The 143,208-nt window shown below is 51.6% G+C and overlaps 1 protein-coding gene across 7 annotated transcripts; it reads right to left on the reverse strand.

Annotated features, from left to right (window-relative positions):
• Positions 1–17,420: 17,420 nt before the first annotated feature.
• Positions 17,421–95,350, reverse strand: SMAD6 (SMAD family member 6). Of its 7 annotated transcripts, XR_006741541.1 has the most exons (6): positions 93,317–95,350; positions 84,751–84,832; positions 83,716–83,891; positions 80,944–81,020; positions 80,684–80,809; positions 18,238–18,363 (listed from the first exon to the last, which is right to left on the reverse strand). XR_006741541.1 is itself a non-coding variant. In XM_045581299.1 (5 exons), the coding sequence occupies exons 1-5, from the start codon at positions 94,146–94,148 to the stop codon at positions 17,822–17,824; spliced, it is 1,710 nt and encodes a 569-aa protein (XP_045437255.1). In that variant the 5' UTR covers positions 94,149–95,343; the 3' UTR covers positions 17,713–17,821. The 7 variants fall into 7 exon arrangements, 6 of the variants coding, with proteins under 6 accessions (XP_036293913.1, XP_045437255.1, XP_036293922.1 ...); XM_045581299.1 differs by lacking the exon at positions 80,684–80,809 and having other exon boundaries at positions 17,713–18,363; positions 80,943–81,020; positions 93,317–95,343; XM_045581304.1 differs by lacking the exon at positions 18,238–18,363 and having other exon boundaries at positions 80,227–80,809.
• Between the last annotated feature and the right edge of the window lie 47,858 nt (positions 95,351–143,208).

The following is a 143,208-nucleotide window of genomic DNA, read 5'->3' on the forward strand; positions in this document are numbered from 1 at the left end:
GGCCTGGGCAGCCTTCAAGCTGGACCTGCTTGCTCAAGAGGCCCCTGGGTCTCTCAGCCCGGCTTTTCTCTTCTTCCTCTCCCTCCCCTGCCTGATCGCCTCTGTGCTCCCCACTTCCAGAGGCAGAGTTTCCCCTGCTGCCACCTCTCAGGGGGGCAGGGCTGCCTCGGAAGAGCATTTAAGAAAAGCTACCCAGGGAAAGGTCAGCTACAAAACCAGTTACCCAGCATGGACCAACTCTACCAGTTGGGCCCAGCACCTCCCATCACCTCCAAGGCCCAAGAATGCTGGCTTCTGACCGAAACATAGCACTGATGCCACCTGTGACGTGGAGAGTTATCACAGAGCCTGACCTTAGGGTGGGCTCAGCGTGTGTGAAGCAGACAGCCCAGCCCCGGGCCCCGGGGAGCATCACCTCCCAGTTTTCTGAATGAATGACCAGCAGCTGTGAGTTGGAAGCTGACGTACAGATCTCGAAGTACAGTGTGCATCCATCCGCATGGCCCAGAGGGCTTGTTAAAACATAGACCTCTGGACTGTACCCCCAGAGCGTCTGGCTTAGCAGGGCTGGGATCGGGGCCTGCAAATCTGTGTCTCTGACCAGGTCCGGGCTGATTTGGACGCCGCTGGTCCCAGGACTGATGCTGAGCACCTCTAATGCAGGGAGCTCCAGCCTCTGCCCACAAGGAGGAGCCTCGAGGCCAGGCCTGAGCTGGCAGTGCTGGGCCTGGTCACACCAAGAGGCCAGGGCCTGCCCAGCACCCAGGCTCCAAGGACACGGGAGAGGGGCCTGGCAGGCCGAGGCCCCTCGGCAGGCCTCTTCTCCAGGCTCGCTCCCTCCTGCCTGGCCCGGTGCCCCAGCCCTCGGCAGGCCCCTCCGCCCAGCTTTGTTTGCATTCCTGGGGCCTGCGTCAGCCTGGGCAGCAGGCATGTCTATGCGGGCAGCCTGGCGCAGTCCTGCTGGCGGGCCCCGGGCTCCAGGCCTCCCGGGCTTGGGGCCACAGTGTCCACGCAGAGCTCACTTAGCGGGCCGGTGACTCACACTTCCTCCCGGATTCCGGGAAATGCGTTCCTGCTGCTGTCGTCGCTGATGCTTTTTTTCTTGTTTAATGAGAACTTCTCCGCAGGCTTCCATGGCAACGTCAGGATGGGGAGGCAGGGGGAGAACATGGACAGACCCATTCCCAAGGAGGGCCCCCCAAATTCCCATCTCACACACGATCACTCTCTCTCTCTCTCTCTCTCTCTCTCTCTCTCTCTCTCTCTCTCTCTCTCACACACACACACACACACACACACACACACACATATTTGCACGCATAACTTCCATCCTCTTGCCAGCCTTGGCCTGAGCCCCCAACCCACTACGGAGCGCTGGCCTGGGCAGGCCAGCCCCAGAAACGCTTGCTTTTATTAAAAAGGAATGGCCTTACAAAGGCACGACTGTAGGAAAGGTTGTAATTTGCCCAAATAAAACTTAATTTGATCCATGAAATAGCTGTGGTTTATTGTGTAATAGATGTGCTATGTGTTTCGATTTAATAGAAGCCAATATAATAGGGGGCCAGCGAGGGCCTCCAGAGGTCGCCCTCTTTCCCACCACACGTAGTAGGGCCACACAGCCTGCCTTGATGGTGGGACCCTCCTGGCCCAGACCTCAGAGGCCCATGGACGAGACAGCCCAGGGGCGGATAAGTAAGAGTGCTTAAAGGAAAAAAGAAAGAAAGAAATGAAAACCGCCCTTTTTCAAAAGCAAGACTGTGAGTGTGTGAGTCTGAGGAGGGGGTGGTGGGGCGGAGTCACTTCCCTGTCCCCTGTCCCAGTGGGAGGGCCTCTACCCGGGGCTGTAGGAGAAGAAAGGGCGGGTCACCTGAGTCGTGGTGGGGAGGGACCCTCGGAGGAGCCTTCAGGGGCAGTGCCTGGGCAGTGGGCAGGGCGTGAGCCCCCGGCCTCTGTGCAAGGCTCAGGAGGAAGGTGGTGCAGGCTAAGCGGGCACTGGGGAGGAGCTCACGGGATGGGAAGCCCCAGAGACGGTCCAATTGGCACCGCCTGCTCCCCGCCCACTCAGGCAGTCCAGCTGAGGCCCAGAGAAGGTAAGTGAGCTCACAAGGTCACCGAGTCAGGGAGCAGCTCAGCTGACTCTTGTCCTATAAAGCCTATGGCACACGGGTGCGAAGTCGGGGAGAGCCAGGGTAGAACGCCAGGCTGGTTCTACAAAGGCCCCCAGAGTGCGGACTGACGGACAGAGACCAGCAGGAAAGGCAAAGTGGGGAGGAGGAGAGGGACCTCGCTTTTGTCAGGCACCTCTGAGGAATGCTCTGAGAACGCCATGGGCATCATCCCAGTTAGTCCTTATGACCACCCTGCACGGTAGGTATTGGTGGCCCCGTTTTTCAGACGAGGACATTGAGGTTGGGTTGGTGGCTTGTCTGAAATCATAGCTACCTCTGAACACTCTGCTGCCTCCTGTGGATGGAGACAGGATCCACCCAATCACCCCACCCCTTCCCTAGTCCTTTCTGGCTCTGGGGCCCTGGTCCTGGGCCCAGGTTACTCCAGATTCATTCTCCCCATCAGTGCTTCCCTCACAAGGCCTTTATTTGTCTCAGTGTGACCTGGGACAAACCTCTGAGCCTCCACTTTTCTTGTTTGTAAAATGAGAATAATCGTACATGCCCCACAAAGCCTGTTCTGAAAATTAAATGAGATCACCATATACAGATCACCAAAGCCAGGGTTTGGCATTCGGTAGGTACTCATTCAACCCAATCATTTTGAAACCTCCCACTAGGATATCCTACGCTGGGTAAGGCCTGGGTATTAGCTTGGGAGGGAGAACCAGCCCTGCTATTTGAATCCCAACTCTGCCATTCATCTCTTGCCAAGTATCCAAACAGGTTGTTTCACCTCTCTGAACTTCAGCTTCACCATCTATAAAATGGACATGACATTACCTAGTTCACAGGGGTGATAGGATAATTAGGGGAAATAAGAGACGGCCTATCATAGGTGCTCAATAAATGACAGTTGTTATTTAGTACTGTTGTTGTTATTCTTTCTAAATCTCTTCTATGGCTTGGCCTCCCATGGATATGACCAACATGTCCAGTGCAGTGCCGCCCCCATAATCTTGCTTGTGCTGTTCCTGCTCTCCCCATGGATTTCTTAGTCTCTCTGTGGGCTGGGGGAATTCTCACGGAGGCTCTGAGACCCTCTGTCTCCTGAGCACCCAGAAACAAGACACACATAGGCCAATGACTGAAGGCACGGAAAGCAGTCAGCCTGGAAGCATCTGTAGAACATGGTTTTCTCTTTCGTTCTTCCAGGAAAAGGTAACCTCTTGGCCAGATCCTCTTTGAGGGTGAGAAAGGCGGTTCTATGGTCTCAGGAGCAGCAGGGGCGTCGTTAGTCACTATGGGGTCTTCAGGGACAGCAGCCAGGAGGCCTCTCTGAAAGCCACATAGACGAGGTGAGATGCCCCCATCCACTCTTGAGGCCTGTGGGCGTGCTCCTTCCCTCTCCTCTCCTCCTTTCCTCCGCAGGGAAACCTGCCAACTCCCGCCTGTGCCTACCAAGCCCTGGAGGCCAGGAAGCCCCTGGGAAAGCCGTGCTGTGTCCGGGTCATCTAGACATGAGGTCGAAGCCCTTGCACACTGTGACTTGCCCACGGTCACAGCAGGTGTGTGTGCCGGGTGTGGGCGCATGTGTATGTGTGAGTATACTTTTCCCATCATGCCTTGCTGAGTTCCCGTATCCCAGTACCTTACAGGGCTGCTGCAGAGGGTGAGGGAGGCAGCCGGGCGTGGACGTGCACTATTAAATGATACAAATGTGAGGGTCCATTCAGTGTCACGTGATACAGACAAACTTCAATTAATCTGAACACTGGCAGTTATAAAAGTTTAATTGAGCTTTAACACCAAATCCCTTTTGGTTCAATATTTACTGTGGAGAATCTGTGTGTGTTCTTAACTATAACTTATAACAAACTTAGTGTAATAAAGATATTACATATTCATTGTAGAAAATTTGAAAAATGTGGGAAATTTTTGTTTTGTTTTGTTTTGTTTTTGTTGTTTTTTAATGTGAATAGCATCCCTAACTCCACCGTGTTCCCAGACATATTGACTGCTTACATTTTACATACGTATATATGCATTACTATTAAAATATAGAGATGAATAATATATTCAGCACTTTTTATGTTCAAGGACCGAATCCAGTGCTCACTCATGATCTACACACATGTAAATGAAGTACTATAGTGTGTACATGTAGGTTTATTATCTGCTTTCATTCCACCCAGCATCATGATAATGTTTCCCTATGCAGGTATGCCCCTGCTTTTCAAAAGTTTGCTTTATGCCACCTCACTTTTATGAAAGTTTTTGCTAACCAAAAGAAATTCAAAGAGGATTTTTACTTTTACAAAAAAAAAAAGAAAAAAGGTAAAGGCAGTGATCCGTGTTGGTTTTGCAGCAGCTGTGACAGAAGCAGAAGCATCCAGAGCAGCGAGCGTGGCCCCGCCAAGCTCCTTGCTGGACCACACAGAGTCTCAGCACCAAGACAGACAGCTTTGAACTGAGTCTGCGAGCATCTGGGCTTTATTGATTGGTGCCTCCGCTAGCACGATGTGTCCTAAGGTATCTGAAAAGCCTAAATGAGCTCGTAAGGATGTAATTAAGTGTTTTGATCACGGTGAACAAAATTAAGACATTGTGAAAGCCTTGAATGTTGGGCCTGGGAACTCTCAAAACATTTTCATTTAAATCAGTAGTGACTGCTGCTTTGCTGTATGCCATTTCGGCTTGCGGAAGGTTTCATAGGAACACTGTCCTTTCAGAGAGTGGGGGAAGCCTGCAATCTAAAGTATCCTAAAGCATGATCGTTTTCTTTATAAAAATAGCACATGCTATGGTAAGGCGGATAGTCCGGGAAAATGGAAAGCGGAAAGAGAAAAAAGAGCAGTGGCTCCTTGATAGCGTCTCCCATTCTCCAAGGCACAGCTATTCATAGCTAAACATGATTTTTAAAGGTGCATAGTATTTCATTACATAGGTATGCCATCATTTCTGTAACTCCCCATTACTGGATGCTTAGACTGTTTCTGAATTTTGCTGTTACTTAAAAAAAAAAAAAAGAATATTTCTCAGGAAATATCCCCAGAGGCATAATTACTGGAACAAAGGGCATACGCCTTTTTAAAAATGTTCTTACTGGTTTTGAAGAGAGGAAGGATGGAGGGATAGAGACATAAAAACATGGATCAGCTGTCTCCTGCCGCCCCCGACTGCGGATTGGGCCCACAGTTGGGGCATGTGCCCTGACCAGGAATCTAATGGGTGACCTTTTGGTTCCCAGATCGATGCTCAACCACTGAGCCACACCAGCCAGGCGAGCATAAGTATTGTTGAGGCTTCTGATCCGCACTGAGAAACGGGCGTCCTGAAAGCCGCCTTGTGCACAGAGCCATCCGCACAGGAGAACACCGTCTGTCTCCTCTCGCTTTATCTCGGCCCCATCAGGCTCCACATTTTTATTTTTAATTAGTTTGGCCAAACTAATACGTGAGAAATAACTTCTCACTATTTTAATGGAATCTCTTGTTTTCCAATGAGGTTAAACGTATTTTCATATACTTACACACTTACACTTTCCTGTTATTAATTTTCATGTCCCTTTTTTTTTTTTTTTTTCCTATGGAGGTTTTCAGAATTTTTTATTTTATTTTCATGCACTCTTTACATATTTGTTTTATATGATTCTATTTATGGAGGTTTTGATGCATAGAAGTTTCCATTTTTAAGTGCACAAATACACACAGCTTGTCCTTGATGACTTCTTTCCTTACTGCTGAGCTTAGAGAGGCCCTGGCCATCCAGAGAGCAGCACCATGAACATTGTATTCCAGTCACTGCACTGTTTTCACATTTCCAGGCTCATCCATCTGGGATTTATTCTGCTCTGCAGTGTGAGGTGAAGACGTAGCTATGCTCCCCCCACCCCACCCCCCCATCTCCTCCGTTCCCAGCACCACTCATTAAGCAAATATTCCCTCTTAGGGGGCATGGTGACATGCTGCTGTGCCGTCACCCCCCGAAGACACCCCAGTCCTCCAGCGATTCCTTTAACGTATTTCCACCGAGTATCAGGGCCTCTGTCTCCCACCAGGAACACGGAAACCAACACAACAGAAATCAGGCCGGTCAACCGACAATCACAGCCCATGTGCCCAGGGTTCCCCTGGAGCGGCGTCTGGTGTGTGTGTGGCTCAGTGGGCAGGTGATTGGTGCCGGTGGAGAGAACAGCCATTAGGGGTGGGTCCCAGCGGAAAGAACAGGGGAGCCAGAGCACTCAGAAGTGGACATGTTAAAAGATGCAAAAGCACCAGGGAGCCCGAGGAGGTCTGTGTGGCTGGGACCTGCCCGGGAGGAGACAATTGCTAATCCATGCCATGTTGTGCCACATGCATACATCTCGTCACAAACACAGTAGTGTTCACAAGGATCACTACTGTAAATGAACAGGAAGGAGTCTGACGATTAAGCAACAGAGTGGGCGAAGGGCACCTAGGAAGAGGACCCAGCCCAAGCAAGGACCTGGTGAAGCCACATAAGCTGGGCCCGGTTAGGGGACATGGCTGGCTGGGCTGAGGGCGCATGAGGGCTGCAGGCTAAGGAGGGCCTCACGTGTCCCCCAAGGGGCTTGGACGTCATGGGCAGCCAGCCGGTGGCTTAGCCAGGAGGATGGCACGTCCAGGGCTGCCTTTGGGCAGGTCCGTCTGGCTGTAGCTCAGAGAGAACCGAAGGAGTGCTCCGGTGGCAGGCGGCGGAGCATGGAGGCAGCTGTGGTAATGCCACAGGGAGACCATGGTGTTCCCAGCGCCATGGTCTGCGGCTGCCCTTAGTCTGCAAGCCTCTCCTTAAAGGAGCTCAGTCTCTGGTCACTTTGGGATTCTACCCATTGGGGAGGGGGAGGTTTCCCTGGGCTAGGAAGCCCCCTAGAAAGGCCCCAGCTTCTGAGTGCCTGGCTTCCCCGGGGTAAAACCGAAAGATATAAAAACACCAAGGCATCCAAAGGCAACCAGGCCCTGAGATAAGAGCCATCTGTCAAAGCTCTGTTCTGTCCCTTCTCTCCCATGAGATCCTAGGCAAATCACTGAGCTCCACTGAGCCTCATGCTTCCATGTCTACCAAGTGGGACCCAAAGGGTGAGTGTGAGTGTCCAGTCCATCAGACGATGTATGGAAGGCTCCTGGCACATGAGAGGGGCATGGTATACCAGTATGTACCGTACAGTACCGCTCTAAAGAGGATGAGTGTTTTATCTTTTAAAATATAATTTTAGCTCTAGCCCATTTGGCTCAGTGGGTAGAGTGTTCAGCCCACAGACTGAAGGGTCCCGGGTTTGATGCTGGTCAAGGGCATGCACCTGGGCTGCAGGCGCCATCCTGGCCTTGGTTGGAGCCAGTGCCAGAGGCAACCAACTGATGTGTCTCTCTCACATCAATGTATGTCTCCCCCTCCCTCCCATTCTTTCCCTAATGAAATAAAATATACTTTTATTTATTTCAGAGAGGAAGGGAGAGGGAAAGAGAGATAGAAACATCAATAATGAGAGAGCATCATTGATTGGCTGCCTCCTGCACATCCCCTACTGGGGATCGAGCCTACACCCCGGGCATGTGCCCTGACTAGGAATTGAACCGTGACCTCTTGGTCCATAGGTCGGCACTCAACCACTGAGCCACTCCGGCTGGGTGAGGATGAGTGTCTAGAAAAGGCACTGCTTAACCCAAAGGAATGTCCAGGATTTCGGACACAGGAAGGCAGACAACATTGCAACTAACAAACAATGCATAAGGGAGCCCTGAACAAGGCTCTGTGTCTATCTGGCCCTTTTCTCTTACTCTCTTTCCAGCCCAGGCCCTCCATCAAGCCTTTATTCTCTCCTCCTGGGCCATGTCATCACTGGTCACAGCAGGACTTCCAGTTTCCCACAGCTCTTTCTAGCTCCTGGGTTCATTTGTTCCTTGCAACAAATCTGTTGAGCAGGTCTCAGATCCATTTCACAGATGAAGAAACCAAGACCCCACTATGGGGAGAAGGTGGTAGTGAGCCCACTGGCTGCTTCATGCTCCCTCAGACTTCTAAGCCTCCCAGCCACATGTCCAGAGCCAGGGCACAGGTGAAAAGGCGTGACAGGCTGCGGACCCGGGTCTGTGAGGTTCGTGGAAGAACCCAGCACCCTGGGTGTGGGAAAGACAGTGAGGCGGAGCTTAGCACCGGAACAAGAGTCAGGCGAACTGGTTGCAACTCAGTACCACCACTTGCCTGTGTGACCTTGGGCAAACGCTTGACTTCTCTGAACTTTTGTTTTCCATCTGCAAAGCAGGCGTCATCCCACTAATACTAAGGCATTATTGTGACGTGCAACAAGAGAACTGATGGTATATCAGCTCTCTACTGTTGGTAACAAGCTACTTTGTCTTTGGAGGAACTACCCCCCAAAAACCCATCCGCCCAATCCATCCTGTTGGCAATGCTGCTGTTCAGGCGGCACTCTTCAGCCCCAAAGCGGGCGTGAGCGACGGGCGTGGGGTGGGGTAGGCGTCCAGAAGTGCTGCTGACAGGTGTTTTGCATCAGAAGTGCAGGAATTGGGGTCACCTCATGCTGTTTCTCATAAATTCGGTCTGGGGGAAGGTTAAGGGAAATGGCAACCAAGTCATGTCAGAGCTGTCTGGCCAGGGATGACCAAGCCAGCAGTCAGCTAAGTGGAAGGCACTCGTACCACCCACCACCTGCCCGGGGCGCTGTCCCCTGTGAGGAAGCCCTGACATCTAAGATGTTCCCACCCTGGCTGCTAGGTTATTCCTCTTCCTAAACAGCCACCAAAGCAGTGTGCTCCCTTCCAGTGGCTACAACTTCACCCTTTCCCCAGGCAACCCCACTTCTATACAGAACTTTCTCCCAGAAGGCCTGGGCACCAAGGACATTATATATATATATAACCAGAGTTCAGTTTGAATCCTCTTTTGACCAAACTAGTAAGCATCTCGGCATAAATGAGGCTGGCCACTCAGGGAATGCTCAGGAACGGTAAGGGAGGAGCCTCCAGTTTTCCAAGTAGGTCTGTATAAACCGCACCCCCTTATCCCTCTCTGACAGCCACACAGGAGCGGCCCAGGGTGGGTGATCTCAATGACCACGCTGCCTTCCTCCGGTGTGGGGGCCAAGAGGAGGTGAAGGAGGCGGAGCTGAGAACTGAGACTCGACAAGCCCATCCCTGTGTAGACAGCAGGGAGCAGGGAAGGTGGTCCAGCACCGCGGCTGTCAGCCCATCGTGGCTGATAAACAGACTGCACGTGATCCAGAAAGCTGAGAACATGGCCCAGGTTAGCTCCCAGGGCCACGGTGTGGTGGCTGGAATACGCTGAACAGACCGGACAGCCACACCGTAACCTGAACATGTGTCTGCAGCAGAGAGGCCCCCACCCACGGCCGCGGAAGGGGCCAGAGTTCCAAACGGCCCATCTGCTCTCAGCCGGCAGGGCTGTGCCACCAGGAGACAGCCAGGCCACCGTGAGACAGCCAGGCCAGCTCTCGGCAGGAGCCACGGCAGCATGGAAACAGGGAGTCCCTTACCTGGGCGGGTCTCTCGGGGCACGGGTATGGCTCCGTCTGCCCGGGTGCCAGGTCCAGGCAGCAATGGGGACGGGCATGCCAGTTGGTCTCAGAAGAGAATAAACACCTACAATGGGCACCCAGAGGAGTGACCCGCACAGTTCAATCAGCAGCCTCACCTCATTCCCACAGATTGTGACCCTATGGGGGGCGGGGGGAGTGTTTTCAGGGTGCCCGCCTGCTTTCCGCGTGGCAGACACAGCAGCCAGGTCATTGGCTGTACCTGAGAGGCAGTACAAACGTAACAAGCGGCATCGAGGGCAGTGTTGGCCAGCGCTGTGAGAACAGCCCTGGTCTCTGTCCTCTCAGCGGAGCGGCCACGCCCGTTTTGGGTTCTGCAGAACCGACACGGTGGTGGGACAGGCACAGAGGCCTCTCGGACACCATCGGGACAAACCCAATCCCAGTTCGTTCTCCACCGATGTTCTCCTCTGGGAGGTTGTCTCAGGGAAATTTCCCCATGAATAAGGTGACCAGACGTCCCGCTTCTGGCTGGACAGTCTCGATTTTTAAAAAATATATTTTATTGATTTTTTAACAGAGAGGAAGAGAGAGGGATAGAGAGCTAGAAACATCGATGAGAAAGAATCATCGATCAGCTGCCTCCTGCACCACTGGGGATGTGCCCGCAACCAATGAACATGCCCTTGACTGGAATCGAACCCGGGACCTTTCAGTCCGCAGGCCGACACTCTATCCACTGAGCAAAACCGGTTTCAGCGATCTTTAACTATTTTTAACAATTTGTCCCGCGTCCTGCGGCATTTTAAAAAAGTCCCGATTTTTCAAACGTTCCAGTGGCCCCTCGGGTGTCTGCCCAGAGCCGTCGTAAATGTCCCTCTAACGGTGCTCCGTGTGGGTGTGCATCTTGGTGACTGCGGTCTGACAAACAGCAGCCTCTGTGCCCACCCGGGCAAACCCCCGCGCTGGTTTGCTGCAGGCGAGGCATTGAGGCTGGCCTCCACGTTGGTGAGGGAGTCCTCCCACCAAGAGGCGAGGTGGCCACAGCCAGGGTACCCTGTGGGTAGCTGTCTCTGAACCTGCTTCCCAGCTCTCAGCCTGCAGCCACCTCCCCACACCCCCACATGAAAAGACAAGAGAGAGCCATTTACTGCCCACTGGGCCATACAGTTTGGCCAACATATTTGCTACCGATTTCCATGGACATCCCTCCAAATGTCATTATTTGGCCTGTGAGGCCCTCCTCATTCCTCTTCCAGAAAGCCACGTCTGTGTCAGCATTTCATCTGCATCCCTGAAGCAGCCAGGAACTGTGAAGGATCTGAGATTTCACCCAACTCCAAGATTGCAAGCTAGCCTGCCCTGTTTCCTGGAAGCTGGCCGAAGACACAGACGCCTGGGACCGAGACAACAGACTTCTCTCACTCATGGCACAGCCAGCAGCATGGGAGACAGGTGACACGGGTACGCTTGGCGGAGTGCTTTCTGGGAGGGAAGCCTTAGCTTAGGGAACTCACATCTTTTATAATAGGCAGTAAACGTGCCTGCCCTTTGCACCAGATGGAAACACTGTCTCTGTCTTCTAAGGCTGTTGGCTACCAAATATCCTTGAAGATACAGCCCAGAACACAGGCAGTCAATACCTCTGTTTTTATTTTTTTAATTTTTAAAAAATATATTTTATTGATTTTTTTTTTTTTTTACAAAGAGGAAGAGAGGGATAGAGAGTCAGAAACATCAATGAGAGCGAATAATTGATCAGCTGCCTCCTGTACACCCCCTACTGGGGATGTGACCGCAGCCAAGGTACATCCCCTTGACCGGAATCGAACCTGGGACCCTTCAGTCCACAGACCAATGTTCTATCCACCGAACCAAACCAGTTTCGGCACCTCTGCTTTTAAGACCTGCCGAAAGGCGCATGGAGTATTGTCTCCCAACACTACAGTCTTTCTCATCTGGTCCCTCCATGGTAGAGGACGCCATCCACATTTTACAGATGAGAACACCAAGGCCCAGAGGAAACACATAATATGCACCCGTTTATACATTGTGGAACATGGTGGAGGCAGGATTCAAACCTACGTCCGCAGCCTCGCACTTCTCTCCAGAGCTGACCCCTGCATCCTCGTTCGCAGCAGCCCGGGCGGAAAGTTGACAGGAGAGGCAGGGAAATCTCTCTGTGCCAAGTTGGTTTTCAGTAGCTCTGTGGACTTCAGCTCCCCGTATCTCCTCTTCCCCCAAACACGGCAAATTCAAGAACAGACTCGGCTCAAAAGGCTTGTCATAGTCACTTGGGAGCCCACCCCTACGGCCTAGAAATTACCACAGAGGGCTCTGATGACATCATCCACTGGGGCGAGGGCCAGGCCAGCCAGAGCCCTCCACCCTTGAGGAGCATCCTGGGAATCTCCAGAATCTGACTCATAACCGATCCCAAACATGTGGACTGACAATCTCTCACTTCAAACCCCATGTGGCTCAAGCCTGTTCTTCTTCCCTGCGAGCTGTGGCAAGAGCTCTCCTCAGCACGACCGGCTGGGGGTGTGGCAGGGATGCTGGCTCGGGCCCAGGTGAGCCGAGTGACCCCAGGGGTCAGCTGACCTCAGCTCCCCACCCCCACTTCAGATCCGCAGAGTAAAGAGGGCCCGGGAGCCAGACCAGGTGCTACTCGGCTTTCTGGAGATCGGATGTGTGTTTTCTCATGTGGGTTTGACGTTCAATGATGTTCTATTTGGGGCGGCACAAAGTGGGGGATTCTTAAGGAGTCTAAAAAATTGTCATCATGACCATTAATCACAACCATCCTAGTTCCCTAGGTAGAGCAGGAAAGGAACGACGGAGCAGTGGTGGGGGTGATGAAGCCATTTTCAAAGGGTTTGCTTCTAATACAATCCTTAGAAAACATCAAACTGCGGCCCATTTCTTACAACCTAATGAATCTGGCCAACTCTGGAAGAGATTTTTTCTCTCCTCTACAAAAACTCATGAATAGGTTTTTGTGGGGTGTTTTTTGTTAAGATGTTAAGGAAAGTGCATCTTGGACTCGCCTGTATGTATGTTTGTGTGTGTTTTTTCTAGACATCCCTAAAGCTTTATTGTGTCCATTACTCAATTATCCTATATAATAAAGAGCTAATATGCCCTGATCATCACGCCCTCACACCGAGGCTGAGAAATGGAACGAGGTGCACTCTAAGAACCTTTCCCAGGGTGGATGTTCTCTGACTCTGTGTGCTACAATATCAAAGGGACACCACCCCCAGCCAGGCATTCTTGCTACCACACTCTTGAGAGGGCAGAATACGCTGCAGAAGAGCCCCCAGAGCCCAGGGCCCGAGGAGAGGGGAGAGGGTGAGGGTTCTTAGGGCCGGTAAGGGAAGCCAGCTGGGGGTTGTCATGGAGACACAGATACTAATACACACACACACACACACACACACACACACACACGCACACACACACACACACCGTGGGTGCCTGCGTAGTCCGTTAGCATTTATAAAACACACACCCTCGTCCATGATATCCACAACCCTTTCATTCCAGACACGCAGGGGCCCAGGACCAGGGGGGCAAATGGTACATGAGACATCGCTGGCTTCCAGGAGACTCCCTGGGGAGAGAAAGGTGGTCAATGTTTGGACTGGGTGGGCTGGGGCATGATCTGGATAGGAGCAGCTTGGACAAGCGCCAGGGAGAGAGGGAGACAGGGAGACAGACAGAGAGACAGAGCATGTGGAGTGTGGTGTTTGAAGGGGTTGGCAGGTAGAGCTGGGCCGGGTTCCATTAGGTAGGGCCACGGTAAGAGGCCTTACCCTGAGGGTACAAAGAGTCCTGGGAGAGGTCAAGGTCACACAGAAGGGGCACACTGTCAGATTTGAGTGCAGACCACCACTTGAGGGGGAGGAGAGGGACTTGGAGGAGGCAGGAGGGGCAGGAGGCCCGGTTAAGAAGCCACAGCAGCTGTCGGGGGGCTGGGCCTGGGGTGGTGGTGGCCCTGGTGTCACAGACTGGGAACATGCCAGTGGATCACCACCCTACTTGCCCCTTGAGGAAACGGAGGATTTCACAGGTGAGGCAATTGCCCGAATTCATCAGCTTTTCTCCCCTCCCTGAGCTGCCCCTTCAGGACCCCACACAGCGAGCTCTCCTGAACGCCCCATGCACTCCAGTTCTGAGTGTGTAACATGTATGAGTTCATTTAACTTTCCCAAGAACCTCAGCAGGTAGATGTTCTTCTTATTTATTATTCCGATGAGGAAACCGCTGCACGGAGCGGCTAAGTCATGTGCCTAAGATCACATGGCTGGTGAGTGGCAAAGTCAGGATTACTCAGGCAGCTGCAGCCAGAGGTGCCTGGAACGTTTAAGCTCCCTGAAAGGTGTGTGGGGGATGGGAGCTTCCGGGACGGGAGAGGTGAAGAGATAGATGTATGTGCATGTCCTCCAAAGCACCGAAGTAATCCAGACAGAGGAAGCACCCAGACCGGAAATCCCGGGAGCTAAGCTTTGGGTTCAGCTCCGCCCTACATTTGCTGTGTGACCTGGGGTTACCCACACCCCTCTCTGGGCCTAGCGTTTTCTCACAGGAGGCATACACACAGATCTGCTGGGTCCCCCCTCCCAGCTCTGCTTCTCCCCTCGCGCCCCCCCCCCCCCCCCAGGCACTCTGGGAGACTGAGGCAGGGGGTGCGGGGCTGGAGATGGGGGTGCACTGTGGAATGGAGAGGAGGAAGGGATGGACGAACCCTTCTCCAAAGACAAAGTCTATTGCAGAATATCCTGCCTCCCCACTCCCACCCCCACCCCCTCTAGGCCTGAGTGTGTGTTTGGGGGCAGTAAGCCCCACCCACGCTGCTTCCCGGAGCCTGCAGGGACCAGGCTCCCACAGCTCTCCAGAGACCAGGCCCTGCTTAGAAGGTGTCTCCTTCGGGCTGAGGCACCAGCTATGTGGGTGGGCCGGGGGAAACCAGTTAGCAGGGGCACCGAGCCTGGGCGAGGGAGAAGGAAGGCAAGTCCTGCCACCACGTGTGGCAGTAGCCCAGGCTCTCCTGCCTGGGACTTGTGTCCCCATCTGTAAACTGAGGGGCTGGCACTGGACCCTCAGGCCCCACGGAGAAAGGCAGCCACAGGGCCTGTCCCTGGCACTGGAGGCCACCCAAGGACCCCAGGGAGGTCCTCCGCCTCCAAGCAGGGCAGGTCTGGGAGGCAGAACAGCTGTGAGGCTGATGGCTCTGGTCCCGAGGTTAGCCCTGCAGCACAGGCTGTCCCCAAGGGGCAGGCCACTCTCGCAGAGCCCGCCACAGCTAGCGCCTAGGAGGAGCCCAGAGGACAGCACATGTGAGCATCGGTTTCTCCCTCTGAAAAGGGGGGATAGCGAACACTGCACAGAGGTTCTTGTGAAGAGAAGACGCACAGAAGACCCCCAGCACACAGGAAGGGCTCACACCCCGTTATCATTATCCACTTGAAAAGATTAAAAAAAAATCCAGTGGCTCCCAGTCCATCCCCAAGTAGCACAGCCCAGCTCTGCTCCGTGCCCAGGACCAGGGCCTGGGAGGGGCAGAGCAGCAGAGGGAGCTGTGCCTCCCAGGAGGGCCAAGCCCAAGGGTGAACGAGTGCAGGGGTGAAAGGAGTCAGGGCCGCCTGGGAAACCCGGACAGTTTTCCGTGATAAACTGGTCCAGAAGGCTTCGGTCTAGAAGGAAATTATGTCCGCTGCCTGGTGGGCACCTCTGAGAACCTGGCAGATGGGGAAGGGATGCCACGACCTGGTCCGCATGCAGCAGACCCCGTGGCGGGAAGCAGGAGGCCCGGTCACATCCCAGCATCCATGAGCACCCGGCTTGACATAAGCACTTGCCCCTTCAGGCCTCAGCTTCCCCACCGCCCTTCCAGCCCGGGCCCTGTACTGGTAACAGATGACGGGCACTGATGATGAAACAGGTACTACGTGATGTGCTTAATTCTTCCGATTCACACCTCCTCCTCAGCTGGGAATAATCTTACTCTCTGAACACCGAGGCACCTTAAGAAGTCTCTGAAGTCACCCTGTCAATGCTAGAGCTGGAATCTGAATGCAGGCACATGTGTCTGAAGACTCCCCTCTCCTGCCTCCTCTACACAATGGATGCCTCCTGCTTTCTGCCACCCCTATGGCACTGTCCCTTTGCTCCTGCCCCCTCTGCCACTCCTCGCCTGTCAACTTGCCCGAAGTACCGAGTCTTCCCGGGAGGCCCCCGCTCCTTCCTCAGCTCCCCCACGGAACTGGCTCCTTGTTCAGTCTCGCCTGGGATCCTGCTGAGTGAGCCCGGGGTGCCTCCATGGACCCACACCAAGGGCACACCAGCGAGGCAAGGCATCTGGATGAGCATCTTCAGGGCAGGGTTCGGTGAGGGGCCCTGGCATGCCAGCTGTCAGCAGTAACCAACACTCCTGCGCCTTCCTATGTGGACAGGAGGGACAGGGGTGGGGTCTGCTGGCAAATCACTTCCAGAAACGAAGTGAAATGAGACATTTCTTTGGACACAGTGGCTCTGACCCCCACCTCTTGGCATTCACACTCCTGTGTAGCCTCTTCCACGTTAGCAGGAATGGCCTGGGTGACCAGCAGAATAGGCAGGAGTGATGGAATGTCACTTCCGAGATGCGGTTGTAAGAGGTGACAGCTCTGCTCTTGGTCTCTTTTGGGTCGTGTGCTCCTCCGGGGGAAGCCATCTCCCGAGAGGCCAGATGGAGAGGCTTCCATGGTGAGGCCTCAGCCAACAGCCCCAGGAATAAGCTTGGAAATGGGTCCTGCAGCCCCCTCTCAACCTCAGACCACCACCACCTCCCGAAACCCCGAACCAGAGCCACCCGGCCGAGCTGCTCCCACGTCCCCCGAGCAGAGACTGTGTGAGATAATGTATGTTAGCTGTTTCAAGCTGCAAAGTTTTAGGACAATTCATTACGCAGCAACAGAGAAGCCACGGGACTTCTCGGAGCATTTACTACGCTGTGTAACTCTCCGAGGAGGATGTACTGTACAACGTAACACTCCCCTTCTTATTCGGCCAAGGCGGCTTTCCTTCTGAATCTTCTTCATCAGAGGAAACTGATGGGACATGGCTCTGGGCCTACAGGGAGATGCAACTTCTAACCTAGATCTGCCTCGTGAGTGAGCCATCCCCTCCAGAACCTCAACTCGTCCCTGTAATGGAGTGAAAAGAAGCCACCTGCCTTTGCATACCTCACGAGTGTACCCAGGTGGGCAGACGCTGAGCTGCTCAGAGGCGGGTGGGAGGGCGGCTCGGGGAGGCCCTATGAGGAATATTACCCGGGGTTCGACATGGTGGGAAGTGAGCCTAAGGCCACCACCTGCTTCCCCCTCAGAGTGAGAAGTGTTCTGGCCTGTGTGTGCTCAGAGACGGGAGGCGTGGGCCCGAGTCTCCACCATCCGACTGGACGTTCCTCTGGGCCAGCGCAGGCACCTCCATCATCCGTCTGGGATGGGGCCCCAACACTGCCCCCTTTCCCTCCTCCTCCCCACCCTGTGGACACACCACAGCCACGGGGAAGAAGGAACAACGGAATTCCTGTGGTCTTAAAAGCAAGCATGCCCTTCCTCCCTTTTCAGTTTATCCCCGCTACTCTTTACCTGGCAAAGGGATCGGTCCAAGTTCAGGATGTCTGATGGGCCAGAAACCCACCATGCATGTCCCTCTCTGTTACAAAGAAGACAGTTAAAAAAAAAAAAAAAAAAAAAAAAAAAAAAAAAAAAAAAAAAAAAACCTATAATGCGAATACTTTATTATCAATGAGTGACTGGTATTAGCATTTTGTCTAGGCATTAATATTTCAGAAACCATACACCAAACCCAGGCTTTTCCACCTAGCTCTGCTGTATCGTTTTCTTAAAAAAAAAAAAAAAAGAAGAGGGAGGAGGAGGAAAAGAAAGAAAATATATCTGTATTGAAAGAATTATAAGCCAAAGTGCGTCTTTCTTGTTTTGTCCATATACACACATTGCACCATACATAAATAATTACATTGTAAAAATGACTCCATAATTACAAGTATAATATATATTTCCATATAATATATAAAACTTTATATTAAATCTAGGTAGATGATATTTGGGGGGGTTTCGTCCGTGGGGGCTGTGTCTCTGGCACGGGCCCTCCCTGGCGGCGGCCGCTATCTGTGGTTGTTGAGCAGGATCTCCAGCCAGCAGGGGCAGGAGGTGATGAACTGCCGCGAGTAGCAGGGCCCCCAGCCCTTGGCGAAGCTGATGCGCACGCTGTTGGGGTCGTAGGGGCCGTCGGCGGCGTCGGGCTCGGGCCCGTGCTGGAGCAGGCCCGAGCGCTCGAAGTCGAACACCTTGATGGAGTAGCCGGGCGGCACCTTGCGCACCACGAGGGTGCGGCCGCCGGGGGCGTCCAGCGTCGGGGAGTTGACGAAGATGGGGTGCTCGCCCCGGTTGTAGGCCCACACGCCGTCGGGCTCCTTGCTGAGCAGGATGCCGAAGCCGATCTTGCTGCGCGTCCGCTGCACCGACTCGCTGCGCTGCTCCAGGTTGAGCTGGCCCAGGCAGAAGCCGCTGCCCTGAGGTAGGTCGTAGAAGATGCTGACGGCCTGGTCGTACACCGCGTAGAGGCGGCCCACGCGCGTTCGGTGCTCCCAGTAGGCCACGCTGCACCAGTGGCTCGGCTTGGTGGCGTCCGGAGACATGCTGGCGTCTGCGGGGCAAGCACAGGGCGAGGGGTGTCAGTTATTCGGGCTGGGGTAGCGGGGGCGGAGGCGGCGCTCCTGCCTGGCCGGTGGGGGCTGGGGTGTGTGTCTAGCGGTCAACACAGACGTCAGCAGCACGTACTGTGTGCCAGGCTGTCCTCGGAAGTTTAACACACAGGAGGGCACCGCCCCCTACACACACACACACACACACACACACACACGCACACGCACGCACACACACACGCACACGTGCTCGCGCACACGCACGCACACGCACGCGCGCACACGCGCGCTCGCACACATGCACACCACACACACACACACGCACGCTGCAGTCTGCCTTGAAGCGCAGCCCCATCCTCGCTGCTCTCCTGTGGGGGCAGCTTCTCAGATTCAGAAGCCCTGTAGCATCTGCTCTTTCCCTTTGAGCTCACAGCTCTGAGGAGCAGGTGGGCACCCAGGATGCCTAGCCAGGTGGCATGTCCCCACCCGGGCCCTGGCCGGGGCTTTCGCTCAGAGGGAGAATTCTGCTGGAGGCCTGATGAGAACACAGCAAAGGCGCTCGCTCTATGGCTCCAGTTCTCCAAGAGACACTGACCAAAGTCCAACTAAACCGGAGAAAAAACCCTGCTAACAACCTCACCAAGGAGCCCGAGCGAGGTCAGCTCTGACAGTCAGCTCAGCCCTACCCACAAGCCCCGGGCAGCAGGGTGACAGGCCCCCTGACACCTCCTCCACCCAGCTACCCAGCAGGAAGCTGTCTGCCTGAGGGGCCTCCCACAAGCTGCCGGCTCTGCGGCCTTGTGCTGGGCACAGCCCCAAAGGGCAGGCCCCTCCTTCTAGGACTGGCTTCAGGTCCCAGCCCAGCTCCTGAGGCAGCATCGTTTTACCTCACACCCTCCGTCCAGGGCCCGCATGGGTCCAGCCGATTGTCACGTGAGTTAAGAGGCCCTACTCCCTGCCCTCGCTGACCTGCCCCTTAGCCTGCAGACAGACAACTCGATCCCATAGTGAATGACCAAGCTGTGGGCACGAGGCCAGTCCCAGCAGGTGGGCAGCCAGGAACACCCAAGCCTTTGCCCCTCTCCATCCATCCACCCACCTGCCCATCTGGCACTGGTTGGGAGTTCCCGAGCACCATCCCAGCCTGGCCATCAAACTCCAGCACTGACCTACCTCCTCACCAAGCAAAGAATGTCATGGTGCTCTCGGCAGAAAGAGGTGGAGAAGCAAAGAAGCTTTGTCTGGAGAACTCTGGGCAACAGGACAGGCAACAGGAACCCCTCAGTGCCTTCCGTGAGCTGGGTGCCTTCTGCACAACAGCCCTGGTTCACCCCTGTTATCACCCCATTTCATAGGCACAGCAACTGAGGCCCGGGGAGGGTGCCCTCACAGGCGGAGGGCACACACTGTTGAGTCCTGTAGCCAGCATCAGTTCCAGGCTGGAGTGCTTCTCCACACCCCAGGCAGACTCCCCCCTAAATCCCATGCACACTGAACAGGTCCCCCCCTCCCCTAAGCCTCAGTGTCCCTATCTGTAACCGTGACTGTTCTCATGGTCTGTGTGTCCCAGAGGTGCTTACCCACAGTCTGTGAGTCACTCCGCCCCGCCTCCAAACAAAGTCCTTCCCTCCCCAAGGACTCCCAGCAGTGTCACCGTGCAGGATTCCTGCCACCCCCTTTCCCAGATAAGGCTCAGGAAAAGCCACCTCTGCCCCAGGGTGAACTGCTCCATTGTACAAGAGAGAGAAGAGGGAGGGGAGTCCAGGTGAGGATACTGGGACGAGGTGGGGGTGGGAACTTCCTCTCTCCCATCTCCCCTAAGGCTTTCCATCCGAGGCCAGATGGGACTTTCTGTCCCCTCCTCCCACCAGCCAAGCCAAATGCCCCCTGATCATTTGTAAACCCCCTCTCCCCCCCCCCCCCCCCAAATCAAGACCTGTGTTCGTGGCTTTACCTCCCTCACAGGGATGGTGAAATGTGAGGTTCGGGGACAAACCTAACAGGGCTGCCGAGGGCCCAACCTGCCCGCCCCAGCTCCCTGGCTCAGGGGCCCTGCCTGGGCCAGGGCTCACCTCCTGCACTCTGGGGACACCTCCTCAGGCCTGGGCTCCCGGCCAAGTCTTCCAAATTCCAGGAGATGGACCGAGGCCTCAGAAAAGCCCTCTGACCCCCCCCCCCCCTCCTGTGCAATGACAGGCTCAGCCCCTCCTCGGCCTGAGCAGGTGTCACTGCCCCTGGCTAGGCTAGACTCTCCCTCGGGAAGGCGTGGGTCTCAGTTCTCTCTGTGTCTGGCCCAAGGCTGCATGTATCCCTACTGTGCTCTCCGAGCCAGTAAAAGGGAAAGATAAAATACATCTCAACTGCTGGCACACTGTCCTCACCCCCTTCAGAATCCTGCTCAGCAGGTGGGGGCCATGGCCCGGGCCCAAGGGGATGGTGGGCAAGGCCTTGAGTTGCAGGTCTGATCTAAGAACAAGCCAACTGGTGAGCCAGCACCATGTTCTGGGGAAATCCCCATCCCCATCCAGCTCTTGGGGTCTCAGGGCTCCCCCATGACAGCATCTTATCCAGGGAGCCCCAAACCAATACACTGTGTAACAGAGAGGTTGGGAATGTTTTATTTTGTCATGATATTAAAAATTCCCAAGATTTTCATTTTGTCATGACATTAAAAATCCCCATCTAATATCACTAGCACAAAAGGAAGTGTAATTTGCCCAGCCAGCATGGGAGGTCATGGTTCGATTCCCGGGTTTCGGGCTTGATTCCCAGTGCGGGGTGTGCAGGAGGCAATGGGTCAATGAACCTCTCTCATCATTGTTTTTCTATTTGTCTCTCGCTCTCCCTTCCTCTCTGAAATCAACGGGGGGAAAAATATTTTTAAAAAGTGTAACTTAACCCTAACAAAATTACAGAAGTATAATTTGATATTAAAAAAAAGTCAGAAATTTTAAAGTTAATATCTTTAGATCAGCAATTTTCAACCAATGTGCTACAACAATTTTAAAAACATGCACTACCCAACTATTTAGTCAGGGGCACTGACCTATTTTCCTTTAGATTGTCAAAACAAAAGTGACAATAGCCAACCAGTGTGAATGCCCTTTCTTGAACCATATAGGTCATATAATAGAGTTGCATATTATTGATCACATTGCATAATAAGGTTGCATCTGATTAGTTAATTCTTGGTGCTATAAATCTTTATATATAAGTATAGGCACCTGATTTTTTTTTTTAAAAAAAGTCACTTTGGAGCAAAAAGGGCATCAAAATTACACCTATTTTGGATGTATTGGGTATATATGTATATTTTTGGTATGCCGCAGTATTTTAGTAATTGATTTATGTGCGCCATGAGATGAAAAGGGTTGAAAACCACTGCATTTAGATTATAAGAAATTTTCTTATTTCTTTCATGATAGACCAATGAAAACTTAGTCCTAAAACTAGCCTGTGTGAACCACTGATTGAATCCAATGTCTTTGTGCCCGAAAGATGGCGCCCCTGGGTGCAGGGTGACTCACCTTAGGACATGCAGTAGGGTGCGGCAGAACGGAGACCAGAACTTGACACCTCAGAATTCTAAGCTAATGCTTGTCACATGATCTAAAGGTTTCAGAATTGCGATAGACTGCATTGAGGCAGACCTACATAGCTCTCACCACGGACTACATGTGTGGCTGTGGACAAGCCTCAGTCTCCCCATTTGGAAACAGGCTTATCCATCACTGAGTGCCTCACTCACACAGCCTATCTGTGGGTTTTCTGGAAACTCCCAGGAGCAGACACCTGGGTGCAGAAAGAAGTAGCCGGCTGTTTACTGGTCCCAGCACCGGCCTGACTCTTCAGAGACCAGGGATCCCCAGGGGCATTGGGAGTATGACCCACCCCCAGTCACCACCATGGGGGTTACATAGGACCGTGGACAGCAATGCCCTTTGGGAACTGTTAAGGTTTAGCTCCCAGCCTGGGTATGGGTATTCAGAAGCAAAATAATGAAGCAATGAGTAAATGTCTAGAACAAAGGTGTACTGCTGAGGCACTATTTCACTGCACACACATGTACAAACATACATGTGTGTATTCATATCTCCTGCAGTGTCTGACAGAAGCTGGCACGCTGTCTTTGAGTGAGAGGGCAGGCGCCCCCAAAGTGAAACAAAGCCCCATTCCGCCCTCCACACCTCACCTCCCATCTGCAGCCGGAGCTGCCACTCGGCGCAGGGGGACAGTCTCTTGCAGAAGATCTTTTTCTCCTCCTGGCTCCAAGGCTGCGGTCTAGCCATCAGCCTAATTAGGAACCAGCTCCTTAATTGCAAATAAATGCTGGGGAGTCAGACTCGAATGAACAACATCAAAGATGACCGAGCTCTGACCGAAACTCCTGCTCACCACCCCTGCTCGGGGCCTGGCCTAATTCCCAGCCAGACGCTGGGTCCCGGCCGGGACGGTTCCGGGGGGAGGAGGAGAGGAGAGGCGCAGTCTGGTGCTCATCTGCCAGGTGTCCCGCCTCCTGGCTCTGATCAGGAAGGCGACCTCCTTCTCCTGGCCTCAGTCTTCCCTCCGAAACAGTCAGCTCTAAGTTTCTGTGACTTAGTGGATGTTCACAGCAATTCTACTCATCGTCACCCAATCTTGGAAAACTGCCCAGATGTCCAACAGAAGAATGGATGCTACAGACTGCACATGTATGTCCCTTTCAAATTCACATGTTGAAATCCTAACGCCAGTGGGATGGAGTTTGGAAAGGTGGGGCCTTTAGAAGGTCCTGAGGGTCGTGAATGGGATCAGTGCCCTTACAGAAGGCATGCAGAGCTCTCTGACCCTTCGGAATGCGAGGAGCAACAACAAGAAGCCATCTATGACCTATTATAGACATGGGCCCCTACTACACACCAAATCTGCTGGCACCTTCACCTTGGACTTCCTAGCCTCCAGAACGGTGAGAAATAAATGTGCTACTTAAGCCACCCAGTCAGTCTATGGTATTTTGTTACAGCAGCTCAAATGGACTAAGGTGGTAAAGTACATCCCTGGCATAAAAACAGACACAGAGCTCAAAGAAACACAACAGAGCCCAGAAATAAACCCACACCAATATAGTACATGGTCAATTAATATATGCCAAAGGAGGCAAGAACGTATCATGGGGTAAAAACAGTCTATTCAATCAATGGTGTTAGGAACATTGAACAAAACAAACAAACTAGACCACCTTCTTACACCATATTCAGGAATAAACTCAAAATGGATTAAAGACTTAAATGTGCCACTCGAAACTATAAAATGCCTAGAAGAAAACAGGTAGTAAAATGGCTGACATTTCTCTTGGCAGTATTTTGTTCTGATATTATCTCCTAAGGCAAGGGGAACAAAAGAAAAAGTAAGCAAACAGATGACATCAAATTAAAAAGTTTTTGCAAAGGAAACCATCGACATGAAAAGATAGTCTACCAAATGGAAGAACATATTCGCCAATGATACATCTGATAATGGGTTAATATCCAAAACGTACAAAGAACTCATACAACTCAAATACAACAGAAAACAAACAAATGAACAAAAAGGACCAATCCAACTAAAAATAGGCTGAGGACCTGAATAGACACTACTCCAAAGAGAACATACAGATGCACAATAGATATGACAAGACACTCAATGTCACTAATCGTCATAGAAATGCAAATTAAAACCACAATGAGATATTACCTCACACCTGTCAGAATGGCTATCATCAATAAATCAATAAGCAACAAGCATTGGTGAGGATGTGGGGAAAAGGGAACCATAGTGCACTGTTGGTGGGAATGCAGACTGGTGCAGCCACTGCGGAAAACAGTATGGAGTTTCCTCAAAAAAATTAAATATGGAGCTGCCATATGACCCAGCGTTTCCACTTCTGGATATAGATCTGAAGAAACCTGAAACACCAATTCAGAAGAATATATGCACCCCTATGTTCACTGCAGCATTATTTATAACCAGAGGCCCGGGGCAGGAAAATTCATGCACTAGATGAGGGGGAGTCCCCTCAGCCCAGCCTGCCCCCTCTAACAGTCTGGGAGCCCTCAGGGGTGGGAGGTGACCGGCGATCAGGGGAAGGCGACCCCCCATCACACCTCTGCTGCTGCCACTGCCGGCAGTGCAAGCCTCGGCCAGCCATGGTTACCTGAGCCTCTGGCAGCCCTGGGTGGCTGGGGGTCTGAGAGGACTGGGGGACTCCAGAGGAAGGCACACAGCGGGGCTGAGGGGATTGGGCACCACCATCTTTGAGGGCGTGACAATTAATTAATATATTCCTTCTTTATTATATAGAACCCAAGATATGTAAACAGACAAGTGGATAAAAAGTTGTGGTACAAATATACAATGCAGTATTGGTCATAAAGAATGAAATTTGCCTTGCCAGTTGGTTGAGTGTTGTCCTGTGCACAGAAGGAAAGGATACCAGTCAAGTCCTGGACAGGGCACATAACCTAAATTGTGAGTTCAATCCTTGACTGGGGCAGATACAGGAGGCAAATAATAGTCTCTCTCACATCAATGTTTCTCTCTCTCCCTTCCCTTCTTTCCTCTCTCTAAGCATGTCTTAAAAAAAACATAAATAAATCTTACCATCTGTGACAGCATGAATGGACCTACAAGGTATTATGCTAAGTGAAATGAATCAGAGAGAGAAAAGACAAATGCCATATGATTTCATTTATATGTGGAATCTAAAGAACAAAGTAACAAATACAATAGAAACAGACTCATAGATACAGAGATCAGACTGATGGCTATCAGAGGGGAGTGGGGTTGGGGGGCTGGGTAAAAAGGTAAATGGATTAAGAAGTATAGGTTGGTATTTACAAAAAAGTCACGGGGATGTAAAGTACAGCATAGAGAATATAGTCAATAATCTATATATATAAAAGCCTAAGCGACTATTACAACCGAATGACTGGAACGACTGGTTGACCAGTCGCTAATACACACACTGACCACCAGGAGGCAGACGCTCAATGCAGAAGCTGCCCCCTGGTTGTCAGTGCACTCCCACAGGGGGGCACTGTTCAGCCAGAAGCCAGGCTTATGGCTTGCGAGCACAGCTGCAGCGACAAGGAGCCTTTCCTGACTCTGCAGCAGCACTACTGAGAGGTGGTAGCAGGCCAGATAAGTGCGAGCAGTGTGGCTCCTGGCCCCGGCTCGGGCTCCTCCCTGGCAGCCTGCAGCTGGACACACTGCTACATCCCTTGGGGGATGTCGGACTGCCAATTCGGGGACGAGGCAGCTGGACATCCCCTGAGGGAACCTGGATTGCAAGAGGGTGCAGGCCAGGCTGAAGGACCTCCTCCCTCCCCCTACACCCCCTCCCCCACTACATGCACGAATCCGTGCACCGGGCCTCTAGTATTGTAATAACTATGTATGGTGCCAGGTGAGTACCTGAAACACCTCAGGGTCACTCTGTAAAGTAACTGATTGTCTAACCACTGCTGTACCCCTGAAACCAATACAAAATAATATTGAATATAAACTGTCATTACAAAACAAAAGGTAAAAAGAAAAAAAGAGTGAAATAAAATTTAAAAAAAAAAAACCAATACAAAGAGCAGGGTACATCCATACAATAGGATGTGACTAACCAATAAAAAGGAAAAAAACTACTGAAACACAGAACAATGCACAGCAGAAGCCTGGGTTGCCGGCAGCCCACAGAAGTGCTATTTGTGTCCATGGATATGAGATTCTCCAATAGACAACACTAACCGACAGTGACAGAAATCAGCACAGGGATGACCTCTGAGGAGTAGGGATGACTGGGAAGGAGCATGAGTGGGTGGGTGGGGTGATGGACATGTCTGAAATCCCGATTGGTACAATGGGTACGCAGGTATACACACGGTAAAAAACCATGACCTAGACACCCGAGAGCTGTGGATTTCACTGTGGGTATGAGGCCAGGAAAGAACTAAAATTTAGAAAGTAAAACTGTTCTGCCCAGGCTAGCTCCGGTGGTGGAGGGGCTCAGCAGGGCTCTGTGGCCGCCCGGCGGGGACAGCCCTGAGTTTCCAGGCCGCAGGGCAGGGGTGGCTCAGCTTCCTGGTGGTGCCCACATTCCTGCCGCCAGAGGGAGGTGGCTGGCTGTGGTGGGCCGGAGGAGACAGGCTCACAATAGGCCCGCTCCCCTCAACTGGAGCCAGCCACTCCGAGGGCTGGCATTTCTTCCTCTTGGCCGCTCTGCCCTGCCCGGGAGGGTGCTGTGAGCCCAACATGTAATTTTGTGGGGGTGCTGAGGCACCAAGGGGGCTGAGTGCCGTCTGGGGGAGGCGGGGAGAGCTGAAATCCCAAGAGAAGCCTGTAGTGTCTTCGAATCAGCAGTTTTCTGTCAAAACAAAGGGCAGGAGCGTTCCTGTGTGCTCCCCCGTGGGCCGCACGCTCCAAACGCTGGAGCACACGCGATGCAGCTTGTTTTCCTCTGGATCCCCCCACCCCCCTTCCCTTTGGCCAGACCGCCTTGGCCTCCGCCATCCTGAGAAGGGAACCTAAGATGTGCCGAGATTGTTTCTGATCCCTTAGAGTAGACTGACTCTAAGGGAGCTAGACAGAGAGGCTCAGTGTTTGCAGGAGGCCAGCCAGAGTCCTCTCGGTCTCCAGGGTCCTGGCTTGTCCACCTCACCCCATGTTCCTCTATGTCCACAGCCTTGGCCGCACGCAGCTCCATACCCCTCTTGGGCCACCGGAGCCCCCCTGCCCCTCCCAGGTCTGGGTGGAAAGGGCCGGCCCAGCCGCACCTCAATGAGCAGGAAGCGAGGGCAGAGCAGCCCCAGGCCCCACGGGGAGCTGGGAAGGGAGATTCAGAGACAGAAGCTCCAAGAGATCAGTGATCTGCCCTGGACCATCCAGCAAGGCGGTGGCAGAGCCCGAGGGAAACCCAGGGCTGGCTCGTCCAGTCCCCTTTCTACAAGCCCGGCTGGGGCTCCCGTCCCCCTGGAAAACGCCTTTCTTCTGTCCCCCGTCATGCCTGTGGCTTCAAGTTCCAGTCCCACCGGCAGCTTTTTCATCCAGGGCTCCCAGGCCTGGGAATAATTACGGGGCCCTGCATCTGGTTAACCTAACACCCCTTTAAAAGCCTTGTTTGCCCATTAGATAAGTAGTTTTTGTTATCAAACTTAAAGGGGGGAGGGGAATTTCCACTTAAACTTCTTTTGTCATTTTAAGCTGCAGAAATGGCTTCAGGTTTTGCAGCGAGTCCAAAGACGCAGCATTAATTAAAGGCTCCTTTTTTTTTTTTCTTTGTGAAGGGAGGGAGCGAACAGACCTTTATTCGCTGGGCTCCGGCAGTAAAAGCAGAAGGAATGTACACAGGCCCCATTAATGGTCAACAGCTTAGACCAAGCCTCTCTGCTGAACTCTTTCCAAAAGCAGGGCCCAGCTGACAGGAGTTTCCTCTGATTTGCTCCCGCCCCCCGCCCCCAACCCCCACCTCAGAGGCAGCACCTTTGGCTCCTGGAGGAAGCCAGGCTTCCAAGAGGAAGTTCCTAATCGGTCATTACATCACGGGCGGTCTGGCCACCACGGCCGCCTACACAGGGTCCACCTTGGGGGCTCTTCCAGCCGCTGGTCACCTGAGGCCAAGGATGGTGCTTACCAGACAGTCAACCAGCCGCAAATGTGCTGGTGGCAGGGTTTACCCCCAAGACAGAGAGTAAACAGAAATGCAAAAGGAAAATGTCAGTGAGCAGAGGGGAGGGAGGAGGAAGGCCAAAAATGGTGCAGTCCATGTGGCCAAAATTCACTGCAAATGCCCAAACTGAGGCCCAAAGAGCTAAAGTGATTTCCCAAGGTCACAGCAGAAATTAGCCACATGGCTAGGACCATCGGTTGGTTATCTCCTGCACAGGACTGGATTAACGTGGGCCCAGGAGCCAAACTGCCTGCATATAAAGCTCAGCTCTGCCACTCGCCAGCTGTGAAGTCTTGGGCAAGTGACTTCGCCCCTGGGGCCTCAGTGTCCTAATCTGTAAAATGGGGGTGCAATCAGTGCTTACCTCAAGTGTGTCTAATAATGCCTGGTTCAAAAAAGCAAAGCAGTCCATAAGTAACAGCTACTATTATTTTTACTAATATTATTACCACTGTACACCTACCTCTATATATTATTTGTGTAAATTATTTACTAGATTGATTCAGCTTGTTTGGTTTCATAAGGGTATTCATATTAGGTAACAATACCTGCAAGGATAAGATGTACCAATGGAGTTGAGAACCAAGGAGAAGTCATAACAGTAGTAGTAGTGGTGGTGATAATAAAACCAACCAGCCAATGATGATGATGATGATGATGATGATGTCAGCTGACATTTAATAAACCTTTAGCAAATACCAGGCAGAGTATGAAGCATTTTAAAGGTACCATCACGACATATTACTCATCTTCTCAATCATTTCCCATTTTAAGATGAAGGCGCTGAGGCCTGAAAGTCATAGTCCTCAGCTAGGAAGTTGCAAAGCTGGGATTTGAACTCATCTTTAGGCTTAGAGACAAGGGCCTTTGCATTACTCCCATGGTAACCTGTGGACTGCAAAACCCCAGAGGACTGCAGGGTAAGAGCAGAGGGACACAGCTATGTGCACTCCATACCGGCACATGGAGGCTCCATAAAGACTGGACATTAAAAGGGGTCCTTGGGTGTGGCCACTACCACCTTCTATGGCTCCTACACAGCCCTGCAAACACATACACTTTTTGGTTTTTCAGTTTCTCCTGTACACTCCCTGCTCCCGTCATCCCTCCAAAACACAAGCAGCATACAGACAAATCCTGTGCTACAATAACCAATGAAGATCCTGGCAGCTAACCCTGGCTGAGTCACTGGGGGGTGGGAGGCTGCTGGGTGCTCTGTGCTCTACATCAGTTCTCCCTCCCGAACTCCCCAAGCCCATTCACACAGACCCCAAGGCAGAGGCCAGCAGCAGTGCAGCATGGGAATCCGACTGGCTGGCCTGACTCTGAGCCCACCCTGACCCCTCTGTGCTGCCTCGTCAGCTCCCTCTGCTATTCTGGGGAGTCCTCAGAGTCCCTGGCCCAGAGGGCTCAGGAGGGATACAGAGAGAAGGCCAGTCAGTGGCTGCCCAGATGGGCTGTAACTGGCCTTCTCTAGAGGGCGCCTGCAAACCCTGCTGGAAGGCCCTGGTCTCAGCCTTGGCGCTCTGACCCCAGCCTGCGGGCCCCGTACCTCCAGCGGAACAAAGTGGCAGCCTGGGCCAAGGTGGTAAGGTTCCCATTCTTTGGTCTTGTGCCATTTTCAAACAAATCCCGAAAAGCTGAACTCATCTTGCAACCGGACATAAAGCAAGCGTTAGCCCAGGCCCTAACAGGCAGACCTGCCGGAGGACAAGACCTGGGGCCCGGCTTCCATCAGCATCCATCTCGCTCTGGAGCCCTGGCAAGACTGTCCCAGCTTCCCCGGGCCCAGGGACCAGTGGCTTTTCTGCCGAGGCCTTGGTGCGCCCTTCTTTTCATTACATATATCTTTCAGAAAGGGAGTGAGAGACAGAAACATCAATGATGAGAGAGAATCATTGATTGGCTGTCTCCTGCACAACCCCCTTCCTGAGGATCGAGCCTACAACCTGGGCATGTGCCCTGACTGGGAATGGAACCATGACCTCCTGATTTATAGGTCGATGTTCAACCACTGGGCCACATCGGCAGGGCTCAGTGCATCCTTCTCAGTGCGGGCAGCTGCGGCTTCCGAGAGCCACACCGAGGCTGCCAACGTGACCTCCCCCATCACAGCCGAGGGATCAGACTCCGCGCCAGAAGCACTGGCAGGCAGGTGGGAGAATTCTGGTTCCTGTGCGCTGGGAGGGAAGGATGGTGACAGTGTCTGAGGGAAGAGACAGTGATAAACAGCTTATAAAATCAGCCCATGTTTTGAGAACCAATTTCAGCAATAAAAGGCCTCACTGAACTTTGCTCCCATTCCAAGTCCTCTTTTGTTTTATCAGAAAGTCAGACTCGGTGTGTTTGTTTGTTTTCCTACCCAGAGACCCTCTGGCCCCAGGGGTTGGGAAAGCCTGGCTTTTCACATGGGGCTGGGAAAGAGAAGTTGATGAAGCTAAGGACCTTGGTCCCCATCAGGGGAGGGGCTCCAGACCTTCCCTGCCTGGGGGTCTGCACTGCGGATGGCTGAATTCCTGAATCCACACACAAACCAGGCCCCTGGCTGGTCTTCTGGGTGCTGAGCTGAGTCTGGGCTTTCATCTTAGGCTCTAGGTGCCAAAGTTCACGGATTCAATCCAACTTTGACTTCCCTGCTGACTCCCAGACCACAGAGAACAAAGCTGGCCCTTTGGGGGTTCAGATGGGGACAGTGCAGGCAGGAGGGGCAGGGATGGATCAGGTCGGTGGCAGACAGCAGTGTTGTGCTTCAAGGAACATTCCTGCTCTGCAGGTTCCCAGAGTTAGGACAATTTGGGGCACTTCAATTTTTCTTTTAATTCCCCAATACAATTGGAGTTTCATTAGCAAACCTCCTGCCTCAGACTTCTACTTGGACCCAGTATAGAGCCAGAAAAGCAAAGTACCTCAAAATCGCCCTCCAACAGCCTGTCTCAATGCTGTTGAACCTGCCACAGTAGTAGACAAACATCCCAGCGGATGACCAGGGGAGGCCCCCACAAATCCCTGGCCTCGTCATCTCCTGCTTCCTGGGACCCTTAGCAACCCACTCTGCGTGCACTTTGTCCATCCCGCTGTCTCTGGATCAGCAAGGCTCCCCAAGACCAAAGGCAGCAGAGGCGCGAACTGGTGCGAATCTTCACAGCTCTGTTACGGTGGGAAGGTGAGTGGGAGGTAGAGGGGGAAGGGCAGCAAGGCTCTTTGTTTGAAAATCATCCAGAATTTCAAAGGTGAAAGCAGAGCGTTAAGCTGAGGGGAGGCCCCTCTGAGCGCCGGCCTGAGCGAGGCACGAGGCACGGGGCACGTGTCGCCTACCTGCTCAGCAGGCCCTGCTCAGCACTGGTTTCCTCTCACTTCATTCTTCACTCAGAGGGAGGCCCCAAACGGTAACCAGCCCTCCAGGAACATGAGCTTACTCAACCGGCAAGACCCCGACGTCACCTCGTCTGCAAAGCCTTCCCCAGTCCCTGGGTCTGAATCCCCTGTGATATTCTCACGGATGCCGTCATCGGGAGGGTGTCTCCACCCCCCACCGGGGGGCAGGCTGGCCTGAGATCAGGCTGCTCTCACCTCTGTCCCTCCTCCCCTGGGACCGGTGGCTGTGCCGCCTGACAAGGGTGCTCTTAACGTGGGAAGTCATCAGATTTCCCCTGTGTTTGAAAAAGGCGCAGCAGCAGTACTGTTCCCATCCCACAGATGTGACACCTCTGATGCTCAGTGCCAGGACACCGAGGCAGGGAGGGAGAAGCAGCTGGCCCATGGAACACAGGAGGAGCTCACCACTATAGGCAAGGTTTGTTTCGGCGGCTGAGGGGGGGGGGCGGGGGGGCGGGATCACCTACAGCCTGCAGCCATCTCCTCTGGCGATGGGGGTGGTTTCATTTCTCTGCTTTGCTATGTCTATGAGGGTGAAGGAACAGGGAGCATGTTGTCTCTGAATGGAAAACCAAGAAGAGTGTGGGGGGCTGGCTTTCTTGCTTGCAAAGCTCTCAAAAATACGCCTCATCCGACACTGGCCTGTTGTCGCTTACCAACAAGACAGTGTCCTGTGACCTTTGCAAGTCAAAATACACCTGCCTTATTTACATTAAAAACAACCCCAAATTAAAGTCCCAGCGGCAAAGAAATTCAATTTTAAAATAAACCTTGCGTTAAATCATTTCCTTTAAAATGTCCTTTTATGACACAAAAGTGCATATTCCACGCCAGTGAACGCAGATTTCTCCACCTGAGATTTTCTTACAAGTGAGGGTTGCCTCGATCATGCTTGTGTATTTCTGGAACACACAGGAGTACTTTATAATAACCAGAAAGCTAATATTGACTGGAGAGATCATTAAGCCACAATTAAACACTAATATTTGCTGTAAAGAATGCAGTGACATAAAATTCAAATGTTCCATGCGAAAGTGTTGCAAAATGACCCACGGGCTTGGCAGAAGCTCACCCCGTGACCCTCGGTGACCCCGCCTCGTGTTTGTGGCTGTGCTACTGTGCACAGTGGAAGCGGCTTAAAGCTGCTGGGGCCATCCTTGCCCCAGTTCCAAGATGCCTGAAAAGGGATGGCCTGTCTGATCTGGGGAGGGAGGTGCAGAGGAGAAAGGGAGCCAGCCAGTCCGTGAGGTCCCTCAGGCTAGCAGACACAGACCTGAGCCCCATGCCTCAACCCCCAAATCCAGAGAATGCCTTTCCTGACAGGGTACAAAGCATCGTGCACCTGGTGTGCACGGGCCAGCAAACACTGGCAGGGATTTGCTACGTAAGGATCCTGTTTATAGAGTGGCTGCAGGTGCCCTTTCCAGTTATCCTATCCGCAGTGTTCCCCAAAGTGTGGTGCGCGTACCCCCGGGGGTACGGGAAGAGTTTGGTGGGGGTACGCGTTGCACCGGAGTTTGGTGGGGATACGCACTGCGCCTAATTCTACGTTCTCATGAGTACGAGGGGTACTCAGCGTTACGGAAATTATAGAAGGGGTACACATATGTCAAAAGCTTGGGAAACACTGTATGGGAATCCAGCTGCTATTGAGCATCAGCTACCCACACATTTAACCCCGCGGACAATGCTAAAAGGCAGGTATGATCTTACGAAGGAGGACTGAAGGTGCAGGAGATTAAGCCCCTTGTCCAAGGCACTCAGCCCATGAGGAGGAGTGTGAACCCAGAGCAGCCAGTCCACAGCCACTCTTCCTTCCATTCCCCCTTGCAAAGTGTGCCCGGGGAGGCACCACACTGCTGCCTAAACCCAGTCACAGCAGGCAGGGCAACCCCTCTCCCACGGGTGTGACTGCACCTCCTCCACCGAGGCTGGCGCCTGCCACGCCGCCCCCCACCCTCTCCTCCTTCCTTCCCAGCAGGCACAAACGGCCCTGCAGGCCCCCGGTCTGCATTCCTGGAGCACAGGCCCACGTTGGGGCCACGAAGGAGGATCCCAAGTAATTCAGCCCATAAATCATGGCCATTGTGAACTTCCCTCTTAGCCACAGGCAAAGTCAAACTTTTCCTTCCCCCACTGCAGTTAACCACTCTTTGTTCACAGTATCTCCCGCTCCGCCTGGCTGGGGGCCAGCTCCCAATTATTAATTAATCTGGGAGGCACAGGTTGCATTCCTGGCCACCTAACCACTTCCTCCTCAGTGTGGAGCTCGCAGGCCAGGCCCTTTCAGTTACATCAAACATCTCACAACACCCCAGCCCTATCTTGTGGCCATGGCTGCAATAAAGGACACTTAAAACCGGTTTAAAGTAACAGCAGAAGGTCCAAATACCCAGAAGCCTCCTTTCCCCAAATCCATCCCACAGGGCCGATCCAACATGTGTGCCATTATCATCATAAAACCACAACATGCCTGTTTCTGGAAGTCAGTGAAATGGGGGATCCATCCCCCTGACCTGCGTGTGTGTGTGTGTGTGTGTGTGTGTGTCTAGGAAGGGGGTACGTGGTACACCCTCCCCCCTGATACTTCTCACTAGCCACAAAGGGAGACACCAATATTTAAAACAAAGCTAAGAGGCAAACCCAGAGGCCAGGCAGGGGGCGCTCCTCTCTCTCACTTCATGGCTCACTATCCTCACTGGGTGAAGAAGTGACCGGCAGCTGGTGAGCGGAGGGCAGGCGAGGCTATGGTGAGTTCAGAGCTATTAAAGCTGTTGCGGTGTCTTCGGGGTAGTAAGGGGAAGCATGGATGTGTGAACCCCTCTATGTCTGGGTCAAGTCTCTGGGAGGCCTTTGCATGGACAAACACCCAGAAGAAATTTGGGATCAACAGAACTAAGTGACCCGCCATGGTGTGAAAGGTACTACCTCCCCCCCCACTCCCCTCAAACCACGTTTGTGAGGGACCACACTCATGAAATCAGAGCACAATTTTCCTAACACCAGTGCTGAACCCTTGGCTGATATGGGGTAATAAGTAGGATCTTTGCCGAAACCGGTTTGGCTCAGCGGTAGAGCGTCGGTCTGCAGACTGAAAGGTCCCAGGTTCAATTCCGGTCAAGGGCATGTACGTTGGTTACGGGCACATCCCCGGTAGGGGGTGTGCAAGAGGCAGCCAGTCGATTGACGTTTCTAGCTCTCTAGCTCTCTCCCTTCCTCTCTATAAAAATTCAATAAAATATATTTTTAAAAATAAGTAGGATCTTTAATTCCTAGTTAGAAGTAATGCTAAAAGGTTGATGTCGGTGCTAGCTGGATGAATATCAAAGGCAAGATATAACCCAGTGTAAGACAAAAATGGTAGAAGGAATATATCAGGTCATAAAAAAGGATAAATGTTTGTTATTGGAAATCGCCACCAAGTATCCCCCACCGGATCCATACAAACCCTCCGTACGTGAACCTCCCTGGAGTGTCCACTGAGCCAGGCAAGCCCGGGGACTCAAACCCTTAAGGCCTGGAAAGACCTTACAAATCTCACGCTTTATCTTCCCTGCAACAGGTCTACTTTGGATCTGGTAGGACAAATAACTTGTCCCTCAGGTCTTCCTGTAACAGTGACACTCTTGTTTTTATCTTTTAAACCTACTTTTATTCATGTCAGAGAGGAAGGGAGAGGGAGAGACAGAAACATCAGTGATGTTCCCTGGACGCCCCTTACTAGGGATCGAGGCCGCAGCCCGGCATGTACCCCGACTGGGAGCTGAACCGTTCGTTCCTAGGGTGACGCTCAGCCACTGAGCCACAGGGCCGGGAAGCACTGAGGCTGCTTGTGGATAAAGCACGCATACTGCCAAGATAAATTATTGTACACATACAATAAAGCACCATTAATTAGGACTCATAAATCCAAACTGTAATAATTCCGAAAGCAGCTGGGTTCAAGTTTAAAAAAAAAAAAAATAGTTTCGATAAACAAATGCAAAATATAAACAAGGTTCAGGAGAACTGTTTATCCTACTAGCGCTGTATAAACAATGGGCGAACCAATTACAAATTGCTCTTATCTGTTCACTACAGCAGATCTCCGAATGACCTCTAACGGTTAGCATCATAGTTTACAGTATTTGAAAAATCCCAAAGCGTGGTTTATGAGACAGTGTTCTCCCCAACCGTCCGCCCAATTCCCCAGAACGGGTGAGGAATCGCTGAGTGGTCAGGGTCCCGTGCAGTGATTGCAAAGGAAGCCAGCCGCCTGGATGGCTGAGCCTCCAGTGTCCGCGGGACCTCCAGGCCCCGCGGTGGCTGCCCAGGAAAGGCCGGTAGGGTAGCCCTTGGCTGCTCCTGCACACCAACACGCCACCCGGTTATCTCTAAACCCACCTGAAAGAAGCAGCGCTTCCCAGGGCATTTGTCCAGGGCACCCAGCCAACTGGGGCATCTCCGAGAGAGAGGCCCCCTCGGGCGTCAACTGCAGGAGATGCGGCAGGGACGTGTATGGCCTCCTCGGTGATGCACAGATTCACCAGGCCCCACGTTCTCTCCCCCGGAGAAAGCGACACTTAAAATTTTTGGAGGAGCAGGCAAGGTGAGAGGCCCACAGACTAGCTGGGGGAGTGTGGGGTGGCCGGAAGAGGCCCCAGGCGCACGGGGAAGCCAGCCATCAGCTGAGAGGGTGTGTTGGTCCTGGCCTGCGAGGGACAGACTGCAAGGCCCCAGCGGCGGGCAGCGGGCCAAGCTGGAAATGCCGAGGGCTGCTCCAGCTCGAGGAGAAGGCCCTGCCAAGTTGGGGAGGCGGCACTGACGGGGGAATGGCAGGTTCCGGCTGGGCAGGTCCCCAAGGCCACCGAGGCAGGAGCAACCGCCCAAGTCTTGGGGCACGTGGGGGCTGGAGCCGTGCCAGGGAGACCCAGAGCCGCCAGTCTCCCCGGGGTGCCTCTGTCCTGGCGCTACCCCGAAGCCCGCCGGCTCAGGGACCCCTGAGGAAGGCAGAGCCTCTCTCCAAGTGGCCCTGCCCTCGGGCAGAGAGTCAGTTTATTCACCCTCCACCTTCTAAGTCGTGGGCATTTCAGACCTTGTCTGTACTACCAGGATCCCTGGGGGACAGAAGCAGCCTCCGAGGTGCTCCCCAGGCTCGTGTCCCTGGGGGCAGACTCACCTTGTGAGGCAGGGAAGCCGGGTGTCCCAGCAGATCCTCTTCCTCCCTCCCCCCCCAACTCCTTTGGGCTTCAAAAACCGCTCTCAGGTAAGAACAACAAAAGCACTGAGGCCCGGCTGGTATGGCTCAGTGGTTGAGCGTCGACCCGTTAACCTGGAGGTCAGGGCACATGCCTGGGTTGCAGGCTCAATCCCCAGTAGGGGGCAGCTGATCAATGATTTTCTCACTTCATTGATGTTTCTATCTCCCCCTCTCCCTTCCTCTCTGAAAACAATAATAAATAAATATACATAAATGTGTATATGTATATGTATATATTTATTTAAAACACTGAGGCTGGGGCTGGTCACGTCATGCATCCTGCCACCAGATGGACCTTCTGCCACATACACCCCGGGTTTCGTAGTTGACACACAGTTTGATCTAAAGGACCTTTTCTGTTCATATGGAATCTGAGCATCCACTAGGTTCAACCCTCTCCCTCCTCATGGCTTTTACGATAAAATGGACACACTGACTCACTCATTTACAAAGACCCACCAAGAACCACGCCAGCATCTGACCATCTCCACCTTTCCGAGGCGCCCCCTCCTGACTGCTCTGACCCAGCCACAAGCACTGCCCTGCCCAGGCCTTGAACACAGGGAGCTCCACCCTGGAACCCTGGGAGCGAATTCCCTGAGGGGAAAGAGTGGGCAGGATGTTTTCAGGAACCACTCATTGTGGGTTTGGGGTCCAGCCAACAGAAGTGCCACTGAGATGCAAGAAGAACATTTGTTTAGGAGGCACCTCTCTCAGGCTCACTAAACGCCTGTGGGCTAAGCACCTCCAAAATCAGGGGATGGAAGGTGGAGGGAGAATGACTCCTTGCTCAAAGTCAGTGCCACTTGGAGGGGCTCTGCCTTCCCCAGGGGTCCCTGTGCTGGCAGGCTTCGGGGTAGCGCCCGGACAGAGGCACCCCGGGGAGACTGGCGGCTCTGGGTCTCCCTGGCCTGGCCCCAGCCCCCACAGGCCCATAGGCTTCCTGGAGGAATTTAATCCTGTGGCGAGGGAAGGGCCGGAGGCTGAAGTCAACAGAAACGAACAGAGATGTCAAAGGAAATCGAAGAGAGTCTTGTTTTGTTTTGTTTTTTAAATCATCATTCCTTCAGGCCAGTTCCAAATTATTAGGTGGGCTACACACATATATTTTCTCCCCCCAAACAAAAACCGCCCTCCCTGAGATTTCCAGTCTGAGGGGAATAAAAGAAACGGCATACATATTCTCTGTAGCTGGCCTACAGGAAGTGGGCACTAGACTGTGAGCTCTGAGGGTCAGTTCCCTGCTCCCGTTCAAAACAGACTCTGGCACCTGGGGAATCCACCCGCCACCCCAGTGGGTCATGGGAGCGAGAATCTTAGAGTTGAGGGTGAGAGAGGCATGCCACTCGTGAAAATTACAGGGTGTTGTGGAACATACTAACGGCAGCATCATGTTTATTTCCAAAGGAAACTTAGGGGAATCTAAAGGATTCTTGGGGAATTGCTAAATGTCAGAGCTAAAGATCATTCACCCCCAACCTCCTCCCTTTACAGAAAGGGAAACGAAAGCTCGGGGAGCAGAAGTCGCTTGCCAGAGCCCAGGGCCAGGCCACACAACAGGCCTCCTGTCTCCTGAGGAATGACTTGGTCCTGGACACCACGGGGCTCAAGGAACAAGAAGTAACGCCGGCGTCTGACCGACGTGAATCGTTTTCGCAGAAGAGCCTGTGTGTTGGTGCTTGTGGGCAGCGGCAGGGAGAGAGTCCGTCCTGCGTCGCTGTCGGAACGGCTCCCCGCCTCTGCCTGCGAAGGGACCCGCCCCAGCTGGCCAGCACCTCCACAGACTCTCAGGCAAAGGATGTGCGTTGCAAAAACGGGGCAAAGTTTCCTATTTTGAAGATAACATTGTAAGACACAGGAAGTCTGCAAGCAGAGCCTGCATTTCCAGAAGGTCTCTGCACACCCATTCGCAAACACGTCCGTTGTACGGGGTTTCTGTGGGGGGGAGGCGGGGACAGGGCCGGGGAGGAGCAGCCCAGGTGAGAGTCCACAGAGGGCTCTCAGGCTCCCCAGACCCCCGGGGCCTCCCCCAGGCGGGGCTTCTCTGGCCGGAAGAGAGAAGGGTTACGAGAGCCAGTGATCCCCATTCCCGACTTCAGGCCCTTGAGTCCAGATTCCCAGGCCCCACCCCTGGAGACTCTGATTCATGGTCCTGGGTGGAGCCCAGGAACCTCTGTTTTTAACAAGATTTAAGAGGCCCCTTTTCTGGCTCCGATAGGTCACCATCCCACAAGTGGAGGGTTCAACAGCCTGGCATGTTAGCGGGAGCGCTGGCTTCCTCGAAGGGAGGAACGACAGGAGCAGGAAGGAGACCAAACCAAACCGACTTCCTAGAATGAGACGGACGTGGCGGTCCCAGCGCCAGGCCCAGGAGGCCGGCAGGGAGAGCGACACGCTGGAGCCACCGCGATGGCCCTGCCTCAGGGTGTCTGGTGTGTCTGAGGACGGCCTTTCGGACAGTGTGCCCCTCTCTCCGTGAGATCTGGAATCAAGGACCTCAGTTCAAATCCCCACTTTGCCGCTTTCTGGCTGTGTGTCTGGGAAGAGTGGCCTTAGCCACTCTGGGCCTCGGGTTCTCCTTGGAATGGGATCAAAAGCACCCGTAACAAAGCATCGTAACAAAGCATCGTTAGAAGGGGACTACCCTGTAAGAATAGCTGACATGTCCTGCAAGCTCACCATTTACGAGGTACATCTAGTTCCCGCAACAACCCTAGGAGGTAGATGTTATTTAATGACTTTTTTTTTACACCCCAGTGACCAGATACTACACAACTTAATAACTGGTCATCCCAACGATTATCCCATTTTACAGATGAGGGAGAAAAACGGAAGCCTCCTGACCAACCCAAGGTCACCCCCTGGTGAAGAGGGTGGTCCTGGGGCTCTCACACATTCAGCTGGAACGTCCTGCGGGAGGCAGGCCGGGCGGCTCCCCACGGAGGCTGCCTTCCTTCCACAGGCACTGCCCAGAGCTTATGCTGCACACAGTGCGGCTCTCCCCGGGAGCCAGACACACAGCTCTGCCCTCCAAGCTCCGAGCCCCGGGGAAGAAAGGACACAACTGCAAAAGGGCATTCTCAGTAAGGAGCAGCGAGACAAGGAAAGGCAGGCCACCAAAGCCACTGGGGGAGGGCAGGGGAGTGCCACTGCAGAGGGCGTGGAAGGGAGGGGGAGGGGAGGGAAAGTGATGGTCCCGAACAGCCTGGGCAAAGGCGCAGGGGCAGGAGAAGACAAGGAGAAAACAGCGTGCTGCGGCCAGACGACAGAGCACGGAAGCACTCGTGGAGAAAGAGGAGTCTCAGAGGGTGAAGAGGGCCAGGCCATGCAAGACCTTGTCTGTCTGACGGGGTCTGAGCCCTTGTGCTGTGTAGTGTGCACAGGGAGGCATGGGAAGGTGCTGGGCGAAAAGGGTCAGGGCCCCACCAGTAAGTACTACACTGTTCCATGGGTGCACATTGCTGCTGACCATTAGCTCATTGAGGATGATATACAGCTGGGTGTGAGTAATACTAAAAGACAAGTGAATCTTAGAAGTGGGAACTCTAGGACAGTGCGAAGCACCCAACACTCAAGATACCTATTTTTGTTTTGCTAATAACAGGAAACCACACAGGGATATCTATGGCTTTCACCACTCTTATTCAAGAAAATACTGGAAGTCCTAGCCACAGCGATCAGACAAAAAGAAATAAAAGGCATCCAAATTGGAAAGGAGGAAGTAAAACTATCATTATTCACAGATGACATGATATGGTACATAGAAAACCCTTAAAGACTAAAAAAAAAAAAAATAACTTACTAGATTTAATAAATGAATTTGGCAATGTAGCAGGATACAAAGTTAACATCCAGGAATAGATGGCATTTTTAGTCACCAATAATGACCTCTTAGAAAGAGAAACTGAAGAAACAATCCCGTTTACCATTGCAAAAATAAAAATAAGATGCTTTGGACTAGACTTAACCAGGGAGGAGATAAAAGACTTGTACTCGGAAAACTACAGGACATTGAAAAAAAGAGATAGAGAAAGATATAAACAAATGGGAGAATATAGTGTGTTCATGGATTGCTAGAATTATCATTAAAATGTCCATACTATCCAAAGCAATCTATAGATTCAATGCAATCCCTATTAAAATACTAATGGCATATTTTACAGATCTGCTCCAAACGTTTACATGGAACCAAAAAAGACCCCAAATAGCCATAGCAATCTTGAGAAAGCAGAATTCTATTTTGGTTTGCCCTTATCTTTATTTGTTAAGCCCATTTAGAGATAGATTACTCTAGTTTAAAAAAAAAAAAAAATTACTCAAAAGGTGATCAAAGACCTCACATAGTACAGTGGGACAAGCATCTACAAATACACACCTACCAACAAGTTTACAGTGTTCCTAATCCTCTCTGTCTACTGATCTGTCAACTTTTGAAAGCACTGTGTTATAAAGTCCCATTCTTCTGGGGGTTTCTCAAGTTCTCTTTTTATTTCTATTCATCTTTGACTTAGATATTTCAAAGCTCTGTTGTTAGGTATGAAAATCCTTGATTATTGTATCTTCCTGAACATTTTAGCTTTGATCTATGCCAGGAGTCAGCCAAAGCCAAATTTGGCCCACCACTTGTTCTTATAAAGTTTTATTGGAACAGCCAAGCTCATTTTTTTTTTTTTTAATGTGTTGTCTGTGGATGCCACAACAGCAGCTTTGAGCAGTTTGGACAGAGACTGTACAGCCTGTAAAGCCCCAAATGTTTACTACCTGGCCCTTTATAGAAAAGCCTGACAACCTTGATCTATACAAAGTGTACCTCTTTGTTCCTTTCAATGCTGTTTTGCATTAATAATGCTGGAATTATTTTACCTCCTATTAATATAACTGCACTTGCTTGCTTTTGTTCAGCACTGACTAGTATATCTCCCCTTCCTCCATTCTCTTTAGTTTCAACTGTCTATGTAATTCTGTTTAGGTGTCTTTCCTCTGGACATCCAGCATGTAGCTGGGTTTACAGAAACACAGCCTGAGAGCTTCTGTCACATTTACTGTCACCAGTGTCTGCACTTGCCATATATTTTTTTAAATCTACCATGCTTTGCTGATTTTTCATCCTGTTGAGTTTTAGAATAGTTAACTGTACTGATGGGTAAGAAAAAGAGGCTTCTGCTGAAGCCGGTTTGGCTCAGTAGATAGAGCGTTGGTCTGCAGACTGAAAGGTCCCAGGTTCGATTCCGGTCAAGGGCATGTACCGTGGTTGCGGGCACATCCCCAGTAGGGGGTGTGCAAGAGGCAGCTGGTTGATGTTTCTCCCTCATCGACATTTCTAGCTCCTATCTCTCTCCCTTCCTCTCTGTAAAATATCAATAAGATATATATTTTTTAAATAAATAAATAAATAAAAAGAGGCTTCTGCTTTATCCGCACATCTTGCATTCTACAGAAAGAGAATATAACTACAGTAGTTGCATAAAGGCAAACTACTTTATACTCAATAATAAAAAGGAGAGTTTTAAAGGACCAGGAGCCAAGGGTACACAAGGATCTGTATGACGAATGCTTCAGTCAAAAAAAGTTCCAGTCACACTTTCCTTCCCACCACCTCCACCCGCAGACACACACACACAAAGACAACAACTTTATATAAATAGAGTTTATATAACATGGAGTTTGCTTCAAGGAGTGTCCCCGACCTTCTCAGACGAACCAGAGACCAGCCCCTCTGGCCACGGAAACTGCTCCCTGAGGTCACCAAGCGCCCAGGCAGCCCCCCCCCCCCCCCCGCCCTCTTCCTGGCCCCGGCCAGGCCAGCTACACGGTTACAGAGACCTAATCCCCAGTGCCTGGGCCCAGCGCGTTCCACCAGAGGCTCTGTTGTCCTGCCAGCACTTCCTTCACAGCTCGGCGGACGTTCCGGCATCCAGGGTGTGTGTGCAGAATGCGGTGCTGGGCAGGCCCCGCCGGGCGCCCTCCTGCTCTCCCTGCAGGCCCACCTCCAGTTTCCTCCAGCCCTTTCCAGTGATGCCGGGGCCAGGCAAGACCTGAGAGACTGGGGACGCGGCCTGAGAGGGACCCGGATTAAGAGGAAGCAGCCCCAGCCTGGGAGGTAGGGTCAGACCCACCCTGAGGGCTTGGATTCCCCTCAGCAGCCAGGAGGAGGGAGGCCCTGGGTTCAGGCTCTGCCCTGGCGCGTCTCCTGCCATCTCTGGGCCTTGGCCCCGCTGCTAAGCTAAACAACCGGTCCACTCTTTCCCGACTCTGTCCCCGTGGTTCCAGGGGACTCCTGGCTAAGGAAAGGGTGGCTGGAGGAGGAACGGGCATTTCCTGCCATGTCTGACATGGGTCAGGGGCACCACATCCTCTCTCCTCTCCGGTGCCCCCCTGGGGGTCAGATTGTTTTTACAAAGGCATTCCCTGGACACAGCCCTCCCGACACCACCCTCTCCATTAGATCCTCACAACAGGCAAAGATGACACTATCACCGATGCTTTACAAGTGGGGAAACTGAGGCTCGGGAAGATCACACAATTCAACCAGGTCACAGAAGCTAGTCTCGTGACTCTCGGTGGGGGTCAGGGGCCCCCACTATGCCATAGCTGCCTCGGACAGACATAAAGCAGAACTCCCCTCCCAGCATGAGGGTCACACTCAAAGCTCCCTGGGAGGAGGAGGAGAAGGTCTCTTCACAGGGAGAAGAAACAGCAGGAATACCCCCAGCGTGCACTTCGGTCCAGAGGACCCACATTATACACCCACTCTGTTCCTAGTTTGCTGTGTGACTTAGGCAAGTGACTTTCCCACTCTGACCCTCCATTTCCAAAACAAGGAAGGGGGTGAGACTGTAAGAAGCTCTGGTGTCCCTCCCAGCTCCGTCAGCTCCACTTCCACCCATGACTAAACCTGACTACGTCTCCACTGGAAGGTTCTAGAGTGCAGGGGACCTCTCCTCCTGGAGGGTATGTGGGCTGGAGGGGAGGGCAGACAGAGCAATGGAAAACAAATATTTTCAAGGGATGGGAGTAAACACCGCTGTTGGCATGGCAGAGCCGGTGGAGTTGCTGAACTAGAATCCCGAAACCGTTAAAAATAGGGAAAGAAACGGTACAGTTCACATATTTTGCAAAGCTAAGTTAAATCAACATCTGCAAAAAATATCCCCGTTAAACGGAATAGCAGGATTTCATTAAGTAAATTGCAAGTTGGCAAAAATTCTGAAAGAAAGGGGAAAAGCCACGGGCTGGCCTGTAATTTAAACCCTATTTTAACTGTGACAGCATGACTGCAAAGAGCTCCGTTTCCAAACGAAAGGAAAAAAATAAAACCTAAAAAAAAAAAAAAAAAAAAATTTTTTTTTCTTTTTTAAACGGCCTCCTGCACTTCTGGGCACGCCCCTCCCCCTAGCTTCCACAGACCCACAATATTCTCAGTAATTATAACGTTACCTAGTTTTCCCATGGATATAACAAACGAGGGACCGAAAGAAGGGGGAGGTGTGGGGAAAAGGGAGGAAAAAGTGAGCACACAGACAAAGTCACCATTGTCACCTCTAATTAGTTTTTTTTGTTTTTTGGTTTTTTTTACCAAAATGGCTTGAAGCACAGAACTCTGGGAATCTTTTCCTTCCTCCAGTAGACCTTTCCGTTTAACCCCACTCTGGGTCCCCCAAGCTTGAAACCCCATTCTGTGGTGGGAGCCAAGCCCAGGCCGGCCCGGGGATGTGGGAGATTACTCCCAACCCCCCCCCCCCCCAATCTCCCCGCCCCCTAACCTCACCATCCCCACCGCTTGGCCACTCCCTTAGTCCCTCACTTCCGGCGGGTCTCCTCCTTCCCGAGCCTCAGTTCCTCATCCTCAGAATGGGGTGGTCACAGCAGCACCCTGCCCAGGCAGTGCTGGGAAGCCATCTGTGAGCACCCACGACCCAGGGAGGCGCTGTGTGTGGGCTCCTCCCGGAGCCCAGGGAGGACCAGGGCTGCAGGCTCAGATGGCTGCAGTGGGAGCTTCATGGGCTGGTGCGTCACTGCGGACCCGGCCTCTAACACTCAGAATCCCGCCTTTCATCCTCTACCCAGCACGCCATCTTTCCCCTCTGAGGTTCCCCTGAGGGTCATCCAAGGGTGACCTTAGCATCATAATGTCCTCATGGATCATGTACTTGGTTCTTGAAATTTGTTCTCTTAGTTAGCAGGTGGAATACCCACTCCTTTTTCTCCACCATACAGAATCTTGCCGTTAGTTCCAGGATCTAAAATAGGGAAAAGTACCGTATTTTCTGCATATAAGACGACTTTTGAAACGAAAAAAAGCCTGCTCTGATTGGCCAGAGTCAGAGAGGCGGTCTATTAAAAAAAGAACTGGTGTTGCCTAGGAAGTGGGGGGCAGTCTTATACAGCAAATATAGGCCTAAACCTATGTTTTAACTGTAAAATTAGGGGGTCGTCTTATACACCGGAAAATACGGGCCCGGCTGACGTGGCTCAATGGTTGAGCATTGACCTATGGACCAGGAGGTCCCAGTTCGATTCCTGATCAGGGTATATGCCCGGGGTTGTGGGCTTGATCTTGAGTGCGGGGCATGCAGGAGGCAGCCAGTCAATAATTCTCTCTCTTCATTGATGTTTATCTCTCTCTCTCTCTCTCTCTCTCTCTCTCTCTCTCTCTGAAATCAATAAAAAACAATTTAAATAAAATAAGGAAAAGTTCAGCAGCTACCCCATGCCTCATGCTTTGTAGCAGCATCTGACACAGTGTGAAAACCACAGATCCAAGTTGTCTCGTCTCGTCTCCCCTCCCCTCCCCCCCTTCTCTCCCCTCTTCTCCTCTCCTCTTCTCCAAAAGGGGACCCGAGGCCCAGGTACAGGAATAATCATGGTTTGTCGGTTTCAGGGCAGGTGGGGTCTGCCTGGTTCCTCCAGGCAGTGAGCAAACAGGAATGCCTGTCAGATTCCTAGCCTGGTGGTGACTGCATACACAAGGTGACCTGACCCTTAGAGCTAGGCCATGATCCCCACCCCCCTAAGGAGCTTTGGAAGAGTGAGGACTGTGCTGAAACTAAGAGAGAGAGCTCCTTTCTGCACACAACTGATCTGCTGCCAAAATCCATAGATGGACGGATTAAGTGTACAGTCCTTATAGGCCCAGACAGGGAAAGACGTTTGCCTAAAGTCACACAGCAAGCAAGTGGCAGAAGGGGGACTAGGGACAAGAATAAAGCCGCCTACCCCTAACCCCAAATGAAGTCATACCTCCTTGATGAGGTAAAACTCCCTGTGCCCCCAAACCACAGAGCCATCCCTCCCCGGCCCCCTGTTCCCCATGCTACTTTTGTAGGGAGCCTGTAGGACTCATCTCGTCCCTTGCACTATTGTCCTAAATGGACTTCTAAGCCCTGAACTGTTTCCTTAAATTGATACGTGCCTTTTCTCTGAGCCTCAGCGAACCCACCTGTAAAATGGGGATTATAACGAACTATGCTGTACTCCGCTGATGTTACAAGGATTATGAAAGAGACTCTTTGAAAAGTGCCCAACTCTGTGCTGAACAGCTAGTAGGCACGTACTCTGCACCACACCACAATGCCCAGCATAGAGGGCACCCACCTGGTAACAGCACTGCAGAGGGATAGAGAATAAGATGGGCACATGCATTACTGAGCTCCTACCAAGCACCACCAGTCGTACAGCACGGGAGGCATGTGGGTGGACTGTGTGTGCCGGTGTATAAGCAGAAGTGAGTGTGACCTCTGCAAACTACAAACCACAGCCACGCCTTTCTGCAGCCCAACCAGAGCCTGCCCACCCCCAGGCAGTGTCACCTGCAGCCTGGCCAACGCTGACCTTTCTTTCTGTAAGAGTTTGATCTCAACCCCTGCCTTTACCGAGAGCACAAGCCAGCGGCCAGCCCACTTAGTAAGAGCGGCTGTGGGTGCCAGGAGAACAGTCAGATAGAGAAAAGGAGGGGTGAGAAGTGCCCCCTTGTCTCTGAGGACCAGACAATGCATCACCCATTTATGAAACGTTTACTGTATGTGCATAACTCGTTCCCCTGAGGTAGGACTACCATTATCCCCACTTTTACAGAGCAGGACACACGAGACCATGACCATGGAGGTGAGTGTGGCAGGGATGTCATTTGACCCAGAGCTTGAGCCCCTAACTCCTTCCCCCTCCAAATGCTGCCTTCCACAGCTCTGATGGTGAAGGCAGGCCGTGCCTTCTGGCTGGGCCAGGAAATGAAGCCTCGGCATCACCCAACTGGGGCCCCTTCCCTCCCCCACAAATCTCCAAAAGCCCTTGCAGGAAAAGAAAAACTTCTTTATATAGGAATAGAGGGATATGCAAATTGCCCAGGACACCATCACAGAAACAACTGAACAACAGGCTGTGTGGGGCAACCAGGCTGGGGGGAGGGGGAGCAGTCAGGGGAGATCAGGCAGGCGAGCAGGTGAGCAATTAGGAGCCAGTGGTCCCAGATGGTGAGAGGACATGCCGACACTACCCTGGCCACTCCTGCTTGCCCTGGGTGCATGTGTCAGAGGCCTCCCAAGGAAGCTAAGGCAGGAGGAGGGGAGAGGTGGCGAGATGGTGCCAGAGGGCAATGCTGAGGTTCTGGGATCAAGGAGACCCTGGGAATCCTTAAAGACGCCCAACTCACTGAAGGCCCAGCTCTACCCAGATCCCGCAGTGAGGACGACTCAGGGCAGGCGGGCGGGGAGGAGACAAGGCTGTTGGCCATGAGATCGCCCACTCCCACCCTGTGCACACCCTCTTATGGGACTGTCAGCCTCATCACCTTTGGCAGTTCTCAGATCCTAAAAGGGCCGGGAAGATCTGCTCAGGCCTTGGGGCCTTTGTGGCAGGGGTATGGGAGGCTGCAGAAGGTGGAGGGAAGACAAGGGGCTTTGAAAGCCAATCCAAAGCAGCCATCTCCCCTCTCTAAGGCCCAACAACCTCACCCGCATCTTCTCCTTTGAGTGTCCCTCTTCAGCGGTAAACGTCACCTCCTCCATGAAGCTTTCCCACACTTACCATGGCAATTTCCGCTGCGATCCCATAGCAACCTGTTCAGCACGTTAGTACAGATTTCTGAAAATGTAATTTTTCAATAAGCGTCTACTTCCATTAAACTGTGAGCATGCTGAGAAAAGAGACCTGACTGGCGGAGTGATCTGAGACATCTACCATAGTGAAAGAACTCAGGGCAGAGGGGATGTGGCTTCTAGCAGTGACCAGCAAGCCAGAGGTGCCCTTCACTGACCCACGAGAGTCCCTTGGAGGGCAGGAGAGATCCCTGCTCTGGAAATCCCAAAGCCCGGGCAAACTCCCCGGGGCCTCAGTGAGTCCAGCCTGAAAATGAGTGACAATGCTCATCCTTCCAAGGTTTTCCTAGAACCGAGTGAAAAGCTGGGTTGTAAACTGCTTTTATAAAAAAGGAACCATTAAACATAAGGGGTTTTTATTATGTTTATAAACAACTATAATAAAATGTATCCTGCACAGCAGCCTCCGATGGAAGGAGTAGGAAGAAAAGCAAGCTGGCCACTAGGGGCCCGGCTGCGGCTCTGATCGTCAATAAATCACCGTGTGCCCTGGCCATCATTCCCACACACCAAAGGTGGCAGGTTCGATCCCCGGTCAGAGCACATACAAGAATCAACCAATAGCCGAAACTGGTTTGGCTCAGTGGATAGAGCATCGGTCTGCGGACTGAAAGGTCCCAGGTTCGATTCCGGTCAAGGGCATGTACCTCGGTTGCGGGCACATCCCCAGTAGGGGGTGTGCAAGAAGCAGCTGATCGATGATTCTCTCTCATCGATGTGTCTAGCTCTCTATCCCTCTCTCTTCCTCTCTGTAAAAAGTCAATAAAATATATATATATAAGAATCAACCAATAAATGCATAAAGTAAGTGGAACAACAAATCTCTCTCTTCCTCTCTCAAATCAATAAATAATCTTTTTTTTTAAGTCACTCTGTGGCCTGAGGAAGTCACTGGTGTCTCTGGGACTGTTTCCTCTTCTCAACAAAACAAAGGTTTGAGTGGCCGATGGCCAGAGTCCCACAAGCACTGATACCCAGGCCTGGCACTGAGCACGCGGAGGACGCACGTCACAACCTCCAGTTCTGACGAGTCTAAACATCTTGATGCGACAGCCTTCTCCAGGGGGGTGAGTGCCACGGTCAGAGAGCTCGGCTGGTGCACCCTCCCCGGGCAGGCTCTGCAGTCCGCCTTGACCTTTGGCACACACCTGTCATGCCAGGAAAGCAATGTCGCCCAGGGCCTCGGGAGACAGACCCTCGTCTTGGTCTTGGCTCCTAGGGGCCTCCGTGTCCTGTTGTGAAAGAGGCAGTGACACACATGGCGTGTCGGGAGTCCGATGGAAGGGTACCGTATGTGTGGTCAGCCTGTGAGGGACGGGAGTGGGAGTAGCCATCTCTTGGGCATCTATGTGCCTGGTACCAGGTGACCTACCCTTCAATTTTAGGGTCACGATAAGCCAGCAAGGTGGGTTCTCGAGGCCAAGACGACCTCCAGGCCCTGACGTCTGGTCCCAGAGCACAGTGCAGAGCTGCGGTCAGCACCATCATCCTCTGCCCACCCACAGAACAGAGCTCAGCAACTGGCAAAGCGTTTCCCCCCGGAGAACCTCAAACACAGGGCCTGGCCTGTCTCACGTGTGTGCTGTGAAGGGCAGGAGCTGTCAGGCTCTCTTTGCTCAGAAGAAACGACTGCCCTGGGAGGCCAGTGGCTGGGATCGCTGGGCAGCTTGGGGCCGGGGGTATGGAGGGTGCTCAGCCCTCACCAATTCAGAGCATGACCCAGCTTTCAAACACCAGCACCTGCTTTTGTCCGAGGACATGCCCTGAGAGCCGGGAAGGGCCAGGAATAAGGGCCCAGGCGTGGTGAGTTAACACCCCGGCTCCCTCGCCTCTCAGATGGGACCATGCTGAGATGAATTACATTGTTTCCCAAAGTCCCCTTCAGGCTTTAGCTCCAAGTGCCCCCAGAGGTTAACTAGCTTCATAATACTCCCTATACTGGTCTCCCACTCTTTTCCTTCCCCTCCCTACGCTCTCCCTGCTGTCTCCTGAGTCAGCCCCCTGTCCCAATCAACTGCACCCAACTCTTCGTCTCAGGGTCTGTTTCTACAACACCCAGACTAAGGATACCTTGCCTCGGCACCAAACAAATCGTAACTTACAGTAGCTGGTCCCCAGGCCACGCTCCTGAGACAGGAGGTGCCACAGAGCAGGGGCTGGGTCTCCTCCCTGGGCCCAGGCTGGCTCCCAGGAGGTGCCCGCAAACGAAGCAGAATGAACCTAAGCTGCCTCGTTCACTGCGGACTCACTGGCCACACGGAACACTCATCCTGTCCGGAGGAGCCCCCCGTCTGGCTGGAGGAGGAAACATGAAACAGTTGACGAATATACTCAGAAAAAAAGGAGGCGTTGGGCACCAGGGGTTTTTCCTAGGCATCTAGATACAAAGGTCATGATTCTTACTGAGAAACGACTGCCCAAGGTCACACAGCCCTTCTGTCTTGTGTGTGAAAACAGAAGACAAGCCCCTCGAGGGCAGGGCTGAGAGGCCCCGTGTCTCTCTCCGCAGCAGCTCGCAGCAGGCAATCGATAAAGGGCCACCGGTTAATTTTAAGGGGAGACCTGGAGTCCCGGCTGCGGTACACCTGGGAGGGAGTGCCCGTACGGCTTCCCCTGTGTACACATTAACCTCGAAGAACAGCCCCGGGCCAAGTCCGAGAATGTGCCGCCGACCCGATCTTCTCCTCCTCACAGATGCCAAACCCAGCCTGTCAGCAGGCCTCACCCGCTCCGCTGTCCACACACCACACAGACCCAGCGCCGGGACACGGCGCGAAGGCCCCTGCAGCAGGGATCGGTCCAGCCCACCTCCCGCACTTACAACGGCCAAGTCCCTAGATCCTAGAGGATTCAACGAGGTAACCCACAGCTAGTGCCCTCCTCCCCCCCCGCCCCCGGCCCCCCAGCACATGGCCCAGCCCCAGGAGGTGCCCAATGGCCACTGTGTCCCTACCCTCTGGATTCCCAGACCCGGAAGAGCAGCGACTCCAGTAATCTTTAACCAGGAAGGCACAACCTTGGCACCCGGAGAACCTGCTGAATCAGACCGGGCACCGAGCGTGTGTGTGTCGTGACAAAGTTCTCCCAAGGCTCCCATCCAAGCCCCGTGGGAGAAACTGAGTCCCGGGGAGGGGCGGGGACTCACCCAGGGCTCCAAAGCTAACATCGTACCCTGGCAGGCACGGCGTTCGGAAAAGCACACCGCAAACGGGCCTCCCCGGATAGCTTTACGAGGAAACTCCAGTCCAACTGCCTTTTCCTGCCGTCGCCGGGGAGAGTGAGTGAGGGCGCAGCAGGGAAGGGGAAAAACCCGGGAGGGGCCGGGGTGGCGTGCCCCCTCCCCCCAGCCCCGCCATCTAATGAGGCGGAGGAGAGATCCCTTCAGGTGGCAGTTCAAAAGCTCTCTTTTTTTTAAAGATGAAAGTATGCGATTCAATTAAATGTTTAAGTAGTGTTTTCTCATACTAAATCACTGAAACATTTGCGCATTCCTTGAATTTCTCGGGGCACTGTTCGTTTTTATTTATTGTTGTAACCCAATGCCCTGAGCGGCGTGAATGGTGCTATTCGAAGGAAGCTTGTTTTGCAGCGGGGAAAGTTGTCCCAGGTCTCTTAAAAGGTTCATTATGTACGTGGTAACTCTGTTCTATTAATAATCCCGGACTGTATAGGCAGGGCTTACTTTCCATTTAGCATTATATTTTCCACAATTCCGTAAACAGCTCCTCCACACAAACCCTTTTGATATTTAATTACTCCCTGCTTTTTTTCCTAACCACTCTTCTCTCTGGGCCTACTCCTTATAAAAAAAAAAAAAAAAAAAAAAAAAAAAAAAAAAAAGGAGAAAGAAAGAAATCACCAAGCACACACATTTTTTCAATTAAGCCATGTTTGGTGCCAAAATATATGGGATTGCACTAATAGCCATAAGTAATCTTAAGGTCTTTTCCCCAAAATATTTTGATTATTTTACAAATCCCCCACGGAATGTGCTCTCAGGGTGATTTATGGAGTCTAGGCAGGACCCATCCTTCAGGGAGGGGTCCGGCTGCAATGGAGGAGGTTAGGATATGGGGGTAGCTATGTGTGCCCCTCCCCCGCAAACAGTGCTAGGGCAAAGGGGAGGGGGACCCGGATGACTTCCAAGACTCTTAGGCCGTCTCTGCAGGGGAGAGAAGGGTGAGTGAATGGTTCCTGCACAGGACAGATGGCTGCAGCCAGCCCTCTAAGGAGACAGAGGTTGGATCAGAAGTGGCCGCTCCAAAAACTCCCGGTGTCCACGGATCCCCAAGTCACCCACGTTTGCCTTGCATTCTAAGGTACACTGCTCCCTTTCCAGCTTTTAGTAAGTGCATGTGACGGAGGGAAAACCACGGTGGCCGAGGAAGGCTGGCCTGGACTCACCACCTCCATGGACACTGTTCAGGGGAAGCAGCAGTGCCGGTGGGCAGCCGGGAGCGGCCGAGGGCCCCGTGGGCTCCGCCAACAGCATCTCAATGAATCCCTGACCACGAAGCCCCTCCGCCGCCCGGGAACACCCGGCAGACTGGGCCGCAGATCTCCCAACACCAACTGGGTCCCGCCTGGGGCAGCTGAGGAGCTGACCGGGGGGCCCAAGTCAAGAACAGGCTTATTAGCAGGAGCAGCTGAGGCAGGCTCTCAAGGGAAGGGCCCACGTGGCAGCAAGGGCCAGGCCTCCGCAGCCAGAGTCCCAAGGCCCCTCCACACCCCAATGTCTCATGACCTCGGCAAGGCAGGCAACCTCAGCCAAGCCTGTCTTCCCCACTTGCCAACTGGAGCTAAGAATGTCTGCCTTGCCGAAACCGGTTTGGCTCAGTGGATAGAGCGTCGGCCTGCGGACTGAAGGGGTCCCAGGCTTGATTCTAGTCAAGCTGATTAGAATGCCCTGTGAGCCTACACTGGGCGGACTTCCTGGGTTCACTGGGGGATCATCCTAACCATTCACATCAGAAGCCAGAAGCCAGCCCTCTCTGCCTTACCTGTCAGCTCCTGTCGAACTGAACCTGAGCAGTTTAATGATCGTACCCAACAAGAGCATGAAATCAGCAAGAGTCGGAAGTGGCAGTCACTGTCTGAGCATCCCACATAGCAAGAGGGTGTTCCAAAATGACATTTTCCCTGAACGAGCCAACAACTTTTTGTAAGCAAGTATGCACAGATCCAGCCTCCCCTTCCCCCCCTCCACCAATACCAGGAACTGCCCTCCCACCCCAGTGCAAATCCAGAGAGGAACTGGGAGCCTCGGTGTCAGCAGCAGGAACAATAAGCTGAAGTCAGGGTCCCCGAGGATGTGCAACAAAGCTGGCTCACTGGGAAGGGAGACCTTTAACTTCCAGAAACTGCACACGTCCCATCCACACACTGTCCTACGTGCCAGGAGGGAGTCCGGGGTCGTGTGCCTGCCAGGCGGTCCCAGGTTTGTGGAGGCCAGAAAAGCCCCAGGCCTGCACGCACATAACAGTGCAGGAGTCACACAAGCGGCACAGCGGCAGCTCCCTTGCTCTCTGCAAGTCCAGCATTTGTCATGCGACCTTCTCTCTCCCCTGTGCGACAGAGCTTGGGGAGGCCTTGACGGGGCGGGCCCAGCAGGCTGGTGAGACCAGTGCCAGCCAGCTCTATCTGCCCCCTGCCCCCAACACCTCCAGCTGATTCACAGGGAGCCACGGCTTCTTATCAGGGCCCGCCAGCCAGGCACCAGCACACATCCCTGCCGGCCGCACCTTCCTCCCAGAGCGGGCCTTTGTCTCCGGCTCCAAACTGGCTGCGGGAAGTGGGGCGCGAGGGAGGGGTGGGGGTGCCGCAGGGCCCTGGAGGCACTGCAAGGGGCCTCCTCACCTGATGTCGCGGGATCCTCACATAGCGAGGGACAAGCAAGGAGGAAAGGAACTTGAGAGGTCACCCACCACCCACCCACCGTGTGGCGGAGCAAGCTGAGGCCCACGGAGGGAAAGGGACTCGTCCAAGGTCACACAGCGCGCTGGAGGCGGAGGCGCGGCTGGAGCCCCCGCTCTCCTGTGCTAGGCGGCTCTGTGCCACGCACCCTGAGCCAGCAGCTGCACTTTTCTGGTGCCCGGCGTCCTCACCAACAAAATGGCTTCAGCACTGAGACCTTGAGAGGATACAAGTCCAAAACGGGACAGCGTTTTCTGACCAAGGAAAAGCGCCTTCCTGGAGGGGGAAGCCCTTCTCTTAACCTCAGCCGAGGGGAAGTTTAAGGAACCGAGTGGAGGGGAACAGGATAGAAGGGAGAAGGGAGCCACCAAGAGCTGTTTTACTGTCAAGCCCAGGAAGTGGGTGGGGTGGGGGCAGAGGCGTGCCAGGCTGGGGGCTGCACAAGAAGGGCCTCCCGGGGAGGGGGTGGGGTGGAGGGACTGAGACTGGAGCTCGGATTCTGAAAGCAGGATGTTTGGCTGGGGCCTCTCCTCTCAAATAAACAATCCACAATCTTATTCAAAACAGAGGGTCAGGGCTGGGGAAAAGCTGGATCACCTTATTTCCATATCCCCTCCCCAGGGACATGACACCAGCCCCGGGAGGGGTGGGATGAGCGGGATGAGAGGCAGTGGCAGGGATCCGGCTGGGAAGCGGCTGTCCTTGGCACAGAGGTCACCTGGGGGAGCCCCGCTCTTGCTGGATGTGTGGGGCCAGAGTCTTGCCAACTGGCTCCCTCCTGGCCAGAGGTACCCAGATTCTTGGCCTGAGAGCCAGAAGGGGGCCCTGAGAACAAAATCTAGTCCCTTAAGGAACATGAGGCTCAGAGTGTGAGGCAACTGCCCAGGTCACACACAAGAACAGGGGAGGAAATCGACACCCAGACTCCCTTCGGGTGCACTCCGGCATCCACAACAAGGGTGGAGGGTGTACAAACAGCAAAAAAAAAAATAAAAAACCGCATCCCATGTTCCGGGGTGATCTGGACCACTCCTGCATCACTTCCGTGGAGTCCTTTGTCCCCCAGAGCCTTCGTACTGGGTCCCGGCCAGTATTTGTGGGAAAGGGACGCTGTTCTAGGCTCGGGGTGCAGCCAGCTGCGAACAAGACTCAGGCTCTACTTCAAAGCGCTCACGTAGGCTTCCACGGCTAACAAGCTGCTTTTTGTTATTCAACAACGTTCACCACACTGCTGGTCCCCCAAGCACCGAGAGAGCCCTGAGCCAGGTGCCAGGGACGGAGGCGGCGGGAGCGGCGCGGCCCTCCCCCGGCCTGACCTCACGGGCCCCGGGCTCACGCCCGTCACCGCTCAGGTGTCCAGCCTCTTCCCCGCTCGGCTCTCCTGCAGTTCCCACACAGCCTGACCCGAGGCAGGCCGGAGAGCATCCACTCAGAAGCTGGGAGTGGACTATTTACCAAATGCCTCCCTTCCTCTGGCAGGAAGTCGCTCCCAGCACGGTGGTTTTTATTTTTTTATTTTTTTCCCCAACTCTTTCTGGGCTCGCGGTTTGGAAATAGCCAAGGGTTGTGAGTTACGAGATCCGGGCCCTCTCTTGCACGGCTGCTGGGAGGGAAAACGGATACAGCCTTTCCGGAGGGCTCTCTGACCTTACGTGTGCATGGCCTCTGACCTAGCAGTCCCACTTCTAGGAATTCATCCTAAGAAGCAGCCAGGGACGCAGGAGGAGGTGCACGCGTGAGGATGCTCACCAAGAAAGCACAAGCGTTTGCGACGGTTAAAACCTAAATGTCCTGGCCCCTGGGGGGTTGGTAAGTAAACAGGGCACATCCGTGAGACGGTGTAACTAAGAAGCCATTAAAAATCACAGAATACTTGAATTGAGGGAATGTTCCCAATATTGCTAAGAGAAAGAAAGGGAGCTACAAACAGTTGTATGTATTACTTTTAATAATGCCCTTCTCTCATCTGGCAATACCATCTTACCTAAGAACAGACAAACATGTAAATCAACAGTACCGCCGACATGCCCACAGCCAATCAGAGTGACTATGCAAATTAGAAGGCCAAAGATGGTGGCTGCCCAGCTGCTCTAGGTGTGGAGCGACCAGGCGGGGCAGGGCACCTGCTATGGGAGGTGGAAGGGACAATCAAAGGGATCTACAGGAGTGGAGTGTCACAGCGAAGACAAGATTGCAGATTCCGGACTCCGCAGCAAAGACGAACCTGCCAGAGCCTGCAGCGAAGACAGAGATGGTAGACTCTGGCAGGAGTGAAGGCCTGGGTCCCGGGTGCCGGAGGAAAACCGGTGCTGGAAGCCGAGGAAGGAAGGCCTATTGCATGAATCTCTTGGTGCAACGGGCCTCTGGTGTATATATGCATATGGCTGATTTCTACTTCCCGCTTTTTTGTTGAGGAAGAGGGTCACAGGAAAATTAATTTCTAAGCTAACTAACAAATAAAAATGATTTTCTTTCAGGGTGGAAGAGTTAAGGGTAGTTTGTTTCTCTTTTGTGCTTTTCTTGTTTTCTAAATGTTCTGCACTATCATGTATTACTTTAAAAAAAAAAAGAGAGAGAGAAAGAAGAAATGTTATTGGTTTGGGTCTTTACTCCTTCGCTAACTGGCGGTATTAACAAGCCTTTTAATGTCGTTGGGAATCTCCTTTCCGCTTCTGTATGAGGCGGCCATCAGTGAGATTGACAGCTAGAAAGATAATACCTGCACAGGGGTTAGTGTAATCATCTCATTTCAGTCACAAAAGCCTCTTCAGGTAGATGCAGAAACTGACTCCATGCCAGCCCAGAGGTCCCTGGTCAGCATCCACCCCCAACATCAGCCACCCCACATCAACCTAGTGGGAATGGCTCATAGAACCCTGGGAGAAAACTGCCCCACCACAGAGCCACCAAGCCTTCTAAAAGCTAACTCGCAGCTGCTCCATTCTCGCTGCAAACTGCAGGGGACTCACAACCACACGGGAATAGGAACGTAGGGTCTCCGGCTCACATCCATCCATTCACTCAGCCTTCCCTGGGCAGCCACCGCATCCAGATCAGGGGTGACTCACGGAAGGTGCCAGCTATGACCTGGTTTGGGAACTGGGGTCCCAAGAGGAAAAGGTCACACAGCCAGGGTGTGGCCTGCCACACGCTGACTGTGGAGGGGCAGCCCCTCCAACAGGCCAGACCTCCAGGAGGGGGAATCCAAGGACAAGACCTCCAGGACCAAGGCTTCAGGCAAGAAGAGCTCAGTGAAAGCACCCAGGCCCAGAAGCGAAGCCAGGTCTGAGGCCGGGGATCCCGGCGGGCAGTCCGAAGCAAAGGCCCTGTCCTCTGACCCACAGGGCTTCATAAATAGGGGAAACCGGCCGTGGCCAGGGTCAGACATACCGATGGTGACCCTGAGAGCCAAGCGCTGCCTCAGGAGAGGGCAGAGCGCCAGCCTGCCCCCCCTGCCCTGGGGGAAGGGTCAGCCAGCAAGAGCCCTATGGCCGGGTGCCATTCCTGAGGCTGCCAATTCCTGTCCAGGGGCTGGCTGCACAGCCCATGGGGCCCCAAGACCACAAACACCAGTGCTGCAGAACCCTGTGCGGGGTCTCACGGCCTGGAGACACCCGGAGGAGGGGCCTGCCTAAGACACCGGACACACCCTCCTCCAGGGCAGCACCCCCTAAACTAGGGGTGTCGAACTCAATCAGAGAAGGGGCCAAAATCTAAAATCCAGCCTAAATCGCGGGCCGAATGGTTTACTGAACAGTCATAAACTGTCACTGTGATGGAAACTCAGCGGAGTGCAGTGATGACAGCGCGGTGCGGGCCACATTGCAAGGCCTGGTGGGACGGATTTGGCTCGCGGGCCTTGTGTTTGACACATGTGCCCTAAACCATCTTCAGGGAACCGAGGCAACCCCCGAGAGAATGTGCCCCTTTACTGACAACTACTACAGTGGCAACTACAGTAACTTCTCTCCAGCCCTCCCCCCCACCTCCTGTTCCATTCTGGGGCCCTCACAAAGACCTTTCTGCCAGGGGGTAAAGTTTCCAGGTGCCCCAAGTGGCTTGGAGGGGAACTCTCGAAGGGTGCAACGTGGGTGGGATTCCAAGGACTTCACCCTTAATGCCCAGAGAAGGGGCGCTTGATCAGGGCCACAGAGGACACCGAAACCCTTCGGGGTAGGCTGAGAAAGTGGAGAAGGGTGTCGGGGGGGGGGGGGGGGGGGTGTGAGGATATCCAGGGTCATCTCTGTGTGAGTCCTGGCTGTGAGCCCCAAGATGCTCAAGCTGCCCTCAGAATCCCAGGCTAACTGGATAGCAGGATGTGGGGTGCACTGCCCAAGGATGGGAGGGAGCCAGAATTGTGGGGAAACAGGACCGCCTCTCTGAGAACCTGGCCCCTCCTCTCTGAGACCCCTCACCCCAGTTCAGATATCTGGGGCCTCCGCTGCTTCTTCCAGCCGGGAACCGAGCAGTGAGCAGCCTCATCTGCTCCAGGTCCGCCCACCGCCCACGCCTCAGGACACTCTCACAGAGGTCCCCAGGGGGACAGGCGGCCCTGGAATCTCTTGTTCAAAATGTACATTCCTGCCCTAGCCGGTTTGGCTCAGTGGGTAGAGCGTTAGCCTGAAGGGCCCCAGGTTTGATTCTGGTCAAAGGCACATGCCCAGGTTGTGCGCTTGATCCCCAGGAGGGAGTGTGCAGAAGGCAGCCAATCAATGATTCTCTCTCATCACCGATGTTTCTCTCTCTCCCTTTGCCTTCCTCTCTGAAACAAATTTAAAAAAAAAAAAAAATTCAAAACAAACAAATCCTAAAATCTAAACTCTCCCTTAATTCTTAAAAAGAAGAACAACAACAACATTCCACAACAACAACAACAACAACATTCCTTCTGGAATTCTGTATCAGTGATGGGTGCATGCCACTGAGAATACACCAAAAAGCACCAAACTATGCACTTTAAAATGGTGAGTTCTATGTTAGTATGTGAATTTTACTTCACTTTTAAAATTGCCCTCAAAGCGTCCTCTACTAGGCCCTGCCCTGAAGATTCTGATTCAGGGGACTGAGCATCTGCACTTAACACATGGTTCCTGTCCAGGACTGGAAGCCCTCAACCCTGGACCCTGGTTTCCCACAGTACTGGGCCTGAAAGTTCCACATCCCCATTGTGCAGATGGGAAAACTGAGGTCCAGAGCAGTAAAAGGACCCAAGGCTCCTGCAGGACCCCAATGAAGTTCTAGTCATCCTTCCCTAAGAGAGTCCCTGCGAGCAAAGGCCCTCGGCCAGCATGCGGAGGTGTGGCCTGACCTTCTAGCAGATGAGACGGGGTGGCGGGCCCCTTTCTGTCAGACTGCCCTGCGTGGGCAAAGGCATCCACCTCCGCGCCACCTGGGACCCGAGGAACCAGAAGGCAAAAGGAGATGGAGGGTTTTTGTTTTGTTTTTTATTATTGTTATTTTTTAAATACGAATTCTTTCCAGCCGGAAGGCAGAGGGATGAGGGCCTTTGGAGGCCTCCGGCCGCCGGCACCCCGCCAGCCTCGTAAATGTCTGGCAGCTGGAGGGAGACTCAGCTCATTGCTATCGAAATGAGCTCGTTACTGCTAATTTCCTTGGCTCGCCAACTGATGTATCCAGTGTGTTCCTGAATCTCCAAAGACAAGTTTCCTACGCCACCCTCCCGGGCTCTGCCAAGAGCCACGGGGTGCGGGCGGAGCTTCAGGGCCGCCTCAGTTTCCCCACCCGGAGCGTGGCAGGACAACGGGGAGCAGAGACGGTTCGCTCCACGGTAGCTGCGCCAACCGCACTCGGCGCAGGTTAACTTTCCCCGCTGGGCGGCCCGCTGCCATGGGCGAAAGGGAGCCGACAGGGCGGCACAATCTCGCTGCTGCCACTAAGAATAACCCCCACCAACGTATCAAGCGCCCACCGTGTCCCTGGACACCAGGAGGCACTGGGCATACACTATTTCTATTCGTTTACACAGCACGCTGGCAAACAGGACACATTTTTATCACTCGCCCTCACAGACACCAAGACGCGCTGAGTTCAAGGAACTTGCCCGGTCGCCCAGTGAGTGAAGGGCAAGGCCTTCCTCGGAAGTCGGTCCTCCTCTATGAAGCAAGAGAGAGATAGAGATAGAGATAGAGATAGAGATAGAGATAGAGATAGAGAGAGAGAGAGAGAGAGGGGGGCCCAGCGGAGCAGGGACGATGCCCGCCCCGTACGCACACACAATCCAGGCAGCATGGGTGAGGGCTCCTCCTCAGTGGGCGTTCGGAGAGGAGGGCCCATGCCCACTGGCCACCCCACGCTGGAGTGGCCAGAGGCGGCTTTCTGGAGGGGCCATCCCGTCCGTGCCCGGGGCTGCCAACGCGTAAAGGAGGGAGTGGTTAGCGCCGCCCACGGCGGGTGTCCACCTCTCCCTGGCCAGGCTGGGCAGGAAGCAGCACAGCCCAGAGGGAGAGGTCAGGGAGGCCCCGGGCTGAGCCCTCCCCCCGGCCTGGGTCCATCTTCCCACCTGGGAGGCCAGGTGTCCAACTGCCGAGCTAGTAAGTCAGCCCTGCTCAATCCATAGGCCGGACTAGGACGCAGCCATCGAAAACCATGTTTACGAAGGGCGTTCATGACACGGGGAAATGTTTATGTAATGCTGAGGGGGAAAGGCAGGATACAAAATCGTATTTTTTTTTTTTAACAGAAATAAAAAGATTTAAACAGAGTAAGCCAAAATGTTAACAGTGGTTCTCTCTAAGACGGTAGGATGATGGGAGTTTCCTCCTTGCCCTTTTCCATGCTTTCCAAATTTCCCACGATGAGCCAGATGCTGCTTTGAGAAACGCAGGTGTAGTTCGCACGAACCAAAACGATGCCCCTGCTGGAGCCCTCTCTCCCCTGCACACGTGCATCCCCAAGCAGCTCCCAGCTGGCCTGCCCTCCCAACTGTGCAGAGAATGAGGGAGACAGACAGCCCGGGGAAGCCTCTCCCCAGGAGGACTTCGGGGTGGCAATCGGAGGCCACGGGTTCACTGGCCACCTCTAGTGACTGGAAGGAAGCTGGTTGAACAATCCACACCCGAGATCTATCTGCAGCCAGATGAGCGCCCTAACTTCCCGTCGGTGCTTCAGGACCGAGAGAGGGATGCCTGTGAGTGTAATTCATGGACGAAAATAATCCAGCATCCACTGTCCATGACCCTGCTCAAGAACGGAGGTGCCCACAAGCTGCCGAAGTGTCTGGCCTACGTCACCATTTCAGCCCACCCAGCTGAACCTGCTGTCTGGCCCCCAGTGTGGCCGGCACCCCCACACCCACCGGCCCCTCGGAGGATGAGTGGGAGGAAGGCTCCCTGGACAAAGCAGAGCTGTGCGAACACTGGGAAGCCTGGGGGTGGAAATGGAAAAGTGGTTCCAGGAAGACGTTAGGTGAGGGCAGAAAGGAAAATGTCATCTTCTATGCCACTGCATGGAGACAAGCTCCGGAGGTACAGAGAGAAAACTGAGTGTGGCCGTCCGTATGGAATGAGCCCTTTTTCTATTTTCTGAAAACCTCCTGGATCACCGTGGCACTTGTTTCACGCACTGTTTTCACGGGAGTGGCATGGACAGATAGATTTACATAAGCGGCCTATATGTGCCATCACACTTATCCCATCCGGTAAGTCCCCTCCCCGGCACACATCCACCTGGGCTGGGCCCTCCACATTCACACACGTCCAGCTTTCCTTGGCTCCTTGGTCCAATCTGTGCCACAAGAATGAGAGCCCCTGAGCCCTGTGTGTCCCCAGCCAGTGGAAAGTAGCCTCTCTCTGTAATATTTTCAACAGAGGTTAATACGAGGCATTAAAAAACCATTTTCCTTTAAAACAAAACAAAACAAAAAAAAACCATTCTCCTTTTGCAAGATGAAGACAGTTCTATGAATGGATGGTGGTAATGGCTGCAGAACAAGGTGAATGTGCTTGATGCCAATAAGCTGTACACCTAGGTTCAAGTGGTAAATTTTATGGTATGTGTATTTTATCACAATTTTCTTAAAAAGCAATTCTTTTAATACGCAAAGAACAAGTACCCAGTCCCCCGCTCCTCCTCTTCCCCAGCCCCTTGGCCGCCTCCTGGGCCGTGGTCCCTTTCAGAAGGCGGGAGGCTTTGCTCCCCGCTTCCGTGTTTATCCGGCTGAGTTCTGGGAAGCGGCGGATCGGCCCAGGCTGGCCGGGGCCTGGCTCCAAAGCTCCGGGTTTGCCAAAGGGGCCTTTTTCCAGCCACCCAGGCCCAGCGCTGGCACTGCACAACATCCTGGCTCATGGCTTTTTTCTTCCCTCAAGTCCTTATAAACCTGTTTACCTTCGGGCTGCCCAGGGCCTAGGCTCCGGGCAAACACACGCAGATGCCAGCCCAGGAGAGCAGCAGCAGGCACGGGGAACTCTCCTGGAGACGAGAGGGGAAGGAGGAAAGACGGGATCCCGTTCTCACAAGATCCTTCCATTTTTCTCCAATTCAATCCCCATGGGCCAAGTGCCTGCCCATGCCAGGCTCCACCCTCAGCCGTGGAGCAATGCAGGGGGCCAGCGGGCCCCTCACTCATTCCTGCGAAGGAACGAACCGCTGTCACAGAGTTTACGTGTCAGCCCGTGGAGGACAGAGAGGACAGCTCCGCGTGAGGGTCAGAGCAGCCTCAGTGAGGAAGCGCAGGAGCCGGACCTCCCGAAGAGAGCCCAGCGTGTTGGCAGTGCGGGGCGGGACCTGGTGCCAGGCTGGACTTGCTCCCGCCACGGGAGGATGCTGACTTGGAGAGGGTGACAAAGGGGCTCCCGGCTCCCCCAGCACACTCCTGGGCCTCGCCAGGGCGGGGGCTCTGCGGACTGTCGCTCTCGGTCTCTGGTGGGCTCCTTCCCACGTGCGGAACAAGGAGACCTGGCAGGCTGGGCCAGAGATTCTTGGCCCCGGCTGCATGTTAGATTCACCTGCGGAGCTTTTAAAAACGACTGCGGGGAGGAGGGGGTTGACAGAGGCTCGCATTTCACCAGTCGGGGTGCTCAGGCATCGGCGGTCTTCAAAGCGGCCCAGACGATCCTGATGGAGTCTGCTTTCAGGCAGCACCTTACCGAGGCCCTGGCCAGAACTCCCTCCAAAACCTCTGGTTAGTGTCGAACCCATTAGGGTTGAAAAACAGAAGCTTTAGTGTCTATGAATCTTGATTCTCCACCACTTACAATGGAGTGCCTTAGGTAGGGCTGTCAGATAAAATACAAGATGCCCAGTTAAAATCTGAATTTCAGATAAACAGTGAAAAACTTTTTAATGTATACCCCAAATTTGTTGTTTATCCGAATTTCAAATATAACTGGAATCCTGTGTTTTTATTTGCTAAATCTGCCAATCCTAGACTTAGGGCTGGTTATTTAATTTCTCTGAGTCTCAACTTCCCCATCTGTCGCAGGAAAATAACCCAGGTGAGAGAAAGCAGTGAGCTGTTTGGCATAAAGCCGACACTCAATGGGTGGAAGTTACCTTTCCCTTCCTTCCTTCTCAGAACCTTGTTTCAGTAAAGATTTTCTTTTTCTTTCTTTTAAAAACAATATAGATAGAGATATATCTATGTATATATATAGATAGATATACATATATAAACATATACTTAATATATTGTATTTTTATTGATTTCAGAGAGGCAGGAGAAGGAAAGAGATGGAAACATCAATGATGAGAGAGAATCATTGATCAGCTGCCTCCTGCACGCCTCACACTGGGGATGGAGCCCACAGCCCCTGTATGTGCCCTGACCGGGAATCGAACCGTGACTTCCTGGTTCATAGGTCAATGCTCAACCACTGTGCCACCCAGGCTGGGCAAGATTTTTTTTTTCATTTTGAAAAATTTTAAGAGCACACCAAAAATTAATAGTAAAGATAAAGTTCTATATAAATCCATGTAGTGGGTGCTGTTACATGCCCCACCCAGGTTCCCTTTAGCCCCAGCTACCAAGAGGTTAGGCTGCCACTGGTTCACAGATGCCCTTTATGGGAGAACTGTCCTGGGTCAGGTGATTATAGCGCCCCCACCCCTCCCCACACCAACGTGGGAACAAAGGGCTGACCCCTGCCTCAAGGTGTGACCAGCTCCCCGTGGATCAGGCTGAGGCTGGACTCCAGCTGAAACCAAATGCCCGCTGCCTCATCCTGCTCCCCTCACCGGCTTCCCCTGCAAACACCCCCATCCCCTTCCCAGTAAATCACATGCATCCAAATCTGCATCTCATACTCTGCTTTTAAGAACTCAACCTAATTCACTCGTTTAACAATTACATGGCTTGCTTCATTTAGCCCCCTGTATATAGTTATTTGCCTGTTTGTTTGGCTGAAGTACGTACCTCATATCATTTCCCCCTACATCCTTCATTACACATCTCTAAAAAAAATATGGGCAGTTAGGCTCTGACTTCCTTCCCTGATTTTTCCTCCCAAAGGGGAAGGAAGGCTCTTGTGGGGGAAAGAGTCAGAGCTCCCATCCATGCCAAGAAACAGGGACCAGAGGCCAACCAGGCGGGCACAAGGCCATCCACTCTGGCTCCGGCCCAGCCCTGGACTACGGCATGGCTTTGGTGGCCAGCAGGCCCTGGTCACCCCAAGTCCCACCTCTTCTGTGTGGACAAGAGCTCTCAGGCCAGGTCCCAGCATCCTCTTGGGGATGCTGCCAGGGTCTAAGTTTCTCTCTATCCTTAAAGAGGGGGATGATGTGGGAAGGCCAGCCCAGTCATGGCTACCCACTGGCCAAAGGCCCTGCCCACCCTTCTGCCTGGACCCTGGGCAGTCCCACCAACCAGGAGGCATAGCTGCCAGGGCCCACACTGTCCATGCCTAAGAGCCTGCTATGGCAGGAGGTACCACAGATTGAGGAAAAGGGCACACCAACTTGTTATGATGTTAATGAAATACACATAATATAAAAATTACCACTTTGAAGTGTACAGTTCAGTGGCATTAAGTACACTCACAATTTATGCAGACCTCCCCGCTACCTAGTTCATCGGAAACCCTGTGCTCATCAGTAATTCTTCCCCATCCACACTCGCTTTTTAGTTCCTTCACTTGCTACCTCTGTGACTCGAGTAAATAAGTGAAACTTGAGTCTGTTTCTTAATCTGTAAAATGGGGTGATAACTCACAGAGGCGCAGAGGTGCCAGAAAACCAAAGACAATGAGCACTAAATGCCAAGAGCTGCTCCTGGCTCTATTAGGTAATGGCCACAGGGGCCTCTATGGCCGAGTCGGCTCTTGCCCTCCCTCCCCTCTCCTCCCTGGTCAGACTCTGCAGGCTCCCGGGTCCCCCGCAGTGACCAGGCGGGGAGGAGGCTGCTTCCCCCTCCCAGAGGCAGACTGGGAATGAGCACTCATGGCTTCCAGTGTTTTCCCCCGGCCATGCCCAGACCCTGTTCCAAACCAGAGAGTCACAAAGGCCTTTAAACCCCACACTTGGGGTGAGGTCAGCCAAAACCCGAGCACAGTGCTCTTCTACTTTGCAAACAGCCAGACGTGAACTGGCCGCCTGAGGGTCACAGATCCCAGCCGCCTTCTGGCAGCAGCATGGACGGCCGCCTCTCCGGCCTCTCCCCCTGCTCCCCACCTCCCTCCTGGCTGTGGCAGTGGTGTCACCTCCCACGCACCACGCTGTGCCGTCTTTCCCCGTCCAAATCAGGGGGCCTGTGCGAGCCCAGGCCAGGGCTGTACACTCTCAGTGCTGTGAAATGAGAGGGCTCCCTGAGACAGACTCAGCTCTCTTCTCAACCTTCCAGCCTGGAGTTGAGGTGAACACCAAGCTCAGAGCTGGAAGGGACCTCACCACCAGGTCATCTGATCCACTTCTCTCCATTGCCTTCCATTGTACAGACAGGAAACTGACACCCAAAGCCTTAAGCAACTCACCCCACACGTCACATCTGACTCGGTAGGATAAATTCACACTTGACTATCTTAGGGAACGGCAGGAGGCAGCAGAAGTGATGTTTCTGAGAGTCAAGGAGAAAAAAATTCTCCATTTTGTAACTCTTCCCCTGAAACGTGGTGCCCAATGCAAAGCACCAGAGCCATTAAAATCCCATGCATACAAAAATAAAATAAACCACATGCACCCAAGGTCAATATATAAAAATTAAGTGTATATCTATATTCTAGTAAATAACTACAGTATGTTTTCCCACGTACACTAGTACCACAAAGCATGAACTACACTGGTATAAATGTAGCGATAATGTGCAAGACCTATATTCTCTGATGAGAGAAATCAAAGATCTAAATGTATAGAGCCTGTACCATATTCATTGAGTTGAAAACTCAATATGGTCAAGATGTCAATTCTGCCCATTGATATATAGATTCAATGCAAACCCAATCAAAATCCCAGCAGGCTTTTTGTATAAATCCACAGCTGAAACTAAAATTAATATGGAAATGAAAATGCCTAAGATAATCAAAACAACTTTGAAAAAGAGGACTCATGCTAATGGAGTGAAGCAGCAGTAAGCAAGATAGTGCAGTATTGGTAAAAGTTTCTCATTTCTATGAGAAAAGTTTCTCATTTCTATGAGAAAAATTTTTGTGACCCTAGGTTTGGCAATGTTCTTCATACAACACAAAAAGTATGAAAAGAAACAACTAATAAATTGGACTTCAGAAAATTTAAAAACTTCTGTTCTTCAGAAGTCTCCATTATGAAAATGGACTGGGAGAAAATAGTTATAAAACATATCTTTTAAAGTACTGATAGACAGAATATGTAAAGAACTTTCAAAATTTAATAAGAAATCAATCCAATATAAAAAATGTGCTAAGATCTAAACAGACACTTCACCAAAGATGACAGTACAACTGGCAAATAAGTATCTGAAAAGATGTTCCACCTCATTAGTCATTAGGAAAATGTGAATTAAAACCACAATGAAATACCACTACACATCTGTTACAATAACCCCAATAAAAATAAACTGGCCCTATCAAATGCTGGTAAGGGGAGTAAAGGGGGAGGGAAGATGGGAGATATCTGTAGTACTATCAACAGTAAAAAATATATTTTTTTTAAAAATGCTGGTGAGAATATGGAGTAACTGGAACTCTCACACACTGTGGATGAGTTTGCAAAATGGTACAATCGCTTTGGAAAACCATTGGGCCGTTTTTTATAAAGTGAAGCATACCTTTAACCATATACCCAGCAACCCTACTCCTAGGTATTTACTCAAGTGATTCAAAGCTTAGGTTCACTCAAAAACCTAAACACAAATGGTTATAACCAAAAACACTGGAAATAACATCAACATTCATCCATACAACACAGATAAATCTCAAATTATTACTCTGAGTTATGTTTTTTTTAAGAGCATAATAAAAGTTACTTGCTAACTAGCCAGTGTGGCTCAGTGGTTGAGAGTCGACCTATGAACCTGGAGGTCATGGTTCGATTCCTGGTAGGGCACATATCCAGGTTGTGGGCTCCATCCCCAGTGTGCGGCATGCAGGAGGCAGCCAATCAATAATTCTTGCTCCTTGCTGATATTTCTATCTCTCTCTCCCTCTCCCTTCCTCTCTGATATCAATAAACATCTATTTGAAAAAAATAAAAGTTACTTGCTGTATGATGACACTTGTAGGATATTCAAGAAAAGGCAAAATCATCAAGATGGAAATGAGATGGTAGTTACCAGGAGGTAAAGGTTGGGGTGAGGGCTGACCATAAAGGGGCACCAGGAACTTTCTGGGGCAATGGAAATGTCCACCATCTTGATAACACAACCATCAAAATCCACAAAATGATGCACTTCCAAAAAGTGTTACTGTATGTAGATTGTATCTTAGGAAACCCAACAAAACAAACAATATGCAGCCTCATGAGGCCCTGTCTTGTTTCTCCAACTGGCCTGCAAACTCACTGATAGAATGTGAGGGTGATTCAGGCCCAAACAGGCAGAGCGACTTGTCCAAGGACACAAGTCCTGGAGTCAACCCCGCCTTTGCCACTTACCAGCTTGGCACCCTGGGCAAATTACGTCTCCTCTCTAAGACTCGGTTTTCTCATCCGAAAAACGTGTGTAAGTAATTAACAGAACCTACCTTATTGGGACTGCATGGGCTGCACGAATAAGGAACACGGTGTCCGCCACATGCTTTGCTCTTAGATTTTAGCCATTATTATTACTTCTCTTACTGCTACTGCCATTATTGCTGTGAAAGGGCCTGGACTGAGTTGCAGGTTCCAGTCCGTGTTTTCCTGCAGAGGGTGGGGCACTGCCGGGCACCAGGGCAGCAGTTTCCCTGAGGGGCACGGGCGGGCCCAGGCCCTGACCAGAAGGCATTCGTTCCGTCTGGCTGGGGCAGCGGATAAACTCAATGCAGTTAACTTACTGCAAAGGGAGTGGTAGAGAGATGAAAAATACTGCAAGTTCAGAAAAGAGAGAAGCCACTGTGGACTGTGCAATTCCTGACAGCTTCCTGGAAGAGGAAGGCTTTTAATGAGCTCCAAGGGGCAAATCAGGCGTCATGACATCAAAGGAGAGGAGCTATCAGGAAGGCAGGACATCAGAAAACCTCTCTACCCCTCTCTTCTCCCCACCCTTCCCTGGCAAAAGGCAGCAGGCAGCCCACAGCCTTAGCATTTCCTCCCAAGGAACAGCCCAGGGCCAAGGGCTGGGCCGGGCATGACAGCACGAAGCCAGGCACCACACGCCAGCCAGGCACCCACATGTGTGCCCACATCTGGACAGGAGGCTCCGGCAGAGGGCTGGCCTGGGATGCTGGGCTTTCACCCCCACCCCCACCCCCCCACACACACACCTTTTTTTCCCATGGATCTGAATTTGGGTTTGTCTGGGGAGTGTTTTCTTAAGCCCAAGTGTTTTTCCTGCAGCCGCGGCCGCCCCCTCCCTGCCCCTCCCTGCCTCGTCTGGAGTGCCAGTCCGGCGGACCGCTGCCTGGCCCGGCCGCCAGCCGCCTTTGATGCGCACCCCTCCCCAGACTTCAATGCCGCTGTGTGCACGGCCCCTTTAATAAGTTATTTCCGTGGAAAACCCTGGTAACTCCGTTGTGGATCAAGCCTATAAACACCTCAAACCCATCAAAGCACCCAAGAAAGGAAGGGGGTGGGCGCGCGGAGAAAATCTCTTACAGTAACTCACACACTGTGCTCCCTCCGAAGGGCCGGGGCCGCTTGCTGTCAGAGGCCCCCCCGGGGCCGAGCCAGCCCCGCTGGAAAAACGGCATGCCGACCCAAAGTCCAGGGACCCGAAGCCCCAAGAGACAATGCCTGACTGTGTGTCCTGGGGATGGTGCAGGAGGAGAGTCCCGACCCAACACCCAGCAAGAGGTGCACCCAGAGAAGCACACCGGCCGGCTGCTCCCGGGGCCCAGGAAGGTCATGTTTTGGCTCCCGGGGAAAGGCCCGCTTTATTGGAAACACGCTTCTCTTCGCATGTTTGGTTTCCTTTCGCTCTTTTCTCCTTTTTGTCTTTTTCCAGAGTGCACTGCCCAGGGCCTTCCAAAAGGACGGGGAGCTAAAATCCTGCCTCGGGGTGAAGGACGGAGGCGGAGTCCAGGACCAGAATCCCTCGGAGCGGCGCGGCTGCTCCAGGCACCACCTCCATGTGGGCAGAGGCTCTGGACACTGCGCGTGGAAACCCCAGGCCTAGGCTGAGCTCTGCCGTTGGGAGCTGTGGGGCCGAGGACAGGCAGGTCTCGGTAAAGCGGGCGGAATGAACTGAAGCGCCCCTAGAAGTGTTCCTGACTGAACACCGTGGCCTTGGACAGCGGCCCGGCGTGGACTAACGCTGACCTCGTGATTAACGGGGAGCCCAGAGCATCCAGTCCCAAGCACACACCCAAGAGAAGTGTGTCCTCATGTCCACAGAAAGGCCTGCCCAGGAATGGTTACTGTAGCATCATGGATAGAAGCCAGAAAATGGGACCCACCCCCAAGGGCCCTTTAGGAGTGAAATGCATAGATGAGAGTAGGAGAACCGTGGTCAGTGCCCAGAGAACATTATCCAGCAATGGGTGAGCTGTCACAGGGGCCCCAACCATACGGAGGGGCTTTGCAAACATACAAGAGCCCAGAGGATCGGTGTTGCCAGCGGTGGGTAGGGAATGGGGTGCGTGAGGTGCACATTGCCAGGAATAAGGTAAGTATGTTCTGGGGTTATAATCTACAGCACGGTGACTACAGTTAGCGCAGCTGTTTGGTATATACGAAAGCTGTTAAGAATAGATCCTAAGAGATCTTATCACAAGAAAATAATTGTAACTGTGTAGTGATGGCAGCTAACTTATTATGGTAATCATTTTGCAATATGTAAGATATCAAATCGTGATTTTGTATCCCTGAAATTAATACAACATCATGCCAATTATGTCACGAATAAAAGAAAAATAAAAGAAAAAAATAAGAACATGGTGTATACTTCCATTTGTACCAGGCTCAAAAACAGGAAAACTCATCTCTGGTGTGCTCCAGGTCAGAACAGAGCTGAGCTGCGCAGGGAGGGCGGGGGGCGGGTGCTGGGGAGCGGCTGGAAGGGGACCCGAGAGGGGGCTTCCGACAGCGTTCTGTTTCTCGATCTGGGCAGCGGTCACACAAATACGTTTGGTATGAAAACACTGTTCACTTGTGATGTTTGTGCTTTCTGCACATTGTACATCAAACATGTCAAACTCAAAGGCTGACACGGGCCAAATAAACAAGGTTTAAGTTTATGTGGGCCGCAAAAAACAAGATTTTCCATTTTCGTAGAAACATAGGTTTATTTCGATAGAGACATGCTGAATACAAAGAGCTGAAATAAATGAGTAATAGTTAACACAAAAGAGTAGAACATTTTAATAAAAATTAATATTACTTCTTGAACACTGACTTACCAAACACTGAATAACTGCACAAATTAATAAATGCAAATAAACCTCTTTTTCTTGTTCTCCGAAAGCAAAATAGTCCCTGTTGCACACACCGAACAAGTCAGTACAAGACTAATGACGTGGCCATCGGCTGCTAAAATATTTGCTGCCAGTATTAGTGGAGCGAAATGGTGGAGGGAAATGAATGCAACACCATTATAGTAATCAGTCACTAGCGGACATTGTAGTTCGTGATTAATAATTATGTGTAACAGGATATTGTAAAAATTAAGTTACAAAATTTTTACTAAAACGTTCCTTATAGACTGTTATATTGGGCTGGGCCGCAAAAATACTCGTTGTGGGTCGCATGCAGCCAAGAGCTTGACATGCTTGTACATCAATAAAGAGTTTACAGAACTCTACCCTCTGGGGTCATACAAACCTGTTCTCCAAGGCTGCAATCAGTCTACCTATCAATCAAAAGGACTTCTGGGGCATGTCGCCGTGGCCCTCCACAGAGGAAAGTCCGGTCCTTCCTGAGGGGGCATTCAAGGCCCTCCCTCCTTCCAGCCCTGCCAGGATCACTCCCCTTCCTACAACAACCATCTCGCCTCACCCTGCCTTTGCCCAGCAGTTCCTCGGGCATGGGGTGCCCTTCCCTCTCAGCCTGGTGAAACCCTCCTCCATCAGTTCCAGCTCTGCCCCTGCCCACACGTTTCACTTTGGAAACAGCACTCACCCGCCTCTCTCTAGGGCTACATTAGATTCCAAGGTATCTTCTCCTTCATGCCATTCTCTTCCTCATGCTAATACCTGGTTACCGATTCACTCAGTTACCACCTACTGGGAGCTGGGTGTGTGCCGGGCACTGTGCTGTCGACGGTACTTGTGGGGTCTCCAAAGCACCCTGGAGGTGTTGCCCAGCCCCCGTGTCAGGAGTGGGCTGAAGTGAGGCTGCAAAACGGAGGCTGTGTGATTTAGACCACAGGTCTGTCTGGCCCCAAAGCCTGGGCTTTCCACCCCTGGCATCTTGAATCCCCAGCATCCCCCCCGTCACCTGTACCTTTTACTACACACCCTACTACTCCAAGGGCTAGAAGCAGGTCTGGACAGAGCGGAGTGGCTCATTCAATTCTTAGTAAAGCTACTGAGACCCAGGGGAGGTGTCAGGACAACAGGGAGGGCGTAAGAGCTCAGGTGGGGCTGGCTCTCCTTCCGAGAGCAATCACAGAGAGCCCGCCTTCCTGCGAAGACAAAAGCCACAGCTCCACACGCCCACCTTCCGCAGGGTGTCTCTGAGCAATCACTTCACCACCCTCCTGGCTGAGCTTTCTCCCCGGAAAACTGCAAGTACAACACCAGGTTGTGGCAAGAATCAAACATGCAGGGACCTGGTGACGCTCAGAGGGACAGTCCGACGTGACCTTACGGGTACTCACATACCACCAAACCCCCAAAACACGCATCACAGCGGAAGGGACCAGAGCCGGGCAGCTCACAAAGCAGGCTGCCCTAAGATGCCATGTGTGCCTGTACCCAGAAATGACAAAGTACAGGATGGGGCCCAGAAAAGGCTCCTGCCTGGAGGGGAAGATGGCTGGAAGCTCTAGGTTCCAGGTTCTGGGTCCATTCAGACCTGTGTCTTCAGCCCTGGCTGAATATTAAGAATCACACGGGGAAATTTTTTAAATCCTGAAGCCCAGTCTTCCCCAACCACTTCTGGAATGGGGTCTCAGCCATTTAAAAAGCCTGCACGGCACTCTGGGCAAAGAGGGCTGAGGATAAATGAGTGAGACTGGCCCATTTGCAGATGGAGGAGCTGCGTGGGAACAATCTGAGATCACCAAAAACATGTGAGACAGAGCCAGGCCTGGGACCTGGGTCTCCTGGCCCCAGATGTGTCACTCCTTAAGAGGAAGCCCCTGGGGTTCTCCCCAGCCTTTGTCCTGTGAGGAAGGGGCCTGAGACCATGACCCTCACACCTGCGCCCTCTCTACCCTCCTCAGCTCCTCTCTCGGGTCAAAGAGCAGCAGAGGCTCTGGAGCAGGCGTCTTCAAACTGCGGCCCGCGGGCCACATGCGGCCCGCAGAGGAGTCTGATCCAGCCCGCCAGGTTTTTTGGGCAGTGAGCGCAGCCGAGGTGTTACAGTAGGAATTAGTAGTTCATATAGTCCGGCCCTCCAGCTCTCTGAGGGACCGTGATCTGGCCCCCGCTTTAAAAAGTTTGAGGACCCCTGCTCTGGAGATAGGGCTCCTCCAACTTGAAAAATCAGGGTCTCCTTGAGCCTGAGACAGATAATGTGAGCTGAGAGTCACGGGGTGTGGAGAAGCTTCAGCCTCTCTATGAATCACAAACACAACCCCAACATCCACTGCACACCAGGCCCTGAGCTGGGCGCCACGTGGGGAAGACACTGCCTGTGCCCTCAGCATCAAGCCCCCCCAGCCCCATTCCCAACATCTGCCCTCGGAGAGCAACCTGGAGTCCTTGTTTTGGCAACAGTGTTCCCTCTTCCCCTGTGACCCTGCGGGCAGGCCTGGAAGGGACCGAGAATCGAAGGCCCAGAGCTGACATGTGGTTGGCAGAAAACCACACCGTCCCTGAGTGGAAGGCTGGGCCCCAGCACAGAGGCTGAGAAAGGTAGGCCCTCTGTGCCTGACATGAAGCGTGGACAGAGGGCAGAAGGGGAGACAGCTGGGGACTCCCAGGGGCTCACACACCCTGATGGCTGATGCGGACACAGCCTGTCTACAAAGGCGCCTGCTGGATGCCCCATTTCACCCCATTCAGCCCAAAAGGCTGGAACCGGAGTGTGAGCCAGAACAGCTGTACTCTGCCTCCATCCCTCTCCCAACACCCCCCGCTGATCACATCTGGCTAGCAAAGCCCCTCCCCTTAGCCGCTTCCCAGGGCTGCTGAGGAGCCACAGAGCCCCCTGGCCCAATCCCTCCTGATTTCAGGCCACGTGACTGTGTGACAGCGCCCACCTCTCCCAGCTCTGCCCAGTGCTGGCACAACCCTGGGCACTCAGGGAGGTCGAGATGGCTTCCAGGCTCCTATCTCTGAGCTACCCTCTCCTTTTAAGACTCTCTCAGCAGTGATTCGCTTTACAGCCTGAGGGGGTGGCTTGGATGTCTGCTCCAGACCTGAGACCTGTTCTACCCCAGGGTGAGGGTAGCATCCGTCCCTCGGGCCAGCGCAGCCCCTGCTTTGCAGAAGTACCAGCCCCTGGCTTCTGGGGGCGTGTGAGGGAAGGCCTGTGGACACCAGGAATTCTTTCCACAAGGGCAACTGCAAAAGCCATGTATCTTTGCTTCCCTTGGCGGCCAAGGACCACGGAGGGAGAATGTTTAATATAAAAACATCTGACAAAGTACCTTCGGGATATATTTTTTGCATCAAAGAAGAAGCTCTTGGCAACAGCCGCTCTACCCCGACAGGGAAACTTTCGAGCGCAGCTCCCGATTGTTACAGACGCCCGGGAAAGCGTGCCAGCAGAGACAGGAGGAGGGCGGGCCATGGGGCCTGGCAGACAGATGGTTGTGATTAGGCTGGATGCAACCAAGTGCATTTTCTGGAATTTCAGGTCTCTTGAGAAAACCTGCCGGTTTCCCCCGTGATGCAGGCCGCCCAAACTGTAGGGGCCGTTTGCCTCCAACTCAGAGTCAAGCAGCCCTGGGCAGGAACAGGCTCCCCCTCAGCCCAACAGCTCCCTCTCCGAAGCCCACCCACCCACCCACCATCTCACGAGGGATTCCGGTATTCATCCAGCAACCATCCTGTGAGCAGAGCTGCTGGGAGGCCTGGTGACAACGGCACACACTGCATCTGGGTAACCAGGGACTCAGAAGCCCACGGGGAGCCAGAACTGTGTGAGTCCCACATCTTGCAGGGACACAAGAGGGCACCACGCCAGGCACTAAGGAACCCAACAGGGGCCAGGCGAACTAGGTTCTAATCCTATCCTACTGACTTCTGGCTGGGTGACCTTGGGCAAGTTATTTAACTTCTCTGGGCCTCAATCACTTCTCCTCTGACATGGCTAATAAAAGTGGCTACTTCAAGTTCCGGCTGAGGTGGCTCAGTTGGTTGGGCATCATCCTGGGCACCAAGGTGTTGCCGGTTCGATTCCCAGTCAGGATACATGCCTGGGTTGTTGGCTCCATCCCTGGCAAGGAGCATGCAAGAGGCAGCCGATGGGGTGTGTGTGTGTGTGTGTATGTGTGTGTGTGTGTGCGCGCGTGTGTCTCTCTCTCTCTCTTCAAAAAGTATTCAAGAGGCAGCCGATGGGGTGTGTGTGTGTGTCTTCCTCTCTAAAAATCAATTTTTAAACCTTTTTTTTAAAAGTAACTACTTCATAAGAGCTGTGTGGAGGATTCCATGAATGAATGCGTGTATGACATGCACTTGGAGAGTATCTGGCACAGAGCTGTGTTGGTTATGATTCTTTAATATCTGCTATGATCTCTCGATCTTTATCTTTTTATGTTCTCTCTCTCTGGACCTCTCAGCAACCATCCTATGAGCAGGACCCTTTGTCCCAGGCAAAGAGTCATCCATTTATTCCACAGTGACCTCTGTCTAGGGAGTAGGCCCTATGCTGGATGCCTGACAAGGTCCAAGGCCCTTCAGGACCAAGCACATCCCAGAGTCTCCCTGGCCCCAGTGACCAGTCCCTCTCATCCAGCCCACTCCAACCAGTTCAAGACACGCTCCCTGGATTCACCTTTTCCTGTTCTCCCGTTTCGCACATATTAACCTTCTAGCCACAAACAAACTAAGAACACATGGTGGTGCCGCACACCGCCCTGCTTCTGCACAAGCTGTTCCTTCGCTCTGACGGCTGTCTATACCGTGGTCTTCTTGCCGTTCCCACCCCAACAGAGTCCCCTGCTCTCATGTCTGTGCCGGTGCTAACCCACGCCCACAGTTCCCCAGCAGTTAACACTATCACTCACGATTATTTGCTTCTGTCTACTTCCCCTTCTAGACCGTCAGCTCCTCCAGGGTAAGGTCCAGGCGTGCTTCACTTTGTATCACCTGATACCGGCATACAGTAGGTTCTTAACAAATGTTCAATACATGGGCCTGTCACCCCAAAGCAGTCAGGAAACATACCAGCCCTGGGGTCTCTGTCAGAGATCCCAGAGGATGTAAAAGCTGGTGACCTCTGGTGAGTCCGTCTCCCTCTCTGAGCCTTGGATTCTTCATCAGTCCAGGGTACCCTCAACTCCATTCCCCAAGCTTTTGCGTTTTAGAAAAGGGGGAAATCCAGGACACCATTCCTCCCCTCCCTCCACATGGTCTTGTCCCAGACTTTAGTTTTGCTTTGGGTCAAGGACGACAAGCTAAGATGCTGTAGGCCAGAAGCCCCCGTTCTCCACACAACCCCTCGGGGCTCAGCACCTGGTACTATCGTTTGTCTTTACCTGTCCGCGAGTACCGTGAGGGCAGAGATGACATAATTTTTATCTCTGTGCCCCCCAGACCTAAGCACAGGGCCTGGCTTCCCCAAAGTCCTACAACAGGAAAAGGCACAGGGCCCTCTGGTGCACAGTCCATGCTCTTCAGTCCACCTTGCTATGGAGGCTCGGCACATACTGACTGAACTGAACTGAACGCTTTGGAGAACGAAGAGCTCAAGGACCTGTTAGATGAGGGCGTCTGAGGGGAGCGTGCTCGGGCCATAGACTCAGGAAGCAGCAGGAGACAATACTGCTCAATGCTCTTCTCCTAGCTCCTGCAGGCACTAAAGATGAACATCAGACAGTATGGACTCCAAAAGGTACCTGTTTAGGGACCATGGGGAGGAAAGGTGGCCAGTGGGTGGGCAGCATGGAGTCACCTTGGTTGTAAACTGGCTCTGCTTGCTTATGCTTGCTATGTGGCCCTCAGCCACTCTCCTAACCTGAGCCTCGGTTTTCCCAAACTCTGTCAACCTACAAAACGTAAGAATCCTTAGAGAAGGATCTGTGCCCTCAAGGAACTTACAGTCTGGCTGGTGGAGGAAGTCCAGCTGGGACGCCACTCTCCCCGTGTTCCTGCACAGCTCCCTTCCTTCCCCAGGCCTTCCCTTTAAAGTGAGGGGCTTGCCCTGCTGAGGCGGCTCTAAAGAAACCAGTATGCTGCACGGACTGAGATCCGGTTCTCACATCCTAGGTCAGCCAAAGGGACAGCCCGGTCCGCAGGACAGGCAGCGTACACATGGCTGGCACGCAATGGCTGCTTAATAAAGCCCCGGAACTGTCACCCTGTAGGCACTAGAATAGGATACCAGCGATAAGTCACTGGATCCCGAGGAAGCCTGCACCACCACCACCGAGTCAGGCAGGTCTAGCTTCTAAAGCAGCCCCACTGCTCAGCCTCTCACTGAAGGACCCAGAACTCATTCGCTCAGCACCCAGCACCCAGCCTGGCCTGGCTGCTCCTTGTCGCACAGAGCACAAAGCTCCTGTGTTCTCCTTCTGCTTTTCTAGCCTAGAGCACTGAAGAGCTGAGGGAACCTGCCTTCTTCCCTCAGCCCTCCTCCTCAGAATGGCCATTCCCACACGGCCCTTCATCCTGGAATTCACTGAATCGTGGCATAGTCTGCCTTTAAATTGTTAAGAAGGGCTGCCTACCAGCCACTTACACCTTAGTATGAATTTCACTAGCTAAGCTTGCTTTTCCTCCTGGAACTAATCTGAAATCAAAGAAATAGGAAAGGGGTGGAGATTTTACAGAGAGCAAGATGGCTGGAGGAGACATTAGACAGTTTAGGCAAGGAATCCAGAGTGTCAAGGCTCTAGGATTTAAATTTGGAGGTGATGTAGATATGAGGTGAGAATATTGTGTCAATATTCAGCAGAGAGCTAAAACAAGAGTGTCTCCGGTCTGCCACCCCTGCCCTGCCCACCCCCCACTGATGCGTTCCTGCCCGCCCGGCTGTGACTGAGCCTCAAAATTCCCACCATTCCTTCTAAAGTGGCCTCAACAACAGTGAAGCGGAGACCTTGGACTGGATAAAAATAGACAGCCCCCACCAGGTGCTGGGACGGTCATTGTGCAAGACAAACAAGGGCAGCCCCATCGTGGGGCCGCAAATGCCCACTCCAGCAGGACACCCACCCCGAGGCCCTGAGACCAGGCAGGCTCTCCGGACAAAGGGAGACAGGGTGGGCTGGGCAGCGGAGGGGGCGGAGGCAGCTCTCTGGGTGGTCTGCAAGGTTTGCCTGGTGGTCACATTGAAGAGCAGAGTCCGACCTCTAGCCAGCTCCTCACCCCTATCCTTGGTACTTCAATTGGGACTGGCTGCCCCCAGGCTCCTTTGATCACTCTATATTGCCCCTGCCACCTTCTCCGTGTGACTCCCAGTAGGGGATGGGAACCCGTGCTGTAGAATGCTAGGCAGGGCCCTCAGGGCAGGAGAGCTGGGCAGTCACTGCTCAGGCTCCCATCCCACATCTGCCACTTACAAATGTGTGAATCTGGGCAGCTGGCCCAACAATGAGCCTCAGTTTCCTCACCTATAAAATAGGGAGAATCACATCTGAGTCTCTTGAGTTGTGACAGAGTCCAAGAGATGAAGAATGATCAGCACTTAGCAAGGTGCTAAGTAGTCAGTCAATAAATGTCAGCGGTTGTCATCAACAGCAGTATTATCTGTCCTTGAATATCAGACACCTTGTCCCTGGCCCTGGCCCACACATTCCTCCCCTCACCTTTCCCATCTCGCCTCCCACCCTGCCCTTGGGCACAACCCTGCATTCCATCTTTGCTGGATGACTCCTGCCTTCATCACCCAGAGACCAGCACAGCTCTGGGCCTTTTCCCAACCCGAGCCTGTCCTTCCGTGTGACCTGTGACCGCCACCACAGCCCCAAGTCTGTGAGCTCCCTGGAGGCAGGGCGGAGCCAGGCCATTAGTCCCCAGAGTCTCTCAGCACAAGTCAACTGGCAAAGCTGAACAGTGAAGTGAAACCCGGAGCAGGAGGAGATGCATGTGGTCCCTGGGAGGGGCCTGGATGACCACCATCAGACCCCATGTAATCATTCCCCCACCAGATATCCCAAACTTCCTCCCCAATCCCATCACCCCTTAGAATTACAGAGCCACTGCATGCCAAATTTTCTCATGAGAACCATGGAGTCCTGGCCCACAGGGAGGAGCAGCAGGGGCTTTCTCCGTGGCCAGGACCAAAAACTGCTCTGGGATAACTAACAGGGACCCACTGGACCCCAAAGGCAGCCAAACACAATGGCCCCAGGGTCTTCAAAGACACCCCTCCCCCCATCCCCCACCTCCAGCCCCCAGAGCGCTCTCTCCTGGAAACCAGATGGGTGCAGGGCCTCGAGCAGGTGCTACGGAGTCTGCTCCTTCCTGCCTGAGCCACACTCCAGGCCCGCTCTGGGGAGACAGAGATCAAGAAACTACGACTGTTCGGCCGCATTGGTTCAGTGGTGGAGCACTGACCTATGAACCGAGAGATCACGGTTTGATTCCTGTCGGAACACAGGCCGCAGTTGCGGGACTGATCCCCAGTAGGAGGCCTGCAGGAGGCAGCCGATTAATGATTCTTCTTGATGTTTCTATCTCTCTCTCCCCCTCTCCCTTACTTTCTGAAATCAAACAATACATATATATATATATATATATGTATTTTTTTTTTTTTTTAAGAGAGACTATGACTATGAATACACCATGAATTATAACACATTTTCACACAATGGAGTTTCCACCATTAATGATAGAGGGTAGGGGGAAGAGAAAAAAATTACCTACTATCCATCCACAAAATTAAACACACTCAGGGACACAGAGGCATGCATTCAGACATACTTTTAATCCTCTTCTTCAGAATTATCTGTAGCTTTCATCCCCACAGCCACAGAGGAAAAAAGATGGGTTTATCTCTCCCCCTCCTCCACTCCCTAACATCCACAATGTTTACTCCTTGAGTTCATAGGGGTAGGTCTTTCAGGAAAAGGCAGTATAACCAAACAGGGCCAAAAGGCAGACAAGAAAACAAAGGGGCCCACCTAGAGGGACTGCCAGAAACCAGAGGGCGAGGAAGATCCAGAGGACCTAGTCCCCAGTGCCAGCTGTGCCACGCGTCCCACTGATGTGACCCTCCACGAGTCACTTCCTGCTCCAGCGTCTAGTTTCTGTATCCTGGAATCAGATGCAGTCTTGTGATCTCGCGCGGTTGTGGTGGAACTGAGAACGGATGGGGAAGGGTCTGCCGATGGGAAGTGGCCAGGCAGCCGGCTTCATGTAGAGTCACAGGGAGAATGCGGCAAGAACGACAGACAGAACTTTGTGTAAACTCAGTTTATCAGAGGTATATGCAGAAAAGTGTGTGTGGGGGGGGGGGGGGGTGTGCAGGGGGGGAGACAAGACAGAACAGTGGTTAGGAGCACAGTGACAAATGGTTCTGCTATTAGGTGCCCCTGGTCAAGTTCCTTTACTGCTGTTCAGAGATGCTACAGGTAAAGGGCCCAAGCAAAAGCCATGGCCCAAAGTAAACACTTAACAGCTCTGATCACTGTGGCTGCTATTATGACTTGGGTGTGGGGTAGAGGAAAGACAGCTCAGATGCAGGCAGAAACCCTCAAGCCAAGATCCAGCCATGCAGCTCCAGCCTGGAGGGCTGTCACCGCATGGAGCACAGGGCCAGGCCACAAGGCCCAGCAGCCCTGATAGCGCACCACCCGCCATTTTCCCAAAGGCTCCCACAGACCTTGGCACCCAAGTCCCTCCTGGCCCTTCATGCCCCCCAAGTCACCACCAACCTCTTATTTCTCATGGGAAGCTTGACTCAGACATTCTTGGAATGTCCCTATGGCCAACTCTTAATTGCAAGGGGTGGGAGCTCCAAACTAGTGTTCTCTCTGCAAAGGAGCCCAGCATCCACTGCTCAAGGAAGGACAGGGAAACCACCGGCCTCTGGCAAACGCCCTCCTTACCAGACCCTCCTGAAAGCTTGTTCCACCCACACCGTTCCCCCCTCTCCTGACACCTCACATAGCTCCTTCCCCAGAGTGGGGGACGGACGGGAAGAGAAACCCATGAAGAGAAATGTATACAAACACATCCATTTGCTGCCTCACTGCAGCTGGGAGAACAAGATCCCTTTGCTAAAATGAGAGATGAAGAGCTGTACCGGGCCTTACTCACTCCCACAAGACAAGGTAGAGACAACTGGGTAAAAGGAGGATCAATAGACATTTCAGGTTACCATTTTGAGGTCTCATTCTTAACCCCAAGAACACCAGTGATGAAGAGATGGGCAGTCTTCCCATCGAAGGGCTGAGAGAAAAGGGGGAAAGAAAAGGAGTGGGGATATCAAAAGGGCCTCCATCCAGCACCACGCCCATCTGGCCCCCTCTTGCAAAGTTCAACACAACGGCGGCGTGCAAAGAAAAAAAATGCCAACCTGAGAATTCACCCGGAGCAGTGATGAGGGAGTTGGTGGCCTCCGTTTCAGTGTAAGACAATGTGGAATCAGATAGATCTACGGGAGGAAAGAGAGAGAAAACTTAGTTGGCGCTGGGGCATGCCTCCCGTCTCGGCTTTCTCATGCATCCATGCTCACGTGTGTGCACACAGGTGCTTGCAAGGGGCAGGGTGTCCCTCCCAACGGATGCCACTCTGTGACCCTGTCCCATACTTGTACGAGACCAGGCCGGCCGGCCGGCCGGCCAGCCAGCCGGCCAGCCCTGGAATTCCTCTGGAAAATGCTGACGACTAAAGCCCTGGCACCTGAAAAAGTTGCAACTGCTCTGACCACAGAAATAACCCAAGTTCTGGGGACTGAGCAAGTAGCAACTTGGAGCCTCCCTGGGTACGGTTAAATTAAGCCCCTAAACAATTCATAGCTGCTATACTTAATTACAACCATTAAAATTCTTGAAGTTGTTCCTTCTTGCTTCCTTCCTTCCTTCCTTCCTTCCTTCCTCTCGCTGGAGCTGGGGAAACTGTTTTAACAAGTTACCAGCCATCCCCCTCTGTCCCGCTTACACCCCTCTAATTAAGGGCTCAAGCGTTTGCTCCCAGATTAAGTTTTTTCCTCTCCCCACCTCCACTCCCTAACATTCCAACCTGCTCACAGAGCGACTTTCAATGCCCGGCCTGTGTGTTGTTGTTTTTAAGGGGTTCATTTTTGTGCGAGTAGTTTTAAGTTCTTCATATGGCGAGCATTATTTGTTTTCCCCAGTCTGCAGTGCCGTTAGATGGGAAAAGGAAAATCTTTTGCACGTTTTTTTTTCTTTTTCTTTCTTTTTTTTGAACACTGAGCTGCTCGCTTAATAAGCCAATGCCTTTTGGGGCAGGCAGACTTGGAAAATTTTTCCTGGGCCTGTGCCTCCTGCTACCAGTGATGGGTGTTGTTCCCCGTGAAGGGACAGGCCTGCCCAGGAGTCGGAAGAGGCAGGCCCTGTGAGGTCTGTGGCACTTCCGTCATCTCACCCAGCACAGCCCAGGTCTGGGTCGGCGGGTCCCACCTGGCTCAGGAGAGGCGCCCAAGCGAGGGATTCCTGAGGACACACGGCTAGCCTGGGGCCCGGGCCCTCGCTAGCTAGGATTCCATTCGATCCTGCAGGATTATTTTTTTTCCTTTTACCACATGGCTTGGGAGAGTGGGAAGATGAAACATTAACCAATTTGCCCTCTTTTTCTTCTTTCTTTTCTTTTTTTTTTTTTTTTTTATTTCCCACTTGCCAGATGCTGACTGGGTGTTCTGAGTTTTATTTTGTTTTTAGAATCATGTGATCACAGAGGCTTAGAAGTGAACTGACTTTTTGTTTATGCAAAAGCAACAATGCAAGGAAAAGAAAATAATACAAAAAATAACTCGGGCTATTTATCAGGGCATGAAAAAGTTATCTGGGTAAAACGTATCTGGAGGAAAATAAGGACAGATGGGAAAATCTCTTAAAAAAATAAAATAAAATAACCTCAATGCCTCAGTAGGATCTTCTTAAAAGATTGTTCCTTTTAATACTTGATGTTCCCAAAAAGTGCAGCGCCCTGAGTCTCATTATCACAGGCTGAACCCCATTTCTCAGTGAATCACTGTGGGTCTAACACAGACAGCTCTGTGAGGTTCCCAGGAGGGACAACAACAGGCAGTTTCTACCTTTTGCAGCTAGTAAGTCCCCATAATGCACTCTGCAAACCCTCACATCTGTGCTCCTAAGAGAGGCCCTACAAGTCTGAAGTGTCTTTGGGCTGCTGTAGAAAAAGAACACTCCCCATCTCCAGCACGGCTCCAGCCCCAAGGACAGACCCCGCTAGAAGTCGGAACCCCCAGGTTCAAGTCACACCTCCACTCTTAGCAAAATCGGGGGTCACCAACTTTTTCTACAAAGGGCCCAACAGCATGTATTTTCAGACCTGCGAGCCATACAACCTCTGCTGCCACTATTCACCTCTGCCACTGCAGGGTGGAGGCAGCCGCAGACAATGTGGAACGGGGGAGTGTGGCTGTGTGGCTGTGTTCCAGAAGAACTTTATTGCAAACACTGAAACTGGAATTTCGTACAATTTTCACATGTCATGAAATGTTATTCTTCTTTTGATTTTTTTTTAACCATCTAAGAACATAAAAAACCATGCTTACAGCTCGCAAGCCCTACAAAAACAGATGGCGAGCTGTCGTTTGCAGACCCCTGAGCTATATGACCACCAGCAAGTGTCACTTCCTCTCTCCAGGCCTCAGTTGTCCCATTCGTAAAATAACCGGGACACCTGTTGACTTCCAAATGGTCACTCGGCAGGGCTAAGTGGCCTCCTGCATCATAGGCTAGCCCACAATTCCTCAGGGCAATGATCCTTGACATTCAAGCTGAGTTTACTACTTTACTAAGAACATTTGAGGGTGGGTTTTTTTTGTTTTTTTTTTTCTCTAATGAAACTAGGGACCTTCTAAGCGATTCATGCAATTATGCTAACGTAGGAAATGCTGAGACAAGCCTGTGAGGGAAGAAGGGGGAACAGTGAGCTGAAAAGGGGGCGGCGCTGGGTCGATGCTCATTAGCTGGGGGGCCCTCCCTACCCCTCACTTTATTTCCCTATGAAGTGACAGAGTCCAGCCAGAAGGCCTTTCCTGTTCCCCGGAAAACTAAACAAAGCTCCTCCATCCATGGGACGACCATCTGACAGGAAAAACAAAGAGGAGCATGCTGTCGCTGAACCTCTGACGCACACACCATCACGGGACACCCTCCGTCCGCCTGGACAGAGGAGGTCAGACTCCCGGAGGGACCCGGGGGGCCCTTGTGCCTCACAGGAGGGCCTGGAAGGAAAACGGGGCTGGGTGCCCGAGCGCCCAGGACACTTAGAAGGGACCTCCCAGATAACGCTGACACACGCTATTGAGAAGAGCCTTCACCAAAAACAAAACAAAACACACACTTTTTGTGGTCACTCGGTGGAATGTGTCAGCATCACTGCCACGCCATCCGACTTTCAAAGTCTAACCAAGTCCCGTGGGAACTGTCTGGGTCACAAAGCTGTCCTCCTGGTGCTATTGAGGCCACATGAACTCACCACACGGCGAGCCTTCTCCCCTGGAGGACACAGGAGGGCCAGGACACAAGCCATCTCCACTTTGGAAACCACACGCATGTACACAGAGGACAAGCAGCTCGCCTGGCCCCACCGTTTGCAGAGAACACGTTCTACCTGTGCCAGGGGCTGTGTGTGCCAATGCAAGTGCTTTCTCAAATGTCCCAACTGTGGTGCCTGCCCAGGTAAACTTTTTGGCTTCGGAAGGGGGAAAAACCTTACAGCTCCTCTCCACGGGGACTTCTTGCTCAACCTATCTGCCATAGCAACAATTAATACACACCGAAGGAGAATAACCTAAGACTGGGGGAGGGAGAGAAGGGAAAAGAGACAAATACCAACCCCCCTCCGATGAGACGCTTAGGGACAAACCCATTCATCTCCCACATGTCCCCTTCTGAAGGTCACAGAGAGGTTAACGACGAGAGGAGGAATTTCGAGATGTAAATAGCCCACTGGAGAGGCTGTCTGTGACCGCCCCACTGAGGGTGTGTTTGTAATACTTCTCCCCATTTCAGAAGCAGCCAGGCCGGCTTTCCCCGCCCCGCCCCACCCCCGGCCCCCCGTACCCCTTCCCCCCGCCCCTCCAGCCCTTGGGCTCGGAGGCTGGGCACTGGAATGAAGGGGCACCCTGGACGGACACACCCCCCCTAGGGTCGGAAGGAGGACACACTTACCCAGTGGCTTGTACTCGTCCAGAGGAGACAGCCGAGAGTAGGGGGGTGGTGGTGATTCTGAAAGACAGGAGACAGCATGTCACTGCCAGGGCGGGAGAGGTCACCCTGGGGATTCTTCTACAAGCTTTTCATTATGGCTTCCCTCCTGTAACAAACCCAGCTCACAGGAAGCCCTCCTTTCCTCCCATCACCTCTGCTGCCCAAATCCACTGGAGCATCACTGCTCAGCAGTAAGGCCCAGGCATAGGCTCAGACCCGGGGTCAATCCCTGCTCTGCCGCCTCTGGCTGTGCGGCCCTGGGCAAGTGACTTCCTCAGAGCCTGTTTCCTGGGCTCTACAATGGTGACACTCCCCCTGGCCAGTGTGTGTGGCTTGGTTGGTTAGGCATGGTCCTGTGCACCAAAAGGTTGCTGGTTCATTTCCCAGTCAGGGCACATGCCCGGGTTGCAGGATCGATCCCCAGTAGGAGGCATGCAGGAGGCAGCCAATTGATGTTTCTCTCTCCCTCTCCCTTCCTCTCTCTCTAAAAAAAAGAAAAGAAAATCAACCAATAAGAAAACATTTCTTATGAATAAAAATAAAACGGTGACAATAATCATATGGACCTCCCAGGTTTGCCAGGTGGGTGAAAGAAGATAATGTATATAAAACGCTTAGCACAGCTCTTGGTACTGTAGAAAAATACCTCCACAAACACTTAACTGTTATTATTGTAATGAGAAACACAGGTGCAGGGAAAAGCCAGAGCCAGGACTGCGTGATAAAATACCAGATGCTCAGGTAAATTTGAATTTTGGATTTCCGTGGCATAGCTTCTGGTATAAGTATGTCCCTCACAATATTTGGGACATACTTATACTAAAAAGGTAGGTGTTGTTTACCTAAAATTTAAACTTAACTGGCATTCTGTATTTTTATTTTGCTAAATTTGGCAACTCTAAGCAGAATGGAGTCTGAGTGCAGAAGCTCGTTTCCCATAAGCTGCATTAGAAGTAGCATTCTTGCTGAAACTGGTTTGGCTCAGTGGACAGAGCGTCAGTTTGCAGACTGAAAGATCCCAGGTTTGGTTCCAGTCAAGGGCATGTACCTTGGCTGCGGGCACATCCCCAGTAGGGGGTATGCAGGAGGCAGCTGATTGATGATTCTCTCTCATCGATGTTTCTAACTCTCTATTCCTCTCTCTCTAAAAAAAAAAAATCAATAAAAATATATATATTTAGAAGTACCATTCTTTGCGGCAAGGAGGGCAAGGTTGGTTGGGACCAGAGAAGCCATGCCCGAGATGTGAGACCTTAAACCAGTCACTGCCAGCCCTCGGCCTCACTTAGCCAAGGGGTGGGACACAAGCTCTCTACTGCCTTCCAGCTCAGGCCGTGTGTGATTCCTTATTGTCTAAGGTAGGGGTGTCGAACTCAATCAGAGAAGGGGCCAAAATCTAAAATCCAACCTAAATCGCGGGCCGAATGGTTTACTGAACAGTCATAAACTGTCATTGTGATGGAAACGCAGCGGAGTGCAGTGATGACAGCGCGGTGCGGGCCACATTGCAAGGCCTGGCGGGACGGATTTGGCCCGCGGGCCTTGTGTTTGACACATGTGGTCTAAGGCATTTTTTCTTTTGGTTTCCTTTCATTTGCCTAAAATACTCCTCCTTGAAAACATATACTTTGTCTTCAGAAGAATTCCTTAGCCTCTTGCTTTAGGGGAAGTAACAATTTGCTAAACTAAGTAACAATTTGCATGAATGAAATGACCCTTCATTTTCCCTAAATGAAACTAAACACCATCAAATCGCAAACTAAAACAAACTCTCAGTGGTAGTAAAGTGGTAATAACTATTATTAGGCAGGTATCAGTAATGACACAAGGGGTAATAAGTGTTTTTTCGTAATTATAATAAGGCACAATTAGCTGTAGGAGCATTTGTTTTGCTCCATACACCCTATGCAGCTTCAGCTCTTCCCCACCCTGGCTTTTCCAGCCAGAAATTATTTCAACAAAGTAGAGGCTCCGAGGTCTAGAAACAGGGCATCTTTTGTGGACAGTATTCAGGGAGAAGGAGAAGTGAATCATGGAGTAGCTACTAGGAGGGAAAGACGACCCTGTGCCTCCATGCCAGGCCTTTTCAATTTCATTTATTGTTATTTTATTCTCTTGGACCTTAGGTACAGAGTTGCTCATCGGGCACTTACTTTTATTTTGTCCTTTCTCAGAGACAAAATGGTCAATATTCCCATTTTACAGAGGAGAAGACTGACTTGCCCAGTGTCTCCCAGCCAATCATAGTAAAACTAAGATCTGAGTCCAGGCTGACTCTGGTCTACACCCCAACGAGACAGGTAATCAAAAGGCACCCCATCGTCCACCCCTTCATCCCGGCTAAGTCACAGACAATCATCCGCAGACAAAGTGCTCAGTGAGCGTCTGTGGACCGAGACAACAGTTATGAGGATAATGGTCAGGTTGGGGGCATCAGTGGACAAAGGTGTGGATAATGAGGACGTAAGGGCCAAAGTGATCACGGGAGACCCCGAGCAGGACTCAAAGAGGCGAGTTATTTGCCTTCAGTAGGAGTCACCTACTGGTCCTCAGGACTTGGAGGGCTAGAGACCAGATGTGAGAGGCAGCCTCTCAGGACAAGGGTCAAAACACAGGTAGGGCTAGCATTCCGCGGGGAAGGAGACATGAGGCTGGTGCTCCCACTGGACAGAAGGCTGGGGCCTGGACTGTGGAAGTGACTCCCTCAGGCCAGACAGGGAGCTGGCTGTAGAAGACAGGTCTCCTGACCCCCAGCCTCAGGCCCTTTCCACACTACCCCATCAACTTATCAGAAGGACTGCAATTACTGTGTAAGGGTTCCTTTGGCAAAAATCGGAAAGACTGCCCTGACCGGTTTGGCTCAATGGATAGAGCATCAGCCTGCGGACTCAAGGGCCCGGGTTTGATTCTGGGCAGGGGCATATAACTTGGCTGCGGGCTCATCCCCAGTAGGGGGTGTGCAGGAGGCAGCTGATGGATGTTTCTCTCTCATTGATGTTTCTGGCTCTCTCTTCCTCTCCCTTCCTCTCTGTAAAAAAATCAATAAAATATATTTTTACAAAAAAATCTGAAAGGCTGAGGCCCAGGCCACACAAGGTGGGAGGCTCTGTACAGCTGTCCCCCAGAGATGTCCCCAAAAGTGCAACTTGGCAGCAATGGACAGTGGTGAGAGTCAAGCCACTGTCCGTCGTCAACCTCAGTGTCTCTTGCAGAAGCCATATGCCACCCATGGCCATGCCTGAGCTGGAAGGGTCCTAATGACATGAGTGAGACGGAAAGCATCTACAAACCTGAAATGTCACACACACCAGCTCCAGGGAACTGCAAGACTCCCGGAAAGACTTTCCCGGGCCCCCATTTACACCAGCAAGGCCATATGCACAGAACTCTAACCACTGTGGGGACTGGAAGCCAGTTACTCACTTCTATACCAGGCAAGTGAAAAGTGAAAAAGCACTCACCTCTACAGACTTCACCCCCAGCAGGAGGAATTAGAATGTCAGAGGTTTGCCTTACTCAACTTCCTGGAGTTCACCCAACTCAGCTTCTTTTAAATGATGGGGCAACTGAGATCCAGCAAGATAAAGGACCAGCCCAAGGCCACATAGAAAAGTACAAGTTACTCTTTCAATTATACAAAAGGGGAGGCCAGTTGGGGACCAGTATCAAGTTACCTTTTCTTGAAAAATTGTATCATCATCCACACTCTTAAGATTCCACTCTTTTGAGGTATACAAGTTAGTGGTTTTTAATATATTCAGAGTTGTGAGACCAACACCACTACCTAATTATAGAACATTTTCATCACCCCCAAACTTCAAATCCAGGCAATCAAAAATAATCGACTTCCTCTCTTCAGGGATTTTTGCCTATTCTGACCATTTCACACAAATGTATACATGTATGACCTTTTGTGTCTTGGCTTCTTTCACTTAGGATTGTGTTCAAGGTTCATTCACATTGTAGCATATCATTCTTTTTTAAGGCTGAATGATATTCCATTGTATGATATTCCATTGGATATATTACATTTTGTTCATCCATTCATCAGCTAATGGACATTTGGGTTGTTTCCACTTTGGGGCTATTGTGAATAGTGCTAAGAACAATACTGGGAAACCTTTTCAAAAAAATATTTTTTTTATTGATTTCATAGAGGAAGGGAGACACAGAAACATTACTGACTAGAGAGAATAATAATTGATCAGGTGCCTTCTGCACGCCCCCTACTGGGGATGGAGTCCAAAACCCTGGCATGTGCCCTGACTGGGAATCAAACTGTGACCTCCTGGTTCATAGGACTGAACCACTGAACCGCACTGGCCAGGCCTGGGTAACCTTTAACTGGCACCTCCACTTCCATATATCCAGGCCCCATGGGATCTGGGAGAACGGAGCTCCAGGACATTAAATCAGGTGAGCAAGGTGGGCACTCAGGTCAGACACTTGATATGTAAAACAAAAGGTTAGATAAGAAAGGTGTGAGCTGCCCTCAGACCCTCTGTTCACTCCCTTCTTCAAAGCTTAGTGCTTGCAAACGTTTTGTTATTTAAAAATGGTAACTTTTTAAGAGTCCTGCAGACCCCTATGAAAGAAATGAACATGGGGGAGGGGAGGGGGGCGGAGGGAGAGAGAAAAGGAGAGGAAGGAGAAAGAGAGGCAGGAAGATCAGAAACCGCAGTTCTCTCAGACATCTAGCCTCAGGCATCAACTTCAGGAATCTCCTCCAACTTCCTCCAGAAGTGAGAGAGCAGTCAGCCAGAGGCCGCCAGTACCAGGAGACTAATGCTCAGCCCAGCCCAGCCCAGCCTGCCTCTGGTCAGTCCCCGGAGGATACCTGGCCTTTTGGTATCTATCGAATTCTAGAGCCAGAAAAGTTCACAGCCTCTCTCAGCGGCTGGTCAAGTTTCTGTTTGGGGCACTACTTTCCACCCCTCATCCTTGCAGCTCAGCCTCTTGCTTAGGAAAGGCTGCACAGACCTCCCTGCGCCTCCCAGCCTCCACCTTACCAAGTGTGGCTGAGGATGGGGAGGAAGCCTCCTGGGGCCAGTCCTCTCCTCCCCCAGAAGCCTTAGGCGCAACCCCAAGCCCCAGGGTGGGGAGACACAAAAAGGGAGCTCCTGGCACTTTAAGGCCAGCGGAGCCTAATTGCCCAGATTCCCCCGGCAGCCAGATAAACAGCGCGGCCGGCTGGCGCCAGCAAGAGGCAAACTGCACATTATCACCCCTTCCTCACCTCCAAGGAGGAGCTCCGAGGAGCAGGGCGGGCAGGCCAGAGGGGTGGGGCGGGGGCTTGGAAGCCCAACTTGAAATTGATCTCATTTCAAAGGGATAATGCCAGGCCAAATAAAAGGAAAACTTTCTAGCCCGTTCTAATTCCTGTCGTCCTGGCCTGGGAACCCTGTGTTTTCCTAGGCGGCCTCCTACAGTCGTTTAGAAGTTCTCTCTCTCACTCTGTCTCTTTCCCTGGCGCAATTTGGATAATAGTAATTTACTGAATATAATTACAGAAAAAAAAGAAGAAAAAAAACGTGGTGAAGCAAAGAGCAGGAGATTTATTCCAAAGTTAATGGATACTTTCAGGAGAAAGGAGCTCTATAAACACAGGTTGGAACTGTGATTAAAGTATTTCTCCACATTTCCGTCCACATAGGCACCAAGCTCAGTGGACTGGGCTTTTTCCCTGGACAGAAAGACACACACAAGACACACAAGAGGGACAGGGAGTGCTAGGGATCGACTCCCACGGAGGATGGGGGGGCACCAGAGCTGGGCAGAGGGAACCCCCTTTCTGAGACAAGCCATGAGGGAGAGGGCAGGGCGGGGCAGGGGAGGTAGGCCAGTGTCATCTGAAATCTGCCTGTCAGACCTCGGGGCTTCTGCCTACCCTCACCACGTTCCAGACGGGAAGACACCCAAAGAGAACTGGCCCCGATGACCCACAGCAAGTTCCTAGTGGAACAGGGTTTGCTCTGAGCAGCAGGGTCTGCACTGCCCAGAAAGGGATGAGGGGGCACCGACATGACTGGCACCAGGTGGGTGCCCCTCAGATGGCCTGCTGGGTGTTCCAGTGCACTCTCTGTCTGTCTGTCTGTCTGTCTGCCCCAGTGCCCCAGCCCTCTCCCCCAGAGCCCTGGAAGGAGCAGTCTCCTTATCAGGACTCGCACGACTGAGCTCCAGCTATGCACCCGCCCAGCTCTGGGAGCCAGGCTGGCGGCCAGCTGGTGGGGGTGGGGTGGGCAGCAAAGGGTTCCCCAGTCCTCAGTCCCAGTCTCCTCCTCGGCCCATGCCATTAGGCAGGGGAGTGAAGCAACAGGATAGGGTCCACCTGACACTCTTCCAAGACCACCCGTCCTCCCAAAAGCCCCCAGGATAGCTTAAAAGGGGGCACCCCTTGGGTTGGGGAAGAGAAAGAACAGACATAGCCCCTGCAATAGTGCCTCCTTCTGGGAGCAGGAAGGGAGTCAGATGCCAGTGCTCGGTCTAGAATTAGAGGTGGAGAATATTCCTGGAGCCACCCCCACTGACCAGTAGGGATGAGGAGGGCAGGTTACTCATCCAAGGTCAAGTCCTGTCACTGGCCAAGCCGAGCCTAGGACCGAGTCTGTGGTTAAGCACCATCCCACTGCAGTGTGTCTCTCGATGTGTACCTGCCCAGGTCCACCGAACTCAATCAATGCCCAAGACGACTTCTCAGACAAGGAGGAGGGACAACCCACCCATCATCCTTGGTAAGGGTGGGTCCTCTCTGTTGTCTCCAGCTTTTTCACTCCCCACCTTCCCACCCACCCACACACCTGAGCCTGCCTGGCTGGCATCTTGATGCTCAGCTGCCCCTCTCCTCCTACTCAACGCCCACCCCCCTTACCCACTCTCCAAGGCCTGCTCCGGGTTAGAACTACGGAGGCTCCTGGAGGTGGCCCTGTGACAAACACATCCCATAGTGCTCTGACAGTTCACACCCACCGACCTGGCCCTTCTCCCCATCTCCACCCCAACTCCCCTGGAAGACTGTCTTTCTCATATTTCCACTCTCTCTGCTACTGCATCCAGCACCGTGTCTGGCACAGAATAAGTGCTCAACAAATATCTGATGGCAGACCGACATGGTGAGAGAGGAAATACCTGCCAGGGCTTTCTAAAATAGAGTGGGCCCCACCAGAGATCTCCCACTCAACAATGATGGCCAGAGAGGGGCAGGGCAACCACAGATAGGGACCCCTCCCCAGAGGCAGGGAGGAGACAGGCTAGCAGAAGGGAGAAAGCCACTTCCAGGGGATGCTGTGAGAAAGAGGAACCAGGGGCTCGGAAAGCCGTGGGCCACAGGACAGGGACAGTCAAAGCTCCTCAATCAGGCCTGGGATGACAACCCATGTGGCCAGCAGGGCAGCCAGGTCATGCTGCCTTTCCCCACCCACCCCCTTCAGTAAACCACTGGGGCACCCTTTTGGACTCCAGCCACTACCCCCAGGCACACTCACAGGCCCACCCCTCCCTTCCACATTGGGAGGCAGGAGACCTGTGATCTGACCCCCTATGGACCCTCAGGCTGGGTGCTCGCTGGCTCCAGAGGGGCCAGACTGGAGAAACTCAGAGCCCTCCAACATCCAATTAACTCTTTGATAGGCACAGCCCTGCAGAACCTCCAAAGCCACCTCAAAGATGCTACAGGTTAAAATGTGTGTTCCTGCAAGCTTCTGACCTGCTAAGAACTTCCACCTGTCCTCACCTCCACTAAAGCACCCAGGGCATCCCCAGGTAAGCTGGGCGGGGGATGGTACGTGTGTGCAGGAAGTCCCAGGAAGAGAACAAAGACAGGGAGCACTCCTCGGATGTAATAAAACACCTGGCTTCCCCTGCTCCCAAATGCCCCCAGGACCCTCAACTGGACACAAAAGCTGGACACAGAAATGAGAACGATGATGATGGAGCGCCCTCACACTTAACACGCAAGGGATGCTGGGAGCAATCGGGTCAAGAGGGTGGTACCCACCTTGAGAGGAGTTACCCTGAAAAAGCTTTGCTCCAAAGGAACAAATGGGACAATTTGCAAACACTTTGACTCAAGCCACGGATTGTCTACACCCAACTTCACAACAAACTCTTGCACTTGGTTGTAAGAAAGTACAGCTTAGGTATTAGAGGCGTATGCGCACAAATGCTACAGCCTGAGCACAAACTGGGGGGGTCAATAAGGGGCCGCATCGCAATCTTTGGCTTCTCCTAGGGCCTACCTTTTCTCCCTGTAAAGCTGGAGCCTGAGAAACTACATAAAGGAAACTCCGTGTCCCTTTTTACGTTTGCTGGTGCCTTGGTGAAGCTGCCATCTGATGTGTGTGCCCAGATCCCCTCCCCGGCAGGACCAGGGCGAGGTGCCTCCACTGAAGCTCCCACCACCCAGGGGCACCCCCACGGGACCACCCCAGCTCTGCCCACCCGAGGGGTCCGATATGAAAAGGCCACGGGAGGGGACCGGAGGGGGGACCCCGAGCCCAAGCCCGTCCCTCGCCCGGGGCGGCGCGCTCACCTGGCCCGCAGAGCCGGCTGAAGTGGTAGGGGTTGCAGCACACCGTGGGGCCGTCGGCGGCGGCGGCGAAGCTGTGGCAGCCGCACAGGGGCTTGAGCTCCACCGCGTGCTGCAGGTCGGGCCAGCGGAAGAGGCGGCCGAGCAGCAGCTGCGGGGGCGCGGGCTGGCCGCCCAGGCGCAGGTCGGCGCGCGGCACCAGCACGCAGCCGCCCGGCACGCCGCCGCGGGACTCCACCGCCTCCAGCAGCGTGTCCAGCGAGCGCTCCTTGAGCCGCTTCAGCAGCGAGTACGTGACCGTCTTGAGTTCCTGCTCCAGCAGCAGCAGCCGCGAGCGGGCTTCGCGGCTCCGCCCGCCGCCCGCCGGCTCCGGGGCCGCCGCCCCGGCCAAGGGGTCGCCGGCGTCCCGGGGCGCGCCCGCGGCGTCCCGCTCCGAGAAGAGACAGCAGGTCACCGTCTCACAGTCACTTTCGGGCAGCCAGCCGGGGCCTCCCGGCTCCGCCACGTCCAGCGGGAAGCCGCCAGCGCCGGCCCCCGGCTCCGACATGGGCCTCGGGGGGCCCCCCGCGCGCCGGCGCCTCGCCGCGCCCTGGGCGCCTCGCTGTCCCGCCGCGTCCCGGGGCCGCCGCGGGGCTGCTACCGGGCGGACCTCCGAGCGGCCGCAGCCTCCGCCGCCTTCTCGTGCCCGCGGGGCCGGCTCAGCGTGGCTGCCCGGGCTCCCATCCTCGTCGCCGCCGCCGCCGCCGCCGCCGCTGCCGCCGCCTTCCTCCCGGTCGGGGACCACACGACTTCGCCAAAGTCGCCGCACCAGCCCCGAGCGTTTGGACCTGAACATACGATATCCTTGGGCGCCGGGGGTGGGAGGGAGGCGGTCTCCGGTTACCGCGGGTCCGTTCCCTCAGCGAGGCGCCGGCTGCGCGGGCCGCAGCCCCACATGAAGCACCGCCGCCGGGCGCCGCCGTGCAGACCGCGCACAGCCCGTCGTCGGAGGGGCGCCGCGGGGCTGCAACATGAGGGAGCTCCCCGGGCGGGGGGCCGGCGAGGAGCACACGCGCGCACGCCGAGCCGAAGTCTGCGCCCGGCCCGCGGCTACATGGACCCCGGCGGCCGGGCTGCTCAGCAACTCCAGCCCCGGCGGCGCTCGGGGGGGACCGCGGGCGGCGCGCCGCCAGAAAGTCCCCGCATGGGCCGGCGAGCCTTCAGAAGTTGCGCGGCTGGTCCATGAGCACAAAGCGCTCGCTCGCGCCGAACCCCCCAAAGGTGTGCCTGGGAAGCCCTCCCTGCCTGCAAAAACTCAAGCGCTTAACTACATGGGCTTTCCCTGCAGGATCCGAAAGGCAGGCTTGCTGAAACTCTGTTTTCTCGTCTCACTCCCTGCAAAAAGGAAAAAAAAAAAAAAAAAGGAAGAAAAAGAAAAACCCCACACAAACCCAAAAAATCCCTGGAATTGCATGCACGAAGGCCAACTCCGTCTCAGGTCCCAGGCGCTAGATGCACTTAAAAGAGTTTCTCCCGAGCACGAGTGTCAACACATGAGTGGAAACTGAAAAGAAAAAAAAAATCCCCAAGAGCTGCTGGGAATCCTTAGTTTAAAAATGCAATCCTCCGAGGCAGAGGTCGCAGCCCACCCCGCAGGCGCTCGGACGGCCCGGGCGCCGCGGCTGCAGAGGTCGCTCCCCCTCCCCCCGCCGCCAAAAGTGCCTCCCGGTGGCCCCGCGGTCCCGGCGGCGTCCAGCGAGGCGGCAGCGCCCGGCGGCTCTTTCTCTGCTCGGCGCGGCTCCCTCGCTCGCTCCCCCGCTCGGCTCTCTCTCTCTCTCTTTTTTGTTCTCCTCAAACGCACACTGAGGGCCCCCGGAGGAGCGCCGCGGAGTCATTGGCTGCCTCCCATCATATGCCAGTCTAGACACTTTGGCGGCTCCGCGGCGCTGATTGTTGCGCAAACAAGGTTTCAAGTTTCTTAACTCTTAAAGGAGAACACGTCCCATTGCAGGGCCCGCGGCTCCGAGGGGCCGGCTCCCGGGGCGGGCCGAACCCCGGCCCCCGCCCCCCGCCCCGTGCTCGCCCCGGCACCCCCGCCCCGGGCCTGCCCGCCCCCGCCGCCCGCCCGCGGGCTCGCGGTGCGCCGCGGGCGCGGATGCGAGCGAGCACACGCGCGCGCACACACCCAGCACACACGGTCACACACACCACGGGCGGGGGACGCGAGGGCTCCGCGAACCCACGGAGTCTCGGACGCAAACTGGGGGCGCTTTGCCTCTCTCTGGCTGGGGCACAAGTTTTACAAACACACATTGCACGTTAGACTTGATGCAAACTCCATCCCGGGGAATGCCAATAAAAATGGGTGTGCGTGTGAGCCTTGTTGGCTTGCCTCTCTTAGGAAAAGGGGGTGCTGGTTTGGGGGGGAGGGAGAGGTAGTGGGATCTTCCGTGATGGCCGAGGTCTCCACACTCCCTGAGCAAAGTCAGGGGTCGCTCTGCTGGGCCAAACGGGGTGCCGGGGGCCGCTCCGCACGCAGGGGTCCGGGGTAAGGAGCTGCTGAAGGTGGTGGGGTGGAGGCGGTCGGCCGAGATCCTCTGGTCGCCACAGCCCGCCCGGCCTCGGAGCCAGCGCTCCCGGGCCCCCTCCGGGCTGATGCTTCCTCCTCCCCCTTCTCCAGTGTACTCTCCGCAGCCCGGGGAGGGGGTGTGGGTGGAGGTCGTGCTTTCTCCAGCGACATTTCGCCACTGAGATGGGGACGGCCTTGGGGGCAGGGGCAGGGACGCGATTGGGGGCGCGGTGGCGTCCGCGGGCCCGGCGCGGGAAGGGTTAAGGCCGCTCCAGGCCCTGGAGCCGGCGCGGCGGGGTACCTCCTCGGGCGCGCTCGCTCGGCCGTGGGTGGCAAAAGTTCAAGCTTGTAAAGTCCGGATTGGCCCCGCGCGGAGGGAAAAAAGGCCTGGTCTCCCCTCCCCCTCCGGGCGCGGCGCCGATTGGCCCGGCCGCGGGACGGGCACCGCCCTCTCTCCGGAGCGCGGCGGCCCCGCCCCAGGCACGGCGCCCCGCCCCTTTCCGGGCAGGAGCCGGAGGCCCGCCCCTCTCTGAATGAAAGAAATTCCGCTACTCCCATTGGCTCGGGGCTGGGCGCCCTCGGGGCTCCTGCTTGGGGGTTTCCCTTCCGGGTGCCCACGCACAGAGCTGACCCTGCGAGTGGGCGTCCGTGCGAGCACCCGGCGCCTGTGTACACTGGGGCCCGAGGGGGATTTGCAGGAAGGGCTCAGAACCATTTGGCGAGCTTTACCTGGGGCCAGGTACTTTTCGCCCCGCGCTCCCCGGTAGAGGCAGTTGCTCTCCCGAATGGAGCACGGGGCTGAGAGGCTCCCCCACCCTCATCATCCCCTACTGCTTTGGCCAAATCAAAATAGTTGTCTTGGCCTCAGTGTCTTGTTTGTAAAATGGGGATGAAGCCTGCCTAGCGTTGTTCACAGACACAGGTAGATCCTAGGAGATGGTGCATTTTAAGTTCACAAATTGCAAGTGATCAGCAGGATGAATTTTTCACAAGTGAACACAATGCCTGTGTAACCAGTACCCAGAAGACAAGGTAATGGGGGCACACCCCAGAAGCCCCTTTAAGTCACCTCCCGCACTAGGGGAAATTGATGCATGTTAAAATACAAGGAGAAACTCAATGCAATGTAAAGTATTTTTCTTATCAGGGCATTTGCTATTTTGGCTGTTGATTACAATAATAATAGCTCATTGTATAGAGTCATTACTATGGGCAAGGCAATGTTGGAAGCATTACAAAGATTTTAGTCATTTAATTCTCACAACAACCCTGGTTAGGTACTATTATCTCTATTTTACAGATGAGGAAACTGGGGCACAGGAACTTGCCCTTTCAATTTGCTGTTGAAATGAAAATAGTGTTGAGAATGCTAAAATGATGAAACCAGAGGGGCATACTAAACTAGTATGGCTGCTCACCCCCGACAGCTAGAAAGTGGTCAGAGCACATCTTTTGGGGCAGTGATTTTTCAAAATGTGATCCATTGGGCCTGCTGAATCAGTGTTACGGGGTAAGGCCCCCAACTCCATACAACACAACTTTGGAGGTAAGTATAATTGTTCCACCAGTTTTCAGATAAAAACATTGAGGTGCAAAGGCATTAAGGAACTTGCCCAAGCTTGTAGTTTGTGGCAGAGGTGTAATTTGAACTCAGCCAGTTCGGAAGAAAGGGTGTGTGTGTGTGTGTGTGTGTGTGTGTGTGTGTATGTGTGTGTGTAATGAGAAGCAAAGGAAATGGGACAGCAGTCAGAAGGTGGGTGATCAGCTTCCACAAATGCTCAGCACCTACCCCTGGGGGCTAATCTGTGAACTGTGGCTCCTTCCCCTCCATCCCCATAACTCTCTGAGGTACTATGGCATCCCTTTTTGCAGGGTTCCTGAGGGACTGCCCTGAGGGATGTCCGGTGGAGTCTGAAGCAGTGGCCTTCCTGGCAGAGCAGCCTTCTTCCCTGGGCAGTAACTCGGACCAACTACTTGCTCACCCAGAGACGTGGTATGGGGGGTGGGGGGGTGCCAGCTGGATGAGCCAGAAGAGTGCTGAACCCAGAGTCATCCAGGCCTAAATTCAGTACTGAGCCTACTTAACCTGTCTCAGCTCTGAAGCCTTAGGGTACTCCTCTGTGAAATGAGAACAGGAACCATGCTGGAGGTGGTTACCAAAATTAGGACAGGCTTACAGGAAGACTGCTTCTGAGGGGAGATAGCATCTGGAAGGGAAGAACAGTGACAGTCAGCCCAAGGTCCTTGCATTCCCAGGGCCCATCCAGCCTAGCACAGGCTGCATTGTGGCCACTAGAGGGTGTGTGCGCAGGGGCCCAGAAGGGCAGGGCCTCTGACCTCCAGCTCCACAGCACCCTCCCAGAGAACAAGCTCCAATTCCCCGGGGTGTAGGAGAGGTGGAAGGTGAGGTCCCAGCTGCCGCTCCGCAGGTGCCTGCCCCAAGTCACTAACAAAGTAAATCACAAAGAAGTAACTCTAACCCCTCAGATTCAAATCCACACCCTTCCCACTATTCCAGTCCCCTGCAAAGCGTCCTGTGCTTCCCCTTGACGGTGCTTCTCACAATTCAGAGCCATACAACTCCTTGTCATTCTCCTCTGCTTCTACAAAGCAAGCCCCGAGAGATGCAGAAACTCTCAGGCACAGGTCCCCCACAGCAGCACTAAGGAAGTGGAGTCAGAAGCAGGCCATTGGATGCCATTCTGTCTGTACCCTCAAAGAAGCTAACTCACAAGGACAGCACCTGACCTGTTCCCCCCACCCCAGTCACTAGCACCGTGCCTGTCACACAGTGGGCACTCAGTAAATATTTGTTGCGTGTTGAACTGAAATCCCTCCCTTCACCAAGCTCCATGCTCATTATCATCCTGCACCAAACACTTACATGCACCATCTCATCACGTCCCCCCATCAACATAAAGAGGAAGTTATTCTTACTAGGTCAGATTTTTTAGAGAAGGAAACAGAGAGGTTAAGGAATTCATCTCTGGTCACACAGCCAATAGTTGGCAGAGTTGGTACTTGAACCCAGGGCTACTTGAGGTAAGTGTACTTCTTATTGCCTGTTCCTAGAAAAGAAAATACGGTTCTTTGCCCTTGGGAAAGATAAAAGGTGTGACACAGGCAGAACTTACTTCTTTGTGGGAAGAGGCAGGCTCTAGGGGCCCCGGGTCTGAACTGAGCTATCACAGAGGAAACAGGGGCCACCGCTCACTACAGTCAGATGGACGGGCAGGGAGACTGATTCACTCTAACCCACTTTACAGGAAGCTGGTGAATAAACAAGGGCCCAACTCATTAATTCTTGTCCGAAATAACTAGAGCCCCAACTGACTAAGTCGGCCCCTTTGGAAGGTAAATCTACTTGGCCAGCATGGGCCAAAATGGGGGAGTTGGGAGACCCTTGGGTGGTAAGACTACCCTTCTGAGACTTTGGTGAATGTGATGGATCCTCTCGCTCTCTCTTGAAAAATGCATATGTGTATGAATGGAACTTTATGTTCATTCACTCAGCAAATACTTATTGAGCTCCCATTGTGTGACAGGCTGCGTTCTAGGTGTTAGGAATCCGGCATTAAGCAAACACACACACACACAAAAAATCACTGAGCTCCAGGGGGTCTAGTGGGAGGTCAGACAGACCATAAACAAAGTAATCAGGTATAAAGTATTTTGGAAGGTCAAGGTGCAAAGATCGAAAATAAAGCAGAGAAGGGGAGAGAGGACTGTTAGGAGAGGATATGTGTGGTTCAGGGAAAGTGTGGTTCAGGGATGCTTCCCTGAAAAGGTGACATTTGAGGAAGGTTTTGACAGTGATGGGCGAATCACTATGATGCTATCTGGAGAATGTTCCAGGCACAGAGAACAGCAAGGATCCTGAGGTGAGAGCATGCCCAGCATGTTCCAAAACTAACAAAGATGTGGTGAGATGGAAGAAAGACTGGAGGGCAGACAGTAGGTTCATACTGGACGTTGTTGGGTCTTTGGCTTGTCCTCTGAGTGGGCTGGGGAGCCCCTGAAGGTTCCTGGCCCCGGGGCATGATCCTCTTTGTTTTAATTGGCTCCCTCTAGTGGTCGTGTGAAGAATAGACCGCAGAGGGCCAGTGGCATAGGAAGGAGGTCCAGGGGAGGCCCTACTGGGTTGGGGAGAAGTGAATGTATTTGAAGAGAGAACCAGCATGATTTGCTGTTACATATCCGAGAGTGTGAGAGAACATCTGAACAGTATGCACATGTTATTGATGCTTATTCACTTAATTTTTAAAATCAACTCACCATCTGTATTTAGCCTTACCGTAAGCATTGATCTCCATGAAGTCACAAACGTGCTAGTTATACTTTGAAATAAATATATGAAATATGTTTATCTTTGCATCACCTGAAATTATCCTAGGAACCACCAGGATACATGAAATGTTGGGAATACTGGTTTAACCAACTCCCAATCTCACCCACTTTTAGGCTTGTTTATTTTTTGACTTTTTACTACTTTCCCTCAGAGAGAATTACCATTACCATAGCCTCTCAGAATGACTTCTGGTTCACTAGTGTCACTCCACAGAGCCTGTGCTTGGGCAATACAGAGGAATGGTTCTGAACCATTACTTTGTTAAACCCAACAGACCTGTGTTCAAATCCTGCTTAGCCACCTCTTAGCTTTATGGACTTGGGCAACTTCCTTCACCTCCTACAATAATCCCCAATAGTGCACTATTATTATTCCCATGTGGTAGATTACAGAGTTGGAGCCTGAGACTTAACTGGTAATAATAATATCGGGACGTTGTTTTGAAGATTAAAATGCTTAGCACAGTGTCTGGCATCTAATAAGTGCTCAATAAATGGTGGCTATGATTGGTTATATGGAATGCAGTCCATCATTAATTACCAGTTTAAGCCACTAAACTAACCCTGGAAACTACTTAATATGTAGGAGACTCAATTTCCTCATCTATAAAATGTGACCGAGGTGGGAGTTAAACGAGTAAAGTTCTGACACACTGTGGGACTCAGCAGCTCATTGTGGGAAGCGACCTGGAGCAGGAAAGTGGGTGAGGTGAGGGAACCAACAGAAACCTCCCTCCCAATTGCTCCTGGTCACACCCCCTGGGCTGCACTTCACCCTCTACTATCTATGTAACCTCTCAGGAGTGCAGGGCGCCATGGCGCGGAGAGGAGGGGCCTGGGTAGATTCTAGGACCAGGAAAGGAGAATGGCTTGTCCAAGATCACAGGGTCAATTGGAGGGAGCAGCAAACTGAGCAGAGGTCTGCTGACTCCCGGGGTTCTTTGCCCTTTAGCGCAGTTCTTAAGGCTTCTCGCCCCCAGCTGAGCAGTGCAGGTAGTGCAGGAGGTAAGTGGACAGGCTCTGAGGCCGGATCAGGCGTCCTCAAACTTTTTAAAGTGGGGGCCAGATCACAGTCCCTCAGAGAGCTGGAGGGCCGGACTATATGAACTACTAATTCCTACTGTAACACCTCGGCTGTGCTCACTGCCCAAAAAACCTGGCGGGCCGGATCAGACTCCTCTGCGGGCCGCATGTGGCCCGAGGGCCATAGTTTGAAGAAGCCTGGCTAGGTCCTCATCCTGGCTCTGCCCCTTACACAGTTGCCTTGGTCACTTTACATATCCTTTCTGAGTTTCAGTTTCCCTATCTGTAAAATAGGATTAATAATAATAGTACCTACCTCATAGGGTCTTTGTGAGTATTGATCGAGATAAAAATGTAAAGCATTTAAAGCTGCTGTTGTCATTCTGCTGTGATGCCACAGGCGTGGGCAACACCCAGTGATGAGATAGAGAGCCTCCTGGTTGTTGAGAGGGCTGGAAGCAGTAGCACAAAGGTCAAGGTGAGAGCTGTGGATTTGTTACAGTGAAATTGAATTACCTGCATCCTTCTCAATCTGGGTGGGCTTGGGGGGGGGGGGGGGGCGTGGCTCTCAAAGTCAAAAGATTTTTCTAGAGAACTAATTTTATCCAAAGATGTTGGGAAATGTATTTGTATATTATATTTATAATATGTTCCATTTGTAATATTAAAGCTAACTCAGACATATTAGGGAATAGAATGCAAAGTTCCTATGAGTTTTGGACAGAAATGGGAGACTTCTAAAGAATGCTACCATTGCTGTGAGTAGCATCAGACCACAACCCCAGACCTGACCTGACCACTCCCCTTCCCCCGCCCTGGAAGAGGCTCCCTCCCTCCACTCGGGGTGACACAGGAGCTCTCATTGAAGAGATGATGCCCAGGGATGGGCTCATCTTGGTGCTTGGTTATGTTTCTGTGGGGCCCTTGCTACTGGCCAGAGGCATCTAGTGCAGGGAACCCTGCTTTTCCGCCTTCGCACGTGCTGGTCCACTCACCTGGAATGCCCTTCCTTCTTTTCCTCCAAGAAACATTTTTCTCCCTCTCTTCCCAAGGGCAGGCCCAAGTCTGTCTTCCTTGCACTGTCCTGGCACTTATACACCCCTCCTTCCCAGGGCTGGAAATGATGAGTCTGCCTCTGAGCACAGCCTGAGTGCTCCTCATGCCTGAACCCCTGGCCTAGCACTCAGGAGGGACTTGGAAATTGTTCGGGGAAAGAGATTTTAATATTTGATAAATAGGGCCAAATTGGTCTCCCTATAGAAGTTGTGCCAGGGACAGGAAGTTCCTGTCCCTGCAGCAACACCCACACCTGTTGATGCTGCAATTCCACTTAATAAATATATACACCATGCAGATGTGCTTACCCAGGAGTGACATCGTGTCTTTATACCTTTAAATAATGCACATCTTAAAGAGTGGGAGTTTTGCTCCAGAATGTTACTTTATAATAAAAGGAAAGAAACTAGAAATCACCTTTATCAATAGAGGACCTAGTTAAATAAATTATGCTAGATCATCCAGCTACTGAGAAAGAGGCAGCCCTCAGTATCAAAAGATCAGAATACTAAGTGGCTAACAACAGTGTATATACTATGCTACAATTTGTGTAAACTTTTTACAAAGCATATATGCTTGCGTACGCATAAAATGTCTTTGTAAAGATACACTGGACACTGGGAAAGATAACTGTCTGTTGGGGTGGGACCAGGTTGCTGGAAGGCGGATCAGAGGGAGATTAACCATTCAGCCCATACTTTGGGTTTTTTGTTTGCTTGATTGTTTGTCTTAGTCATTCTATTAAGTAGGTAATACTTGCACCTGATACAAAGTCCAAACAGGACCAAAGAGTTAGCAAAAAGAAGCCTCCATTTCTCTCCTGCCTCCAGCCTTCTTGATGTGTACTCTTCAGTACATTCTGAAGTTTTGCACCATTGGCTGAACTAGCCATTCGAAAGAAATCAAGTTTAAAAATAAAAATATATATTCTTAAAATAGTAAACCTTTGTTGAAGAAAGGAATAAATAACAAAAGATAAATGACTAAATAATTCCATACATGAAACAGTTCGATCACCTGCAACCAGGACCGAAGTGACAAATGAAATGACAAAAACGAGAAGAGATGGAAGAACTGACGACAATTGGAGAGTACATCCTGTCTTGTCTTGCTCTTGGCTTCCTGTGTGTATATCTTCTCTTCCAAGCCAGACCAAGGCAGGCTTTATGCTCTTGTTTACCTCCCAGAGCAGGGTGAACAGAGGTATGTGATAAACATTTCTTGCCTTAATCCCCACTAGCACTAGCCATGCTCTGGGAAGGGCCTTCAAACCCATGACTGTGTGCAGGGCTGCGTCATGGCTTCCATGGGCTTTCGACAGTTTTGGCGACATGGGTCCCTCTTCCATTAAAAAATACATATATTTTTTAACAAGTGTATTGGCATAAAGATCAAAGTAACCCAGGCTGAGTTTCTTGTTATTATTTGTTGTTGTTTTTTCTTCTGGTTTCAAACAAAATTGAAACATTTCATGGGCCCCCTAGAATTATCGTGAGCCCTAGGTGTCCGCTGTGTCTAATGCCCTGGACTGTGCCCTGGGCCTGTGACCTGGGCTTGGCTGGTGTTCAATAAGTAGGAGCAGCCTGGCCAGGGAAATACACAAGGGCTTCATCTGGCTCCAGCAATTCCCACGGGGGCTCTGAAGGCAATCACAAGGCTTCCCAAGCTGTTTCCTCCTTGCTGTCATGCAGTGTTACAGCAAGGATTAGAAATAATGTAACGTCCCAAAGCCAGTTTGGCTCAGTGGATAGAACGTCAGCCTGTGGACTGAGGGTTCCAAGTTGGATTCTGGTCAAGGGCATGTACCTTGGTTGTGGGCTCATCCCCAGTGGGGAGTGTGCAAGAGGCAGCTGATCGATGGTTCTCTCCCATCAATGTTTCTAGCTCTCTATCCCTCTCCCTTCCTCCCTGTGAAAAATCAATAAAATATATTTTTTTTAAAAAGAGCGTAAGGTGCTTAACAAATCCCTAATATTATTGGTTGATTTGTCCCCAGGATGGAGGAAGCACCCTAGAGGTGGGCCAGGGATGTGGCTGGTGTTGATGACACCACAGCCAGGAGTCCTCCCCTCAGAAGGAGAGGGGAAGGAAGGTAGTGGTGGAAGGTAGTCACCAGGCTTCTCTTGGTATAAGTGTGGAGTCAGGACACTGCTCAGGGGTTCTTGGCCTTGACCAGTGGTCAGCAAACTGTGGCTCGTGAGCCACATGCGGCTCTTTGGCCCCTTGAGTGTTCTAACGTCACTTCTTCAAAATAGACTTGCCCAGGCTGAAAACCAACTTCTGTGCATGGGCCACGAAGTTTCAATTGCACTGTACGTGCATGCCCACACGTGGTATTTTTTGGAAGAGCCACACTCAAGGGGCCAAAGAGCCGCGGTTTGTCAACCACTGGCCTTAACTATGTTAGAATCTCCTAGGAGCTTGAAAAGTACTAAAACTCAATCCTCCGTCAAGACCAATTATAAGTCAGAATAACTGCTATGAGCCGGTATATTGTTTTTTTAAGCTCCCCCAAGTGATCCTAATATGGGCAAGGCTAAACATCCCCATGCCTATTCCTATGGATGGAGGGGTGAGCTGGAGAATAACCTGTCTTGTCCATCAGACAACTTCTCACCCTGTCAACATCTAAGACCACAAACTCTCACTGGTTGCCAGGGATGCATTGGAAAAAGGGCAAATGTCACTTGTAGAGGGGTCTGTCCAAGGCTCTGCACCCAAAAGAGTATTCTTTTCCTTAAAAATAGCTTCAAACTGTACCAGCTTGGATCCACCCTCTGTGGGTGCCCAGAACCTTACTGGTTCCTGAGATAAAGGGACCAGATGGCCTCTAAAGGTTATACCCTCACCTAAAGAGGCAATAACGAAGAGGATACAGGACCTACCTCACCAAGTAAACCTGACCTCCTGGGCTATCTCAGACCCACTAAACCAGAGTTTCTTATGCACAGGAACATTTTTTAGTTAAGAGAGGACCCATGTTTTACGACTTGGTTAGGAAGGGGGGGTTTACACAATCCTACATAATAAAAGGCTAATACCCTGTTTCCCCAAAAATAAGACGGTGTCTTATATTAATTTTTGCTCCCAAAGATGCGCTAGGTCTTATTTTCAGGGGATGTTTTATTTTTCCATGAAGAAGAATATGGTACACATTTATTGTTAAATGAAAATAAAGGAAATTTATTACCTGTATATGGTACGGTAGTACAGTAGTTGTCAACACAAACCAGACAAACTGTGAATCCTACAGTATCAAGAATTTACTCATTTATTCAATGACAATCATGTCATCATCTTCTGGAACATCATCATCACAATCCAATTCCTGAATTTCCTGGTGAATTTCTTGTGACTCCATTTCTTTCAGAATCAGTGGACCAAATCTCTCATGTTTAGCAATAGCACTGTCTTTAAATGAGTACTTCTTGTCAAGGTAGCCTGTTCGCAGTGCATTTGCAATGCAGCTGTCAGTGATTTTCTCCCATGAATTCTTCACCCAAGTCACAACTTCTTGCAGTTTAGGTTTCACAAAGTTTCCACGCTGATGTCTCTCCATTCTATTTTCAATGTAGTCATTAATTTCCATGTGCAAATTGTCTTTGAATGGCTTGTTTATTGCAATATCAAGAGTCTGCAGATAGGCCGTCATTTCTGTGGGAATCATTATCTGATCTATTTTTCTTTTGTGAAGAAATGTCTTCATGTCTTTAGCATGGTGAGTGCTGGCTGCATCCCAGACTATACAATAGACCTCTTTGGCTCCCTTGCATAACAAGTGGCAGCATTAAATCAACCCACTTCCTTATAGCTGCTTGTGTAGCCCAGGCTTTTTCAGTTTCAAGAATAAAAACACCCAAAACACGTTCAATCTTTTCCTTCTTGCCCTTAGAAATGATTAAAGGTGGAATTTTAGTGCCATCCAGACGAATTGCCAAAATACAGGAAACACGTGCACTTTCGTAAGCAGTGGAGGGAATGTACACTAAGGAGGCACCCCACTGTTCAATTGTTGTTTGAGATGATTGGCCCATAAACACTGCAGTTTCATCCATAGCAATCATGTTGGAAAGATTGTATTTAGAGAAGTCAGCATCATCAATAAAGGATTTGAATGCAAGTGCTCGCTTAATAACTTGAATATCTTCCAACCTAAACAATGTTGTAGATCTTCTTAAAGACAGTTCACTTCGCTGAAGGAAATTATCCAGCCAGTGTTGTGATGCTTTGAAGTCTTCGGGGGCTATGTCAAACTGTGGTGCAATTGCAAGGGCAATTCTTAAATCTGAGCCCTATTCACAACCAAAGCCTTTGCTTTCCTGTCAACAACCCATTCACAGATCAGGTCTTCCAGCTCGGAAAATAATGGTTGCTGACCTGATCCACACTTGTGGTTTTTAGCATTTTCCTTGTCCACTTGTTCAATGAGGTTACCATACTCTGCTTGCCATTTTCGGACCAATCAGATACTCAACATCTTCTCTTTGCAGAAAGCAGTAAGATTTTGGCCCCAAGAGTCTTCCAGGATTCCTTTCTTATACTACACGGAGTAGCTTTTTCTTTTTGCGCTCATTTCTAGGGGTAAAAAAAAGGAATTGGGGTATCAAGGTTGGGGGAGGAGGATCACTTAAAATGACACAGGGGGGATCAGAGGGGGAAATCAAAATGGCACAGGAGAATCAGAGGGGGGATTACCATTTTAGTAACCCCTTTTGATCCTCCTGTGTCATTTTGATTGCCCTCTCTGATCCTCCTGTGTCATTTTAAGTGATCCCCCTCCCCCCACCCCTGAGCCACTGAACACCTTCACCAGACATCCCCCCTACCCCTTTATCAGACATTTACCCCTTGGGGCCTGCCTGGGGACTGTCACTGGGCTTGCTGGGGCCTGGATCTGGGCTGGAGCAGGGTCTGCCACCGACTGAGAACCTTCAGTCATCATGAGGGCGGCCACAAGCATCAGGTAGTGTTACCAAGACAGACCAGCACTCACCACCTTCGCCGAGTCCTGTCCGCTCTAATCCTCCTGTTCTTCTACACACATCCGAGAAAGTCTCCTCCTCTCTCCCGCCCCGCGCTCACTGCTCACTCCAACCTCCACTCCCCCTCCACAAAGCAGTGACGTCATGACTCCTCGGAACATCACTGGTTGCTAGACGCCAGTCGGGGCCGCCCTAGTGACCAGTTTCTGGTAAATTAATTTTCATTCTGAGTCAGAGCCTAGGGGGGGCCTTGTTTTCAGGGGATGCCTTATATTTCACTCAGAAGGAAACCTGTAAGTAGGTCTTATTTTTGGAGGATGTTTTATTTTTGGGGAAACACAGTATGCAAATAGACCGAACCGTGGAATGACTGGTCACTATGACATGCACTGACCACCAGGGGGAAGACGCTCAATCCAGGAGCTGCCCCCTGGTGGTCTGTGTGATCCCATAGGGGGAGTGCTGCTCAGTCAGAAGCCAGGCTCACAGGAGTTAAGCTGGCAGTCGGACATCCCCTAAGGGCTCCTGGACTGCAAGAGGGCACAGGCCAGGCTGAGGGACCCCTCCGAGTGCACAATTTTCATGCACTGGTCCTCTAGCATACACATAAGTCAATCGTCCAAGGTTTACACTTAAAATATATACTTTGTGTATCTGATTCAAAAACAAATGAAAACAGCCCTAACCAGTTTAGTTCAGTGGATAGAGTGTTGGCCTGCAGACCTAAGCATCCCGGGTTTGATTCTGGGCAAGGGAATGTACCTGGGTTGCAGGCTCCTCCCCCACTTGAGCCCTGGTGGGGGCTCATGCAGGAGATAGCCAATCAACATGTTTCTCTCACATCATTATTTCTCTCTGTCTTTCCATTTCACTTCCACTGTCTCTAAAAATCAATGGAAAAATATCCTCAGGTGAGGGTTTTAAAAAAAAGAATGAAAACGAAACAAAAGAGAACCAACCTACCATGTGTCTGGAACTTGAAGGAGATCAATGGAGGCTGCCTGGAAGAGGGGCTCTGTGAGCTGGGCCCAGACAGGGAAGGAGCAGAGAACAGGGTGGAGAGAGTTGGGAGGCCCTGGGGGAAGAGACTCTTATAGACATGGCAGAGGGGAGGCAGGGGGGAGTGGAGAGAAGGTTGCTTCTGAATCCTCATCGGGCCACTGCCTCACTCCCACCCAGGACCAGGGTGTCCCCAGAGGCCCGCAGGCTGCTGTGGTCAGCATAGGTAGCCCATATAAACTGCCCACTTGGTTCCAAGTGCATCCAGGTCATTCTCCCCAACAAGACGGCATTGTTTGGGGTTCCAATGCAGGGCAAGAAAAACAGAGAGCCCAATTGTCCCTGTCATAATGGGTATATAATTTATAATAATGTCAGCTATTAAAGGATTTTTAGTAATTAACTGACAGTGGTGTGCTATTTCACTGCATTTTTTACTGTTATAATGAACTTGAACTTTGCGAGACGGTTTTGAACTTGCTCAAAAAAAAAACCCACAAAAAAGCCCTGAATACAAAGAAAGGCAAGATCATTCCAAATGAGGGGTAAGAGAGGTTGGACAAAATTAGACTGTTTTCCTAGGAAAAGGGGTGAGCTGTGCCGAACCAGGGAAATCTGAGGCCCACTGTCCTCCCAGGGAGCTGCACAACCAGTAAAACACCTGCCAGGCCAGAGTGATGAGTAAAGCTGTTTCATAATGGTGTGTTAAGGTGTATTTTTTTTTTCAATATCTTGTTTGCATGATATACAGCTAGGAATATTTTTCTCTTCCCCAAATAAGTATACTTCCACTCTCATTTTTCTTAAAACACAGATCTCTTGGTAGATCTTTTGTTCTTTTGATTTTTAATAGAGACATAGATATAGAAGTATTTTTCCTCTTTTTAATTTCACTAAGAAATAAAAAAGCCAGCACAAACCCAATGGTAAACAGTTACTGACACTGAGTGCTGAAGAGGCATTAGGGAGTGGGGGGCTTTGTGGCAAGTTGGTGAACTCAGGCAAAATGTAAGCAAGGCATCTGTTACTTCACTCCAGACCACATGTGTCAAACACAAGGCCCACCAGGCCTTGCAATGTGGCCCGCACCGCGCTGTCATCACTGCACTCCGCTGCGTTTCCATCACAATGACAGTTTATGACTGCTCAGTAAACCATTCGGCCCGCGATTTAGGCTGGATTTTAGATTTTGGCCCCTTCTCTGATTGAGTTCGACACCCCTACTCCAGACAATCAGGACTACAGAGACTGTTAAGTGCCTATGGCAACCTCAGTTCTCCCCCTTTCTCTTTAATAGCAGAATGATGATATATTTTCAGCTGGGCAAATTTTATTTGCTTGTTTTTTGCTAATCTTCACCTGAGGCTATTTTCCCCCCCCATTGCTTTTAAAGAGAGTGGAAGGGAGGAAGGGAAGGAGGGAACTTCAATGTGAGAGACATACACCAATTGGTTACCTCCCACAAGTGCCCTGACTGGGGCCACTGAACCTGCAACCCAAGTACGTGCCCTTGACCAGGAATTAAACCCGAGACCCTTCAGTCCTCAGACTGACGTTCTAACCATCGAGCAACACTGGCTAGGGTGCCCCTGATGACCTTTTTTAATCTACCACCCTAGGCCTGGACTGCCTATTTATCTCCTGGATCCTTTTATGTAAAAAAGAAGTATCTATTTTATTTAAGCTACTGTTGCCAGTATTTTAATGTTTTTCTTTTATCATCTGCTCAACTTGATCTTAATAAATACAACTGGGCTATCACCAGATTATCCAACTTTTATACAGATTTGCTGGTGACATACCTAAGGTCATAAATGTAGGAAACCTTATAAAAAAATTTTTTTTTAAATACTGAACAGGCCAAACAAACCACATCTGACGCACACCCAGCCCAAGCGCCTGTCTGGCCTATTCCATTGATGGCAGTTATTAGGATTGTTGACAAGCGGCCAGTCCTACTGGGAACATACCCTGTTTCCCCGAAAATAAGACAGTGTCTTATATTAATTTTTTCTCCCAAAGTTGCGCTAGGTCTTATTTTCAGGGAATGTCTTATCTTTCCATGCACTAGATCTTATTTTCGAAGGATGTCTTATTTTCGGGGAAACACAGTAGTAGGATTCTATGTACTTTTCTACCTCCCCTCCCCCACCCCAACTCAAGCGTGGCCAGGTGACTTGCTCTGATCAATGAAATATGAGCAGCAGTGATGTGAAGCACACCTGGGCAGGTACCGTAATTTAAGGAACAGTGTTGGGTTTGCAACATACTCTTTTTCCCTGCTGCTGTTATGGAAGCCTGTAAACATGGCGGTTCCTTCATCTAGATCTTTGAGTGATTGTGAAGAACAGAGCACCCCATAACCCATCAACTAGTGTCTAAACACAGATGAATGTGAAGCCATGAGCCTTGAGGATGTCTGTTACCACATTATTTAGCCTTTCCTGAGTGGCCTGCCATCTTCACCCTGAATATTGATCAGCAGAATTTTATGAAGCCTTCCTTCAGCCTTTTTCTCGGGGGTAAAATTTATCCATGTTCTAGCCCTCTTACTCGTTCTTTCTTTCATTCATACATTCATACTTCAAACCCACAGAGGGCCCTTGTATGAGTTAAGTCAAGTCACTGCTATCTGGGAGCTCATGCTTCTTCTGATTAGATAGATTGTTTATCTTTCTGATATCCCATTGGACCCTTCCTAACCTCCCTCACATCCAACCCAGCAGGAGAGAGGAAAAAGGAGAGAAGGATGAAATCCTTTGTGGGCAGCCTCTCAGGTCTAGGATTTGCATCAGAGTCTGTTTCTTTTACATAATCCAACCCTTACCTCCTCCCGTAAGAAAACCAAGGTTCAGAGAGATTAACTAACTCGCCTCAAGTCACAGTTGGTCAGCAGCAGGCCTGTGCCCTACAACTACACTATACCACCTGCCCCCATGGAAGTCTCTTCACTGTGGTCAGTGCCACCACCAGAAGCCATCTCTGGCTACAGGGCAGCCTAGCAGAGGGTCCATCTCCCTTTTTTTTATTCTTTCATCACAGATCAGAAAAGCATTTAAAACTCTGCACTGAATTTGATGCAATCTATTCAAATTCATGGTCAGCAGAAGAGCTTGGTCAGTGGGAGTCTGTGAGAGCCAAGAATGCCTGCCCGTGAGCTTGGAGATGGTGGATGGCAGTTGTGCCCATTAGGAAGCTGTGAGCTACAAGTAGTCTAACTCAAAGTGGTTCAAAAATAAGAACATGTATTACTTCATTAAAAAAAATAACTTATAGCCCTAACTGGTTTGGCTCAGTGGATAGAGTGTTGGCCTGCGGACTGAAGGGTCCCCGGTTCGATTCTAGTCAAGGGCATGTATCTTGGTTGCAGGCACATCCCCAGTAGGGGGTGTGCAAGAGGCACCTGATCGATGTTTCTCTCTCACTGATGTTTCTAACTCTCTCTCCCTCTCCCTTCCTCTATGTGAAAAATCAATAAAATACATTAAAAAATAAAAAATAACTTATAAGTAGGACAGGTTCTTGGAGAAGTTCCACAAAGTCCTTAAGGACCCAGTTCTTTCCGTCTCTTTGCTTAACCATCCTCAGCAGGTTGGTGTGGCCTTGGGCTGGTCTTCCTCACAGGTGCAAAATGGCTGCTTCAGTTTCAGACACCAAATCAAACACAATAAGAAACACCGTTCCTGCTGTCTACTCCCTAAGAGAAAGAACCTTTGCTCAGAAACTCCCTAGCAGATGTGCTCTCAAATCTCATTTGCCAGAACAGGGTCACTGATTGACTTAAGCCAGTGGTCGGCAAACTGTGGCTCGTGAGCCACATGCGGTTCTTTGGCCCCTTGAGTAAGGCTCTTCCACAAAATACCACGGCCTGGGCGAGTCTATTTTGAAGACGTGATGTTAGAAGAAGTTTAAGTTTAAAAATTTTGGCTCTCAAAAGAAATTTCAATCGTCGTACTGTTGATATTTGGCTCTGCTGACTAATGAGTTTGCCGACCAGGAACTTAAGCTAAGGAAATGTCATTTGTTAGGGGCTAGGTATCATCTGTTCATCCACCCTCTCTGTGTCCTGTGAGGCTGCCGTGTACCTGCAGCAATAGGTCACCTTGCTCTCTAACTTCAGGTTGGACTCAGCCAATGGGGGAGATCAGAAAGTGTGCCCACAACAGAAAGAGGGAGCAGTCAGGGTATTGATTTCCCTGTGTCCTGCTTGCTGGGTTGCCATGGATCTCTGCATTTTCTGCTGTAGGCCAGAGTTCCTGAATGGCAGCCAGACTCTCCATACCATGCCCTCGCTTGGTTCTGGTTCTTGCTCCCTCCCTTGGGGCCTCCTCAGACCTACGGGGTAATAGTTCCCCACCACTGCTAGCCCTGAGCTACTCCACCGCCCCTCCTGAAATGCCCAAACTCTTCGCACACCTTTGTAAGTAGTCCTTTATCCACCCTTCTCAATTGCCCCGTCTGAATGTGCTATTCTCTACCCTTCCCCAGACCTGACTGATATACCAGGCTGTGGATAAAGCTCCCTTTGCAGTCTTGAATCACTGTCTCCTGGGCCTCTTTCCAGAAGATCCCGTTAGCACTTATCCCTCAGTCTGTCCCAAATACCATGCCTCTCTCTACTCCCCCTCCCCACATGCTGACTTCCCCATCTCTGTCAACAGCATCACCAACCATTCAGCTTCTCAGGATCAAAACTTGGGTGTCAGCTTCCACGTTCCCACTGCCCTGCCGACAATTCGATCCAGAGCAAGTTCCATGGATTCCACCTCTACTCTCTCTATTCCATTCCTCACCCTGCACCCAAGTCCAGGACTTCATCTCTGCTTATCTGCCTCATGACAGCAACCTCCGAAAGGATTCCCCTGCCTCTGAGTCATGCCGTGCTGCCTCCACGCTGCCACAGGAAAATCCTTAACCACAGCTCTGATCATGATCTTAGTCTCCTGCTCAAGTACCTCCTCCCACTGCCAGCAAATTAATGCCTTAATCTGACATCAAAGCCCTCCACATCCAGGCCTCTACCCTGCTACCCAAGCTCACTTCGTATTGCACACAAAACCCTCTGGCTATGCAGGTTATATCAGCTATTTCTGGGTTAAAAATATCACCCCAAGTCTCAGTAGCTTAAAACAACAACGTAGTATTTATTGCTAACAAGTCTAAGGTCAGCCAAAAGTTCTGCTGATCTGAACCAGTCTCAGCAGACCTTGACTTGGCTCACTCACAATGTCTACAAGCAGCTAACAGGTTCACTGGGGTTGGGTGGTCTAGGATGGCCTCACATGTCTGGTGGTTGTCTGACTGTTGGCTGGGTGAAAGACGGGTCGCATGTCACTAATCATCTGGCAGACTAGCCTGGTAATGTATTGGTTATTTATTGCTGTAGCAAATTACAGGGCTAAAAACAACAAACTTATTTCCTCAGTTTCTGTGGGTCAAGTATCCAAGTGCCATTCAGTTGGGTATCTTTGGGTCAGAGCCTCTCACATGGCATAGTCAAGGAACTGACGAGGTTTCAGTCATCTCAAGGTTCAGATGGGGGAGGATCTGATTCTAAAGATCACTTGTGTGGCTTTTGGCAGGTCTCAGGTGCTCACTGGCTGTGGACCAGAGACATCATCTCCATGTCACATGGGCCTCTCCATGGGCCATTCACAGCATGGCAACTGAGGTTCCTCAATGATTACCAGGGAGAGGGAGAAGGAGAGAGAGAGAGGGAGAAGGAGAGAGAGAGGGAGAGGGAGAGGGAGAGGGAGAGGGAGAGGGAGAGGGAGAGGGAGAGGGAGAGGGAGAGGGAGAGGGAGAGGGAGAGGGAGAGGGAGAAGGAGATCAAAAAGTCTTTTCATAACTTAATATCAGAAGTGCCAGCCTGTGTCTTTTGTTGTATTCTATTCATTAGAAGCAAGGCACTAGGTCCAATCCAGCACTCAGCGGGAGAGGATTACATAGTATTTAATCCCAGAAGGTGGGGATCATTGAGGCCATTTTAGAGGCTGCCTGTCACACCTGGGTTTGGTCATACACTGGCAGCAGAGTTCCAGGAAGAGCATTGGTGAGTATAGAATTGTGCAATGCTACACTCAGAACTTGCATATGTTTGGCAAAAGCAAGCTATAGGGCCAAATGCAAATCCAAGGGATGGGGAAATAGACTCCAACCCTTAATCCGAAGAGCTGCCCAGTTACCTTGTAAAGAGGATACTGGAAAGGTTGGAGAATCATGTCCATTTTTTTTGCAAAGACCCACAGTGTTTCCCACTGGTCCCCCCAAATGCCTCATGCTTTCCAGCCTAAGGGCCTTTGGGTACACAGTTCCCACTTCCTGTGTGTTCTGGCCCCAGCTCTGTCTGTTATCCTGTCAGTCTTCAGGGAACAACTCACATCCTTTTTTGCTGCTATAACAAATTACTACACTTAGTTTTCCTTTTGTTGCTGTCATAAATTACCACGAATCTCATGGCTTAAAACAATTCAAATTGTATTACCTTATATTTCTGAAAGCCTGAAGTCCAGGATGGGTGTCACTCGGCTAAAGTGAGGGCACTGGCAGCGCTGCATGCCTTCCTGGAGGCGCTAAGGAGAAGCCGTTTCCTTGCCTTTTCCAGCTTCTAGGGGCAGCCTGTAAGCCTCGGCGATGGCCCCTTCATCCATATTCAACGTCAGGAATGACTGGTAGAGTCCTTCTCTCTCATCACTCTGACTGACTCCCTCAGTCTCCTTCTTCCACTTATAAACTTAAGGACCCTTATGATTAGTTTGGGCCACCCAGATAATCCAGGATAATCTCCCATCTCAAGGTCGACTGATTAGCAACCTTAATTCCCAGTAATCTAACATAACTACGGGTTCCAGGAACTAGAACATGGACATCTTGGGGGAGGGTCATTATTCTCATTATCACTCTCATACCCCCACCACCATCCTATATAATAAAAGGCTAATATGCAGATAGACCTAACAGCGGAACAACCAAACAACCAGTCACTATGATGTGTGCTGATCACCAGGGAGCGTGTGCAGCACATGGTGGGCGTCAGCCGTGGTGGGATGGTGGAGCAGGTGAGCAGGGGCACCAGACCAAGGCAAGGTGCTGGTTGCTATCATCGGGGTGAGCCTCTGGTGGTTACTGAAAATTCTTTGCTCCCACATGCCATGGTCCCCCCCAGCGTTCGCACCTGCTGCTGGTGCCGGCCCCAATTGCTCTGCGCCAGCAGGGCTGGCATCATCAGCACGTGGGAGTGGCAGCAGCGGGAGTGGAGGCTGCCAGCAGGCCACGGTGGGAGGGGCCAGGCAGGGGCACAGAGGATGGGCTGAGACCCTCCCCTGAGCCCACCACAGCCTCGTGGCCCACAGTTCCTTTCACGGTGCACAAATTCATGCATTGAGCTCCTAGTGAATAATAATGGCAGCAGCATTTGCTGAGCACTCACTACGTGCCTGTCACTGTGCCTAGTGTTCCTTTCTGGAAACGATCTCATCTATTCTTCACAACCCTATGAGAAGGTTCTATTAGTGTTCTCATTTTGCAGACTCAAAGTGGTTAAGCAATCTCCCAAGGCCACCAAGCAAATAAGTGCTGGGTTTTGGAATTTGAACTCAAGTCTGCCAAACTCTGAAGCCAAAGTCCCAGTCACTTGCTCATGCTGCCTCCTATGAAGTCACCTCGTCCCTTCAACTAGATGTCACCCCTCCCCTGTGTGCCCAGAGCGAGGTGATTGGGCTTCCCTTTTAAGAAATGCTCTTCTGAAGTCTCAGTTTTGGGCAGGCCACCTCCCCAAGTCAGCTGAAAAAGTACGAATAGTAATTTGTTAATGGAAATCTGCTCTGTGCCAGGCCCTTCACATACATCCATACATCTCTCACACCTACTTCTAAAGCAGATGCTATTCTTTCTAGAGGAGGAAACTGAGGCTCAGAAAGGTGAGGTTCAGCCTCAGTGCTCATTAGCATCAGTCCTGGGAGCTGAGCCCAGGTCAACCTCCAAATCCAGCTCTTTCCCTTTGCTAGGCTGCCTCTGCAGTTGTAAGCAGGGTAGGAATATTTACATTAGTACCTAACTTTAAGCTGGCATTGTAGCACAGTAGTTCAAATGGAGCTTCAAAGTCTTATTGCTAGGGTTCAAATCCAGCCCTCCCATTTTCTGCCTATGTGAGTTAGGCAAGTTACTTAATCCACGTCTGTCTCAATTTCTCCATCTGTAAAACGGGTATAATAATAGCACCTAACTCAGAAGGAATGCTGTGAAGATTAAATGAGCTAATATATATGCCAGGCTGATGTGGCTCAGTGGTTGAGTGTCAAACTATGAATCGATTCCTAGCCGAGGTTGTGGGCTAGATCCCCAATGTGGGGTGTGCGGAAGGTAGCTAGCGGGTCAATGATTCTCTCTCTTCATTGATGTTTCTCTCTCCCTCTCCTTTCCTCTCTGAAATAAATTTTTAAAAATATATATTTTTAATTAGCTAATATTTTTAACAAGTTTTTGACAGAGATCGCTACACGTAAGTACTCTATATGTGTTTGCTATTATTTTTTAATATATATTTTATTGATTTTGTACAGAGAGGAAGGGAGAGAGATATAGTTAGAAACATCAATGAGAGAGAGAGTCATCGATCAGTTGCCTCTTGCACACCCCCTACTGGGGATATGCCTGCAGCCAAGGTACATGCCCTTGACCGGAAACGAACCCGGGACCTTTCAGTCCCCAAGCCGACGCTCTATTGAGCCAAACCGGTTTCGGCTGTGTTTGCTATTATTGTGGGTTGGTCAGCTGAAGATCATTCAGGGTCTCTCTCTGCCCCAAAGTCTGGCCATGCCATTTGGCATCTCTCTCCTGTGAAACCACATTAGCCCAGCCTACCTAAACGGCAGGTTATCTAGGAGAGCAAAAAGATCAATGTTGAGAAAAGGCTTTGTGCGCTCTAGAGTGAAGTGCCCGTGTTGGCTATTAATGACCTACGTTATGAAGTGCTTGACAACCAGGCCTCAAACCCATAGCCTCCTCGGAGGATCCGGTGCCCGCCTCTTCGGTGTGGCCCCAGGAAACAGAGGGCCCGGCAGCTGTCACAGTTCCTCTCCTCTCCCATCTCCACACCCGCCCATCCATCCTGGGGTGGCCCTGGCTGCAGGAATGCGATGGCATCTCAGCAAACAGACAGTTTGTTCCCAGAGGAGCCGCGGCCGCCCCCAGGAGGCCCCGCTCTCCCAGCCACAGTAAACACAAGGGTCTGTCCTCTTTATCAGCTCGGCTCAGCGGCAGCGGAGACAGTCTGCCCGCTGGAAAGTCTCTGTGGAGCGATAAGCTGCTGGGCCCCTTGTTGGCTGCCCTCCTGGGGCTGCAGCAGAGCTGCTCCGGAATAGGAATCTGGGGCTGGCCTGGCTGGGAGCCTAAACACCTCATCCAGGGGCTGGGGGCTGCGGTGGGGGCTGGGGGCTGCGGTGGGGGCTGGGGGCAGCGGTGGGGGCTGGGGGCTGCGGTGGGGCTGCGGGCTGCGGTGGGGGCTGGGGGCTGCGGTGGGGCTGCGGGCTGCGGTGGGGGCTGGGGGCTGCAGTGGAGGCTGGGGGCTGGGGGCTGCGGTGGGGGCTGGGGGCTGCGGTGGGGGCTGCGGGCTGCGGTGGGGGCTGGGGGCTGCGCTGGGGGCTAGGGACTGGGGGCAGCGGTGGGGGCTGGGGGCTGCGGTGGGGGCTGGGGGCTGCAGTGGGGGCTGCGGTGGGGGCTGGGGGCTGGGGACTGGGGGCTGCGGTGGGGGCTGGGGGCTGCAGTGGGGGCTGCGGTGGGGGCTGGGGGCTGGGGACTGGGGGCAGCGGTGGGGGCTGGGGGCTGGGGGCTGAGGTAGGGGCTGGGGACTGGGGGCTGCAGTGGGGGCTGGGGGCTGGGGGCTGCGCTGGGGGCTGGCTGCCTGTGCTGAGGATGTTGGCCACTCCACTGGAAGAAGCAAAGGCCCAGACTTGTGCCAAGGGGCCAGGCACACAGTCTGCAAAGTTCCCAGTTGCTCTCAAAGACGTGTGAATCCTTTAGTTACATTGCTTTGCAAGGTATCTTATCATAATCAGCTTTACCGACCGTAGGGATGATCATTCTCCCTTCAACGAATGAGTGCACATCAAGCACTTTACATTGGGCCTGGCAAAGGCTCAGTGATGGTTAGTTTGCAGTAGGTGCAGGGTAGTAACATCCTTGTCATTATTTTAGTGGCTTAGCTGACCCAGTCCCTTAAAATAATAACAGCCAACTTGGTTGGTTGTTTGTTTGTTTGGGGGGAGGGTCAAGCCCATTATGTCCTCAGTTTCTCAATTGACTAGAGGTGGGGAACACTGGTGTGCAGTGTTCACATTTGATGAGGAGGAAATGGAAGGGCACAGAGAGATTAAATGCTTTGCCTAAGGCTGCACAGCCAGGATATAACACAGCTGAGACTAGCCCCCAGCCCTCAGACTCAAAGTCTGCCTTGGCCACTGCCTGCCCTCAGCCAACCACCATGGAGCCTGGGCTGGGTCACTGGTCCATGTCCTGGATCATCTCAGGGGTCAGGCAGCGGCAGATTAAGATCCTGGGGGTTAAGAGCTGGCTAACAGCTCTTTCACAGCACCCTAGTAAACAGCAGTGAGTGGAACTCAGGATAACCAGAGGCCACTGTGAGCCTGCAGGGTGAGCACTTGGTTGGGAGTCCAACAGCCCCAGGCTCCAGTCCCAGCCCTGCTGTTTTTTTGCTGGTGACCTGGGGCTGGGCACTTATCCTCTCTGGGCTTGGTCCCAAGACCTTTATTTTCTTATCTGTAAAATGTCACCACCATTGCCTTCGCTACCTTCTCTGAGAGTTGCTAGGTGAATTAAAAACCCTAGTAAGGAGCTCCTGAGTAGATCTTCCCCTCTGATTAGCTGACTTTCCAATCCCTGGCCATCACTCAGTGCCTAGCTCATATGCCTCCTCTTCCGGGGAGCCCTTCTCGTCTCTCAGCTGGGCACGACTGCAGCCTCCCTGAAGCTGTCACATCTTTCCTACCCTTTCCCTTGCATGGGGTCAAAGTTCAGAACTAACTCCTCCTGGCAGCCCCAGATCCCAGCACAGAGTCCAGCACATATTAAGTGCTTAATAAAGTGAATGGATTATGAGTGGGGAAAATTAGTGAAATGGCCATCCCTCCTCCCCTTTGGGCAGCTCACACTGGCAAAGACCCCTGAGTGGCAAGTCTTCCTGAATATAGCTCCTTGGCTTTGCCACCCCCTATTCTCAGCTCCAGATCTTGGTGTGCTCCCCAAGGCCCCCAGGATTCTATGCTGACTCCTTGGACTGGTTTTCGAGGCCCTTCCCAGACAGGCCTGAATGCCTGCTCCACCTCTTCTCTGGCCCCTGGTCCTGAGAGTGCTCTGTTCCTGGATCTTGCTTGCTCTCTGTCCTCCTAGACTCACACAACATCTCTACTCAGCCTGTCATCAAAGGGACTTCTGTTGCCTCCTCCCTTCTAAATGTGCATGCGCAGTAGACACACACACACACACACACACACACACTAGACACTCTCTCCTAGCCAAGAGACCTCCAGTTCTGATGAATGGCCTTTAGTTCTCATGAATGGGTCTACCATCACTTAATCCAACAAAGCAATGGGGCCCCTGACTCTCCCTCCCCCGTATCCACAGGCTCTGCTTCTCAGAGTACCAGTGGGAAAGGATGGGCACTGAGCTGGAATTTCACGTAGAACAGCCCCCAAAATGTCTGAGGTTTTCTATAGGCCACGTCTTCCTCCCTGTGCCCAGTGACGTGTTCCTGCCTCCACATCGCCTTCAGATAACACATCACGGAATGCGCCCTCCATCCACGCTGCAGCTGCGGCCCTCTGGCTACCTCCCCAGGCGTGGCCATGGCCTTACTGCCATCCGCCCCTGAACACCCACCCTACCACCTCCATATTTACCAATACTTACTGAGTGTATACTCTGTGCCAGGTATGGTTTAGGCACTGGGACATAGCAGTAAACACAGCAAGCATAGTTCCTTCCCTCTTGGAGCTTTCATTCTAATGAAGGAAATGAGGGGGGGAAAGACAAAACAAATGAGCGAAATATATAGCATTTTAATTTTGTTTTATTATAGGTAAATACTATGATTTGAAAATAAGAGTTTGGGCTAAAATTAAAGCCGGGATGGGCTTGGGGGTTGTGGATAGAGCTGCTATTTATTATTATGGGGTGGCCATGTAGGCCCGCTTGAGAGGTGACATTTGTTCAAACAGCTGAAAGAGGCAAGGGGTGTGTCTTGGGGATCCTGAGGGAAGAGCATTCCAAGCCGAGGAAACAGCCAACGCAAAGGCCCCTCTTTAAGTGCATGTTCACTCCTCTGTGCAGCCACAGTTTCCATTCCTTTGTGTGTCCCTTCGCAGAATTGAAGAGTGAGAGAGAGGAAGTGTTCACTCGGCTGCCTGTCCTGCTATATCCGGAGCTCCTGGGAGCAAGGAGCCTATGGTGGTCAGCTTCACAGTCACCCCAGACCCCACCCTGACATGCCCAGACACTCACATACCCAGACCCACATGCCCAGACACACACACCCACTCTTGCACAGAGACCCACACACTGTGGCCATAGAGAGGCCTCAGTTATTGTCTACTGCGATGAACTGAGTGAAGAGTAAATAATAATTAAGTGCGCCCAGCCTGTCTAGTTTACAAAGGTCTCCCTTGTGCCTACTCTTTGAGCTCAAGAACTGGGTGGTTATTAAAGTGAGGCTCCGAGAGACCAAGGTGAGCGGGCTGGTAATTGGTATTTGCAATACTGGAACCCAATTCTTTTGATTACCATCCAGTATATGTTTTCATTTTTTTAAAAAAATGTAGGTCAGATGTGAGCATATACAAAATTCAAAGTGTCCCTCTTTCCCGACTCTGACCCCTGCCCAAGGCACCCCGCTGTCTGCCTGGAATCTGAGCACACAGTTTATTCCAATTTACTTAAATGGAGACTTGGGCTCCTCGCTCTCTGTGAAGAGAATCTGCCTGGCACATACATCTGACAGGAAGAAAACAGGCTGGGAGCCTGACTCTGGAAACCCTCCTCTTCGCTCCTAGAGGCGAGGCTGTCTGGAGCCAGGCTTGGAATCCACTTGGTTTCCCCAAAACCACAAGCCTCTTGGAGTCATGACATGGTCACTGCATGTCCCACATCACAGTCCGTGGGGAAGATTCAGTCCTCATGAGGAAAAAGAGAAGGGGCAGAGGCAGGGGTAGGGGCAGGGAGGGGCTTGCAAGGGGGAGGCTGGGCACTGTGGAGGAAGTCACACTGGGCTGGAGTGTCTTTAAGGTGAGAAACATATTTAATGACCTTGATGTTCTTCCCCAACACATATGAGTTTTACAGATAATGAACTGTGAACTCCCCGTGAAAAGGATGGTGTTGGAGTCACCGGATGACTACCCCACCACACCCAGCACAGTGCCCCAAGCACACTCAGCTGCGACTGTGCGGTAGTAGCGCCAGCCTTTCCTTCCCTCGAAGCAGATGAAAATGAGTCAGCCGTGGGCCTGCTGTCAGGAGCTTGCCATCTAGGGGAGGGACACACATAAACACACACATCACTGGAACAGTGCTCAGGGAGCCTGGGGGAACCCAAGATGGTTCCTGGAGTGAGTGAAGAAGAGAGAACAAGAAATACACAGGACCCCAGGCAGAGGCGATGACATATGCAAAGAGCCAGGGATGCTTAAGAAATGTTAAGGGGAACTTTGGTCTTGGGTGGCAGAGACGAAACAGGAAGAGTCAGTGGGGGTCAGAAGTGAAGGGCTGGGATGTCATGGGGGTGGGGGGATTTTATAGGTGGAGATTTTCAAGCAGGGTTGTAGCAGGATCCAGTTTGTGTTTATCTGGATCTCTCACAGACTGTGAACCCAGTAGAGATGGGTTAGAGGCAGGAGATTCTAGAGGTTCCCAGGGCATGTATCAAGGCCTGACTAGAGTCAAGCAAAGAGAAATGTATTTATAATACTTACTAAAGGCCTGGTGCAGGGAATTCCTGCACAGGTAGGATCCCTAGGCCTGCCCAGTGATCAGGGCCAATCTGTGAGGTGACCAGCAGGGCGATCAGGCCTGGCATTGCCCACTCACCAGGCACCACCCCCCCTCCCCACCACTGCCACCATTTGGAGCCTGCGAGCTGGGGGCAGCTCCTGCATTGAGCGTCTGCCCCCTGAAGGTCAGTGCACGTCATAGTGACTGGTCGTTTGGCCATTTGGTCAATTTGCATATTAGGCTTTTATTATATAAGATTTCTTAAATAGGGTGATGGAGACACAGTGTTTATTTTTTTTTTATGTCAGTTCATAATGGAAATGAAATTTTAAATAAGATATGTTCGTGAATATAAGCTCCAAGGGGGTGAAGATAACAATGATAACAGCTAATACCAACGCTTATTATGCACTTAATAATAGTGCTTAATAGGCACTCTTCCTAGGACTTTAGAAGTACACGTTCATTTAATCCTCACAAACCTGTGAGGTTGGTGTTTTACTCCCAAATTATAGGTGAGGACACCAAAGTACAGAGAAGTTCAGTGTCTTCCCCAAGGTCAGCAGGATGGAAGGCTGGGATTCAGGACTTGTACTGCCACTTGGGTCCTGTTCACTACCACATCCCCCGCACCTGGCACAGCCACGACTACAGTCTGTTTTCATTGGATGAATGAAGCCCTGAGAGGTTCAGCAAGTTCCCTTTGGCCAAACAGCCCTTCCAGATTAGAACCCGGGGAAGCCTGGTTGGCAGGCTCCTGGTTCAGTGCTCCTTCCCCGACCGGCTGCATCCTTCCTCCCTCTCGATCCTCTCCCTGTCTCCGTTACCAACTGTCCCCAGCCACTATGTCGGCAGCCACAGCCTGACTCAGCCAGACCACGTGTGACCCGGCTGAAACCAACACAGTATGGGGAGGCGGGACCTGTAGTGGGGTGGGGCCAGCTGTCCTTGAGCTGTGCCTGATTTCACTGTCCTGTCCTTTGAAAATTGGGGGAGATCTACAAGAGTTGGGACGAAGAATTCTTTCCACTGCTAGTGTCTGGGAGGCCTCGGGAGATGTCTACCCACCCCCACTCTTGTCCTCTAGCAAAGAAAGCTTCCAGTGGTTTCCCAATTCGCAGACCAGTACTAACAGGATCCCCTGAAAACTAATGCTAACAGCAAGACACCCATGAAAATCAGACATAGTGCCAAAATAAGTCAAAGGAAAATCGTTTGGGCAAAACTAAAAAGGATCTCAAGTCCATTTTATAGAAAAGATTCCTTTATTAACTTTTGGTTGAGAATATGTTTGTATATTTTCAGAAAACTACTCCAAGACCATGTGGATTCCTGCAAAAGAGAGGAGTTGTCAGGTCTGTTCCAACCACGAAGACAAGAGGAGAAACAGTCCAGAGATGGAAGACGCTGAGGACAAGAGAAGAAACAGCTCAGAGATGGAAGACGCTGACAACACTCTGCCACTCTAGCAGTTAGCAGCTGTGTGTTGCTGCAGGTTGCCCGGGACCAAACCAGAGAGGGTCGGACCTGCATTGCCACCATCTGTCCATCATCCAGATATCATTGCTGACATGTACATATAAGGAATTATTTGACATTGAAACTGGGTCTCAGAACTGTTGGACATTGAAATTGGGACTCGAACATTTTTTTGTTATATGTTTATTTCTAGTCTGCAGTTGCAAGATTTTTTTAAAGAAAAAAAAATGGGGTGAGGGAATAGATATAGAGGTAAAGAACCATTGGACAGACTGTCAAACTACAGTGGGAAGGCAGGGAAGTTGAAGGGGTGCTGTAAGAGATCAACTGTATGCATGCATATAAATATAACCAATGGATACAAGACATGGGGGGGGGGCAGGTGAAGGCATATGCTGGGAGGGGAGGCTGGGGGGAGGTCAAAGGAGGAAATAAATGAGACATATGTACTATTATACTATTTGTAATACTTCAAACAATAGAAGAAGAAGGAGGAGGAGGAGGAGGAGGAGAAGAGGGAGGAGGAGGGGGGGGGGAGTAGGAGATTAGGAGGGCGGAGGAAAGATAGGTATGACTCATAAAATCAAAGGCCTCAACTGACGGACGAATGAAGGAAGTCAGTCATGAGACTACGGCCGCCACACCGTCCCTACGCAGCCCGACCGCAATCCTCGACTCCCTAACCAGCCACATACCTACCTCATCAATTCATTGCCTTCTTGCCCCCATCTCTGGACCCACGATTAGACACTCTGAGGCAGCGTCCAGCAATCTGGTCTAACCAGCCCTCCAAGTGATTATGATGTATGCTCAAATTTGAGAACCGCCACTGTAATCTGTAATTTCCCTGATTCTAGCCTAAAGCACAACTGTCATCTTTCTTGTGTCCAAAATATCATACATGGCTCCGTGCTGCCATAGAATCAAGCCCTGGCCCTTCTCCTGTCATCCAAAGCTATATATTTCACAGAGGCAGAGAGATAGAAATATCAATGATGAAAGAGAATCATTGGTTGGCTGTCGCCAACATGCCCCACGCCAGAGATCAAGCCTGAAACCTGGGTATATGCCCTGACCAGGGATCAAACCATGGCCTCCTGATTCATAGGTTGACACTCAGCCACTGCGCCACTGGGTGGGCCATCCAGAGCTCCCGAGCAGTGGAGGGGCTGACGAACCTGGGTGAGGTCTGGCCGTGCAGTGGGGGCAGGAGGCTGCCCCGACTCACCCATATCCTTGCCTTCCTTGCACCATCCCTTACCACACTCCCCACCTTTACTCCTGATCTCCATGCTCTTTCCCACCGCACAGCCCTGCTATTTCCTTTGCTAGAAGTAGAAGCAGCAAACATTGCTAGCCCTTACTAAGGTACCAGGCACTGTCTAAGCAGATATTTACTCATGTAATCATCCTCTTCACAGATATTTACTCATGTAATCCTCTTCACAGCCATTTACGTAGATACTGTTATTATGCCTATTGTGCTGACGAGCAAGCTGAGGCATGGAGAGGAGGCCTCACAGTACCAGCAGAGCTGGGACTCAACTCTTACCCTCTGAGTATCTTAGCCCATCCTTCACCATCCAGCATAAAGTCCCTCCCTATGCATACCACCCCTTACCCTCTGTGGGGTTTTGTTTTGTTTTTAATAATTCATTGATTTTTAGAGAGAGAGGAAGGCAAAGACAGAGAGAGAGAGAGAGAGAGAGAGAGAGAGAGAGAGAGAGAGAAACACATCAATTGGGCTAAACATCAATTAGCTGGCTCTTGCATGCCCTCAACTGGGATCAAGCCCACAATCTGCAACACAGGTATGTGCCCTTGACCAGGAATTGAACCAGCAACCTTCTGGTACTCAGGACAATGCCCAACCAACTGAGCGAGCCACTCCAGCCAGAGCACCCTCTGTAGTTTTCATTTGTGTCCCCCTGACATTTTGAATTTCTTTGTTGATCTTTATTATCTGAGTTGTCCATCAGATTTTAGCCTCTGTGAACACAGGATTCAATCTTGTCCCTAGCTCCCAGCACAGGGCCTGCTAAACATTAGGGATTCAATAAACGTTTGTTGAATGACTGACTAAAGGAACAGGAACTGGAGGTGAGCTGGTGCAACTCAGCTCAAGCCTCACTAGATCTCTATACTTTCCTGAAACCCCAAAACCAAGAGAAAGGATTACTCCCTCCTGCTTTTTGCTACTTCATAACTGTAATTTTACAACCCACAGATTGAGAACCGCTAGCAGGGTCGCCTAAGTCCACCAGAAAACACAGATATTTACATTACGTTTCATAACAGTAGCAAAATGAGAGTTATGAAGTAGCAAGGAAAATAATTTTATGGATGGGGGTTACCGCAACTTGAGGAACTGTATTTAAGGGCCGCGGCATTATGAAGGTTGAGAATCACTGCTCTCTAGAGGCGCCTCCATTCCTAGGCTCCTGGGCTCTTCCTCCAACTCAATGCCAGCAACACGGATCCAGTCCTGCTCACATTGCACCACACTAACTCAGCTTCCCTCGTCATCTCTCTCTGCCTCCCTCTTCCACTTTTAAGGACTCATGTGATGACACTGGCCCCACCCAAATAATTGAGAACAATCTTCCCACCTAAGGTCAGCTGCAATCTTAATTCTCCAATTCCATGTAAACCACAAATTTGCAGGTTCTGGGGATTAGGATGTGGACACCTGGGGGGAGGAGATGATTCTATTACACAGATGTTTCTCAGCGTGTTCCTCAATCCTCTGCAGCCCTAAATATCCGTAAAACCATTGGAGCAGCCAGAAAGACTTGCTCAGTGGGACATATGGCCCCAATTCCCTCAGGGTCTCCAGGGTTGGGGCAAGGAGAGGGCACAGGCCTGCCTCAGAGAAGCCCCTCACGACGTGCAAGGAAGAGAACATAAGGGGGCTGGCTAAGGACTTGCAGTCGACCACTCTGCAAGAGAAGAGTGCCCCCTAAGAGCATTTCACCTGTGATCAATCTCACTAATCCTAAGCAGTCAGCCGAGAGGAGATTCTCATTCCTGTTTCCAAGTGTAGGAAAGCGAGGCTCAGAGAAATGAGGAACATCTAGCATGAAGCTTACTTACATGCACACACTCTGAATCGTGTGCTCATTCTCAAGGTCTTGCTTCTCACAGTGAAGAATTTGCATTATCCAGGTGGCCGGGAACCTGGAATTCAGATAAACATTACCCTACCTAAAATATTCCTTTTTTACTGAAATAGCACAAGTAAAATGTGAAAGCCATTTGAATTTTAAGAAAAAGCCTGAGACCTAGGAGAGAAACTGTGGGGAGTTGCATGGATCATGTCTGTAAATCTTGGAAGTACATCTTTCAACTCTATAATCTTAAGGGACATTTCAAAGAAGCAAGGTGCCGTGGCACCAACACAACATTACAGGCACATATACGTCCACGTGCACATGTACACACACACACACACACACACACACACACACACACACACACTGCCACTCTCCCCAGAGGCCCAGAAAAGCCTGTAGTCCATATTGGAAAGGAAAAATGACTCCATTTGTCCTTTCCAATATGGATGCTTTTTCTTTCTTTTTCTTGCCTGACGGCACTAGCTAGAACCTCTAGCACAATGTTGAATAGAAATAGAAATGTTGAATAGAAACAGAATACCCTGTTCTGTCCCTGATGCTAGGGAGAAAGCATTTAATCCTTCATCATTAAGATGGTAGCTGTGGACTTTCCATAGTCACCCTTAATAAGTGACTTCTATTAAGTTCCCTTCTAGTCCTACTTATTGAGAGTTTTTATTCAGGCATGACTGTTGGATTTTGTCAAATGCTTTTTCTGCACTTAGTGAAATGATTATATTGTTACTTACTTTTAGTCTGTTAATACGATGAATTACATTCATTCCCGGGATAAACCCCACTTGGTATAATGCATTATCCTTTCCATATATTGCTAAATTTGCTAAACTTTTGCTATTTTTTCTTATGTCTTTGACAGGTTTTAGTATGACAAGATGCCAGCCTATGACTGGGTTAGGAAGTATGTCCTCCTCATCTTCAATTTTCTAGAAGATTTGGTGGGTAATGGTATGCTCTCTTCCTTAAATGTCAGGTAGAATTCTTCTGTAAAGCCTTGTGGGCTTGTAGGGGTGTCGAACTCAATCAGAGAAGGGGCCAAAATCTAAAATCCAGCCTAAATCGCGGGCTGAATGGTTTACTGAACAGTCATAAACTGTCATTGTGATGGAAACGCAGCGGAGTGCAGTGATGACAGCGCGGTGCGGGCCACATTGCAAGGCCTGGAGGGACGGATTTGGCCCGCAGGCCTTGTGTTTGACACATGTGGTAGAGTGTTCTTTGTGGGAAAGCTTTTCACTACAAATTTAATGTCTTTAATAGATATTGGCTATTCCGGTTCTTTATTCTTTTGTTGAGTGAGTTTTGGAAATGTGTGTCTTTCAAAGAATTTGTTGACTTCATCAAGTGTATTGGCACATCTTGTATACAATATTCCCTTGTTATTTTTTAATACCATTAGAAAATGTAGAGATGCTCATTCACAGTGATGAATGAGCATCTCTACATTTCATCTATTATTTTTCATCTATTATTTTTCTGTTTTTTATCTTTATTATTTTCCTCCTAATTGGGTTTCATTTGCTCGTCTCTTTTAGTTCTTTAAGGTAATACTGATGTAATAGATTGAAGGAATTTTTTTTTCATATAGGCAGTTCATTTATTTTTTCTCTACATACTGCTTTAACTGCATTCCACAAATTTTGATATTTTGTGTTTTCATTTACATTCAGTTCAAAATACTTTTTCATTTACCTTGGTTTTCTTCTTTGGCCCATGGTTTATTCAGAAGGCTGTTGCTTAGTCTCTAAATATTTGGGGGTTTCAGGATATCTTTCTATTGTTCATTTCTAATTACTTTTATTGTGATAAGAGAACATACTTGGTCTGACTTGAATCATTTTAAATTCATTGAGACTTTTTAATGGCTCAGAGTGTGACGTGTCCTGATAAATGTCCTGTATGCACAATGTGCATTCTATAGTTATTGGATTTAGTGTTCTAGAAATGTCAATTAGGTCAAGTTGGGTGATAGTGCTTTTGAAATCTTCTGTCATTCCCTAGCACTGATTTTCTGTTTATTTATTATATAAATTATCAAGAGAAGAGTGTAAACATCTGTCTACAATTGTGGATTTGTCTATTTCATCTTGCAGTTTAATACTTTTTGCTTCTGGTATTTTGAAGTGTGGTTAGTAGGTATATAAACATTTAAGATTCTTACGTTACTTTGAGGAATTAACCTCTTTATCATTATGAAATTAATTCCTTTATCACTGATATTGTTTTGCTCTGATACCTACTTTATCTAATATTAACATAGCCACTTAAGCTTTTGATTGGTATTAGTATGGTATTCTTTTTCTATCTTTTTACTTTTAACCTATTTTTTCCTTATATTTAAAGTGGGTATTTTAGCCCTAGCTGGTTTGGCCCAGTGGATAGAGCACTGGCCTATGGACTGGAGGGTCCCAGGTTCAATTCCAGTCAAGGGCACATGCCCAGTAAAAAACAATCTATTAAAATTTAAAAATAAATAAAGTGGGGGGTTTGTAGATAGTATAGGGTGGGTCTTGCTGTGTGTGTGTGTGTTTTTTTTCCTTTAAACAGTGAAAAATTATGTTTAAACTGCATAATGAAAATAGTTTGAATGCTAAAAGTAGTTTAGGGTCTTGCTATTTTATCCAATTTGATCACCTCTGAGGTTTGGGGAGTTTTTTTTACTTAAAAAAAAATTTTTTTTTTAAATTGATTTCAGAGAGGAAGGGAGAGGAAGAGAGAAACATCAAGGATGAGAGAGAACCATTGATTGGTTGCCTCCTGCACGCCCCCTTCTGGGGATCAAGCTTACAACCCTGGCATGTGCTCTTGATTGGAATCAAACCCAGGATCAAATGACTGAACACCAGGCTGCGTGGGGCAACCAGGCTGGCAGGGGGGTTAGAAAGGGGCAACCAAACAACTGAGCAGCAGGCTGTGTGGGGCAACCAGGACGGCAGGGGGGCAGTGAGGGGCAACCAGGCCAGCAGCAGGGGGTAGTTGGGGGTGACCAGGCCAGTGGGGGGGAGGGCAGTTAGGAGCGACCAGGCTGACAGAGGGGGGCTTTTGGGGGCAAGCAGGTCAGCAGGGGTGGGGGCAGTGAGGGGTGACCAGGCTGGTAGGGGGACAGCTGGGGGTAACCAGACCTGCAAGGGGGCAGTTGGGGGTGACCAGACCAGCAGGGGCCAATTGGGGGCAAATAGGCTGGCAGGAGGGGCAGTTGGGAGCAACCAGGCCTGCAGCAGGGGGCAGTTGGGGGCAACCAGGCTGGCAGGGGTGGGGGCAGTAAGAAGTGACCATGCTGTCAGGGGGGCAGTTGGGAGCAACCAGGCCTGCAGCAGGGGGCAGTTGGGGGCAACCAGGCTGGCAGGGGTGGGGGCAGTAAGAAGTGACCATGCTGTCAGGGGGGCAGTTGGGAGCAACCAGGCCTGCAGCAGGGGGCAGTTGGGGGCAACCAGGCTGGCAGGGTTGGGGCAGTAAGAAGTGACCATGCTGGCAGGGGGGCAGTTGGGAGCAACCAGGCCAATGGTGGGAGGGCAACTGGGGGTGACCAGGTTGGCAGGCTGTAGTGCTTAGGGGTGATCAGGTTGGCAGGAGGGCCAGTTAGGGGCAATCAGACAGGCAGGCAGGTGAGCAGTTAGGAGCCATCAGGCCTGGATTGTGAGAGGGATGTCCCAGATTGGAGAGGGTGCAGGCTGGGCTGAGGGGACCCCACTATGCATGAATTTCATGCACTGGGCCTCTAGTCTCAAATAATTGTGCTGAGTGAAAAAAAGCCTTATACATAAGAATACATTCTGTCTGACTCCATTTAGATATATGAAATTCTCGAAAATGCAAAGTAATATCTAGTAACCTAAAGCAGATCAGTGGGTGCCTAGGGACTGAGGTGAGGGAGAGAGAGAAGGAGCGGCACAAAAAAACTTGGCAGTGATGGACATGTTCATTTTCTTGATTATGGTGATGGTTCCATGAGCATAAACATATGTCAAAACTTATCATGTTGTACATTGTAAATATGTACAATTTATTGTATGTCAACCACATTTCACAGAGCTGTTTTTAGAACATGAAAGAAAGAAACTCAGAGATAAATGTGACCTGGACTCTGCTTCCAGCACCATGGAGGAGAAGGGGAGGAGGGCTGTGCATTATAACCTAATCAGAGCCTGGGGCTGGAAGGGCGGAGTCTGGGCACCGAGCTAGGCTGAGAACAGCGCTGAAGGCACGAGCCTTCTGAGATCCTGAAGTCACCCTCCCACATGAGAGGCTGGCTCTGCCTTATCTCAAATGGCCTTCTCTCTCCAACATTCTTTCATCCTAAGAACTTTCCAGCCAAAAAAGACTTCCTGAAATTGGGCAGGGCAGCCTGAGGAGGCAAGAACAATAGCAGAGCCCCAGCTATGGGCCAGGCTCTCTGCGCACATTACTGTATTTAACCCTCCCAGCGCCCCAGTAGGAGCTATTATCGTGGCCCCATTTTACCGATAAACTGAGGATGTGGAGGGTGGGGTGCATAGAAAAGTGCCATGACTGATCCAAGGACAAGCGCTGACTGAGCCTCTCAGCCATAACTCGGCCCTGGAATGTCCACACAGCTAGAGGGCCAGTGGTTGGCAAGGCAGTTTTGTTTTTAGTTTTCTTCTTAGATATATTTTTATTGATTTCAGACAGGAAGGGAGAGGGAGAGGGAAATAGAAACAATGATGAAAGAGAATCATCAATCAGCTGCCTCCTGCACATCCCCCACTGGGGATCCAGCTTGCAACCCAGGCATGTGCCCTGACCAGGAATCAAACCCTGACCTCCAGGTTCATAGGTTGACGCTCAACCACTGAGCCACACCAGCCAGGCTGGCAAGGCAGCTTTAAGATTTTTCTCACTCTGAGCATTCTTATTTTGGAAATACCACTCCACTCTGTATAAGGCATATTAAACCCACAGACCCTTTTTATTATTATTATTATTATTATTAATTTTTACAGAGAGGAAGGGAGAAGGATAGAGAATCAGAAACATCAGTGAGAGAGAAACATCAATCAGCTGCCAAATGGGGATGTGCCCGAAACCAAAATACATGTCCTTGACCAGAATGGAACCTGGGACCCTTCATTCCGCAGGCCGACGCTCTATCTACAGATCCTATAGCAAATACTAGAGGCCCGATGCACGAAATTCGTGCAAAAGCAGGCCTTCCTTCCCCGCCATTGTCGGCATCCACCTCCCTCTGGCACCTGGCACCCAGGCTTCCCTGGCAGCCCCAGCTTGTCTGGAAGGAGCATATCACACTTTTAATTTTACTTTGATTTTTACTGTGATTATTCATTTTATTGCAGTGGACTTGTTGTATTTGGGAGCCAGAACATATACTTTCCCCCAGTTTCAAACATTTTCTTAAGTTCTAAGTCCTAATGTCACAATGGTCCTATTTGTTAAAGTTCTTTTCAGGAGATGTGACTGGAGCCCTGGCTTTGTGCACAAGGATGTGAAGACCCAGAAAGAGGCCCTGGGCTCCAATACAGGTAATGCTTCGTCCCTGGGGCAGTGGGAAGCCTTGGGAAGCCTGGCTTAACGCACAAGCTCAAGCACATTCCCTCGCCTCTCTGAGCCTCCGTCCCTTCCTCTGTGAAGCTGGGACTTTAATAACTACCCGACAGGGTCAGTGACTACAGCATGTTTGGCTCAATAGTGTTGAAGGTCCTTTGCTGAGCAGAGACGTGTAAAGACTCAAGAACTAATGTCTGAAGAGGTGCCGGAAATCCCGTCCTGTGGGCCATTTCAGCGTGCCCCTCACCCCCACCCCCACCCCCGACTTCTACTGTTTTCCTTTGCAGTTATCTTACCTTATCAAGTCACAAGTCCCTGAGTCACCCCCAGTCTGGGGACCAGCTCCTTGGCTGTCCCTACCACATTTCCTGTGGCCCTCCTCCGCCCGCCCCATATTGTTCCCTGCCCCACCACAGTCAGGGACGTTTTGTCTCCCTCGGTCTGGCGACTGTGAGCTGCTGGGAACAGGAACTGCATAGAGGCCCCTGGCCATTTCCAGGAAGTTCACTGGAATGGAAGGGGACGTGTCAAGCTGCAGGCCTGTCTGCCCAGCCTGGACTCCAGCTCTCAGCCACTTTACAGCCCATCCCCTCCACTCCCACCCACCCGTGAGAGAGGGCAGCAACAAGATCAGAACAATACACACCAGCCCAGCCTTGGGGCCCCCCCTGTGCCTTTTATAGTCACAATGTTCACCCACCATCCTAGCAGGGTCCTGGACGTGCCATTAAGGTTTCTGGATATGGGAAGATCCAGGGGTTGGGGGAAGGGCCAGGCAGTCTGAGTACTGGAGAGGGGAGGGGAGCATTGACATCAGTTATTTAAAACACATATATAGCCCTAGCTGCTTTGGCTCAGAGGGTAGAGCATCCATCTGCCTACTGAAGGGTCCTGGGTTCATTTCCGGTCAAGGGCATGTACCTCTGTTGCAGGCTCCAGCCCTGGTCAGGGCATGTGTGGAAGGCAACCAGTCCATGTGTCTCTCTCACATCGATGTCTCTCTCTCTGTCTCTCCCTCTCCCTTCCAGTCTCTCTGAAAATCAATGGAAAAAATATCCTCCGGGGAGGATTAAACAAGACACATATATAAGTACATTCATATCTTAACCACATAACCCGTGTGTGCCAGCTGCAGATCAGCCCTGCAGGTTCAGCCCTGTGTAGCTACTAGTTGTCACCCCTTTCAGGAGCCCTGCCCGATCCCCCCAGCCAGTATTAGGGGCCCTTCAGGGGCTGTGGTTACACTCTGCCATATTACTTGTCACACCATGATCCCCAGTGTGTATTCCCTTATCTGTCTGTCCTTTGAGATATTCTGGGGAGAGGGGCCCAGGCTGTCTTTTTCATCTCAGTCTCCTTGAAAGTGACTCTATATATATATATATATATATATATATATATATATATATATATATATATATATAAAATGACTATATAATAATAATAATATATTATTATTATTATTAAATGAATAAAAGTCATTATATAGATTCAGAACCAGTCAGGCCTGAATTCAAATGCCTGCTTTCCCTTTCATAGTTATGCCATCTTTGATATATCTGTGAACCCCCCGTGCCTCAGTTTCCTCCTATGACCAAGTGTCATCTGGAACATTTGTCTTCCCTCTCTTTTCACTAACCCTCAGATGAAGCTGGAGCCACTGTCTGTCAGAGGCCCAGACAGTGCTTTGACTTTCTGGTTGGAAGGATAACCATCCCCTGAGAGACCGCACCTGAACTTGTCTGCTGCCCAACCCCTCCTAACTCTGCTAAATGCAAGGCCCATCCCACCTTGTCAATGGTCAGGCTTTGAGTTATGCACTGACATGTGTACTCCATATGAAAGAGTCGCTGTCATTGTAATGGGAGTTACACACCTGATCTTAATTAACCTCCCTGTTGTAAGCACCCGGTAACATCAGTAACAGGAGCCTCTCTTTGAACAGATGAGGTTCTAAGCGTCCACAGCATGCTAATGGGGGTTTCAGGCAGCAGTCAGTGCAATGGAGCAAGAGAGGAAATTGAGGAATGGCGAGAGGCTCTCCCCAGGCTTTTGAACCCTGATCCTACAGGTGATCCTGCCTCCTCTACCTACAGTTAGACCTAGCAAAGCAAACAAACCCTGTGCTCTGCTGACTCTCCGGCCCTGGGAGGATCCAGGGAAATACTTGGCCCAGGGAATGTACTGAGCTGGCTCTCCACCCTTCATTTTTATAAGTTCAAGCAGGAGAAAAGGCCGGGAGAAAATCTGCTACTAATAAGGAAATCAATTAGTTGGTGTGCGTGTCACGAAATACTTCAATAAAGATCTGCCTTTCGGGGAGTTTTCCCTCTCCCTTTAATTCCCCCCAAAAGAGACCTGGCTGGGCCAGAGGCATTTCTAGCATCCTGCCATCAGAGGGGGGCAACACAGCTGCGTCTGGAGCTGATTACCAGAGGAATATGCTCCAGTGCCCTGCTGGCATCAGGGCAGCTGCGCCTGGTCTGGCCGCACCCATGAAGGGTCAAGGAGGAGGGGGCATGCCCACCTTGGTCCCAATCAACACATACACACAGTTACTCCAAAGCACCCAGGCATAATTACACACACACACACACACACACACACACACACACGTCCACAAACACACATATAATCTCTCACAATAACATATTTGCAGAAAGCCCAAATTGCCCACAGACCCACATATCACAACTCACATACTAGTATATGCACACATACAATTACACACATACACTCACCCCCAGACACACATATATGCAATTACCTTTCTCCATACACATGTATAATCACATACACTGTAATCATACACATTCACATATATAATTATTCACACATAATCCACACACATATACTCTCACACATGTAATTATACCCTATACTCACCATCCCCCACTTAGAATCACATACCTAATCATACAGTTACTCACATAATCATACACCTAATTGTCTACAATTGCACACACAATCACACACATACTTGATGTGAGAACTCAAGGATATTTGAGCTAGATGGATCTTCAAAATCTTCAATTCCAACCCTCCTCGCATTACCAGTGGAGAAACTGAGGTACAGAGGGAAGGCGTGAATTGCACAAATGGCACCTCTCCATCCTTACCCACCCAGTTAAAGATGTCTTGGAGTGAGAAATATTGACCAGGGAATCCGGGGCAGAGAGAAGGTGAGAGAGAGGAACTCATCTGGAGCCCAGCCTCCAAAGAACTTCAGTCCAATCTCCTCATAAGGAAATGTAAAAATTATAATCAGGAAGGGTTTCCTCTGGCTGGCCTTGAAAACAGCACAGTATAAGACGACCCCCTAATTTTACAGTTAAAACATAGGTTTAGGCCTATATTCGCTGTATAAAACTACCCCTCACTTCAAAGAAAAGACTTACTTTGCTGTCAAGATCTGCAGGTAATTTTTGTGCAATTTTGGTCTTTTGCTCCCGATTTTCGGTTGACTTTTTTTCCGTTTCAAAAGTCGTCTTATACGCCGGTAAGTGTAGAGACCCTGACCTTATTGGGGAGAGAGCTCAGGCTTCCTGAAACCTGGCTCGGCCATTCACATGCTGGATGACTTCATCTCTCTGAGCCTCCATTTTCTCAACTATCAAATGGGAATAAAACTGACCTCACAGGATTGTGGGGAGGGAGAGCAAATTAATATCTCCAGACCATCCGGCACTGTGCCCAGCAGGGATGGCGGTTACTCAGCCAATCCTACTTCCTTTTCCCTTGGTCCCTTCCTGGGCCACCGTTTTGCATGTGAGCCGGGGAAGCCATCTGAGACCTCTAAAGCCCAATAGCAGTTAAGCTTCTTGGCTGAGGGCTGGTGTGGGGAGTGGGCCCAGGAGGTAACCAGAGTGATGGCCTGGAACTTGCCCCTGAGACTCCAGGCCTCCGGGTTCCAGGGAGCAGGGCCCTTGCCCCTCAGAGAGAAGGCTTTGAGGGGAACTCCGCCTTTGTCAGCACCCGCCTGGTGAGGCTGGTATTTGAAATATTCTTCTGAGTGGTTGAGAGACGCTGGGAGGTCTCAGGGCAAACTAGGAGGAGGGATGGGGTTGCCTAGGAAACCATGTGTTTTCACTTTTCTGAGAGGGGGAGCCTGAAGAGGAAGGGCCTGGGGTACATACAAGTGGAGAGGAGTGGGGGGAATGTGTGCCCTTGGGGGACAGGCTGAGGGGGGAAGGAGGGAGGAAGCCAGCCAGGAAGGGGCTCAGTGAGAGGATTGAGGGAAAAGTTTGTGGTCCCCAAATGACTGAGGGCAAACAGTAGACTCAGAACCACCAAAATGCTTGCAAAACTACAGATTCCCAGGCCCTGCCTGGGACCCACCAAGTGGGAGGGCCAGAGATTGGGCAAGGGGTGGTGGTGGTGGTGAAAAACTGTTATTAAGCAGTTCCTGGCCTGGGAACATTGGGAAGACACCAAGGGTGTCCAATTAGAAAGAAGGAAAACGAGGTCAAGCCTGGCCCCTCATGGGACCTGGGTGTCTTCTCCCATAAACACAGGGTGGGAGGAGGTGGAGCGAATGCCACCAGAGGCCCCTCCACAGCTCACTCCCCGGGGGCTGTGGCAGGAAGGCAGCAGCCTGGGCTTCTGCAACAGGATGATCTGGGCTCAAATTCCAGTTCTCCCAGTTACTGACGTAGCCCTGGCCAGGGCATTTCCTCAAGCCTCCGTCTGCTCAACTGTAAGATGGGTAGAACACCTATTATTATTATTATTTGTCATCTTATTAATGTGGTGAAGTAACATGTCATATGAAACCTGTTTTTCTGTCCTTGCCTTAAGGTGTAAGAGCTTCTCAGTCTGGCCCCAGCTTACCTTTTATCTCCACCTCCTCCATCCTCCTCCTCCATATCCTCACAGGGGGCCCCAGGCCTTTGCCCGTTCTGGCCTCTCTGCCTTTTTCCGTTTAACCACCCAGAACAACTCAGTCACTCCTCCTGGGTGTTTCCTGGCTTCTCTCTCCTCCCGGGACTCCAGGAAGCCTGCTCCCTCCCTGCCCAAGCTCTTCCCCACCCTCTCTCAGCTCAGCAGCCCCCAGCTGACACATGGCACTGGCAGAGGGTGGGGGAGGAGCTGCTGGGTGGCTGCATGAAATCTGGGCTGACTCACCTGCAGGTATCCCCTGCAGGGCTGACTCCCTTGGACCCCCTGCCCCCACCCCATGTCAAGTGTCTTCACCTGTAACCTCCTGGGTTACTTCAGACCACCTGCAGCTGGAGGGAGGCGAGGTGGCTTTTGTCCTTTTTTCATGTTCAGGTTCGAGTCCCCCCATCACCTGGGGCTGCAGGTAGGTGGTCTTTGGGTGGCACCTCAGAGCACAGGATCCCGATAAGCTGAGGTGAAGAGAGCAGGCACTCTGCGCGCTGGAGCAGCAGAGCCCAGGGCCAGCATGGCTTAGAATGAGACAATGGCCACTGCAGAGGAGCCCAGCCATTTGCTGGGCCAGGGCCTGGGCCCCCACAGGCCTCACTGAAGGTGGGCACATTCTGGGGCTCGGATGGTCCCTGCCCCTTCGCCGGTGGCACCCAAGCTTTGGGAAAGAAAAGCTTTCTAGACCCAGGATGGGGCAATCTTGATGGGAGGTTGGGGGAGGGGTGACTTTGGCCAGGTAGGTCCTTCTCTGGGCCCCAAGTGTCTCTTCTATAAAATGGGGGGCACTCTCCCACAAAGGTCCTGCTGGCTCCACGTTGGCCCTTCCTCCCCCATCAGCCGCCAAGGGGGGAGGGGGGGGGTGAGGGCCTACCGGGGTGTCTCCACCCGCCTCTCTCCCACCCCCTCCCCCGGCCCTAGGGCCTGGGGGCAGGCCTCCTCTGCTCTGCGGGACACCCCCACCCCAGCTCTGCCCTGGACGAGCCCGGAGGGACCAGCCCGCCAGCGTGGAGCCGAGCGGGAGCCGGACGGGGGGAGAGGCCGCCCGCCTGGGAGGCCGGCCGGCAGGAGACAGCGCGGAGACAGGCGCGATAAGCCGGCGGCTCCGGGGCGGCCCCTCCCGTCCCGCTGGGTCACAAAACCCGAACTCAAACATCCGGCGGCTGGGAGAGAGGAGGGGCAGGGCGGGAAGGCGCGGCGGGAGGGGCAGAGGGAGGGAGAAAGAGAGTGCGCGGTATTCCCTGCGTGGCTTTACCCTGTTAGGACACTGCCACCACTCCACCCCACCCCATCTCCAGGAGGCCGGGGGTTAGGACCACGGCTCCCCTCCCTTCTCTCATCCTTGGGGGCTGAGGCAGGCCGGGTGACTAGGAACTTGGGAATGGCGCATCCTGCAGCCACAGGCCCTACCAGCCCACCGCTGGCAGGCTTCCCTTAGCGGGGCTGGAGAGAGCCTTCCCATTGGGGTGGGTGTCAGGAGTGGGCGCTTCCGGTTCTGGGGACCATCCATCCTGAGATGATGGTGCTGGGACAGAACCCCTAGCCCAACAGGGACTGCACTTTAATTCGCCACCGGAAGTGGGTGAGGTCTGGGTACCATAATTTCCTGACCACATACTGTGTGCTGAACAATAATTATCATTAGAATCCTCTAAAACAGAAAGACTGATAGGGACCAGCTCAGCCTGACTAAGGCCCCTGCCCCTGCAAGTATCATACTCTCTCCTTTTACAACTTCTGACTCAAACTCCTCAATAGTCTGCACTTGCTCCATGCGTGTCCTTTAATCCTTTTGCATCTGTGTTTTCATTCATTAATACTCATTCATTAAAATTCACGAGGCCCTTCCTCCATGCCAGGCACCAAACCTGGTGCTGCAATTTATGGAGGGCATAGCAGAACCGACCTCTGCCCCTCACAGTGCTTCGCATCCTAAAAAGAAAGATAAGAAGCACAATTAAAAACTTATTCCTGCGGAAAGTATTCCTAATCAGGTACAGTGTGTACAAAACGAGGACTGACCTGCTTTGGAGTGGGGTGGGGGTGGTTTCAGGGACTTCCCTTTAGAAGGCAGTTTGTCCATGATCTGACAGCGAGGTAGGACCAGGTGAAGGGAATGAGGGTGTGGACCATGGGGGTATCCCATGTGGAGGCACTAAGGTTAGAGGGGATCCCCGCAGGTCAGAGAAGCTTGACATGAGGCCTTATTTGGGGGGGGGGGGGGCAAAATATGAATGGAGATGGGGCAGAGGCCAGAAGGCATGGAGAGTGGTGGTCCATGGTAAGGATGGTGGTGGAAGGCAAGAGACTGTTGGAAACCTGGCACACCATGACGTGGGTGTGTTTCTAAGAGCCCCCTTCAGCCACTGCATTGTGAATGAACTCTAAGGCTGAGGGCCGAACAGGAGACCACACAAGAGGCTGTGGCAGCTGCTTGAGAAAGAGATGTCAGGGGTTGGCCTCATCTGGCGACCTGTATTTGACAGGTTCATCAGCGATCTGCATGTGACCAAATCCCCATGATCCTTTGTGCTATTGGGCCAGGTGGCTACTCCCTCACTAAACTGTCACTGTCCTGACATCCTGGGTCCCATGCTCTTCAGTACCTCCCCCTGAACCTTCCAACCACTCCTTGCTCAGCCCCTGAACAGAATTCTTTCCCTTCACTCACCCCTAATGTCGGGACACACTGGCTTTGGGCTCATCTTTCTGTCCTCACTCTCTGAAGACAGGCTCACCCATACTCCCGGATTCAACCACTGCCTGGACGCAGATGACATTCCAATATCTTCCCTTCTACTCCACACACCTTTGTCCACTGCACTCTGGACACCCCACCTGGCTTCCCTTAAGCTCCCTGAAAGCAATCTGTCCCAAAAGGACATGTTTAGGACCCCCTGTATGCCCCCAGCCAGAAACATAGAGCCCTCCTGACCACGCCCACTCTCACACTCCTGACCCCACTGTCCCCCTTCCTACCTCAAATGCATCCACTCCTCTCCCATCAAGTGCTTTTCTAAAATACAGATCTGTCCTCAGCTCTCCTCCATGCTAGCACTCTGGTTCTCAGTCAGTTTCAGAACAAGCCCAGGTTTCCTGGCACAGCTTCCTTGGCCTCCAAGATGAGATTTACCGTCTCAAGTCCCGCCAGCCATCTGGCCCCACACTGCCACTCTCTAAGCACACTTTTGTACAGGCTATTTCTTCTGCCTGGTGATCTGCAGACTCTGCTCAGAGGCCTTCTCCTCCAGGAGACCTCCCTGGCCCCTGGTTCTGCTCCCCCCGCTTCCCCCCTGTCCTCCCCCTGTATTTCTCCCACTTGGTGTTGGCGATGGGTGAGAAAGACAGACTTTGCCCTTCCTATATGATCCAAACTACCTGGGGAAAAGGTCTGGCCTAACAGACCTGACTCCAACAGTCATGGCCACAGAAAGACAGGACATCAGGGACGGACAGAAAATGCAGCCCCAGGCTAAGCCAGAAGGATGATCATTGGGGGAGCCTGTTTAAATATGGGAACATCCTATTGGCCCAGAACCCTTCATACCAACTGGACTTAACTTACATTAAGGCGCTGTGGGAGGCCTCAGGAAGACCTTAGTTCTCTACTCTTTTCTGACAAGCATTATCCTCCCGTCTTCCCTGATCAACTGCAAATGCTCCAGGAAGGACTATACACATTGAACAGCTACTTCATACAGGATCTCCTCTAGAGACCAACCATCCAAACCTGATAAGCCAGAAGGCAGTCTAGGGCTGTGTCCTAGGAGGGTACTTATGTTTAAGCACTCCGTGTACACAAGCGCAGACCCTGATGGACTCTGTGTCCACAAACACGTTGGAGGGCTGATTACCAGAGTGGGTGGCCTGCTTTGCTCTGCCCATCGCTTGGCACACAGTCATTTGAAATTCCTCCCATTACAGAGACACGAACTAATTCAAGGTGCCTTCAACTCTGCCTCAGCGCTGCAGCTGACAGAACATTCATAAGCAGGACCAGGAGGGCAGGAGGAGCCCTCTGAGCTCACCAGGCACAACCTCTCATGGACAGATGGAGAAGATGGGGCCCAGAGCAGGGCAAGGGCTTGCTCAGGGCGACAGACAGGGCAATAGACCTCGAGATCCCAGACTCCCAGGCCAGTGCCCGCCCTGTTGCCGTGGCGCCGAGGCATGAAAACATCCTCAGTTTAATGGGAGCTTGTTGTCTAAAGGCACCAGTGACTCTGCAGTTGGCTATGGGAGGGGAGGCTGGGGAGCCTCTCTTAATAAGCTTTGGAGGTGGACTGCTGCTTAAGGAATGACACAGCTGACTTGGGGGAGATGCTCAGAGACGCCTTGAGGCACTTAGAGATGCACAAATGGCCTGTGATTAGTTTAAAATCACTAAAACACTTATACATACAAACTCATACACAACTGCTATTTTCATTTAGCAAATTATACAAGTATTCCATAGTCATTGTAGAAAATACAGATAAACAAAAACGATGCAATTCATCCACAAATCTACCTTCAGCAACTAAGAGGCAAGCACAAGAGCACCTGGACGTGAATCCAGTCCTGATTGTACTGCTTAGCAGCTGTGTGACCTTCAGCAGGTTGCTTAACTTCTCTGAGCCACAGTTTCCTCATTCATTAGATATACACTATTCTAGAAGTGGAGCACTTAGCCTTATGTCTGACATGTAACAGCCACAAGACAAAAGGCAGTTACTTGGTGTGTGGGCTTCCAGAAACTACACCCATTTGTTAAAATATATTTTTATTGATATCAGAGAGGAAGGGAGAGGAAGAGAGAGACAGAAACATCAATGATGAGAGAGAATCATTGATTAGCTGCCTCCTATATGCCTCACATTAGGGATCGAACCGGCAACCTGAGTATGTGCCCTTGGCCAAAATCGAATCCGGGACCCTTTAGTCCACAGGCTGATGATCTATCCACTGAACCAAACCAGCTAGGGCTACACCCATTTTTGAGGACAAATGTAGAGAAAAACAATTCACAGAATTGGATTACATAATCTTTCTTTGTGTTTCCACTCCATTCAGCCTCTATAATTCTATCACATTGACAATGGGCTCTGGGACAGGGGCCTTTGTTGCCTCCAGGCCTCAGTTTGTCTGTATTCTAAGCTCAGGGCTGGAACAGTTACTCTCAGGAGTCATTTCAATCTACTGGCCAGCACTGGCTGGACCACCTCTGTGTGTGCCCTGGCCCCTAAAGATGTGCTGATGGCCAGGAGGCCGGTCCAGGCGGCTGGTGAGCGGTGCAGTCAGAATCTCTAGTCTAGACCATGGCAAGCCTTCCCTGTCCCACTTCCCCACGGTCCCTTTGAGCTTCTCCAGACTAAGGCAGCATTGTGTACTGTGACAGGCCAACCAAGCCCAACAAACAGGTGCATGTGCCTCACCCAGCCTTCCCAGCTGAGCCACATCAAGTACTAACTACAGGCCAACTACACCAAGACGCTGAGACAGGCAATGGGGAAGGCGTCCCAGGCCGCCGACCTTAGGGATTTGGAAGGCGTTACATAGAGATTCATCTACTCATTGACTCACTTATTCACTGTTTCATTCATTCAATAAATTCAGAGCATTGTCTAAATGTCATGCATTGTGCTAGTGCTGAGGATTTAGACTGAGCAAAACAATCTTAGTTTGCCCTGGGCTGGCAAGGACACAATTCCCCAAGGTGCTGTCAAGATAACAAGCACTGGGACGTGAGATCCAGAATAAAGCATGAACTCTTCTAGTTCTCAAGATCAGGGAAGACTTCCCAGAGCGGTGGCCTTTGAAGCAGGCCTTGACGAAGAGTGAGTAGGGGTGGGCCATACAGAAAAGAGAGGACATCCTGGCAGAGGGTACAGCAAGAACAAAAGCTGTGATTGGTGAGTTGATTATGGAAATCACAGAGTG

This window comes from Pipistrellus kuhlii, unplaced genomic scaffold (genome assembly GCF_014108245.1).
Source record: "Pipistrellus kuhlii isolate mPipKuh1 unplaced genomic scaffold, mPipKuh1.p scaffold_m20_p_1, whole genome shotgun sequence".
NCBI classification, from domain to species: domain Eukaryota; kingdom Metazoa; phylum Chordata; class Mammalia; order Chiroptera; family Vespertilionidae; genus Pipistrellus; species Pipistrellus kuhlii.

Bases quoted from the DNA above. Each gene is read 5' to 3' on its own strand.
- SMAD6 (XM_045581299.1), bottom strand. From the start codon at position 94,148: ATGTTCAGGTCCAAACGCTCGGGGCTGGTGCGGCGACTTTGGCGAAGT. The intron at 81,021-83,715 runs GTGTGTGCGTCA...TTCCTCCCGTAG, and splicing joins ACGGAGGGTGTCCCGTGATG to ATCTATCTGATTCCACATTG. The intron at 18,364-80,942 runs GTTGGCATTTTT...CTTGCCCCGCAG, and splicing joins TGCTCCGGGTGAATTCTCAG to ACGCCAGCATGTCTCCGGAC.